We start from the raw sequence: 113,978 nt of genomic DNA on the forward strand, positions 1-113,978 counted from the left end.
GATATTTCTCCCGGCAATCTTGATTCCAGCTTGTGCTTCATCCTGTCCAGCATTTCTCATGATGTATTCTGCATATAAGTTAAATAAGCAGAGTGAAAATATACAGCCTTGATACAGTCTGGTAGCTTTGTTTTAAGTTAACTCTTTGCCAGGAATTCATTCATTAACATATGTTTGAGTGCCTGCTGTGTGTTGGGGGCTAGGAATGTGGTATTTCAGGATGGTGACATTGGTGAAAGTGTGGATGGATATAATTAATTCAGAAAATCTAGATAATAGATAACTGCCATCCATGATTGACCGTTGAATTTAGTTATGAGCTGCTTCATAAATAGGAAATAAGAAACTTGCTGATTTATCACAGTGGAGCAGTTAAGGGAAAAGCCTGAATGAAGAAATGACAAGTGGAAGAATGTAATACATTCAGATATATGTAAGTATTGAATATTACATTAGCAATATAATATGAATATTGAAGCTCGGTATAATTTATTGGAGAAATGGCAGTGCCTAAAAGTGTTGCTGAGTCCAAGCTTGCTCAGTTCGCCACACAACAGGCCAATAAATCCCCGAGACATGTTGAGGCAAGGAATATGACTATTTGGAAAGTAAGCTGACAGAGAAAATGACAGACTAATGTCTCAAAGTAAGCATCTTGTTACTGACTCTTGATGCCAGATTCTTTTATAGAGTCATAGAAAGAGAAGCAATGAGGAGCTAAAGTCAAAAGGCAGAATAGGGAAGGAGAGGCAGTGAGGAAGAAAAGTAAAAAGAGTCTTCAGTCTTGCAAAACATCTCCTGGAAGGGTCAGCCTTTGGAAGGGACGTGTTAATCTCTTCTTTTTGTTGTAGCTATTCACGGGTGGGCAGGTGAGACTATCTCTCTATGAGTTGAACGAAGGCTTTTTAGTTTAACAACCAGGCAGTGGGGCAGGGTCCTCTGAGGCAGGCCATTTTATGTATGATTGTAGTAACAAAAGAAACAAAAAGCAAGTCAAAGAAGCAGGATTGGTTTTTCCCTGCAACAAAAGGAGATAAGGAGTCAAAGTTTTGTGTGTGTGTATTTGTGTATGAATATATTTTTAAAGATTGGAAAGCACTGGAACATTTTATATGGTTATGGGAATGGTCCAGTGGAATGGGAGAGTTGAGGATATAAAAGGAAATAGAAAATGGAGCTAAATTCTTCAGGTTGTGAAACTGGATAAGATTCAGAGCATATGGATCAGAATTCATCAGCCTTGGCCCTGTTGACATTTGGAACAAGGTAATTCTTTCATGGGAGCTATCCTGTGCAACAAAGAATGGTTAGCATCATCCCTGGCCTTTACCCACTAGATACCAGAAGTACCCCACCCCCATGACAATTTTAAAAAATGTACCTTGAAGAGAGTTATGTGCACAGAATCATCTCTAGTTGAGAGTAATTGATATAGAAGTATTGGTCTTTTAAAGAAAGGCTTTGGGTTCTTTACCTGGAGGGAAGAAATAGAACATGAGCGTGTAGATGGGTTTGTAGATTAGTTGGTAATAAAAGTAATTTTCTTCTCATGATTTTACCCTTCTCAATGAAATGAGTCAGGGTTATGTGGTTGGTCAAAGGGTCGAGAGTGACAAAGTTAAAAAGTCATTTTTGTAGAACGGGAAATAAAGGTTCTTGGAAAAATCAAAGATTTCTGGTGAGCAGTGGGAGGGCTACAGACTATTTTTGTTGCAGAAATTTTACTACAGAGGCTTTAGACCAAAGAGACCAGACAGGAAAATGGAGGACAGTACCAAGATACTTTTTGATTTATTTCTAAAAATGGTAGATAAGATCCTGTCTCGATCTTACTTGGTCATGAGCATTTAAAGCTGTAAACTTCTTGAAACTTTTTGACTTTCCCATTACACCATATTTTCTTGCCTTTCCTTCTACTTCTGTAGCCATTCTTTTTTCAGTCAGATTTACAATTATCTTCCATCTGTTCCTTAATTTTCAGCAATTTCTAGGTTTATGACTTAAGCCCTCTATATTCTTACTGTTAACTGCTCTCCCTAAGCACTCTTTCTACTCAGGACTCTATTACCACTGTTTTTTTAAATCCCAATGCTTTTATATCTAAATTAGATTTTGACCCTGAATTTCAGATACAATGGGTCTAGCTGTTCCTGGGACATTTTCATAATATTTATCGTATAGTTCTTTAAAAAACAACATGCCCCAAACCAAGTTTCTCCATTCAGAACCTGCTTCTTTGTTCCTTTTCCTCCTCCAACTTAACAGAAGTCCCCAGTTGATTTATGATTCCCATCTTGGTGATTGGGTCTGTGGTCCCTGCATATTGATTGGCATGGGTATATCCCTCTTGCCTCACATTAGTCAGTAGTCTTGTTTATATTACTCTTACGTCATGAATTCTTCCATATCTCCATATTTCCGGCTTCATGTCACTGCTCTTTTCTCTGTACACTGAAGTACTTGGAGTTGAAATTTCCCAAAGATACTCTTCTCATCTTTAAGCTTTTGCATGTGTTTCTCCAAACCCTTGAAATGCTTTTGCCTCCATCATCTTTGCTACATAAACTCCTAGTCGTGTTTCAGACTTCGTTAGACAAAAAAATAAGGGTATGCTCATTTTACAAATTGAAAATGAGATCCCAGAGAAAAGAAACTGAGCTTAGAAATGGGCATATACTCAGAGGGCATGTAGTAAATCAGATAAACTCAGTTTTGAAATTCACATCCTCATCAACATAAGACTGTAGAGAAACCCTAAGATTCATCCAAGTTAGGAAGTAAAATAGGAGACAGGGGTACATCTTAAATGTACCACTCAACTGAGGAGTAAAGAGAAGAAGCTATAAGAAAAATTGCTTGTTTTTGTCTTGATTCTGAATGGAGGCAGGTAGGAAGTAACCACCTGATGGTCAGACATTTTAGATTTGCAGCTCAAATACATAACGTAGTTCTGTCTGAAAAACTAGAGCTAAGAACTAAAAAGCCTCCTGATGAAAGTGAAAAAAGAGGGTGAAAAAGTTGGCTTAAAGCTCAACATTCAGAAAATGAAGATCATGGCATCTGGTCCCATCACTTCATGGGAAATAGATGGGGAAACAGTGTCAGACTTTATTTTGGGGGGCTCTAAAATCACTGCAGATGATGACTGCAGCCATGAAATTAAAAGACGCTTACTCCTTGGAAGAAAAGTTATGACCAACCTAGATAGCATATTGAAAAGCAGAGACATTACTTTGCCAACAAAGGTCCATCTAGTCAAGGCTATGGTTTTTCCAGTGGTCATGTATGGATGTGAGAGTTGGACTGTGAAGAGGGCTGAGCACCAAAGAATTGATGCTTTTGAACTGTGGTGTTGGAGAAGACTCTTGAGAGTCCCTTGGACTGCAAGGAGATCAGCCCTGGGATTTCTTTGGAAGGAATGATGCTAAAGCTGAAACTCCAGTACTTTGGCCACCTCCTGTGAAGAGTTGACTCATTGAAAAAGACTCTGATGCTGGGAGGGATTGGGGGCAGGAGGAGAAGGGGACGCCAGAGGATGAGATGGCTGGATGGCATCACCGACTCGATGGACGTGAGTTTGAATGAACTCCGGGAGTTGATGATGGACAGGGAGGCCTGGCATGCTGCAATTCATGGGGTCGCAAAGAGTCGGACACGACTGAGCGACTGAACTGAGAATATAAAGTAGTTCTAGATTGTTAATCATCACAGGTGTCTGGCATAAGCATGCCTATATCCTCTCTGGAGGAACTTATTTCAGAGGTTGGCAAACTCTTCTGTATTGGGCTGGGTAGTAAGTATTTTCTGCCTTTCAAGCTACTTAGGATTTCAGTTCTCTGTATCCTGTACTTTGCTTCGTGGTTTTTTGTTTTGTTTTTAAATGTAGCCATTTATTGTAAAAACTGTTTTTAGCTAGAGGGCTCTACATAAAACAGACTACAGGCCAAATTTGGCCCGTTGATGTAGAATGACTTCATTCTAATATTATTGGAATGTAATATTCCTCCAAATATCCCCATAAGGATTCTTTAGAGAAATTAAGTGATCAGAGGAAAAAAATGACTAAGTAGGCAAGGAAATAAGTTACCAAGTGTATTATTGTAGCCAAAATGACAGAAGAAAGAGACCCATAGGTCCTTTGAATGCTGCAATTATCAAAGCACAGAATAACAGTCACAGAATATAAATGTTTACATGGTTTAATTAACGAATGATGAGGTTCAAAATACGTGAAAGGGAAAATTAACAGTTCAGATTTGAAAAAAATAAAGGAACAAAGCTCCTATAAGAAGTGAAAGTTTATTTGAAGTTAAGAATTCAATGGTTGGATTTAATAGCAGGTGAGACAAAGTTGATGAGACACTGAGGATTTGTAAATTAAGAGAGGTCAGTAGAAATTACCCAGGATAAAGTACAGAGTGAAAGGGAAGGTATGAAAGAGGTTCAGGAAATGGAGTTAGAATGTACAGATCTAATTAGAGTTCCAGAAAAAGCAGGGAAAGAATGGGCAGAGGCAATACATGAAGAGAGATCAGTACAATTCAGTCTCTCAGTCGTGACCGACTCTTGGCGACCCCATGAACTGCTGCATGCCAGGCCTCCCTGTCCATCATCAACTCCCGGAGTCCACCCAAACCCATGTCCATCGAGTTGGTGATGCCATCCAACCATCTCATCCTTTGTCGTCCCCTTTTCCTCCTGCCCTCAGTCTTTCCCAACATCAGGGTCTTTTCAAATGAGTCAGCTCTTCGCATCAGGAGGCCTAAGTATTGGAGTTTCAGCTTCAACATCAGTCCTTCCAATGAACACACAGGACTGATCTCCTTTAGAATGGACTGGTTGGATCTCCTTGCAGTCCTAGGGATTCTCAAGAGTCTTCTCCAACACCACAGTTCAAAAGCATCAATTCTTCGGCGCTCAGCTTTCTTTATAGTCCAACTCTCACATCCATATATGACCACTGGAAAAACTATAGCATTGTCGAGATGGACCTTTGTTGGCAAAGTAATGTCTCTGCTTTTTAATATGCTGTGTAGGTTGGTCATAACTTTCCTTCCAAGGAGTAAGCATCTTTTAATTTCATGGCTGCAGTTGCCATCTGCAGTGATTCTGGAGCCCAGAAAAATAAAGTCAGCCACTGTTTCCACTCCCCATCTATTTGCCATGAAGTGATGGGATCGGATGCCATGATCTTAGTTTTCTAAATATTGAGCTTTAAGCCAACTTTTTCCCTCTCCTCTTTCACTTTCATCAAGAGGCTCTTTAGTTCTTCTTCGCTTTCTGCCATAAGGGTTATAGGGCTAAGAAATTTCTACAAATCATGAAATACGAATTTAATAAGTCGAGCTTTGCAGGAATGTGAGGCTTATTTTAGGAAATGTTAGGAAACCATTTGGCCACATTTAGAGATCAGAAGAGAAAAATATAAACAATGCATAGAGCAATAGCATTTGATAAGCTAATATTTATGATTTAGAAAAATGAAATTGTAAAATACATATAAATTTCTGTAATGTGAATAAAAATATCTGCCAAGGAACCTGAATTTAACATCATACGTAATGTTAAAAATTTGAAAGCATTTATTTAAAGAATAAGATGAAATTAATAGTTATTTTGAAAACCTTGAAAATTAAAAAAATGAATTATTAGAATTAGACTGTAGATATTTGTTGCTGGATACAAAAATCAGTATCTGAAAATCTTTTTGCGTTTCTTCCAGCAAAATTAAATTTTAAAATGAAACTTAAAAAAATGCTAGTATTTTATAATAGGGTTAAGAAATATGAAGGAAGAAATATGAAGGAGGGCTTCCCTGGTGGCTCAGTGGTAAAGAATTCCTCTGCCAGTGTAGGAGACTTAGGTTTAATCCCTAATCCAGGAAGATCCCACATGCATAGAACAGCTAAGCCCATGTGCCACAAATGTTGAACCTGTGCTTTAATGCCCTGGAGCTACAACTACTGAGCACCTACAACTACTGAACTCTCATGCTGCAACTGCTGAAGTCTTGTGCCCTAGAGCCTGTGCTGTGCAACAAGATAAACCACCACAAAGAGAAGGGCACCAAAACTAGAGAGTAGCCCCCACTCGCTGCAACTAGAGAAAAGCCTACACAGCAACAAAGACCCAGCACAGCCAAAAATAGATAATGAAAGAAATATGAAGGAACTAGGACTTGGTCATAACAAAAACTGTACAAGATCCTTGGGAGAACATTATAAACTTTATTAAAAAGTTATTAAATGATCTAAATAGAGATGCTATCTTTATGGACTGCAAGAGTTACTATTGTAAAGACAGTTACTACTGTAAAGACAGTCCTCAACATCTTGACCTGTAAATTTTTTGCAATCCCTAATGTTTTTCCCCTCTCTCCCTCTCTATTGGAGGAGCTGATTCCAAAATTTATATAGAACTGCAAAAAGCTTATAGTAGCAAAGACACTTTCAAAGAAAAAGCACAGGGTTGTCTTGCTCTACCAGATATCAAGGGCTTTTTTTTTCACAAAATAAATGATAAAAAATATTTTTAAATAATTAAAACAATGAAGTATAGGTTATGCATATGTAAATAATCTGAGAGAACAGGGAACCAAGAATTTGCTCATATATAGAAACGCGATGTATGTCACAGGTGGCTGTATTGTAGAACAAAGAGGAAAGAATGCACTAAATAATGATTCTGAGTCAAAAATATACTCTTATGGGGAAAAAAAGAAATTTGACGTATGCCTCAAACTGTATTTGCCTCAACTTTAAGTGGAGGAGAAACCTAAATGTGAAAGACAAAACAATAAAACTTTTCTGAGAAAGATATTTCAATGATGGGAGTGCAGGGAAGGCTTTTTCCCATAAATATATAAACCTAAAGTTGTTGATCGGAGAAGGCAATGGCACCCCACTCCAGTACTCTTGCCTGGAAGATCCTTTGGATGGAGGAGCCTGGTAGGCTGCAGTCCATGGGGTCGCAAAGAGTCGGACACGACTGAGCGACTTCACTTTCACTTTTCACTTTCATGCATTGGAGAAGGAAATGGCAACCCACTCCAGTGTTCTTGCCTGGAGAATCCCAGGGACAGGGGAGCCTGGTGGAAGGCCGTCTATGGGGTCACACAGAGTTGGACACGACTGAAGCGACTTAGCAGCAACAGCAAAGTTGTTGATGCACTTTATATCATTAAAAATAAGTATATTTATTAAAGTATACCATATGCTTAAAGCTCAACATTCAGAAAACAAAGATCATGGCATCCGGTCACATCACTTCATGGGAACTAGATGGGGAAACAGTGTCAGACTATATTTTTTGGGGCTCCAAAATCACTGCAGATGGTGACTGCAGCCATGAAATTAAAAGACGCTTATTCCTTGGAAGGAAAGTTATGACCAACCTAGATAGCATGTTCAAAAGCAGAGACATTACTTTGCCACAAAGGTCCGTCTAGTCAAGGTTTTTCCAGTGGTCATGTATGGACTGTGAAGGAGGCTGAGCGCAGAAGAATTGATGGTTTTGAACTGTGGTGTTGGAGAAGACTCTTGAGAGTCCCTTGGACTGCAAGGAGATCCAACCAGTCCATTCTGAAGGAGATCAGCCCTGGGATTTCTTTGGAAGGAATGATGCTAAAGCTGAAACTCCAGTACTTTGGCCACTCATGTGAAGAGTTGACTCATTGGAAAAGACTCTGATGCTGGGAGGGATTGGGGGCAGGAGGAGAAGGGGACGACAGAGGATGAGATGTCTGGATGGCATCACTGACTCGATGGACGTGAGTGTGAGTGAACTCTGGGAATTGGTGATGAACAGGGAGGCCTGGCGTGCTGTGATTCATGGGGTTGCAAAGAGTCGGACACGACTGAGCGACTGAACTCAACTGATACCATATGGGAAGTAAAAATAATTTACAAGTTGAGAGTATATATTTTGGAATATGTACAGCCAAAAATAATTATTTAGAATGTATAGAGAATTCTTATGACTCAATAGGCAAAGACAGAGAGCCCTATTAAAAAATGCTTAGATAGGGTTTTACAAAAGAGAAAATCCCAGTGACTGAAAGAAGAATTTTAAAAATGTTTAACCTCATTATTAATTAGAAAGTTGTAAATTAAAACCACAATGAGAATTGTTTCATACTCACAATATTGTTTTATGTGCTCATTGTTTTCCTTTTTGTATCACTGATTTCTACTCTTAATATTTACTTTGGAGATAATTTGCTCTTTTTCTTCTAGCTTCCTAAGGTAGAAACATACTGTTCACTAGTTAACCTTTCTTCTTTTTCCTTTACAGACATTTAAAGGTATAAATTTCTCTCTAAGCACTGCTTTAACTGCATCTGACAAATTTTGATCTGTTGTGTTTTTATTATTCAGTCTGAAATATTTTATAATTTCCCTTGTGATTTCTTCTTTGACTCATAGATTCCTTAGAAGTATGTTTTAAAGATTTCTAAGTGTCAGGTGAGTGTAATCTCCTCAGTTCTGTCTCGTCACAACAAAGATTTGAATCGATGGACGTTAAAGCCCTCGGTGCATCACAGCTTTTGGACAGAGTGTGTTATAGCTCTCGAGTCTCCAACAGACCATGTTATAGGTCTTAGACAGATCAGTGTTACAGCTCCGTGTTATAGTTCAGTTTTATTTAGAAAATAGCAGGAAAATACATGCTCGAGGTGTGAGGGAATGCTGACCCAAAGAGAAGAGAGAGCCCCAGCCCTTTGGCTCCTCTTTTCATGTTTTTTCCTCCTCCCTGGACCTGCCCTATGTAAATTGGGCTAGCCAGGAGTGCTGTTTGTTTACCTGAGGTCCTCACTCCAGTCCTCGGACCTTCCTTTGACCTTCCTTTGTTATATTTTTGCAGGCTTTTCCCTTCCTTGTCTTTTAGCCACCACTATTTTGGACTCCTGTTTCCTATTCTAACTACCTAACACTAAGTATCTGGGGGATTAAATTATTTTTTTTAATGTGGTAAAATACCAATAACCAGCTTACCAAAATACAATACCAATTGTATTTTTAAAGATACAATTCAGTGTTGGGGATTTTTGAGACACCTTTCATTTATTGACTTTTAATTTAATTCCTTTAAAATCAGAGAATCTTTTGTTAGATTTCAGTCTTTTAAAATTTATTGAGACTTATTTTATGGCCCAGCATATGGTTTATCTTGGTGGAAATTTATGTATAGTTGGAAATAATTTATAATATGCAGGTTTTAGGTGTAATCTATGAATATCAACTAGGCCAGGTTGTTATCTGATAGGGCTGTTCAAATCTTATATATCCTGTAGGTGTTTTGTTTTTTTCTTGTATAAATTACTGAGAGAGGGATATTAAAATCGTTAGTTATGCTTAACATTTATTTCTTCCTTTAGAGCTGTCAGTTTTTGCTACATAAATTTTGTAATTCTATTATGAAATACATATATGCATATGATGCAGGGAGCTTCCCTGTTGACTCAGAGGGTAAAGAATCTGCCTGTAATGCAGGAGACCCAGGTTTGATCCCTGGGTTGGGAAGATCCCCTAGAGAAGGAAATGGCAACTCACTCCAGTATACTTGCCTGGAGAATTCCAGGGACAGAAGAGTCTGGTGGGCTGCAGTCCATGGGGTTGCAGAGAGTTGGACACAACTGAGCAACCAACAGTTTCACATTCATGTATATGATGTATGTATGTACATCTGTTATGAGATGCAATATGCATATATTGTTATATATTATTGATGAATTGATTAATCATTTTGAAATATGCCTCTTAATTTCTTGTAATACTGTATCTTGAAGTTGATGTTGAAGCCAAAGTTACCAGCTTCCTTTCATCTTTTCACTTTCAACCTATTAGTGCCTTTATTTTATGCCACACCAGGTGGCTTGCAGGATCTTAGTTCCCCAACCAAGGATCAAACCTGGGCCCTGGCAGTGAAAGTGCTGAGTCCTAGCCCCTGGATCACCAGTGAATTCCTTGATTAGTGCCTTTATTTTAAAGGAGGATTTCTTGTAGACATCATAATTGGGTCTTATTAGTTTTAATATTTTTATTTCCTTTTAACTTCTTTTGTGACCTCTTTGAGCTGATCAAACATTTTGTAATATTACATTTTATTTTCTCTTGGCTTCTTAGTTATGCTTATTTAAATATTATTTTTTAGTGATTACTCTAGTGCTAATAATATGCCTACTTAACTTAGCTTCCCTGTTGGCTTAGACAGTAAAGCGTCTGCCTGCAATGCGGGAGACCCGGGTTTGATCACTGGATTGGGAAGATCCCCTGGAAAGAAATAGCAACCCATTCCAGTACTCTTTCCTGGAAAATTCCATGGACAGAGGAGCATGGTAGGCTACAGTCCATGGGGTCGCAAAGAGTCGGACACGACTGAGAGTCTTTACGTTCTTTCTTTAACTTTTCAAGATCTATTTAAAGACATTATTATATCACTTCACACTTTGCACTTCTCATCTGACATTTAGTACTTCTTGGCTTATAAATATAGTTTGTAATTACAAAAATATGATTCTACTGCCTTTGTGCTAGTGTTGTCATATCCTTTTACATGTGTTCTAAATCCCATTTTAAAGTATTATACTTTTGCTTTAAACTAACAGTTGTCTTTTAAGGAAATTGTGGAAAGAAAATCATAGTCTTTTATATTTACTCTTTCTGTTTCCTTTTATTTTTCAAGTTTCTATATGATTTTCTACTTGAAGAATATTTTTTAGCATTTCTTGTAGTGTATATCTGATAATAATACATCTCAGCTTTCATTTACTGATAATGTATTTGATTCTAATTTTTTTAATGTCTTCATTAGATATAGAATCTGGATTGACAGTCTTTTGGCATTTTAAAGATGATATTCCATTGTCTTCTGTACTATACAGTTTCTAATGAGAAGTCAAGTATTATTTGTATTGTTGTTCTAGTATATTTCTTAATCTGTCCTCCCCTCATCCTCTGTCCCTGGCTACTTTCAAGATTTCTCGAGTACTACCGATTTTTCAGCAGTTTTGCTGTGATGTGTTTCAGAGTGATTTTCTTTGAATTTATCCAATTATAGGACAACTGAAATTCATGGACTAATAATTTGATGCTTTTCTTCAAAACTGGGGAAATTTCAGCTGTTGTTTCTTTGTACTTTTAATCTTACTACTTTTATTAGGGAATTTTTATTACATGTATGTTACACCATTCAGTAGTTTCACAGACTCCTGAAGTTTTGTCTGTTTTCTTACATATATTTTGTCTGTTTTATAGATTAAATTGTTCTACAAATCTGTCTTCATTTTAATTAATGCCATCTTTGTTCTTTTCTTAAGCACACCCAAGGACAAAGTTTTCGGTTATGTAATTTATATTTTTGTTGTCAGGTCACTTCAGTCGCTCAGTTGTGTCCAACTCTTTGTGACCCCAAGGACTACAGCAGGCCAGGCCTCTCTATCCATCGCCAAATCCCGGAGTCTACTCAAACTCATGTCCATTGAGTTGGTGATGCCATCCAACCATCTCATCCTCTGTCATCCCCTTCTCCTCTAGCCTTCAATCTTTCCCAGTATCAGGGTCTTTTCCATTGAATTAGTTCTTCGCATCAGGTGGCCAGAGTTTTGGAGTTTCAGCTTTAGCATCAGTCCTTCCAATGAATATTCAGGACTGATTTCCTTTAGGGATGGACTGGTTGGATCTCCTTGCAATCCAAGGGACTCTCAAGAGTCTTCTCCAACACCACAGTTCAAAAGCATCAGTTCTTCGGCACTCAGCTTTCTTTATAGGCCAACTCTCACTTCCATACATGACTACTGGAAAAACCATGACTTTTACTAGATGGACCTTTGTTGGCAAAGTAATGTCTCTGCTTTTTAATATGCTGTGTAGGCTGGTCATAACTTTTCTTCCAAGGAGTAAGCATCTTTTAATTTCATGGCTGCAGTCACCATCTGCAGTGATTTTGGAGCCCCCCAAATAAAGTCTCTCACTGTTTCCATTGTTTCTCCATCTATATGCCATGAAGTAATGGAACCAGATACCATGATCTTCGTTTTCTGAATGTTGAGCTTTACGCCAACTTTTTCCCTCTCCTCTTTCATTTTCATCAAGAGGCTCTTTAGTCCTCTTCACTTTCTGCCATAAGGGTGGTGTCATCTGCATATCTGAGGTTATTGATATTTCTCCCGGCAATCTTGATTCCAGCTTGTGCTTCGCTCAACCCAGTGTTTCTCATGATGTACTCTGCATATAAGTTAAATAAGCAGGGTGACAATATACAGCCTTGATGTACTCCTTTCCTGATTTGGAACCAGTCTGTTGTTCATGTCCAGATCTAACTGTTGCTTCCTGACATGCATACAGATTTCTCAGGAGGCAGGTCAGGTGGTCTGGTATTCCCATCTCTTTAAGAATGTTCCACAATTTGTTGTGATTCACACAGTCAAAGGCTTTGGCGTAGTCGGTAAAGCAGAAATACTGTTTTTCTGGAACTCTCTTGCTTTTTTGATGATCCAACGGATGTTGGCAATTTGATCTCTGGTTCCTCTGCCTTTTCTAAATGCAACTTGAACATCAGAAATTTCATGGCTCACGTACTGTTGAAGCCTGGCTTGGAGAATTTTTAGCATTACTTTACTAGCATATGAGATGAGTGCAATTGTGCGGTAGTTTGAACATTCTTTGGCATTGCCTTTCTTTGGGATTGGAATGAAAACTGACCTTTTTCAGTCCTGTGGCCACTGCTGAGTTTTCCAAATTTGCTGGCATATTGAGTGCAGCACTTTCACAGTATGATCTTTTAGGATTTGAAATAGCTCAACTGGAATTCCATCACTTCCACTAGCTTTGTTCCTAGTGATGCTTTCCAAGGCCCACTTGACTTCGCATTCCAGGATGTCTGGCTCTAGGTGAGTGATCACACCATCGTGATCATCTGGGTCATGAATATCTTTTTTGTATAGTTCTTCTGTGTATTCTTGCCACCTCTTCTTAATATCTTCTGCTTCTGTTAGGTCCATACCATTTCTGTCCTTTATTGTGCCCATCTTTGCATGAAATGTTACCTTTGTATCTCTAATTTTCTTGAAGAGCTCTTTAATCTTTCCCATTCTGTTGTTTTCCTCTATTTCTTGCACTGATCACTGAGAAGGGCTTTCTTATCTTTCCTTGCTATTCTTTGGAACTCTGCATTCAGGTGGGTATATCTTTCCTTTTCTCCTTTGCCTTTTCACTTCTCTTCTATTTGCAGCTATTTGTAAGGCTTCCTCAGACAACCATTTTGCCTTTTTGCATTTCTTTTCCTTGGGGATGGTCTTGATCCCTGTCTCCTGTACAGTGTCATGAACCTCCATCTATAGCTCTTCAGGTACTCGCTCTAACAGATTTAATCACTTGAACCTTTGTCGCTTCCACTGCATAATCATAAGGGATTTGATTTAGGTCATACCTGAATGGCCTAGTGGTTTTCCCCACTTTCTTCAGTTTAAGTTTGAATTTGGCAATAAGGAGTTCATGGTCTGTGCCACAGTCAGCTCCCAGTCTTGTTTTTGCTGACTGTATAGAGCTTCTCCATCTTTGGTTGCAAAGAATATAATCCATCTGATTTAGGTATTGACCATCTGGTGATGTCCATGTGTAGAGTCTTCTCTTGTGTTGTTGGAAGAGGGTGTTTGCAATGACCAGTGTGTTCTATTAGCCTTTGCCCTGCTTCATTTTTGTTGTAGTCTTACTTTTTTAGGTGCAGTTCCCTATCTCATCACTCATTAAGATCATCTTTTCCTTTAGTGCCTCAAAGATAACTCTATAATAGTTATTTTTAAGTCCCTATTGTAAAATCCAACACTTGAAATATCTGGAAGACAATTTCTATTGACTTATTTTCTTGACTGTGTGTTACAATTCCCTGTTTTTGTTTTTGTTTTTTACATTTTAAATATTAAATGAGAAATGTCTTTTTACTAGACATTATAGATATTATCTGCTTATACTGTAGAGATTATAGATTGTCATCTTCCTCTGAGGATTGTTGATTCTTTTTTCTTATTGGTTGCCCAACTTAAAATGTTGTTGGCTTGATTTTACTCTTTGTTGGGTCAGATCTTTGAAAAACCTCTAACTTTATAGAATTTAACCTCTAAACTCTGTGCCCCCTTAAAATCTTGTCAAGTATTGGGTTACACCTCTGCTAGAGAATCTAGAGTAAGTCTTACTGTAGGGTGTGGGCCTTACTCTATAGCATGGCCTAATTTTAAAGTGTTTCTCAACTGGATCCCTTGCGTGTTGATGAGTGGTTAACAAGGGGTCTCCATTCTCAATTGGATCTATACGTCATCATCTTCCAACACTACTGACCTTTAATATATGTCTTTAGCTCAGTTTCACTGCAGGCATTTTTGGATATGTCTTAGGGAGTCTTATATCGGTTTTCAGTTATTTTCATTGGGAGAAATAGGCTTGTATCAGCTCCTCTATCATATAAAGAAGTAGAAGATCATAACTCTTACATCATAAAGTTAGTCTGACAGAATTCAGTCTTTGTAAAGAATAGTGCAGTAGGAACTCAGATACTACAGTTAGTGCTAGATTAAATTGTTACAACCATCTTTTTTTCCCCCCTTTGGCCTGGTTTTGAGCTTTATCTAAATGTTACCATACAGTATACTTTTTTTTTTTTAACTTTTTATTGGAGTATAGTTAATTAACAGTATTGTGATAGTTTCAGGTGGACAGCAGAAGGACTCTGCCATACATATGCATGTATCCTTTCTTCCCCAAGTTCTCCTCTCACGAAAACTGCCAGATAGCATTGAGCACAGTTCCTTGTGCTATGCAGTAGGTCCTTTTTGGTTATCCATATAGCAGTGTGTAGATGCCCATCCCAAACTCCCTAACTATCCCTTCCCCCGTCCTTCACCCCAGCAACTCTAAGTTTATTCCCTAAGTCTGTGGAACACATTCTTCCTGACTTCAGTTTCTGTCTTGTTTCTCATTCAATCATCCATTCATTTGTTCATTCATTACAGATACCTGAGTACCTGTGAGGTGTCAAATATACTGGTAGGCACTTGTATACAGTGTTGAGTTAAATAAAAAGTCCCTGCTGTTGTGGCATTTACAGGCCCAAGGTCCTTTTGTTTCCCCTGTTTGTTGAACTTGGACTAGGAACCTCTTTTGTATGTTCAGTTTAAGGTGTGGACTAGTCAGCCCTACAACTGACTTTGCCTTTTCCTGGGACTCTGCTTGATTTCCTTTTCAGGTTTCTGTGGCAGAGAAATGTTTTTACAACTGTTATGGTTTTTACAACCGTAACAGTGGTTGAAAAGTTGTCCCCTTATAACTTCTGTCAAACTTTTCATCCCTTGATGCAGGCAAGAGCTTAGTCTTGGTTTTTAGGCAGTATTGGGAAATGTACAAAATCAAAATAGAATAGGTAGTCCAGCTAGCAAAGGTAGCCAGTTGACTTGAAGCAGGAAAATGGAGAAAAGAGAGGTGAGGACAGAAAGTAGCCACTGGTGCTGGAAATGGGTGAACTATCTCAAGAAAATGTTAAAACCTTGTGATTATTGCTAAGGACAATGATGATGAAAATCTTGTGTTTTAAAAAAGTGGATTGAAGAATGACCAAGAACACTAAAATAATTTATGTCAATAAATGAAAAACAAATCAGTTTCTAAAGTATCTCCTTCAAAGATAATGTTAAAGCTAGCTATTACAATGAAACATATAGTTTATAAATTTCTACATGTAAAATTCTGACCTATTCCTTCTTTGATGGAATTGCAGTCATGTGTAACACAGATGTACTTTTTAATATCTTGATAAAAGATAATTTATGAAAAATACAGTTTGTAATTTTTAAATGACTTTCTTGAGTAAAGAAAAGTTGCTCAACCTTTTGATTGATTGGTCTAAGAAGACATAACTGTGTCTTCTCTAATGCAGTGAAGTCAAAAATTATTTGGGAATTGGTTCTAGAGTCCTTTTTAAGTTGAAAATTGAGTATGGCCAAAATACTCTTAAAATTCCCTTTAACCAGTTGTAAAGTATGTATGTGGTTTTAAGCACAACCTTATATCATAATATGCATATGTAAAGTTATTATGTGTATGATAATGTAGCAGGATCATATTTATAAAATACTCAAGTGTTTCCCTGTCGGAAGCACTGGAGCAAATTTATGAAGATTCTAACTTGGTGGCTTTTTCTGTTCATGGTCATCTTTTTCCTAAGAGCTGATTTTTTTATTTAGTTAGTGTTTCTCTATGGTTCTCAACTTTTTAAAAAAAAAACATGGTGATGGTGCTCAGTGAGACTATACTTGTTTGGATGGACACTTTACCTTTTAATCCTTTTTTTGGCTGCACTGCATGGCTTGTAATATTTTCCCAGCCAAGGATCCAACCAGGGCTCCCAGCAGTGGAAGTGCAGAATCCTAACCACTGTACCACCAGGGGATTCCCTGAACACTTTATCTTTTCATGGTCAAGACATTATTAAAATGTATATATCATTTTGTTGTGTTTTTCTTTATGTGAGATAACATTTTAGGGCTTTAAGTTCTCCAGTGCGTGCATATGTTCTTTGAGTAGAATGGTTGTTGCATTAAAAAACAATAATTTGAAAAAAGTTTCTGTTGTTGAACAAGTAAAATCAAATTTCTGTAAGTTAAATATCAATATTGTTTTAATGTACTGAAGTTAAAGATTGTTTGGGTAGATGGGATGGGAGCAGATTGTGAAGTGTCTTAAAAGCTATGTAGAAATTTAGAATAAGGAGCGGTTGCACTTCTTATAAGGAAAAGTAGTATGATCAAAATATGGTTTAATAAGGTTTTAATCTCACAGAGGCATTAGTTTAGGTCAGAGTAGGGGAGGCCAGAGGATGAGTTACAATTCATTAATTGTAATCCAGAGATGAAACGAAGTGCTGAACCAAAGGGGTACCATTTTTTTTTTTTTCAAAAAATATTCATTAATAGCCAGTTATGTTCCAGGCTTTGTGAGAATTGAAGATTAAGATACTATTTCCAAGATCTTTTGGTACAGAAAGATTTACTAACCAGGATATAACACAATGATGCTAATGATTGATAAAATGTACTACATTTAGCTTTTTGTCTCTTTACAAAAGACACCATAAGAGAGTGAAAAGGCATGGTTCAGAGTAGGGGAAAAACCATTTAAAACATCTTTTAAAGAACTCTTAAAAGTCAGTGAGGACAACTGTATAGGAAAATGAGCAGTAGAATTAAATAGTCCTACCACAAAAAAAAAGCTATCCAAATAACTTGTAAAAAGATTTTCATCATTATTAGTCATCAGAGAAATACAAATTAAAACCCCAGTCAGATAACATATCTACCAGAGTGGCTAAATATTTAAATTTTTAAGCTTCGGGGGATAATTATAGATTCATAAGAAGTTGGAAAAATAGTTCAGAGAGGTCCACTGTATGCTTCATCTAGATAACCGTGAAAGGTTATCATCTTAGATAATTAAATCTAATATATTAGATAAACCATAATTAAAGCACAATATTAAAACCAAGAAATTGATGTACATTATCACAATGATAATATGTATGTATAGTTCTGTGTCATTTTATCACATGTTGATTCACATAACTACCCTCAAAGTCAAGGCACTGAATTGTTTTTTCAGCATAAAGATCTCCCTTGTGTTCAAAAAAAAAAAAAATGATCTACCTTCTGCTATTAAACTTACACCCATCTGCTCCCTTCTGCTATTCCTAATCCTTGGTAGCCACTAATCTATTCTCTCTCTCTGCAATGTTGTCATTTTGAGAATGTTACGTAAATGAAATCGTATAGCATGTTACCCTTTGAGACTGACATTTTTTTCAGTCATAATGCCCTTGAGGTCCATTCAGAATGTTTATATTCATAGTTTCATCCTTTTCAAAAGGACTAAATTTTTAAAAACTGACAATCCCAAGTGTTGATGAGAATGTAGAGCAATATGAACTTACATATTGCTAGTTGGAATATAAATAGGCACAACCACTATGAAAGTGTATTTGCCAATTTCTACTAAAGTTGAAGTGTACCACCTAATTCAGCAATTCCACTCCTAGTAAATACTTAATAAAAATATATGTCATGTCTGCGGTCATAAATCACAGGAATATTTTTTGGGGGGGTCTAGCTCCTAAAGTAAAGGGAATAAAAGCAAAAATAAACAAATGGAACCTTATTAAACTTAAACAATTTTTGCACAGCAAAGGAAATCTTCAACAAAAGTGAATGACAACCTACCAATAGAGAGAGATAATATGCAAATTATATGACCAGTAAAGGGTTAATACCCAACATGTATAAATAGCTCATACAACTCAATTAAAAAAAAAAAAAAAAGACTAAAAAATGGGTCAAAGAACTGAATAGACATTTTTCCTGAGGACAGGTGGTCAACAGGCACATGAAAAGATGCTCAGCATGATTAATCATCAGGGAAATGCAAATCAAAACCACAATGGGATATCACCTCACATCTGTCAAAATGACTGTCATCCAAAAGAACACAAATAACAAATGTTGGGGAGGGTATGGAGAAAAGGGAACCCTCCATGCTGTTGGTTGGAATGTGGATTGGTGCAGCCACTGTGCGAAGCAGTATGGAGGTTTCTCAAAAATCTAAAAGTAGAACCACCATGTTACCTGACAATTCCAGTCCTGGGTGTATATCTGAGAAAAAAACAAAAACAATTAATTTAACAAGATACACACACCCCAATGTTCATAGCAGCAATATTTATAAGTGCCAAAATATAGAAGCATCCAAAATGTGCATCAACAGATGAGTGGATAAAGATGTGATGTATGTGTTTATATGTGTTTATGTGCACACACAGAACAATGGAATACTATTCAGCCACAAAAAGAACAAAATTTTACCATTTGCGGCACTGTGGATGGGCTTAGAGAGCATTATGCTAAATGAAGTAAGTCAGAGGAAGTATCATCTCATTTATATGTGGAATCTAAAAAACAGCAAACTAGAGAATATAACAAAAAGAAACATTCTCATGGATATAAGAACAAACTAGTGGTTACCAGCATGAGAGGAAAGGAGGGATGGGCAATATAGAGGTGGGTTAGTAAGAAGTACAAACTATTTTTTTTTTTTTTTTGCAAAAAAGAAAGTTTATTGAGAGTGCTAAGAATTGCATTTTGGGAGGCAACCATTTGAATGGCAACTCACATGTGCTCCAGGTGGGGCAATAGACAATAGTGGGGGATTTTAAAGGCAACAGAGACATTCTAGAGAAGAAACAAAGGTTATCATTACAGAACTATGATTGGTGCTGGCAGGCATTGAGTCACTTGCTGGCAGCAGATTGGTTGCTAAGCTGTGCTCTCTGAGGAGAAAAGAAGAAAGTTCTAGGTGGTCTCAGGATGTCTGGGTTCGAAGGTTATGTTGGGTTTAGCAGTTGATGTGTGTAAGTTCCACTTCCTTAATGCCTCCCAGCTCCATCTTGGATCCCTTTGACATAAGTGACTCCATTTTTTTTAAGCCACTGATACTTAAGAGATTTGTGTTACAACACCTAGCCCACTGAACTAACCCATCATTTATGGAGCCCCTCACACTTCTACTTTTTTCAGCCTTGGAAGACTCCCCCTCCTCCTTCAGTTCCTGCCTCCAGAACATGCAGAATCACAAATTCAGCCTTCCCCAGACCCTGCCTTTTTAAGCAGCCCATCAGTGTGACTGCCAATTAGGACCTGAAAAGGAAGAAAGTATCCTTGGACCTAGCTATGCCCACTAATCTTCATCCCAGTTTGGTTTCAAAGACTACATCCCTGGGGCTTCTTGCAGTGAAGGAAAAGGAGTTTGAAGACAGAACAAGTCTGAGACTGCTTCTCATAGGGGATTCACATTCAGATCAGAGAATCTTGGAGGCTGCGGTGGTTGCAATTTAGGGAGAGTCCCTTGGACTGCAAGGAGATCAGCCATGGGATTTCTTTGGAAGGAATGATGCTGAAGATGAAACTCCAGTACTTTGGCCACCTCATGTGAAGAGTTGACTCATTGGAAAAGACTCTGATGCTGGGAGGAATTGGGGGCAGGATGAGAAGGGGACAACAGAGGATGAGATGGCTGGATGGCATCACTGACTCGATGGACGTGAGTCTTAGTGAATTCCGGGAGTTGGTGATGGACAGGGAGGCCTGGTATGCTGCGATTCATGGGGTCGCAAAGAGTTGGACATGACTGAGCCACTGAACTGAACTGAACTGAACTGAAATTAGCTTCATCCATAAAAGATCAGGGCAAAAGCTGGGGGCCCTGACTTTAGAACTTGTTGCAGAGAGGCGAGTCATGACAGCATTTATATTCCACAATAACACTGGGATTAAAGAACTTCATGGGAATACATAGTTGGCTACAACCCTGGTGTCCATAGGAAAGCGTGCCATTTTCGTAGATCCTCCTCAGAAAGCACCGCTGGCTGCCTTGAGTCTGGCAGGTGCTTCCCCCAGTCTCGCAGACCCCGCTGGCGTTGACTCTGTTACACTGGAAACATTCTAGAGCTTGCGGGAGTCCGAGCAGTGAGGACAGGACCACCAGCAGCAGTAGCAGAAGGCACTTAGCCATCTCTGGATCTGGCTCAAGCCCCAAAGACTTACAGAAGGCAGGACCGAACCACAGCATGAGAAGTACAAACTATTGAGTATAGGATAAGCTACCTTATCCTTGGTAGCTTGTACATATCCTTAGTATGTTGTACATATCAAAGGACTATAACCAATGTTTTATAATAATTATAAATGGAATATAACCTTTAAAAATTGTGCACTACTGTGTTGTACCCCTACACATAGAATTGTTCTTGTTGTTGTTTAGTTGCTCAGTTGTGTCCGACTCTCTGTGACCCCACGGACTTTAGCCCACCAGGCCCCTTTGTCCATGGGATTCTCCATGCAAGTATATTGGAGTGGGTTGCCATTTCCTACTCCAGGGGATCTTCCCGACCCAGGAATGTAACTGGCGTATCCTGGAAGTCTCTTGCATTGCAGGCAGATTCTTTACTATTGAGCACCTGGGGATAGCCTGTATAATATAGAATCAGATCAGATCAGATCAGTCAGTCAGTCGTGTCTGACTCTTTGCAACCCCATGAATTGCAGCACACCAGGCCTCCCTGTCATCACCAACTCCCGGAGTTCACTCAGACTCAAGTCCATTGAGTCAGTGATGCCATCCAGCCATCTCATCCTCTGGCGTCCCCTTCTCCTCCTGCCCCCAATCCCTCCCAGCATCAGAGTCTTTTCCAATGAGTCAACTCTTCGCATGAGGTGGCCAAAGTACTGGAGTTTCAGCTTTAGCATCATTTCTTCCAAAGAAATCCCGGGACTGATGTCCTTCAGAATGGACTGGTTGGATCTCCTTGCAGTCCAAGGGACTCTCAAGAGTCTTCTCCAACACAGTTCCAAAGCATCAATTCTTCGGTGCTCAGCCTTCTTCACAGTCCAACTCTCACATCCATACATGACCACAGGAAAAACCATAGCCTTGACTAGATGAACCTTTGTTGGCAAAGTAGTATCTCTGCTTTTGAATATGCTATCTAGGTTGGTCATAACTTTCCTTCCAAGGAGTAAGCGTCTTTTAATTTCATGGCTGCAGTCACCATCTGCAGTGATTTTGGAGCCCAGAAAAATAAAGTCTGACACTGTTTCCACTGTTTGCCCATCTATTTCCCATGAAGTGATGGGACCGGATATATATATATATAAAATATTATATATCAATTATTATTGTTCAATCACCCAGTTGTGTCTGACTCCTTGCAACGCCATGGACTATAGCATGCCAGACCTCCCTATCCTGCACCATCTTCCAAAGTTTGCCCAAGTTCATGTCCATTGCATCATTGATGCCATCCAGCCATCTCATCCTCTGATGCCCTCTTCTCTTTCTGGCCTCAATCATTCCCAGCATCAGGGACTTTTCCAATGAGTCGGTCATTCGCATCAGGTGACCAAAATACTGGAGTTTCAGCTTTAGCATCAGTCCTTCTAATGAGTATTTGGGGTAGATTTCCCTTAAGATTGACTCATTTGATCTCCTTGCAGCCCAGGGGACTCTCAGGAGTCTTCTCCAGCACCACAGTTCGAAGGCATCTGTTCTTTTGTGCTCTGCCTTCTTTATGGTCCAGCTTTTACAATCACAAAATAAATGTCAATTATACTTCAGTTTAAAAGAAAAAGAGAAAGGGACTAACCTGGTGGTCCAGTGGTTAAGACTCTACACTTCTGCTGCAGGAGGCATGGATTCAATCCCTGATCTGGGAACTAAGATCCCGCATGCCATGTTATGCAGCCAAAAAGAAGAGAGAGAGAAAAGAAAGAAACCTATATTTTAAGAGTCCCAGATATAGAAAACAAACTTATGGTTACCAGGGGATAGGGCAGGGGGAGAGAGAAATTGGGAGATTGGGACTGACATATATAGACTACTATAAATAAAAAGATAACTAATAATAACCTGCTGTATAGCATAGGAAACTCTACTCAATACTCTATAATGACCTAAATGGGAAAAGAATCGTAAAAAAGTGAATACATGTATAACTGATTCACTTACTGTACACCTGAAAGTAATACAACATTGTAAATCAACTGTATGCCTATAACAATTTTTTAAAAAGAGGGAAAAAATATGTCTGTTGACCAAAGTAAGTGTTCTGTAAAAACAGTTATGGTAACATTTTTTATAATGACTACTGTCTGAAAAGGACCTGAATGCTCATCAACAGTAGAATGGATTTTTTAAAAATCATGGTTTGATCATTGCAGGGATGGACAAGCTTTTTCTGTAAAGAGCTATGTAGTAAATATTTTAGGCTTGGTATGTCATACATTGACTATGGCAACTACTCAACCCTGCAGTTGTAGCACTGGAGCCAGCCATATGCAGTATATAAACAAATAGGTACTTAACAAAAACAAACTTGGCTTTTCAGGGCTGTAGTTTGCTGATCTCTGGTGTAGAGTCACAGACTATAAATGAATCTCGTAAAGATATTTTTGTGTAAAAGAAACCATATGTTGTGATTACTTTTTTATAAATTTGAAAGACAGGCAAATGAATCTATAGAATTAAAGTCAGAGTGTTGGCTATCTTTAGGAAGAAAGAGGGTAGTAATAGGAAGGTGCATGAAGGTACTTCTAGGGTGCTTAGTTATATCTTTACCCAAATGGTGGTCCCACAGGTTCATTCACTTTTGACCCTTCATTGAGATATAAACTTATGATTTATGTCCTCAGTAATGTGTATATATATCCAACCAGTCCATTCTAAAGGAGATCAGTCCTGTGTGTTCTTTGGAAGGAATGATGCTAAAGCTGAAACTCCAGTACTTTGGCCACCTCATGCGAAGAGTTGACTCATTGGAAAAGACTCTGATGCTGGGAGGGATTGGGGGCAGGAGGAGAAGGGGACGCCAGAGGATGAGATGGCTGGATGGCATCACTGACTCGATGGACGTGAGTCTGAGTGAACTCCAGGAGTTGGTGATGGACAGGGAGGCCTGGCGTGCTGCGATTCATGGGGTGGCAAAGAGTCGGACATGACTGAGGGACTGAACTGAACTGATATATATAAATTTGGGTGTGTTATACCTTAGTTAATTTTAAAAATTAAAAACAAAACAGAAACATATAATTTGTGTTCGTATCAGAACTGTGTTTATTCATTTTTGGCATGTGAGAAGCATACAATAAATGTTCACTCAAGTGAGTTGCTAATAGCAAGCTCTGTAGCAAGATAAGGGCCAGTGAAGAATAATAACTCTGAATTAGCTTGAAGAGTTTATTGAAGACATTTGGGAAAGTAATTTTGGTATGGGGGAAGTAATCATTTAAGACATTTTCATGGAAAAAAGATAGATCCTATTTTGAAAGGCTAACTGGATCTCCTAAATGGTGTGAACTGGCAAGTAGCTACTCATATTTGAATACAGAAAGAAAAGGTTGTTAGCTATTAAGAGCAAGATGTCACAACTATTTTGTAATGAAGTTTAATTTGATTCATCAGACAAATTATTTTGTCTTTTACCTGTGTCCATTCTTTTTAGATGTTACGCTGTAAAAGATTATGGACATAATAGCACTGAGTGATGTAGACATGATATAGGGTTTATTGGGGGAAAATAACCGGACGTAATACAATATAAGCAGCCCCTCAAACTCTTCCCCCCTCCCCCCATGGCTTTGGCCAGGCTTGGATAGTCTTCATGCACTATGGCCGAATGACCTTCCAGTAGAGAATGGCCTTTACCTTTGTAATGTTTTGCATATTTGTAGTCTAGGGCAAGGAAAATCTAAGTAATTATGTAACGGAAATTAGAAGGTGGCCTAGGGACATGGATGGGCCCATTCTTCCTTAGAGCTAACAACTTAGACCTACTCAGCATCCTTGCTGCTAAGTTTATAAAAGGGGCTTGGAAATGAACCTTCAGATCCATCTAGATTTATCTTCCATCATATGTTTCCCCTATTAGAAAATGAGGTAGAAACTTCTTGGACTAGTATTAAAAGTCTACTGCTGCTGCTGTGGCTGAGTCGCGTAAGTCGTGTCTGACTCTGTGCGACCCCATAGATGGCGGCCTATCAGGCTCCCCCATCCCTGGGTTTCTCCAGGCAAGAACACTGGAGTGGGTTGCCATTTCCTTCTCCAATGCATGAAAGTAAAAAGTGAAAGTGAAGTCACTCAGTCGTGTCGGACTCTTAGCGACCCCATGGACTGCAGCCTACCAGGCTCCTCCGTTCATGGATTTTCCAGGCAAGAGTACTGGAGTGGGGTGCCATTGCCTTCTCCTAGCTTTCTCCAACTTCCTTATCAAGGCTTTTTGCCACTAGTTCTAAATAAATTCTCTCATTTATTTGAGTATCTTCTAATAAATGACTTTATTCAAGCTTCTCATTTGTGCTCATAGTACCTAATTTAGGATTATTTTCCCTTTCTCTAAATTCTCATTTAAGGAGCTTCTTTTGTCTTATCTCCTCTGTGATGCCTCCCTTATGATCTCAATTCTTATACCAAATATTACAGTTTTCATATACTGTCTAATATTATTTTTATTTGTACATTTCTTTCTCTCCATCTAACTGGTAAATTCATTAAGGATAGGAAATGTGTATTAGATTACTTTGTAACCTCTATAATACCTTAATGGTCTTGTGTCTCAATGCTCAATAAGTAATTAATGATAAGAATGTATATTCTTATAATATGTTTTAATTATAAAATGTTCCTAACATTTTAGGGTTCTTGATGCCACCTTTAGACTCTGAATATTAATTATTTTTAAGTGTAATGCTAGATTCTTTATTGGAACATCTTTTTTTATTCTGTTGCAATCAATTCCGGTTTTTAAAACTCATTTTTTTGAGATTGGTATCAATTATTGTCTGTTGGTTACTCTCTTAGCCAGTTTAGTAATTAGATTCCTCCATTTTACTTTAGCAAGAAGTTGAGAACTTTAAGAAGCTAAATCTCATTAGTAAAGAGCAGTTTGAAAACCTAACACCTGAGCTTCCTTTTGAGCCAAACCAAGAAGTTCCTGTAGCAGCTTCACAGTCCAGGCAAGGTATGTAAGTCTGCTTTTCTGTAAGTGTCTAAATAATGTTAAAGCAGTTCTAAATTGTTTTTAAAGTTTGCTGCTTTGTTATTTGTGAAAAATGTTTAGGTGTTTGATTAAAGACTAGAATTTTAAAACTCAGCTTTTATTTATCCTTTGATGAACTTCAAAACATTTTAAAGACTTAAAAAATACAGATTGTAAATTTGGTAAGACAGCCATGTAGTAAATGGACATAGTTGAAATCCCATCTTACTCTTGGTAAACAGGCAGGTGATCAATGACAAAGGTGAACCAGGAGTTGTGTATTATATTACCAAATCATGCTCAAATCCAAATGCTTACTTAAAAAGTAAGCTTAATTGATTGGTTCTGTATGTGTCTTTCTTGATTTTAAGTTTGCTGGGAATCCTTCTCTTCGTAGAATAAGGAAAATTTTTCAGTGACTTGCTGATTTCTTAAAATATACCATCAATATAATTCTTTTGCTTTAATGCCTTAGCTTTGTGTGAAAATGGAAATACATTTGGGAGATTCATAAATTGAATCTGACATTTTCAGACAAGTGTAACTGATTTTATTATAGTTTTTCTGAAAGGCAGATTAAAGAAAAACTTTTAATTTGGAAAACTTCAGACATGTCCAAAAATAGAACAAATTGTATGATGAAACACCATGTGCCTATTATCTACCTATGCATTAGCTACTTAATCATCTTGTAGCCAATTTTATTTCATCTTGACTCCACTCATTCTCTTTACCTCCCATTGGATTATTTTGAAGCAAACTCCTAATCATATTATTCATATTTTGTAATTTGAAAGTATTTTTGTATATGTTATTAAAAAGAAAAGGACATCTATTTTAACACATAAATAACCCAGTACCATTATCATACTAAATAAAATTGTTAGTAAAATTCCTTAATATGAAATACCTAGTTGGTGTTCAAATTTTCTCATTCCTCACTTTAAAAAAAAAAATCAGGATCCTTAAAAGTTCCAAACATTGCAGTATGTTGATATATCTCTTTTAGTATATAGGTTCATACTGGTTTGTTTTTTTTTTCCCCTTGAACTTTATTGTTGTAGAAACTAGATTGTTTGCCCTGTATAGTATCTCACATTCTGGATTTTGCTGATTGCATCCCCATGGTCATCCAGCCATTTTCTGGTCCTGGATTTTCTTTAACTGTGATTTTGATACAGAGGCTTGAACAGACTGAGGCTCAGTAAGAATATGTCATATATTGTTGTGAAAACTAGACCATGAGGCACATAATGCTTGATTCTTTCTTTTTGTTGGTGTTAGCTATTGACAGTCATTGCTTGTAGCTTTTGGTTCACATGGGGCTTCAAAATAGTGATAACTCTGTTTTCATAATTCTTTCTTAATTTAGTAGATTACGTCTGTAAAGAGAATTTCCGTTAATTGACTGTTTATCCTGAGATAGAGTTCTAACAGGAAAAGGAATAAATGCTTAATTCTTTGTTTTTGTTTACTGTTTCCAAAGTAACAAGCTGGTTGTCTACATCCTTCTTTGGTGAGCAATGAGGATTCTTTTTGGTTTAGTGATTTAAAATTTTTAAATTTAATAATTAATAATAATTTAAAAATTATCACTATGATCAAAACTACTAGAGTTCATCAATAAATTTGGTAGAGTTGCAGGATACAAAATTAATATATATATATAGATATCAGTTGCGTACTATCAACAAACTATCAGAAAGAGAAATTAAGGACCATCCCGTTTACAATTACATTAAAAATAATAAAATACCTGTGAATAAACCTGCCTACAGAGGTGAAAGACCTGTACTTGGAACTGTCAGAAACTGATGAAAGAAACTGAAGATGACAGAGACAGATGGAGAGATATACCATGTTCTTGGATTGGAAGAATTAATATTGTTAAAGTGAACATACTATTCAAGACAATGAACAGATTCAATGAAGTCCCTATCAAAATACCAATGATAAACTTCTGTGGTATTCCAGTGGTAAAGAATCTGCCTGCCAATGCAGGGGACACGGGTTTTGATCCCTGGTCCAGGAAGATTCCATATGCTGTGGGGCAACTAAGCCACTGCGCCACAACTAATGAGCCTGATCTCTGGAATCCACAAGCTGCAACTTCTGAGCCCATGAGCCACAGCTCCCGAAGCCCTCACACCCTAGAGCCAGTGCTCCACAGCAAAAGAAGCCACCACAATGACACACCCACACACCACAACTGGAGAGTATTAGCACCCACTCTTCACAATTAGAGAAAGCCCATGCACAGAAATGAAGACCAAGTGCAGGCCCCCTGCCCCCGCAAAAAAATGCCAATGGCATTTGTCACAGAACTAGAATAAACTGGAAGCCCGAAAGGTGCCAAATGATTTATTTCTCAAGACTCTAAGCAGTCTTGAGAAAGAATAACAGTTGGAAGAATCAGAATCCCTAATTAAGACTATACTACAAATCTATAGCAACCTAAGTGTCCATCAACAGATGAATAAATAAAGAAAATATGATACATATAGATAGTTCAATTCAGTTCAGTTGCTCAGTCGTGTCTGACTCTTTGCGACCCCATCAACCACAGCACACCAGGCCTCCCTGTCCATCACCAACCCCCGGAGTCCACCCAAACCCATGTCCATTGAGTCGATGATGCCATCCAACCATCTCATCCTCTGTCGTCCCCTTCTCCTCCTGCCCTCAGTCTTTCCCAGCATCAGGGTCTTTTCTAATGAGTCAGCTCTTCGCATCAGGTGGCCAAAGTATTGTAGTTTCAGCCTCAACATCATTCCTTCCAATGAACACCCAGGACTGATCTCCTTTAGGATGGCCATGAAAAAAGAACAGAGTTTTGCGATTTGCAGCAACATGGATAGACCTGGAGGGCATTATACTACATGGAATAAATCAGACAAAGACAAATACTCTATGATATGTCTTATATGTGGAATCTAAAAAATACAACAAACTAGTGAATTATAACAAAACAAGAAACAGACTCACAGATACAGAGAACAAACTAGTGGTTTCCAGTGGGGAGAAGGAATGGGGAGATTATGAGGTTAGGGGATTAAGAGGTATAAACTATTATGTGTGATATAGGCTACAAGGGTATAGTGTATAATATGGGGAATATAGCCAATATTCAGAGAAGGCAATGGCACCCCACTCCAGTACTCTTGCCTGGAAAATCCCATGGATGGAGAAGCCTTGTAGGCTGCAGTCCATGGGGTCGCTAAGAGTCGGACACGACTGAGCGACTTCACTTTCATTTTTCACTTTCATGCATTGGAGAAGGAAATGGCAACCCACTCCAGTGTTCTTGCCTGGAGAATCCCAGAGACAGGGGAGCCTGGTGGGCTGCCGTCTACGGGGTTGCACAGAGTCGGACTCGACTGAAGTGACTTAGCATAGCATAGCCAATATTATTTATAATTATAAATGGAGTATTATCTTTATAAAAAATTGTGAATCACTATATTGTACATCTCCAACTTATATAATGTGTATCAGCTATACTTTGATTAAAATATCACTATGATCTCTTAAATGTATTTGATGAATTATACTCTCATCTTGTTGATACTTGTGCCATTTATCAGTTTATTGACTTTATCTACCTTTCGTTGCTTTGTTTTGTGATAATGGAGTTGGATTCTTAACTGTCTTATTTGCCAGCTGGCCTGATGTTAATTAAGCTTTGTCAGTATTCTATTTGCTACTGAGTTGCTTATTGTTTCTAGGCCTTTTCCATTGAAAGAGCTTGGAAATTTTTTTAAGGAAAATTACATTATGAATTTATGTTGATAATTTTTGTTCACATTTAAGATTAAAGGTTTTAATTTATTAGATTTTATATTTGTACCACTTTTTACTTACATAAAAAAAATTCCTATGCACAGTAACAGAATTGTTTATCCTATAATTTAAAAATAACAATAATATTACTGTAAATACTAAAAGAAGCTTACTTGTTTTAAAGTTCTTTAAACATTTAAAATTTGGACTGTTTAAAACTTTATATTTTTAAACTTTAAAAATGTTCTTAGGGTATTCCACTAGGGATGTTCAGAGTAATTATAAGATTTTTCATGTTGTTTAATTTGAGTTCATTAAAATTAACAATTTATGCTCCTCCCTACATCATAGAATTAAAGTCCCATGGGGTATATTTTATTTTATTTATTTATTTATTTAAATTCCTGGGATCCACTTTTAACTGTTTAATAAATTATGCTATGCTATACAATACAGTTTTAAAATTCAGTGACTCAAAGTCATTTAAAGTGATTTTTGAAGTCAGAGTTAGCATGTGTATTTTTTTCATGGTTAAAGAAGTGACCACGTTTTCATTTTATTTTTAATTCGATAATAATTACTTTACAATATTGTGATAGTTTCTGCCATATGTCAACATGAATTGGCCATAGGTATACGTATGTCCCCTCCCTCCCACCTTTTTTCCCAAACCCACCCCTCTAAGGTTGTCATAGCGCACTGACTTTGGGTTCTCTGTAACATACAGCAAATTCCCACTGGCTATCTATTTTTACATATGGTAATGCATGCGTTTCAATGCTACTCTCTCAAATCATCCCACCCTCTCCTTCCCTCACTGTGTCCAAAAGTCTGTCCTTTATATCTGCATCTCCTTTGCTGCTCTGCTGTAGGATCATCAGTACCATCTTTCTAGATTCCATATATATGCATTCAGTTCAGTTCAGTTCAGCCGCTCAGTCGTGTCAGACTCTTTGCGACCCCATGAATTGCATCACGCCAGGCCTCCCTGTCCATAACAAACTCCCGGAGTTCAATCAGACTCAAGTCCATCGAGTCAGTGATGCCATCCAGCCATCTCATCCTCTGGCGTCCCCTTCTCCTCCTGCCCCCAATCCCTCTCAGCATCAGAGTCTTTTCCAGTGAGTCAACTCTTCGCATGAGGTGGCCAAAGTACTGGAGTTTCAGCTTTAGTATCATTCCCTTCAAAGAAATCCCAGGGCTGATCTCCTTCAGAATGGACTGGTTGGATCTCCTTGCAGTCCAAGGGACTCTCAAGAGTCTTCTCCAACACCACAGTTCCAAAGCATCAATTCTTCGGTGCTCAGCCTTCTTCACAGTCCAACTCTCACATCCATACATGACCACAGGAAAAACCATAGCCTTGACTAGACGAACCTTTGTTGGCAAAGTAATGTCTCTGCTTTTGAATATGCTATCTAGGTTGGTCATAACTTTCCTTCCAAGGAGTAAGCGTCTTTTAATTTCATGGCTGCAGTCACCATCTGCAGTGATTTTGGAGCCCAGAAAAATAAAGTCTGACACTGTTTCCACTGTTTGCCCATCTATTTCCCATGAAATGATGGGACCGGGTGCCGTGATCTTAGTTTTCTGAATGTTGAGCTTTAAGCCAACTTTTCACTCTCCACTTCCACTTTCATCAAGAGGGTTTTTAGTTCCTCTTCACTTTCTGCCATAAGGGTGGTGTCACCTGCATATCTGAGGTTATTGATATTTCTCCCGGCAATCTTGATTCCAGGTTGTGTTTCTTCCAGTCCAGCGTTTCTCATGATGTACTCTGCATATAAGTTAAATAAGCAGGATGACAATATACAGCCTTGACGTACTCCTTTTCCTATTGGAACCAGTCTGTTGTTCCATGTCCAGTTCTAACTGTTGCTTCCTGACCTGCATACAAATTTCTCAAGAGGCAGATCAGGTGGTCTGGTATTCCCATCTCTTTCAGAGTTTTCCACAATTTATTGTGATCCACACAGTCAAAGGCTTTGGCATAGTCAATAAAGCAGAAATAGATGTTTTTCTGGAACTCTCTTGCTTCTTCCATGATCCAGCAGATGTTGGCAGTTTGATCTCTGGTTCCTCTGCCTTTTCTAAAACAAGCTTGAACATCAGGAAGTTCACAGTTCACATATTGCTGAAGCCTGGCTTGGAGAGTTTTGAGCATTACTTTACCAGCATGTGATATGAGTGCAATTGTGCGGTAGTTTGAGCATTCTTTGGCATTGCCTTTCTTTGGGATTGGAATGAAAACTGACCTTTTCCAGTCCTGTGGCCACTGCTGAGTTTTCCAAATTTGCTGGCATATTGAGTGCAGCACTTTCACAGCATCATCTTTCAGGATTTGAAATAGCTCCACTGGAATTCCATCACCTCCACTAGCTTTGTTCGTAGTGATGCTTTCTAAGGCCCACTGGACTTCACATTCCAGGATGTCTGGCTCTAGGTGATTGATCACACCATTGTGATTATCTGGGTCGTGAAGATCTTTTTTGTACAGTTCTTCTGTGTATTCTTGCCACCTCTTCTTAATATCTTCTGCTTCTGTTAGGTCCATACCATTTCTGTCCTTTATCGAGCCCCTCTTTGCATGAAATGTTCCTTTGGTATCTCTAATTTTCTTGAAGAGATCTCTAGTCTTTCCCATTCTGTTGTTTTCCTCTATTTCTTTTTATTGATCACTGAGGAAGGCTTTCTTATCTCTTCTTGCCATTCTTTGGAACTCTGCATTCAGATGCTTATATCTTTCCTTTTCTCCTTTGCTTTTCACTTCTCTTCTTTTCACAGCTATTTGTAAGGCCTCCCCAGACAGCCATTTTGCTTTTCTGCATTTCTTTTCCATGGGGATGGTCTTGATCCCTGTCTCCTGTACAATGTCACGAACCTCATTCCACAGTTCATCAGGCACTCTATCTATCAGATCTAGGCCCTTAAATCTATTTCTCACTTCCACTGTATAATCATAAGGGATTTGATTTAGGTCATACCTGAATGGTCTAGTGGTTTTCCCTACTTTCTTCAATTTAAGTCAGAATTTGGTAATAAGGAGCTTATGATCTGAGCCACAGTCAGCTCCTGGTCTTGTTTTTGTTGACTGTATAGAGCTTCTCCATCTTTATAGACCATATTTGTCTTTTTCTTTCACTTCACTCTGTATAATAGGCTCTAGGTTCATCCACCTCATTAGAACTGACTCAAATGTGTTCCTTTTTATAGCTGAATAAGATTCCAGTATACACTTAAGTGTATGTGTACCACAACTTCTTTCTTTATTCATTCATCTGTCAATGGACATCTAGGTTGCTTCCATGTCCTAGCTATTGTTTTTTTTTTTCTAGCTATTGTAAATACTGCTACAGTGAACATTGGGGTACATGTGTCTTTTTCAATTATGATTTCCTCAGGGTATATGCCCAGGAGTGGGATTGCTGGGTCTTATGGTAGTTTTATTTGTCATTTTTAAGGAATCTCCATACTGTTCTCCATCGTGGCTGTATCAATTTTCATTCCCACCAACAGTGCAGGAGGGTTCCCTTTTCTCCACACCCTTTCCACCGTTTATTGTCTGTAGACTTTTTGATGATGGCCATTCTGACTGGTGTGAGACAATAGCTCATTGTAGTTTTGATTTGCATTTCTCTAATGTTAAGCAATGTTGAGCAGCTTTTCATGTGTTTATTAGTCATATATATGTCTTCTTTAGAGAAATGTCTGTTTAGAAGTGACCACATTTTGAATAAACAAAGATTTCATGTTAGCATCTTTGTTTGGCTTGGCACCTTGGACTATATCCTCTGAGAACTATTAAAGAAATATGTAAAATCTTGGAATAAACTATAGATTACACTCTGATCTCCTGATAGTATCAGTAATTTTTTTTGTTAACTGGGCAAATGTATTGCTGTGTGCAAAGGGAAAAATATAGCACTCTACTTTCAAAAGGAAAGAAGCATAGAGGATATGGTTCACAGCTACAAAAATACATGTGATTCATTTGAAAATGGAGCCCTCTTAAAGACAGTGATCTGGTCAACCATCAGTATCTTCCATTGCCAAAAAGTAAATTTTCTCCCATATGCAGTTTGAATTGCATCATATCTGCCTCTCTTCATGTTACTCATTTTACTAATACCATACCATGGGCACATTCCTAAATTGTTATGTTCCAAAGAGATAAATTTTATAGTGCATAAGATTAACAAAGAATTAGAGGGAAGGAATGGGATAGGGGAGATAGAGGTATGAGATTACGAGAAACGTGTGTGTGTGTTAAGTTGCTTAGTTGTGTCCAACTCTTTGTGACCCCATAGATGTAGCCCACCAGCGTCCTCTGTCTGTGGAATTCTCCAGGAAAGAATATTGGAATGGGTTGCCATTTCCTTCTCCAGGGGATCTTCCTGACCCAGGGATTGAACCCGGGTTTCGTGCATTGCAGGCAGATTACTTACCATCTGAGCCATAGGGACATCCCTAGGAAAAACATACTCCTATGTATAAAATTGATAAGCTACATTATACATTATAATGTACAGTACACAGGCATATAGCCATTGTTTTGTAATAACTTTAAATGGAATAAAATCCATAAATATGTTGAGTCACTATGCTGTATGCCTGAAATGAATAAAATATTGTACATCAACTATACTTGGATATGAAATCAGTATGAAAAAAGATTAACATCAGTAGAAAAAGTAGTAAATGAAACAAACTGGAGCTTCACATAGACAAAAATTATATGGCAATAAATATGAAAAGATACCATACTATTTGCTGAGATGTGCCATTTAAAACCATGGTGACATACCATATTATAAGCCAACAGTTTCACTTCAAGAGATACTCTTGCAAATGCTACCAAAAAGAACATTTGTAGCAGCATAATTCATAATATAAAAAACAAATGAAAACTAAAAAGCACCCATTGACATAAAGGAAAAATATGCAGTAGTGGAAAATAAAAGATCTAAAGCTATTTGTGACAAAATGGTTTAATCTTAAAAGTAGAGGATGTAAAAAAAAAAATCAGTTCACTAAATTTAGTGCTGTCTTATATAAAATTCATGGATACATGGATAGCTTGTAGAAACCATAAAGAGCAAGGGGAATTAATTTAAAAATTTTAATATAGTGTTTCAGTTCAGTCGGTCAGTTGTGTCTGACTCTTTGCAACCCCATGAACTGCAGCATACCTGGCTTCCCTGTCCATCACCAACTCCTGGAGCCTACTCAAACTCATGTCCATCAAGTTGGTGATGCCATCCAACCATCTCATCCTCTGTCATCCCCTTCTTCTCCCACTTTCAATCTTTCCCAGCATCAGGATCTTTTCCAGTGAGTCAGTTCTTCGCATCAGGTGGCCAAAGTTTTGGAGTTTCAGCTTCAACATCAGTCCTTCCAATGAATATTCAGAACTGATTTCCTTTAGGATGGACTGGTTGGATCTCCTTGCAGTCCAAGGGACTCTCAAGAGTCTCCTCCAACACCACAATTCAAAAACATCAATTCTTCGGTGCTCAGCTTTCTTTATAGTCCAACTCTCACATCCATACATGACTACTAGAAAAACCATAGCTTTTACTAGACAGACCTATGTTGGCAAAGTAGTGTCTCTGCTTTTTAACATTCTGTCTAGGTTGGTCATAGCTTTTCTTCCAAGGAGCAAGTGTCTTTTAATTTCATTGGCTGCAGTCACCATCTGCAGTGATTTTCAGTTCAGTTCAGTTCAGTCGCTCAGTCGTGTTTGACTCTTTGCAACCCCATGAATCGTAGCACGCCGGGCATCCCTGTCCATCATCAACTCCCAGAGTTCACTCAAACTCATGACTATCGAGTCAGTGATGCCATCCAGCCATCTCATCCTCTGTCATCCCCTTTTCCTCCTGCCCCCCAATCCCTCCCAGCATCAGAGTCTTTTCCAGTGAGTCAGCTCTTCTCATGAGGTGGCCAAAAGTACTGGAGTTTCAGCTTCAGCATCATTCCTTCCAAAGAACACTCACGGCTGATCTCCTTTAGAATGGACTGGTTGGATCTCCTTGCAGTCCAAGGGACTCTCAAGAGTCTTCTCCAACACCACAATTCAAAAGCATCAATTCTTCAGTGCTCAGCTTTCTTCACAGTCCAACTCTCACATCCATACATGACCACTGGAAAAACCATAGCCTTGATTAGAGCCCCCCAAAATAAAGTCTCTCACTGTTTCCATTGTTTCCCCATCTATTTGCCATGAAGTGATGGGACTGGATGCCATGATCTTAGTTTTCTGAATGTTGAGTTTTAAGTCATCTCTTTCACTTTCCTCTTTCACTTTCATCAAGAAGCTCTTTAGTTCTTCTTCACTTTCTGCCATAAGGGTAGTGTTATCTGCATATCTGAGGTTATTGATATTTCTCAATAATCTCTTTGCTGACCCAGGGATTGAACCTGGGTCTCCTGCATTGCAGGCAGATTACTTACCATGTGAGCCATAGGAAAATGCCTATGGAAAAACATACTCATATGTGTATAAAGTTGATAAGCTACATTATAATGTACAGTACATAGGAATATAGCCATTCTTTTGTAGTAACTTTAAATGGAATAAAATCCATAAATATATTGAGTCACTATGCTGTATGCCTGGCAGTCTTGATTCCAGTTTTTGCTTCATCCACAATATATATATAGTGTTTAATATATATACAATGTTTAATTCCTGAGAAATGGAAGGAATTCTATCTGGAGAGTCTGCAAATGGTTTGCCTGCATCTGAAATTTATGTTTTGGCCTTGGTGGGTTTGTGGGTACCAACCTGAATATAAATGATTATGCTCTTTAAGTAAAGTCTCAGATAATTACCCAAAGGTTTTTTTTTTTAATACAGTGTTTTTGGAAAGCTTGAATTTTTTCCATACTTAGTTTCTTGTTCTCATTTTCATTTCTAAATCAACTGTATTTTAAAGTCTGTGTGTGTGTGTGGGTGTGTGTAAACCTTCATGTGCTATAATCTCCAAGTTTTAAAAATATGAACAAAAATAAAATTAAGCACAAATTAAGAAGACAGAAATCAATCCAATATATTGCTTAAAAATGTTGAATAGATTAACTTTCAGTTAGAAAGACAGTTATGGATTGGATTTAAAGGATATTCAGCTCTATGCTGTTGTGTGTCATAAGTATACACAGAAATTGAAAGGTGAAAGGATAGGAAATGCTGTAAAACGCTGATAGTAATAAAGAATTGCTGTTGCTTTAAAAAATAGAATTTGAGGTGAAAAAAAAATATTTTGTTTTCACTGTCATTAATATCTATCTTCCTGTTTATCCTCTAGACCTGATCCAAACACACTTCCACCCCTCACCCCCAAATCAGCTTTAGCTATTGCCCTAGAGATCTTTGTGTTTAAGACGGGTCAAGGCAATCATCATCTTCCCTGACAGCACTGGATCAGTCATTCTTTGTCTTGAAACATTCTTCTTCCTAGACACTGTTTGCTTAGTTCTCATTCAACTTCATGGAGTCTTTTATTTGCTGCTTCTTTCCCATTTCCCCAGGCTTTGGATGCTTTAGCGCTTTATCTTCAAATTTCTTCTTTCTGATTCTCAGTAACTCTGCAGGTAATAGTATTTAGTTTCATGTTTTTAAATGGCATCCTTATAGTGCTGCTGCTGCTGCTAAGTCACTTCAGTCGTGTCCGACTCTGTGCGACCCCGTAGACGGCAGCCCACCAGGCTCCCCGGTCTCTGGGATTCTCCAGGCAAGAACACTGGAGTGGGTTGCCATTTCCTTCTCCAATGCATGAAAGTGAAAAGTGAATGTGAAGTCGATCAGTTGTATCCGACTCTTAGCGACCCCATGGACTGCAGCCTACCAGGCTCCACCATCCATGGGATATTCCAGACAAGAGTACTGGAATGGGGTGCCATTGCCTTCTCCAATCCTTATACTGCTGCGGCTGCTGCTGCTAAGTCGCTTCAGTTGTGTCTGACTCTGTGCAACCCCAGAGACGGCACCCACCAGGCTCCCCCGTCCCTGGGATTCTCCAGGCAAGAACACTGGAGTGGATTGCCATTTCCTTCTCCAATGCATAAAAGTGACTATCAAATTTATATGTACAGACTCCATCCTGTGTTCTGAATAAATAACTGTGTTTCAGCAGTTTCACTTGGATATTTTATAAACATGTCAAACTTCATATGGTGAAAATTGAAAGTCTGAATTCCCACCCCTTTCCAAGGAATTCTCCCAGACTTCCACATCTCTATGATATGTTAACTGTATCTTTCTAGTTGTACAGGGGAAAAAAAATCTTGATGTTATTTTTGATCTCTTTCTTTTTCAACCTCTTATTTCTTATTCCTTGGCAGATTATTTCCATTATCCTTTAAAATATATCCAGAACCTAACCACTTCTCATCTTCACTACTTCTATCACACAAAAGCTACCATCATTTTACATTGGTTAATTATAATAACTCCTAATCTGTCTCCTTCCTTTCATTCCACTTTACAGGGATCCAGAATTGTCTTTTTTATTTCTTTTTTTAAAAGATATCATTTATACTCAATAAATTTCACTTTTTGCATATACAGATTTGGGAATTTTGACAAATGCATAGTCTTGTAATTACCAACTACTCAAATTACAGCAAAGTTCTATTACTCTGCTCAAATTCTCCTATGCCTCTTTGTAGCCAACCCCATGCCTAGCCTTTGGCAGCCTGTTTTCTGTTTTCTACTTCTATAATTTTGCCTTTACCAGAATATCATATAAATGGAATTGTATGGAGTGTAACCCTTTGTGTCTGGCTTCTTTTATTTACAGTAATGTAAATACAGTAATGCATTTGAGATTCACCCATATTTTGTGTGTCCTTTTTATTGGTAAGTAATATTCCTTCACATGGATATAAGCAATTTACCATTAGTTGAAGAACATGTGGGTTGTTTTTATTTTTTGGTGATTGTCAATAAAGATGCTATAAATATTTGCTTATAGGTTTTGGTAAGATGATAAGTTTTCATGTCAGTTGGGTAAATACTTGGAGTGGGATTGCTGGATCATGTGGTAAGTGTTTTTAACTTTATAAGAAACTGTCTAATGGTTTTCCAAAGTGGCTATGTCACTTTGCATCCCCACCAGTAATGTATGAGGGTTCCCATTGCTCCATGTCTTCACCAGCAGTTGGTATTGCAAAGTTTTAAAATATTTTTCCCTTTCTATTAGGTATGTAGTAGTGTCTCATTATGGAGAAGGCAATGGCACCCCACTCCAGTACTTTTGCCTAGAGAATCCCGTGGATGGAGGAGCCTGGTGGGCTGCAGTCCATGGGGTCGCTAGAGTCGGACACGACTGAGCGACTTCACTTTGACTTTTCACTTTCACGCATTGGAGAAGGAAATGGCAACCCACTCCAGTGTTCTTGCCTGGAGAATCCCAGGGATGGGGAAGCCTGGTGCGCTGCCATCTCTGGGGTCGCACAGAGTCAGACACGACTGAAGCGACTTAGCAGCAGCAGCAGTGTCTCATTATGACTAACAGTGCTGAGCATTTTTTTTTTTTTTTTGCTATTGGTATATCTTTGGTGAAGTGATTGCTCAAGTATTTTGAGTTTTTTTTTTTTTTTTTAGTTGTTTCCTTGCTGAGCTTTCAGAGTTCTTTATTCTAATCCAAGTCTTTATTCAGTTCAGTTCAGTTCAGTTCAGTCGCTCAGTCGTGTCTGACTCTTTGCAACCCCATGAATTGCAGCACGCCAGGCCTCCCTGTCCATCATCAACTCCCAGAGTTCACTCAAACTCACGTCCATCGAGTCAGTGATGCCGTCCTGCCATCTCATCCTCTGTCGTCCCCTTCTCCTCCTGCCCCCAATCCCTCCCAGCATCAGAGTCTTTTCCAGTGAGTCAGCTCTTCGCATGAGGTGGCCAAAGTACTGGAGTTTCAGCTTCAGCATCATTCCTTCCAAAGAACACCCAGGGCTGATCTCCTTCAGAATGGACTGGTTGGATCTCCTTGCAGTCCAAGGGACTCTCAAGAGTCTTCTCTAACACCACAGTTCAAAAGCATCAATTCTTCAGCGCTCAGCTTTCTTCACAGTCCAACTCACATCCATACATGACTACTGGAAAAACCATAGCCTTGACTAGACGGACCTTTGTTGGCAAAATAATATCTCTGCTTTTGAATATGCTATCTAGGTTGGTCATAACTTTCCTTCCAAGGAGTAAGCGTCTTTTGATTCCTATGTAATTTTCACATATCTTCCCCCAATCTAAAGATTTATCTTTTCATTTCTTAAGAATGCCTATTGGGAGTTCCTTGGTGGTCTAGTGGTTAGGATCTAGGACTTTCTCGGTTGTGGCCTGGTTTAATCTCTGGTTGGAGAACTGTGATCTTGCAAAAACTGTGTGGTGTGGCCAAAAAAAGAGCACCTTTTGAAGAGCAGAACTTTTTTCTTTTTTGGTTGTGTTGGGCCTTTGTTGCAGTGCAAGGGGGTTTTTTCTAGTTGCGGCGCACAGGCTCTATAGTTGCAGTGCTTGGATTTAGTTGCTCTGTGGCATGTGGGATCTTAATTCCTTGACCAGGGATTGAACCCATGTTCCCTACATTGGAAGACAAATTCTTAACCATTGGACCACCAGGGAAGTCCTTATAACTGTAATCTTAAAAATCAATATGTGCCGTCCACCTTTTTTTCTCTTTTTATTTCCAAAATATTTTGACTATTCTAGTTTCCTTGCATTTTCACATAAATTATAAAAATAGCTTATCGATGTCTATAAAAATTCCAACTAGTATTTTGATTGGAACTGCACTGAATCTACAGTTTAGGAAGAATTATAAAATTTTAACAGAATTGAATCTTCCAGTCTATGAATATGGTATACTTCTCCTTTTAAGTATTTGTTCTTCAGTGTCTTATGGTTTTTGTTGTATTTTGTACACATTTTGTTACCTATGTCCTTAAGTATATTATGATTTTGGTGTTGCTATAAATGGTGCTTTAAAATTTTTATTATCCATTGTTTATTGCTAGTATATAGAAATAGGATAGATTTTTTTCATATTATTCTTTGTGATGTTAATTTTAAGTGTCAGCTTAACTGAATCAGAGGATAACCGGATGTCTGGTTAGACATTGCTTCTGGGTGTCTCTGTGATGCTTTTTCTACATGAGATAAGTATCTGAATTGTTGGGCATGGTAGATTGCCATCCTCAGTATGGGTGGACATCATCGAATCCACTGAAGGTCTGAATAGAACAAAAATGTGGAGGAAGGAGGAATTTGCTCCTTTTTTGCTGTCTTATTGACTGGGACGTCTCGTCTCATCTTAGATTGGTATTTATATCATCAACTTCCCTAGGTCTCAGGCCTTTGGACTCTGAGCTGAATTACATCACTGGCTTTTCTAAGTTTCCAGCTTATAGATGACAGATTGTGAGATTTCTCATCCTCCATAATCTTGTAAGCCAAATCCTCATATTAAATCTTCTTTTCTATCCTGTTGGTTCCTTTACTCTGGAGAATGACTAATACAGCTGTGTATCCTGTGATATTGATAAACTTACCAGTAATAGTTCTAGTAGCTCTTTCTGTAGATTCTTCAATATATTTTACATTGATCGATTTCTGCGTAGATAGTCATGTTGTCTGTGAATAGCTGCAGTTCATTTCTTATTTTTATATACTTTCATTTATTGTCTTATTACATTGATTGGGACCTCCAACATGATGTTGAATAGAAGTTACAAGACATCCTTGCATTGTTTCTGATTTTAGGAGGAAAGCATTCAGTCTTTCACCATTAAGTATGATAATAGTTGTAGATTTTATTTCTAGTGTACTGAGAGTTTTTTAAAAATTCTTATTTATTTTATTTGGAGGCTAATTACTTTACAGTATTGTGGTGGTTTATGCCATACATTGACATGAATCAGCTATGGGTATACATGTGTCCCCCATCCTGAATTGCCCCCTCACCTCCCTCCCCATCCCGTCCTTCTGGGTTGTCCCAGTGCACTGGCTTTGAGTACCCTGTTTCATGCATTGAACTTGGACTGGTGATCTATTTCACATATGGTAATATACATGTTTCAATACTATTCTCCTGAGAGTTTTTAATCATGAATGGATGCTGATTTTTGGGGGGGGGGATTTTTTTTTCTGGGTCTTTTGAAATGATTACATGTTTGTCTTAATTAGCTTATTTGTATTGTGAATTGCATTGAATTATTTTCAAATAATGAGCCCAGTATAAACCTTATTTGACTGTGACATACTACCCTTTTTATACACTGTTAGATTCCATTTGCTTTTTTTTTAGCGGAATGAAGAATATTGGTTTTTCTTGGATTATCTTTGCTTGATTTTGGTATCAGGGAATACTGCCTTATAAATGAGTTAGTAAGCATTCCCTCCTCTTCTGTATTTTGATTCCTTATAGGCATGGTAGAATTTGCCAGTGAAGTCATCTGGGTCTAGAATTGTTGAAATGTTTTTAACTACTAATTAATTTTTTAAAGAGACATGGGCCTATTTAGTTAATCTAGCTTTTCTTGAGTGAACTTTTGTAGTTTATATATTAAAGAGTTTGTCATTTTGGGGTGTGTTTTTAGTAATATTCCTTTTTTATTCTTTCAATGTTTGTAGGGTCTTTAGAGATACAGGCATACCTCAGAGATATTTTGTATTTGGTTCCAGACCACCATAATAAAGTAAATACCACAGTGAAGCAAGTCACATGAATTTTTGGTTTTACAGTCTGTATACAGTATGTTTACACTATACTGTGGTCTATTAAGTGTGCAATAGCATTATGTCTAAAATTAAAATGAGCATATCTTAATTTAAAAGTATTTTATTGCTTAAAAAAATGATAACCATCATCAGAGCCTTCAGTAAGTTGTAACAGTCCTTTTCCTGGTGGAGTGCCTCGCCTCAGTGTTGATGGCTGTTGACTGATCAGGGTTGTGGTTGCTGAAAGTTGGGGTGGCTGTGGCAGTTTCTTAAAATAAGAGAACTATCAAGTCCACTGAATTGGTTGACTCTTCATTTCATGAACAATTTCTCTGTGACGTTTAATGCTGTTTGATAACATTTTACCCACAGTAGATCTTCTTTCAAAATTGGAGTCAGTCCTCTCAAACCCTGCCACTGCTTTAGCAACTAAGTTTATACAGTATTCTAAATTCTTTGTTGTCATTTCTACATTCTTCACAGCATCTTCATTAGGAATAAGTAGATCTCATCTTAAGAAACCACTTTCTTATGAGATTACAGCAATTTAGTCTCATTTTCAGTCTCCACTTCTAATTCTAGTTCTCTTGCTATTCCCACTGGTTGGGACTACACTTTGAAAATTAGTACTTTAGCCTAATCCTTGAAATATCAGTCTTATTTGATAAACTTTTTAGCAGAAATTGTATGGTAGACGATCACAATTGATGTTCCCAAAGAGCAGATGGCCTGGTCTTCTGTGTTTTAAAGCTTTTTTGAGGTATAATTTACACAAAATTAACTCACTTTAAGTGTATAGTGTGATTAATGTCAGTAAATTTGTGTATTTGTACACCAGTGCCATAATTTAGTTGTTTTGTTTCTGTTTTTAAATTTATTTAACTGTGCTGGGTCTTAGTTGCAGCATGTGGGATCTAGTTCCCTGACCAGGTATCAAACCCAGGCCCTGTGCATTAGGAATATGGAGTCTTAGCCACTGGGTCACCAGGGAAGTCCCCCATAATTATTTTTAAATTGCATCATGCTAAAAGTTCCCTCACAATCATTTGCAGTCAATGTCAGCACTCAATTTCAGTCTGATGTAACCAGTGATCTGCTTTCTGTCTTTATGTTTATGCACTTCCTAGAAATTTCATATAAATGGGATGTATATGTAGTCAATGTGTTTGGCTTCTTTCAATTAATATAATAATTTTGACATTAATCCATGTTGTTGCTTATGTTGGTGCTTCTCTCCTTCTTGTAAGGTGTAGTGTTCTATAGTATGGACATACTTCATTTTGTTTATCCACTTGGAAATAGGTGTATATTTGTTTTCTTTTTCCACTTTTGGCTATTATGGAAAATGCTATTTTGAACATTCACATATAAGAGATGGCCCATGATTTTAACTAAAAAGAAGTTATAATATCTAAATGATATTTATATGTCATCTTTGTATTTTATAAAAAATACTTTTAATGTATTCTTATTTCCTAACTACTTATATTTCTAGTAATATAATTTTTGTACTGAATATATTTTATGTACTTGCAATTTTCTTAACTATTTTTGGTAATTTTTTTGTGAAAATATTATAAATTGGTAAATGATACACTACACAAATTTTGTAAAATGTTTCTTTTGAGATAACAAAAAGTACTTTATAGATCTTAATCTTCATAAAACTGGTATATCTGCTCTTGGTGATGGGTCAAATTCAGACCTAATTAAACCTGGAATAAAATAAATGTAAGACTGAAATAAAACTTTAACTTTTTAATATGAAAATGTTCAGATAAAGATAAAAGCAGAGAAAACTGTTAATGAACTCCCATGTACTTATCTTGGGCTTCCCCTTGTGGCTCAGCTGTGAAAAATCATCCTGCAATGCAGGAGACACAGGATACTCAGGTTCAATCCCCTGGATCGGGAAGATCCCCTGGAGAAGGAAATGGCAACCTACTTCAGTATTCTTGCCTGGAGGATCCCATGGACAGAGGAGCATGGAGGGCTATAGTCCATGATATATGGACTCTCTCTTTAAGAGAGTTGGACAGGACTGAAGCACCTGAGCATGTTTACTGATGTTATCACTGAGTTTAGATGTTATCAGCCTGATCTATTCATCATAAAGTTTCCCTTAATTTTTTTTTCCCCCAAGGCTTTTGTTGCTAGAGCAGTTTTAGGCTCATGGCAAAATTTAGAGGAGAGTACAGAGATTTCACATTTACACCCTGACCCTAGCTTACTAGCTATTACCCATCTGGTGAAAGAGGTTGCCTCCTCAGAGCAACAGCCCACATCAGAGTGGTACGTTTGTTAACTATTGATGAGCCTACGTTCACACATCATAATCAGCAAAAGTCCATAGTTACATTAGCATTTACTTTTTTTTTTTTTTAGTTTCTGTTTTTCTTATTCTTTTAAAAGTTTTTAATTTATTTTTGGCTGTTCTGGCCCTTTGTTGCTGTGTGTGAGCTTTCTGTATTTGCAGTGAGTGGGGCCTACTCTAGTTGTGTGAGGGCTTCTCATTACAGTGGCTTCTCTTGTTGCTGAGCATGGGCCCCAGGCATGTGGGCTTCAGTAGTTGCCGCGTGTGGGCTCAGTAGTTGTAGCTCCTGGGCTTAGTTGCTCTGTGACATGTGGAATCTTCCCAGACCAGATATCAAACCCGTGTACCCTGCATTGGTATGAGGATTCCCTGGACCACCAGGGAAGTCCCAGCATTTACTCTTGGTGTTGTATATCCTGTTGATTTGGATAAATGTATAATGAGATGTAGTCATCATTATAGTGTCATATATAGCATTTATTTATCCACTTACCTACTAAACGACATGTGGTTGCTTCCAAGTTTGGGCAGTTATAAATAATACTGCTTTAAATATCCATGTGCAGATTTTTGTGTGGACGAAAGTTTTCAGCTCCTTTGGGTAAGTACCAAGGAGGGTGACTGCTTGATGGTATGTAAGAGTATGTTTAGTTTTGTATGAAACTTCCAAACTGTCTTCCAAAGTGGCTGTACCATTTTTCATTTCTACAATACCACCGTGAATGAGAGTTCCTGTTACTTCATATTCTCATCCGCATTTGTTAGTGTTGTCAGTGTTCTGGGTTTTGGCCAGTCTAATAGATGTGTTGCACAATCTCATTGTTGTCTTACTTTGCAGTTCCCTGATGATATCTGATGTGGAGTATCTCCGTGTGCTTTTTGCCATCTATATATCTTCTTTGGTAAGGCGTCTGTTAGGTCTCTGGCCCATTTTCTAATCAGGTTTTTGTTGTTATTGTTGTTGAATTTTGACAATCCTTTGTGTATCTTGGATAATAGTCCTTTATCATATGTGTGTTTTACAAATACTGTTTGACATTCTGTGGCTTGTCTTTTTATTCTCTTCAAAGTGTTCTCAAAGCCGAAGTTTTTCCTTTTACAGAAGTTAGTATAACAATTATTTCTTTCATGGGTCATTAAATCTCTCCTCAGCATTTTACCAAATGATTTTAGCAGGTATTGATGAATATTTTCCTGATCCTCTATTTCACTAAAGTTGCAAAATAGTCATCTTCTAATTTTGTTATTCCTTTTATGTTTCTTAACCTAGAATTCTGTAAGGAAGAATTTTTTCTTTTAATTAACTCTTTATTTATTCTGGAATTCAATTTACAAAAAAGGTTAAATTCTTTTTTCTTTTCTTGTATTCTATTGATCATTTTCAGAATAATGAGTTGGTGCCATAGCAGCCTAGAAATTTGATTAAGTTTTAAAGTAACCATTATGAACTCATGGGGTCTGTTTATTTGATGTTCTTAGGCCAATTCGGTCATTGTTTTGACTGGCAGTGTCTCCTAAAGTTTGCTGCTAGTCTTCATGAACCATGCTAATATTTTCATTTTTAACTTCATTGCTTTCTGGCTCAAGATTTTCTAGGCTTTTATAATACTTTGTGCTTCAGACTTTTTTTTTTTAAAGGAGACTGATCAGTGGGAAGTGGAATTTAGAAGCCATAATCTAGATGCTAGGACACTTAGGATTTCTGGGTTGTTACTGCTCCTAGATCTTTGAATATTTCTTTTACAAGGGCACTGGATTTACCATATTTTTCAGTGTATGCTCCTACTTTTAACCCCTGAGATTGTGTATCATCTTACCATACAGAAAAATACCATTAACACAATTCAGTTAAGTTTTTCAGTCATTGGATGGGGATATACTTTTTCCTAGGTACAATTGTAGATCCTGGTGTACATATATAGATTGTGGCCCTTGCTTTCAGAGAAACACTGAGATTTACTGCTAGCATTTAATGGAAGATATATAAGAAAATAAATTTCAATTTAATGAATCTAAAAATAAATGGATAAAAATGCAGAGGTGGCACAAAAAATAATTGATTAATGGTTAATTCTGTTGGCAGAAGATGTTTGAACAATGCTACACATTCCCAGAGAAAGTACTCAGGATTTGTGCTGGATTTTAAAGGAATGATGTGAGTCTAATTGGGTGTAAAAAGATGAGGGAAAGGGACTTTTAGATACAGGAAAAAGCATATGAAAAGATATGACACAAGAAAACAAGAACAACAGAAAATAGGAATAACAAGTAGGTTGCTATTTGGGGCGTCAAGACTGAAATGGAGAATGACAATAGAAGCAAAACTGAAGCACAATCAGAAGAGGATTATATGCCATGCTAAAGAGCCAATGCCTCTCCTAGAGGCAATGGGGAAAACCTGAAAATTTTTAAGTAGAAATGTGAAATGACCTAATTTGCTCCTCAGAATAATTATCCCGGCAACAGTAAAGATAATGGACTAGGAAGGAAAATACCAAGATAGTGAGACTAGGTAACAGAGTGGGTTAGTTCCCTTTTGAGTTTACAAACTTGTGTCTAAATAGTACTTGGAATGTATCAGGTACTCAGTAATATTTGTTGAGTGAACAAAAGTTTATTGTATGAATCAAAAGAAGTTGGTAAGTCTGAAGAAAAACCATGTAGAAATAGAGCCTGCAGTTTTGACACTTTAACTTGATTTGTTTGCTTGCTTACTTAGTGTTTTACCTTAAGATTTTCACAAACTAGTTAATAAAAGCAACCCAACAGAAAAATAATCAAAAGGATATGAATGGCAAGCTCACACAAGGGAAATCTGAGTACTAACTGTATAAAAATATGCTCAACTTCACTAGTAGCCAAAGAAATGTGAATACCTTTTAAATCCCATGAGATGGAAAAGTATTTAAAAGTCTAAGCAAAACCTAGCCTTGACCAAGATAACTGCTAGTCAAAAGTATGAATTGGTGAAACCACTATAGAAAGCAGGTTGGCAAACAATATTTAGTAAACCAGACGATGCACATTGCACTTGACTCAGTATTTCCATTTCAGATATAAACCCTAGAGAAATACTCATACCTGTACAGAGACGTTTTCAGCAATGTTTACTGCAGCACTATTGATTATACCAAAAATGTAAAAACACTGTCTTCAGGAGAATGAATAAATTATAATATTTGTATACAACATGATATTCTGCAGTGTAAATGAATAAACCAAAGCTATATTAATAGAACTTGAATAATGGTCACAAACAAAATATTGACTGAAAAAGCCTGCAAAATGATATTATACTGTGATGCCATTTATATCAAGTTAATTATGCAAAATAATATTATTACATATATAAATAAAAATATAAAATTTAAGAGCCTGGTTATCTCTGAGGAGGAAAAGCAAAATGGGATTAGGAAAGGTTATTAGGCATATTTTTCTTTAAAAAAAAAGTTTGAAATGAAGCAAAATTAAAATTTAGTTATCTAGATGATGTGTAGACAAGTGTTTTTTTGTTTTTAAATTCTTTCTTGTATATTTGAAATATTTCTAATGAAAAAAGTACTCTGAGAATAGAGAATTTCAGAATTATCCTTGTTCTCAGTAATAAAATAATTTTTCTAGCACTGAAATACTTTTAACAGCTTTTTTTTTTTTTGGCAGATTTGACTGATGAATTAGGTCAGAAGCTGTTTGATGTTTCAGAAGTATCTTCAGCAACAATGGCCCGTTCATTGCCCACAGCAGTTCCAGAATCTCCCAGAATTTACCCTGCAAGGACACCCAAGACACCACGAACACCTCGATTACAAGATCCAAATAAAACACCAAGATTTTATCCTGTTAAAGAACCCAAAGCCATTGATGTAAAGGTACACAGAACACCAAAAATATAAAGCCTACATTTTGTATACTTCACCATTACAAAATGAGACTTTTTTAGTTTCTATCACAATAAAAAATTGCATTTTAAGTTACAGGAATTTGTTAAAAAAAAAAAGATATTTTACCATAGTGATGTCTTCTCAGGTTAAGGAATAACTTCTTTACAATCAGATCAGTTCAGTCGCTCAGTCATGTCTGACTCTTTGCGACCCCATGAATCGCAGCACGCCAGGCCTCCCTGTCCATCACCAACTCCCAGAGTTCACTCAGACTCACGTCCATCGAGTCAGTGATGCCATCCAGCCATCTCATCCTCTGTCGTCCCCTTCTCCTCCTGCCCCCAATCCCTCCCAGCATCAGAGTCTTTTCCAGTGAGTCAGCTCTTCGCATGAGGTGGCCAAAGGACTGGAGTTTCAGCTTCAGCATCATTCCTTCCAAAGAAACCCCAGGGCTGATCTCCTTCAGAATGGACTGGTTGGATCTCCTTGCAGTCCAAGGGACTCTCAAGAGTCTTCTCCAACACCACAGTTCAAAAGCATCAATTCTTCAGCACTCAGCCTTCTTCACAGTCCAACTCTCACATCCATACATGACCACAGGAAAAACCATAGCCTCGACTAGACGGACCTTTGTTGGCAAAGTAATGTCTCTGCTTTTGAATATGCTATCTAGGTTGGTCATAACTTTCCTTCCAAGGAGTAAGCGTCTTTTAATTTCATGGATAGTGTTAATTAAAGATGATCAGAAGGTGTAATAAAGAATCATTTTAAGCTGTGTTTTCTTTAATCCTTGTGTTGAAACCTTAGCCTTGCTAAGTTTTGTAACTTGTGTGTGAGATGTTTGAGTTTTGTGACTTCATATGATTTCATAATGTGTCATCCACAGTATGAAAATGTTTGAGTTGGTTTATAGTCAGAGGGTTTTAATTTACTTGTGAGGTTCACACTACTGAAAGTAATTGCAATGTTTGACTTCTTTTTCCTTAGAGTCCAAGAAAGAGAAAAACAAGACATAGTACAAATCCCCCTCTAGAGTGTCATGTTGGTTGGGTAATGGACTCCAGAGATCACGGGCCAAGAACATCCTCTGTCAGGTACTGTATCTGTCAAACATTGCTTTGTTCTTGATTTTAAGTTCACTGGAAACAGTTACTAATTAGATATTTGGGAACATTTAAAAATTGATACATTAGCAAATTATAGAACAATGAAAATAGTAAAAAGAAGCCAAAGAAGAGGAAATAAGTTTTACAATAAGTATGTTAAGGAATAATTCAGTAGGATAGGTTTTTTTCCCCCTTTTGAAGTAATTTCCACAAATGTGTACTCTTAGATTAATAATATTTAGGTCTATTAAAGTTATTATCTTTGGAAAGATTCCAGATATTTTATGGCATAGTAGGTTCTTAGTGAGTTAATGTGCTAAACAATCTGCTCAAACTATGTAAAGGATATGGAAATAAAACACATTAATATTTTAGAGTTTTTCCTTTGGGGAAAAATAGATTAGCTGATTATTTTTCTTTTAGCTTTAATTTTACAAAAGATTATTATTTATCTCAAAAGAGATGACAGAGCTAACTTTTACTACGCCTGTTAAGTACATTATAAAAATATGGTTATGCTATGTCCTGTACAGAGGTGAGTTACTATTGCTTTGTGTTTCTTGAAAACCTGTCTTGCGTTTGAATAGATATTTTCAGAATAATTATACTTTCTAATTGGAAAATGAATTTTAGGAAAACAAGTCTCTTTTGACTGATTACTATAACGGAAGAATTAGTTTTATTCAAAGGAAAACTAGAGTTTATCATGATCTGAAAATCTCCAAGTATTTTTTTCCAGGGATATTCATGTGGTACTTTGCATTTTGTTCTCATTAGATATATTTTCCTTAAAAGATAAAATGTCTATATGCTCTTCTTGCACATCTGTTGTCTGCTGCTGGTGCTGCTGCTGCTAAGTCGCTTCAGTCGTGTCTGACTCTGTGCGACCCCATAGACGGCAGCCCACCAGGCTCCCCCTTCCCTGGGATTCTCCAGGCAAGAACACTGGAGTGGGTTGCCATTTCCTTCTCTAATGCATGAAAGTGAAAAGTGAAAGTGAAGTCACTCAGTCGTGTCCGACCCTCAGCGACCCCATGGACTGCAGCCTACCAGGCTCCTCCGTCCATGCGATTTTCCAGGCAAGAGTACTGGAGTCTACTTACAGTTATTTTGTATTCTAAGTCATTTTCAGAGTTTGTTTCTTTAATTATTATTTTTTTTTGGAGGAGTATGTTTAGAGATCAGTAGATAATGATGAAAAATGTTGCACTGATACATAGCAGAGAAGACGATATATATAGTCCCTGCCTTTACAGACCTTAATTCAAAGATGGCAGACAAGTATGTAATTACTATAATGAGAGGTGAATTTTTTTAATTGACTTACCTTGTAGAGTTTTAGTTACAAGCAAAATTGAGTGGAAGGTACAGAGTTCCCTTATACCTTTTGCATCCCCTGCCTCCCTCACCACAACCTTCCCCACTATAAACATTCATATCTTTTTTAAAAATTTATGTATTTTTAATTGAAGGATTATTTAATTGCTTTAACATATCTTTGGACCATCTACATTAATGTTAAGTATTGATTGGATTTAAATCTGTCATCTTATATTCTATTTGTCTCATCTATTCTTTGTTCTTTTTTCCTACTTTCTTTTGGATCAGCTTAGTTTTTGTCATGATTCTGTTTTATCTCTACTATTGGCTTGTATCTGGGTTTATAGTGTACATTGTAACATACCCTTTTAATGATGTATCCTTTTAAATGATACATCATTACATGTATAGGATAAGAACCTTACTAAAGTTCCATCTCCTCCCATCCTTTGTTATTATTATTTTTTAGACAATTAGGTTTTAAAGCAATTAACAGGAAAAAGGAAGTTTTAAAAATATTCTCATTTTTACCATTTACAATGCTCTTCATTTCTTAAATATTTCTTGTGCAGATATTTTGGCAATGAATTCTGTTAGCTTTCATTTAACAAGAAATGTTTAATAAAAAATTAAATTGAATTTAAAAGTAAAGCTGAAAGAAATTGAATGTTTAATTCATTTAAAATAACTGATAAATATTCTATATTAACATAAATAAACATTTTTATGAAATATAGTTCTCAAAAAATTCCTGAATAGAGTAGTATTTGTTTTAAAGTTTTACATATTTTTTAATGTTTTGTTTTATATGAGATAACTGGATACTCATATGTTTCTATATTGTCTTGTCATTTGTGGGGGTTTTTTGTTGTTGAAATAGAATAATAAAATCTGGGGAAGGGAGACATGTTTTAATAGCCTTTTCAGATAATTGAAATTTATTCTTCTTTGATATTATCCAAAGTAGGTATTCTTCTTTGATGTTATCCAAAGTTGAACAAGTGGTAGTTTTTTAGAAGTTAGTTGCAATGTGGAGTCTGAAACCATATGTCAATGACTTTCTTATACTCAGTGAAGTTTTCATACTCTGTTACATTAAAAGCCACTGGACTTCTTCCACTTTGAATGGCTCTTTTGTCATGCATGCTTTTGTAACATCATGAATCATTGGTCACCTGGTAAACTTGATTAACTTAGTTATGCAGACTTCTAAATGATGAAATATCTCAAAATACAATTTCAAAATAATCACATTTTAAAAAGTAACCCCTGAGAAGGAGAAGGAGGAAAAGAGGAGGGGGAAGAGGAAGAAAGAGAAAAAAGAGAAGAAAGAGAGAAGGAAACACCATGAATGTCCAACAATAGGGCACCAGTTACACATATTGCTTTCCACAGATACAAAAAGAACTCTGCAACCATTAAAAAGTTATTTCTGGCTAGCTTACAGTGTTTTCTTAAGAGGACCCCTAGAGAAAATACAACCAACACAGAATGAATGAGTATATCACACGTGCCTGACACACAGTGTTAAATATGTGATGGAGAGAGGAAGGCCAGCTGGTGGGCAGGCACTGAGGAGTACACACAGTTCTGGATGTTTATTGAAATAAGGCCTCAAAACTGCAAGTGCAGAAGGAAGATTTTCAAATCTCATGATAGAGACCCCGTGAGGGCCGTAGCATCTATCAAAGGGGATGTTGAAACCCCCACCAGGTGGAAGAAGTTAACTGTGCTGCCCATAAGCGTAGATACCCCATACCCATTGGAACCAAAATTAACTTCTGATACCTCACCACCAACCAGTCAGCAGAATGAGAACTAGCTGATCATGTACCCCACAATCCCCCACCCTCACCTTTTTTTTGTTGTTATTGTTGAAGTATAGTCAGTTTACAGTATTGTGGCGATCTCTGCTGTTCGGCAAAGTGACTCAGTTGCACATATATATGTGCTGCTGTGCTGTGCACAGTTGTCGTGTGCTACTCTTTGCGACCCTGTGGTCTGTAGCCTGTCAGGCTCCTCTGTCCCTGGAATTTCCCAGGCAAGAACACTGGAGTGGATTACCATTTCCTCGTCGAGGGGATCTTCCTGACCCAGGGATCGCGTCTCCTGCATTATCAGGGAGATTCTTTACCATTGAGTCACTTGGGAAGCCTGTTATACATTCTTTTTTTTTTTTTTTCATATTTTCCCTTATGGTTTATCCCAAGCAGTTGGATATAGTTCCCTGTGCTATACAGTAGGACCTTGTTGTTTATCCATTTTAAGTGTAATAGTGTGCATATACCAACCCCAAACTCCCAGACCGTCCCTCTTGCTCCCTCCTTCTACCTTGGTAACCACGTATCTGATCTTGGTCTGCCTCACCGTGTCTTTGAAAACCTTTCCCTGAAAGCCATAGGGGAGTTCAGGTCTTTGAAGCATTAACTTCCTGCATGCCTTGCTTGGTGCCTTAAACACACTAAGGAGAGTAATGTCAGGCAGATAACAGAGTGGGAAGGAATAGGTAGGTATCTGTCTGACCACTTAAACAACAATTATATTTTCAGAAATTGTCTGTATTGACAGTTTTGGAACTTTACAGTCTTTTTAAACACTTAAAGCTTCCAGAGGAAAGCATGTTGGGTAACTTGTCAATATTGGTTGATGTCAGCCTTTTGTGTAGTAGCAGCTGTCTATCTTCCACCACCCCCAGCCCTGTGACTGGCATTTGGGAAGATGGCAACCCCCACTCTGGTATGGCTTGCTGGATCCAAAATAGGCAATGAAGACCTTGTCCTTCAAATATTGGAGTTTGTATTTTGACTGCTAACTGCCTCTGATCAACAAAGTACAGACAGAGTCTGGTGGCCATTGTTTCATCCATGAATGTCTTTTTTTGTTTTTGTTTTGACATTCAAAAGCAACCACTAAAGAGGGAAATTTAGAAAACTATCACCCATGCCCAAGAAAAGATGTAGGCTCAGAAAAAGATCTAAGAGACTTTAAGCTTTCACCTCAGACTTACCACAGCACAGAATTACCCTACAAAAATTGAGGAAAAAAAACAAACAAAACAGCAAATGCTGGGCAAGAGGGAGAATTTGATTTCCAGAGTTACCACAGTATAAGATTCAAATTTTCATTGTTAACAAAATTATGTCCATTTGAAGGAATAAAATTAATTGATGAAAAATGTACCTAATGAAGCTCCCATTCCCATTTTTCTTAATCAGAGTCTTTAAAACTAAAGAGTTAAATAAAGGAAGATATAGACAAAGATAGCAAAGCAGTGTATGAAGAAAACAAGATTATCAAGAGAGAGAAATTATATAAAGGAACCAGAAAGGAATTCTGCAGCTGAAAATACAGTAACTAAAAAGAAAAATATACCAGGGGGTTCAAAAGTAGCTTTCATCAAACAGAAAGAAAAGAATAAGCAGACTTAAAGATGGAACAGTTTAAATTATCAAATCTGAGGAACAAAAAGAACGAAGAAAAGTCAAGCAGTATCTAAGGGATCTGTCAGATACATGAACTAGACCAGTACACACACTGTGGGAATCTCAGAAGGAAAAGAGAAAGGGGGCAAGAAGAATATTTGAAAGAATAGTGGCTCCCAACTTGATGGAATACATGAATCTACAGATCTGATAAGCTTAATCAACTTGAAGTAGGATAAACCAGAAGAGACTAACTTCAAGACACTTTATAATCACACTATTGAGAACCAAAGACAAAGAGAAAATCCTGAAAGCAGCACAAGAGAAGATACTCATCATATACAAGGGATCCTTAGTAAACGTATCAGCCAGTTTCTCAGCAGAATCCTTGTAGGCCAAAAGCCAGTAAACTGATATATTCAAAGTGCAGGGGGGAAAAACCTGTCAACTAAGAATTCCTTATCTGGCAAAACTTCGCTTCACATTTGAGAGACAGAGATAAAGCCTGAGAGGGAAAAAAAAGAAACAAAAGGTACATTGATTTAGAAAAAAGGAATAAAACTGTCTTTGCTCACAGATGACATTATTGTTTATATAGAAAGTCATAAATAATCAGGTTACGTGGTTAATATACAAATGTGAATCACTTCCCTATGTACCGGCAATGAACTGGTAGAATTTGAAATTAAGGGCAAAATACTATTTGCATTATCACCCTGCCCAAAATATGTACAAGATCTATATGAAGAAAAGTATAAAACTGATGAGAGGAATTTAAAAAAAAACTAAATAAATGGAGTTATAGTCCATGTTCATGGATAGGAAGAGTACTGTTAAGATGTCAGTTCTTCCCAACTAGATCTACATATTCAAAACAATTCCAATAAAAAAATCCCAGGAAGTTATTTTGTGGATTTTAACAAACTGATTCTTAAAGTTTTTGTGGAGAAGCAAAAGACCCAGAACGGCCAACATGATATTTAAAAAGAACAAAGTTAGAAAATTGATATTACCTGGCTTCAAGACTTACTGTAAAACTACAGTGATCAAAACAGTGTGATATTGGTGAAAAATTAGATAAATATATGAATGGAACAAACTAGAGAGCTCAGAAATAGATCCACATAAATAAAGTCAAATGGTCTTTGACAAAGGAGCAAAGGCAATACAGTGGAGCAAAGATAATCTTTTTAATTAATGGTGCTTAGCACAATTGGACATTCATATGTAAAAAAGTGTAAACATTGATCTTATATGCTTCTCAAAAACTAACTCAAAGTGGATCAGAGACCTCACATAACTATAGAACTCCTTGAAGATAACAGGAGAAAATCTACGATCCTGGGTTGGTTGTTGACTTTTTAGATATGATGCCAAAAGTGAAGTTTGTGAAGGAAGAAATCAAGAAGCTGGACTTAATAAAAGTGGAAAACTTTCGCTCTATGAGTGACACTGCCAAGAGAATGAAAAGACATGCCACAGAGTGGCAGAAAATATTTATAAAATACATATCTGAGAGAAGATGGATTTTCTTTTAAAAATTTAGAAAAAAAAAAAAAGAATTACAAAATATTGGTCTTTTGAGACTGTTTTCTTATACCTAGCATAATGTTTGTAACACGTATTAGTATTGTGTTCCTTTTATTGTCAAATAACATTCCATTGTATGGATATAATCACTTTATTAATTCATTTATCAGTTTATGGGCATTTGGGTTGTTTCCACTTTTTGGCCACTATGAATAATGCTACTATAAACATACTTGTACAAAAAAAAAAAAAACCATCCTGTGATAAAAAAAAAAAAAAAAATACACATCTGAGAAAGGACTATTGTCCGTGATATACAATAAAACTCATCAATAAAGCTCTTGAAGAACTCTTAAAACTCAACAGTAAAACAAAACCAAAAAAAAATTAAAAAGCACCTGTTAGAAAATTGACCAAAGACCTAACAGACACCTCACCAAATAAGATATACAAATGGCAAATAAGCACATGAACATACTCCATCCACATCATATATTATCAGGGAATTGGAAAAGTGAGACAGCAATGAGATTGTACAACACACCTGTTAGAATGGCCAAATCCAGAACACTGACAACACTAATAAATGTTGGTGAGAATATGGATTAACAGGAACTCTCATTCACTGGCAATATTTTGGAATCTAAAATGGTACAGCCATTTGGAAGATAGTTTGGAAGTTTCTTACAAAACTAAACATACTCTTACATACCATCTAGCAGTCACCCTCCATGGTACTTACCCAAAGGAGCTGAAAACTTATGTCCACATGAAAATCTGTGCATGGATATTTAAAGCAACTTTATTTATAATTGCCCAAATTTGGAAGCAGCCAGGATGTCCTTCGGTAAACTGTGATATATCCAGACAATGAAATAGTATTTGGTAGTAAAAAAGAAATGAGCTATGAAACCATGAAAAGACATGGAAGAACCTTAAATGCATATTACTAAGTGAAAAGGCTACACACTGTAAAATTCCAACTATTTGACATTCTGGAAAAGGAAAACTATGGATAGAAAGACTGTTTTTTTTCTAGGGGTTGAGGGGAAGGAGAGATGAATAGTTGGAACTCGGGATTTTTAGGCTGTGAAAATACTATGTATGACACTGTAATGATAGCTACTTCTTGTTATAAAGTATAGAATGCACAGCACCAAGAGTAAAGGCTAATATAACTGTGAACTTGGGGTGATTATAATGTCAGTGTGGATTGGTCAGTTGTAACAAATGTTACTACTGTGGTGGTAGATGTGCTGGATGTTGATAGTGGAGGAAGCCATGGTCTGGGGAGCAGGGAGTATAGATGGTATAAGGGAAATCTCTATACCTTCCACTCAGTTTGCCATAATGCTAATGTTTCTTTAAAAGATAAAGTATTCATTAAAAAAAAAAAAAAGCTGAAGGAGTTTGTTACCACTAGATTTGCCCAGTAAGAAATGCTAAAGGTAGTCCTCAGTTTGACATGGACACTTGACAGTAACGTGAACACATATGAAGAAAGAAGCAATTTTGGTAAGAGTTTTACTATAATTTAACTTGTAACTCCACTTTTTACTTTCTATGTCATTTTAAAAGACAAATAACTTTTAAAAAATTACTGCTTTGTTATATACTATATAAAGATTTAATCAGTAACAGAAAGTAGGGAACAGATATGTATAAGAGTAGAGTTTTTGTTAATTATAATCCTCATGACTACCACAAAGAAAATATCTATAGATCATATATAAGAGGAAATGAGAAGAGAGTCAAAATATTTTATTCAGAAGGAAATGAAGCAACACAAAAGTTAGTAAGAGGAAGTGAGGGACAGCAAATCTATAAGGCATATAGAAAACTAATAACAAAATGGCAGGTCCCTCCTTACCAGCAGTTACTTTAAATATGAATAGCTTTCATTTTCCAATCAGAAGACAGAGATTGGTAGAATGGTAAAAAACATGATCCAACTATATACATCTACAGAGACTCATATTAAATTCAAAGACACAAATAGATTGAAAGTGAAAGGATGGTAAAAGATGTACATTTGAGAGAGCTCGGATAGCTGTTTTAATATCAGACAAACTATAAGAAAAATACAAGAGATAAGGACATTATTTATTAATAGAAGGTTCAATATAGAAGACATAGCATTTATGTAACTAATAACAGCCCCTCAGGAGATATATGAAACAAAAACTGACAGAAATAAGAGGAGAAATAAACATTCTGTAAGCATAATTGGAGATTTCAATACCCTGCTTTCAATAATGCATAGATCAACCAACCCAACATAAAATGATAAACAAAATAGAGTACACGAACAACATTATAAGGCAATTAGACCTAACACATTAAAAAATTTTTCACCTAACAATAGCATGTGAATAGTGTGAAAGTCTCTCAGCCGTGTCCGACTCTTTGCGACCCCATGGACTATACAGTCCATGGAACTCGCCAGGCCAGAATACTGGAGTGGGTAGCCTTTCCCTTCTCCAGGGGATCTTCCCAACCCAGGGATCGAACCCAAGCCTCTTGCATTGCAGGTGAATTCTTTACCAGCTAAGCCACGAGGGAAGCCCAAGTATACTGGAGTGGGTAGCCTATCCCTTCTCCAGCAGATCTTCCCGATCCAGGAATGGAACCAGGGTCTCCTGCATTGCAGGCAGATTCTTTACCAACTGATCTATCAGGGAAGGCCGTATCACCTAACAATGGAAGAATACAAGTTCTTAAGATCACGTGGGGCATTCACAATAGACTATATGTTTGACCAGAACAGAATTTCTAATAAATTTTAAAAGAGGTATCACACAAAGTATCTTCTCTGACAACAATGGGATGTTAGAAATCCCTAACAGAAGGAAAATGAAAATTCACAAATATGTAGAAATTAAATAGCATATTCTTAAGTACCCCGTGGCAACCCACTCCAGTACTCGTGCCTGGAAAATCCCATGGATAGAGGAGCCTGCAGTCCATGGGGTCGCTAAGAGTCGGACAAACTGAGCAACTTCACTTTCACTTTTCACTTTCCTGCATTGGAGAAGGAAATGGCAACCCACTCCGGTGTTCTTGCCTGAAGAATCCCAGGGACGGGGGAGCCTGATGGGCTGCTGTCTATGGGGTCGCACAGAGTCGGACACGACTGAAGCGACTTAGCAGCAGCAAGTACCCCATGGGTCAAAGAAGAAATTACAGTGGAAATTAGAAAATACATTTGACCCTCCATATCTTGGATTTCTCATCCATGAAGGAAAAAAAAGAAGATGCAAGAAACTCAAATCAGAAATGAAAATGGAGGCATTATTACTGACATTACAGAGATAGAAGGGATTCTAAGAGAATACTATGAACAAATTGTTTTATATCAAATTACATAACCTATAATAAATTCTTGAAACACATAAATTACCTAAACTAATTTAATAAAAAATAAAAAATTCAACCCACCTATAAGAAATAAAGAGATTGAATCAGTAATCAAAAACCTCTAACAAAATTCTGAATCAAATGGTTTCACTAGTGAATTCTACCAAATATTTGAAGAAGAGTTAGCACTAACTCTCCTCAGACTCTTTCAAAAAACTGAAGAGAAGGGAATAGTTATTCTATTGAGGCCTGCATTACCCTAATACCAAAACCAGATAAAGGCATCACAAGAAAATAAAATTACATACCAGTATCCCTTATAAATAAATGCATATGTCCTCAAAAAATATTAGCAAATTAAATCTAACAGTGTATTAAGAGGATTATTCACCATGACAAATAGGATTTATCCCAGTAGTATGTGATTCAATATAATGTAAGGAAACCAATATAATGCATCATATTAATAGAACCAAGGGGAAAAACTATGTAATCATTTCAACTGACATGGAAAAGTTATTTGATACAATCCACTGTCCTTTCATGATTAAAAAGTCTTAGAATGCTAAAATTAGAGGGAAAATTCCCCAACATGATAAAAGATATTTATGAGAAACCCATGGTGGGCCTTATACTCTGGTGAAAGGCTAAAAGCTGTCATCCTAAGATCAGGAATAAGACAGGGATACATGCTTTTATCATTGGTATTCACTGTTATGCTGGAATTCCTGTGTACAAAATAGACATAAATCAATTGTCTTTCTATATGCAGCACTGAACAATTTGAAAAAGAAATTCAGAAAGCAATTCTATTTACATTAGCATCTTAAAAAAATAAATACTTAGGAATAAATCTAACCAAGGAAGCAAAAGACACACACTGAAAACTAAAAAATTTTAGTAGACCTAAATAAATGGAAAGACAGCCCATTTTCATGGATAGGAAGACTTAACATTGTTAAGACATTATTACAGTTCTAAGTGATCTATATATATTTGACACAGTCCCTGCAAAAATGGAAAAAGCTTATCCTCATTTTTTTATAAAATTGCAGGGAACCCTGAAAAGCCAAAATGAACTTTAAAAAAAATAAAATCGAAGGACCAACACTTGCCAACTTTGAAAGTTACTACAAGGATACAGTAATTAAAACAGTTTGGTCTTGGCTTAAGGACAGACATGTAGACTAATGAAACAGAAAAGAGTCTAGAAATAAACACTGTCGTATATGGTCAGTTTATTTTCTACAGTGGTGCTGTTCAATGAAAGAGAGGATCATCTTTTTAACAAATGGTGCTGGGAAACTGGATATCCAGTGTGTAAAAGGATGAGATCCATACTTTATACCAGATACAAAAAAATTAACTGAAATGGATTGAAGACATAAACCTAAGAGCTAAAACTATAAAACTCTTAGAAGAAAACATAGGGGAACATCTTTATGATGCTAGATTTGACAGTAGTTTCTTGAGCATGACACCAAAGCACAGGCAATAAAAGAGAAAGATAAATTTTACTTCGTCACAATTATGCACTTTTGTATAAAAAAAGAATACTATCAACGTGGAAAGACAACCTACTGAATGTGCTATGCTTAGTCACTCCATCGTGTCCGACTCTTTGTAACCTCATGGACTGTATGTAGCCTGCCAAGCTCCTCTGTCCAAGGGGATTCTCCAGGCAAGAATACTGGAGTGGGTTGCCATGCCCTCCTCCAGGGGATCTTCCCCACCCAGGTATCGAACCCAGGTCTCTGCATTACAGACAGATTCTTTACCATCTGAGCCACCAGGGAAACCCACCTAGTGAATAGGAGAAAACATTTGCAAATTATATATCTGAAAAGGGGGTTAATAGTCTGAGAAAATCTTCAACAACTTCAACACACACACACAAGTTGCTCAGTCATGTCTGACTCTTTGCGACCCCATGGATTATAGCCCACCAGGCTCCTTGGTCCTCCTGAGAAACCCAACAGTTCTCGCACTATGATCTTGGACTTCAGGCCTCTAGGACTGTGAGAATAGAAATTTCTATTGTTTAAGCCACCCAGTCTGTGGTATCTTGTTATGGCAGTTGAGCTAATACAGATGTGTATAATCAAAAAAATTGAAAGTAAATGTTTGTGTGGATGTGGAGAAATTAGAACCCTGTGCTTTGCTCTTGGAAATATAAAATGCTGCAGCCATTGTGGAAAACAGTTTGGCATTTTCTCAAAATGGTAAAACAGAATTACCATATGACCTAGGTATTTTACTCCCAAATCTATATCTAAAAGATATGAAAAGTGTCAGTTGAACAGATATTTTTATGCCCATGTTTATAGAAGCAGTATTCATAATAGCCAGAGGGTAAAAACAATACATAGTCCATCAACATATGACTAGATAACACAATAGGTATATACATACAATGGAATGTGGTTCAACCATAAAGAATAATGAAATTTTGATTTAAGCCTCGACATGAATGGTCCTTGAGAACAAACGTGCTAGTGATACAAGGCAGACTCAAAAGGATGAATTTAGTATGCTTCCACTTATATGAGGTACCTAGAATAGTCAAATTTCAAAGACAAAGTAGAATAGAATTTATTGGGGGCTACAGGGAGAGGGAAAGTATTATTCATTATTTAATGAATAGAGTTTTTGTTGGGGATTATAAAGAAGTTTTTGTTGGAGATAGTAGTGATATAACGTGAATATTTAATACTGATGAGCCACTACACTTAAGAATGATTAAAATTACAAATATCATATATATTTTACAACACACACAAAGTCTTAAAAAAAAAAAAAAGCCACTGATTTCATTAGGTAAGTGTTTAGATATGAGTGGAAACTACTAGGCTTATGGTAACAAAAAGTTTCCAAAATCCTTATTTTTGCATGAAATTTTGATTTTTCCTCAACATTTTGTTGAGGAAATAAACAGATTCATGTTTTCATTTTCAAGGAAATGCCTGTGCCAAAACAAAGTCTGAATAACTAAGTTGTTGTTTAATCTTCTAATTAAAAATGGTATTCCATGAAAAAAATCAGCTAGTCCAGGTCACAACTTTTTTTCAGGAGTGCTTTGACTTAGTACAACAATCATAGTACTGCTGTAACAAATATGCCATAGACTGAGGAGCTTAAATAGCAAGTGTTTATTTCTCAGAGATCTGAGATTTAGGTGCCCACAGATCCTGTGTTTGGTGAGGGCCTGCTTCCTAGTTTGCTCATGACCATCTTGTTGTATCCTCACATAGCAGAGAGCTGAGAGAGCGGGAAGTACTCTTATATCTCCTCTCGTAAGGGCACTAATCCCACTCATGAAGGCTCTGCCATCATGACATATTTACTCCTAAAACCATCACATTGGGGGTTAGCAAGTCAACAAACAGTCCATAACAACAGCCTGATCATACTTTGATATGCTTCAAAAGTGCTTTTCTCCTCCTGATTGTTATAATAAACACATAGAATGAAATTTACCATCTTAGCCATTTTTAAGAGTACAGTTCAGCAGTGTTAAGTATATTCGCATTGTTGTGAAACATCTCCAGAACATTCTCATTTTGCAAAACTAAAGCTTCTGTCCCATTTTGTCACACACAGTAAGATGTACTCAAGTGTTGATAGTTCATAAAGTTAATTTTGTTTGCTTCATCAAGGATCTCTTAAGATAAAACTGGCAAAAGAAAAAAATTCAAGTATTACATAGCAGTGAATAATACAACCAGTAGTAAGTAAGGTTTGGTGCCAATGCTTCAGTTTGCATCAGCAGTTTTATACACCGTTGCTTTAGTACCATCAGTATAAATGTGAACACAACGAAGAGGGCAAATAATGTCTAGAATTTTGAAAATAGTTTTGACCTTGCAGGCTTTCTGAAAGGTTCTTGGAAACCCCTCTAAGTATCTGCAGACCACATATTGAGAACCAGTGATGTAAATCAGTTTTAGGAAGATCACTTTGGTGACAGCATAGAGGAAGGAGGTTGGAAAAACCCAGACACCAGTTAGTTCAAGTGAAAGGAGGAAAGCCTCAATTTGAATAATAGAGTGAAGATGAAAAGGAAAAGATGGATATAGGTGAAATTTCAGAGGTGAAATTGATTTACAGAGTTGTAGGTATGTCTTTAGGATAATGAAAATATTGTCTGTGTGCTGGATTTTATTCCTCATTTCTACTTTTTCAATTTATGTTATTAACCTAATTACTCATAAAAATTGAAAATTTCTCCAGTACCATAAGAAAAAAATAAATTTAAACTAAATTAACAGATCTGGAAAAGAGGAGTAAGCTAGCTGGTCAGTTATCTGCTTCTACTTGCTGTTTCAGTTTGAGGATTTATGACCATGTCCTTTATCTACTTCTGAATTAACCTATGTGTTGAACATGAGTAGCTGTATATCATTAGTTTAGGAGAGTTTTAGGGGCTAATGCCTTCACTGTTCAGACTCTCAGTAACAAACAGTGCAAATTGTTTTAAACACTTGGTTCTCGATATTTCAGTTTGAAGGTTTTTTCCCCCCTCCTCAAACAGCAGTTCAAATGCTTCGCCTTCAGAAGGTGCACCACTAATAGGAAGTTACGGATGTACTCCTCATTCATTCCCCAAGTTCCAGCACCCTTCTCATGAACTTTTGAAGGAAAACGGCTTTACCCAACAAGTGTACCACAAGTATCGTAGAAGATGCATAAGTGGTAAGATGCTTTCCTTTATATAGTCATCTTTATGATTAAAACATAATTGTAAGAAATTCAAGTTGTAACATTTAATATCAGGTTAAAATATTCTTTTGTTTTGTTTTAATTACCTTAAATATTTTTATATATTCTTTATTCATGTATTTTATAGTTTAGATACATTAGGGAATAAACTTTACTGTGTTCTCATTACTATTAACAAATGCTTAAACTTGAGCAATGAGTCAGAAAAATGATTCTTTGTTTAGAAGAAACCCAAATATGTTTTGGGGATTAATGTATTTCAGCTTTCTTTATTTTATGCTGTGTAAAATGTCTGCCATTTTGACTTTTTTCAGAGAGAAAACGCTTGGGAATTGGCCAGTCCCAAGAAATGAATACCCTCTTTCGTTTCTGGTCCTTTTTCCTCAGAGATCACTTCAATAAAAAAATGTATGAGGAATTTAGACAACTTGCTTGGGAAGATGCAAAAGAAAATTACAGGTCAAATATTTTCTCCTATTTTTACACTTGGAGGGAGTTTTTATTTTTTAAAGTTAATTTATTTTTGTCTGAACTGGGTCTTCATTGCTATGCATGGGCTTTCTCTAGTTGCACCAAGTGCATGGGCTTCTCACTGCAATAGCTTCTCTCGTTTCGGTGCACAGGCTCTAGTTCAAATGGCTCAGTAGTTGTGGCTCACGGGCTTAGTTGCCCCGTGGCATGTGGGATCTTCCTGACCCAGGGATAGAATCCATGTCCCCTGCATTGGCCTGCAGATTCTTAACCATCAGGGAAGTCCCTGAAGTAGTCTGATTTTGGACTGTGAAAATACCATGTGATAGCTAAGGAAAAGATTGTATTAATTTTCTATTGCTGGATAGCAGAATACTCCAGAAATTAAAAGCTTAAAATAACAAACATTTATTAGGTAATAGTTTCTAAGGGTCAAGGCTCCAGGAACAACTTTACTGAGAATCTCTGGCTCAGTTCCTCTGTAGGATTGCAGTCAAGGTATTAGATGGGGGCTGCAGTCTCTGAAGAGATTAGAGGATCTTCTTCAAGCTCATTCACTTAGATATTGGCAAGAGGCTTAAGTACCTCACCACCTAGGCCTCCCCATAGACATTTCACCATATGACTTCACTCAGAGTGAATGATCTAAAAAAGAGAACTTCCAAGATGGAAGCTTCAATGTCTTACATAACCTACACCTGAAACTAACATCACTTCTGCCATATTATTGTGTTCACACAAACCAACCCTGGTATAATATAGGAGGGAGCTGCACAGGTTTGTGTATATCAGGAGGTGGGACTGTCCAGAACTGTATTAGTGGCTGGTACAAAAGCCAAATGAAATTTGAAAGACATTTTTCTCTCTCTTGCCCCCGCCATTACAGATTTCCCTTGGATGTGCATATATACATCCCCAAACTGATACATGCTTAGAGCCAAACCAATTGTTAAGATTCCTTGAGACAAGAAGAAGTAAGGCCTTTCATGATACCTCCTGACTCACCTGTTCAATCTCATTTTTTCCTACTACAGTTGACCCTTCGACAATACCAATTTGAACCTGAATGGGTCCACTTATATGCATGTTTTCTTCAGTTGTAAATGCTATAGTACTCCATAATCCATGTGTGATTGGATCTGTGGAGTTCTCTTGTAAAGCTCAAATAAGAATCCATTGTTAATCAGTTTGTGATCTTCAAGAGAAATACAAGATGCTGCAAAAATTTTTTTCTGAAAAAAAAAAATTGTTTTTTACACTTGCACTGACTTGTGTAAAAATAAAGCCTATTTAGTTTTCATCTAGAATCTTGATCAGGAATGATAGATAAATGGCATGTATACCTCATTACTGACATCTCTAATCAATCCCAGCATTATTTAATATTGTTCTTGAATTCAGATTTATAGTCTTTCTTCTCACACCTTTAATGGCTACTGCCAGTTAATCTGAGTTGGCACAAAAGGCAAAATTTGCCATTTCTTTAAAAAAAGGTTTTTTTTAAATTTTATATTGGGGTATAGTGATTTATATATATAGTGATTATATATATATATTATATATATATATATATAGTGATTTATAGTGCTGTGTTTCAGGTGTACAGCAGAGTGATTCATTTATACATATATCCATTTTTTTCCAGATTCTTTGCCCAGATAGGTTGAGTAGTTTCCTGTACTATACAGTAGGTCCTTGCTAATTATCTGTTTTATATATAGTAGTGTGTATATGTTAATCCCAATCTCCTAATTTATCCCTACCCCTACCTTTCCCCTTTGATAACCATTAGTTTGTTTTCAAGATCTGTGAGTCTGTTTCTGTCTTATAAATAAGTTCATTTGTATCATCTTTTTAGATGCCATATATAATATTATATGATATTTGTCTTCCTCTGTCTGACTTCACTTAGTATGAGAATCTCTAGGTCCATCCATCTTGCTGCAAGTGGCATTATTTTATTATTTATTTATGGCTGAGTAGGTTCCATTGTATATATGTACACATCTTCTTTATCCATTCATCTGTTGATGGACATTTAGGTTGCTTCCATATCTTGGCTATGGTAAATAGTGCTACTGTGAACATTGGGGTGCATGTATCTTTTCAGATTATAGTTTTCTCCAGATATATGCTCTGGAATGAGATTGCTCGGTCATATGGTAGTTCTATTTTTCACTTTTCTCTGTACTGTTCTTCATAGTGCCTGATCTAGATATTCTCATTCAAACTGTGGTATGCTACCCATTAATGGGTTGAAATCAATTTAATGGTTTTAACTTACTTAAAAAAATAGTAAATGCAGGGGACGTGGGTTCATCCTTGGTCAGGGAACTAAGATCCTCCATGTCGTGGGGCAACTAAGTCTGCATGCTGCAACTACTGCAGATTCCACATGATGCAGTGAAGAACCCATGTGGCACAACTAAGACCTGACTCAGCCAAATAAATTGTAGGTCAGTTGTTCAGTCGTGTCGGACTCTTTGCAACCCCATGGACTGCAGCACACCAAACTTCCCTGTCCTTCACTATCTCCCAGAGTGTGCTCAAACTCATGTCCATTGAGTCGGTGATGCCATTCAGCCATCTCATTCTCTGTCGCCTCCTTCTCCTCCTTCTGTCAATCTTTCCCAGCATCAGGATCTTTTTTAATGAGTTGACTGTTCGCATCAGGCGGCCAGAGTATTGGAGCTTCAACTTCAGCATCAGTCCTTGCCATGAATATTCAGGGTTGATTTCCTTTAAGATTGATGGGTTTGATCTCCTTTCTGTCCAAGGGACTCTCGAGTCTTCTCCAGCACCACAATTCCAAAGCATTGATTCTTCAGTACTCAACCTTCTTTATGGTCCAGCTCTCACATCCGTACATGACTACTGGAAAAACCATAGTTTTGGCTATACAGACTGTCAGCAGCAACCTGATGTCTCCGCTTTTCAATATGCTGTCTAGGTTTGTCATAGTTTTCTTTCCAAAGAGCAAGCACCTTTTCATTTCATGGCTGTAGTCACTGTCCACAGTGATTGGAGCCCAAGAAAATAAATTCTATCACTGTTTCCACCTTTTCCCCATCTATATGCCATGAAATGATAGGACCAGATGTTATGATCTTAGTTTTATGAATGTTGACTTTTGAGAGGGTAACAGGCAGGAAGGCCAGGGGTCTCCAAACAGAGGAAATAGACAGCAAGTGTCAGACATATTTTCTCTCTCTCTTAAGCGGCAGGACGAAACAAACTACAAGTGTCCAGATTTTTTCACCTTTTCTATGCAAATTTAAATAGGGTGGCCACATGCATCTCGAACCTCCTTGCAAGCACAGAGGCTCGGGCTATTGGCCCGCACACCACTACGCATGTGTATCAACTACAAGGGTGGGTGATGGAGTTGAGGCTTTCTATTAACACCACAGCCAAAGAGGAGGGTAATACTGTGCCTCTTTGTCAAGCCAAACCCTCCCCCAGCTTTATTAATCTTCAAGCAAGTTCCCCACCAGCCACTTTGCTGAAAATCCTGCCAACAAAGTTGCCTGCAGTATTGACCACAGCCCAAGGAATGCCTAGGACTCCTAGAATAGGTTTATTTTCCTGTGGAATGTGGAGAAGACGAAAGGAGTGTTAGACCTGAATACAGAGATGAGGAGAAAGTGAGAAAGCAGTGATTGAGAAGAGAATTTCACATTGGCTTCAACTCTTTGAATGGTTTTTCAGAGACTTCTTTTTTTAAAAAAAAGTTTTTATTAATATTTGTATTGGGGCGTAACCAATTAACGGTTGTGAAAGTCCTGCAGTCAATCCTGCTGGCCTTCAAAGTCACATTCTCTGGGAATTCCTAGTCCTTTGTCATTGTTGGGTTCCAGTGTCCTGTCAATTGTTGTTAAACAGCTAGTTGCGATTTTGGTGGTCTCACAGGAGATGAGTGCATGACTTGGTCTCATAGGAGAAGGTGAGTGCCATCTTAAATCTGTTTCTAGAGAGACTTCTTTATTCTGTATGAATAAGGAAGACTGTGCAGTGATGTATGTCATAAACCATCACAATATTGTTAGTTATCCTCCAATTAAAAATAAAGTTAAAAAAAGGAAGACTGAGCAGGAATAAGGCTAAAGTGAAGCTTGAGGAATTGGGGTTGGGCACTGAAAAAATTTTGGCTAAGCTATTATCTAAGAAAAAAGAGAAATAATCAAAATAATTTTAGAAAGAGAGGGGCTCTGACGCTTGTGGATAAGTTTGGACCTACTTGCTTGGAAAGAGGAAGGATATGTTATGTTTGGACATATGTTTGTTTCATCATCTTCATCAAAATGCAATTTTTGAATAAGATCTGAATGGGTTTCCCTCTAGCCTTAGATAGTGATCTCTCCATTCACACTTAAAATTTAAGAGTTATGCTCCCATTAGAATGGCATCAAGAAAACAAAGAATGACAGTTGCTGTTGAGGATGTGGTGAAAAAGGAACCTTTATATACTGTTGGTGGAAATGTAAATTGGTCCAATCACTATGGAAAGCAATAAAGAGATTCCTCAAAAAACTAAAAATAATCTGCCATGTGACCCAGCAGTTCCACTACTGGGTATATACCCAAAGGAAATGAAAACAGTATTTTGAAGAGAGAAGTGCACTCCCATGTTTATTGCAGTGTTCCCAATAGCCAAGATGGCAAATAGATGGGGAAGCAATGGAAACAGTGACAGACTTTATTTTTTAGGGCTCCAAAATCACTGCAGATGGTGACTGCAGCCATGAAATTAAAAGGCATTTGTTCCTTGAAAGAAAAGTTATGACCAACCTAGACAGCATATTAAAAAGCAGAGACATTACTTTGCCTACAAAGGTCCATCTAGTCAAAGCTATGGTTTTTCCAGTAGTCATGTATGGATGTGAGAATTGGACTACAAAGAAAGCTGAGCACCAAAGAATTGATGCTTTTGAACTGTGGTGTTGGAGAAGACTCTTGAGAATCCCTTGGACTGTAAGGAGATCCAACCAGTCAATCTTCAAGGAAATCAGTCCTAAATATTCCTTGGAAGGATTAATGCTGAAGCTGAAACTCCAAAACTTTGGCCACCTAATGTGAAGAACTGACTCATTTGAAAAGACCCTGATGCTGGGAAAGATTGAAGGTGGGAGGAGAAGGGGACAACAGAGGATGAGATGGTTGGATGACATGAGTTTGGATAAACTCCAGGAGTTGGTGATGGACAGGGAAGCCTGGTGTGCTGCAGTCCATGGGGTTGCAAAGAATTGGACACGACTGAGCGACTGAACTGAACTGAACTGGAGACAACCTAAGTGCCCTTCAGAGAATGAATGGATAAAAAAGATGCAGTATGTATATGCAATGGAATATTATTCAGCCATAAGAATATTCAGCCAGTTTCCAACAACACAAGAGAAGACCCTACACATGGACATCACCAGATGGTCAACACCGAAATCAGATTGATTATATTCTTTGCAGGCAAAGGTGGAGAAGCTCTATACAGTCAGCAAAAACAAGACTGGGAGCTGACTGTGGTTCAGATCGTGAACTCCTTATTGCCAAATTCAGACTTAAATTGAAGAAAGTAGGGAAAACCACTAGACCATTCAGGTATGACCTGAATCAAATCCCTTATGATTATACAGTGCAAGTAACAAATAGATTAAAGGGATTAGATCTAATAGAGTGCCTGAAGAACTAAACACAGAGGTTCATGATGTTTTACAGGAGGCAGTGATCAAGACCATTCCCGAGAAAAAGAAAGGCAAATGGTTGTCTGACAAGGGCTTACAAATAGCTGAGAAAAGACAAGGTAAAGGCAAAGGAGAAAAGGAAAGATATACCCATCTGAACGCAAAGTTCCAAATAACAAGGAGAGATAAGAAAGCCTTCCTCAGTGATCAGTGCAAAGAAATAGAGGAAAACAATAAAATGGGAAAGACTAGAGATCTCTTCAAGAAAATTAAAGATACCAAGGGAACATTTCATGCAAAGATGGGCTCAATAAAGGACAGAAATGGTATGGACCTAACAGAAGCAGAACATATTAAGAAGAGGTAGCAAAAATACACAGAAGAACTATACAAAAAAGATCATTTTGACCCAGATAACCACGATGGTGTGATCTTTCACCTAGAGCCAGACATCCTGGAACGTGAAGTCAAGTGGGCCTTAGGAAGCATCACTACGAACAAAGCTAGTGGAGGTGATGGAATTCCAGTTGAGCTATTTCAAATCCTGAAAGATGATGCTGTGAAAGTGCTACAGTCAATATGCCAACAAATTAGAAAAACTCAGCAGTGGCCACAGGACTGGAAAATGTCCATTTTTTCTTCCTTGGAAGAAAAGTTATGACCAACCTAGACAGCATATTAAAAAGCAGAGACATTACTTTGCCTACAAAGGTCCATCTAGTCAAAGCTATGGTTTTTCCAGTAGTCATCTATGGATGTGAGAATTGGACTATAAAGAAATCTGAGTGCCAAAGAATTGATGCTTTTGAACTGTGATGTTGGAGAAGACTCTTGAGAGTCCCTTGGACTGTAAGGAGATCCAACCAGTCAATCTTCAAGGAAATCAGTCCTGAATATTCTTTGGAAGGACTGATGCTGAAGCTGAAACTCCAATACTTTGGCCACCTGATGTGAATGCCAATCCCAAAGAAAGGCAATGCCAAAAAATGTTCAAACTACCACACAATTGCACTCATCTCACACGCTAGCAAAGTAATGCTCAAAATTCTACAAGCCAGGCTTTAACAGTACGTGACCCATGAACTTCCAGATGGTCAAGCTGGATTTAGAAAAGGCAGAGTAACCAGAGATCAAATTGCCAACATCTGCTGGGTCATCAAAAAAGCAAGATAGTTTCAGAAAAACATCTACTTCTGCTTTATTGACTATGCCAAAGCCTTTGACTCTGTGGATCACAACAAACTGAGGAAAATTCTTTAAATGATGGGAATACCAGACCACCTCTCCTGCCTCCTGAGAAAACTGTATGTAGGTCAAAAAGCAACAGTTAGAACCGGACATGGAACAATGGACTGGTTCCAAATGGGGAAAGGAGTACGTCAAGGCTGTATATTGTCACTCTGCTCATTTAACTTATATGCAGAGTACATCATGAGAAACACATGAAGCACAAGCTGGAATCAAGATTGCTGGGAGATATATCAATAACCTTAGATACACAGATGAAACCACCCTTATGGCCGAAAGCAAAGAACTAAAGAGCCTCTTGATGAAAGTGAAAGAGGAGAGTGAAAAAGTTGGCTTAAAGCTCAACATTCAGAAAACTAAGATCGTGGTATCCGGTCCCATCACTTCATGGCAAATAGATGGGGAAACAGTGGAAACAGTGTCAGACTTTATTTTTTTGGGCTCCAAAATCACTGCAGATGGTGACTGCAGCCATGAAATTGAAAGACGCTTGCTCCTTGGAAGAAAAGTTATGACCAACCTAGACAGCATATTAAAAAGCAGAGACATTACTTTGCCTACAAAGGTCCATCTAGTCAAAGCTATGTTTTTTCCAGTAGTCATCTATGGATGTGAGAATTGGACTATAAAGAAATCTGATTGCCAAAGAATTGATGCTTTTGAACTGTGATGTTGGAGAAGACTCTTGAGAGTCCCTTGGACTGTAAGGAGATCCAGCCAGTCAATCTTCAAGGAAATCAGTCCTGAATATTCTTTGGAAGGACTGATGCTGAAGCTGAAACTCCAATACTTTGGCCACCTGATGCAAAGAACCGACTCATTTGAAGAGACCCTGGGAAAGATTGAAGGTGGAAGGAGAAGGGAATGACAGAGAATGAGATGGTTGGAATGCATCACTGATGCGATGGACATGAGTTTGAGTAGGCTCAATGGACATGAGTTTGAGTAGACTCCAGGAGTTGGTGATGGACAGGAAACCCTGGTGTGCTGCAGTCCATGGGGTTGCAAAGAGTCAAACACAACTGAGCAACTGAATTGAACTGACCTGAACCAAATTTAAAAAGAGGTTTCTTTTAAATTCTGTGTTTCCGTGAGGACACCTGGCTCCACCAGAACTTAACGTTTCTCAAACCTTGAGCTAGCTGATGAGATGCGTTTTTGTTTTGGAAATGTTTGTCTTAAGCTATGTTAATGAACTATGCATTGACCCTAGACTCTGTCTTCAAGTTGTTTCTACCCAAGACTCATGAACCTACTTGACAAACCAGTATGTTTTACTCATGCAAATTTTTTCTAAAGCTATGTTAATGAGACTGTATTTGCTTGAGAACCTGCCTTTCTTCAAGATTCATGTCAATCATTTTATGGCTGGGGCAACTCACCTTGTGCCATTGTTATGTCAAAATGCATGTTGTGGGTGAGGGGCCTGGTGCCAGTCTCTGAGTTTGGAGACATTTCCTTTCTCTAATTAGCTGACTGCTGCTGCTGCTGCTAAGTCACTTCAGTCGTGTCTGACTCTGTGCGACCCCATAGACGGCAAACTGCTAGTAGCTATAACATCTGGCTAAAGACCAGCAGGGGGGCACTCTTTATGCCCTCTTCTGATGTCTATGTCAGAAGCTTTCTCTATCTCTTTTATACTTTAATAAAACTTTATCACACAGAAGCTCTGAGTGATCAAGCCTCGTCACTGGCCCTGGATGGAATTCCTCCCCTCAGGACACCAAGAATTACTGGAGTCGTTCGTCGCTTAACAACAATCTTTCAGTTTTAAACCAACCTTTTCACTCTGCTCTTTCACCCTCATCAAGAGACTCTTTAGTTTTTCTTTGCTTTCTGACATTAGAGTGGTATCATCTGCATATCTGAGGTTGTTGATATTTCTTCTGACAATCTTGATTCCAGCTTGTGATTGATCCGGCCTGGCATTTCACATGATGTACTCTGCATAAGCAGGGTGACTGTATACAGCCTTCATGTACATCTTTCCTAGTTTTGAACCAGACCTTTGTTCCATGTCTGGTTCTAACTGTTGCTTCCTGACCTGCATACAAGTTTCTCAGGAGGCAGGTCAGGTTGTCTGGTATTCCCATCTCTTCAAGAATTTTCCACAGTTGGTTGTGATCCACAGAGTCAAAGGCTTCGGTGTAGTCAGTGAAGCAAAGTAGACGTTTTTCTGGAATTCCCTTGCTTTTTCTATGACCCAGCAGATGTTGGCAATTTGATCTCTGGTTCCTCTGCCTTTTTTAAATCCAGCTTGAACATCTGGAAGTTCTCTGTTCATGTAGTGTTGAAGACTATCTTGAAGGATTTTGAGTATTACCTTACTAGCATGTGAAATGAGCACAATTGTGTGACATTTTGAACATTTTTTGGCACTGCTTTTCTCTGGGATTGGAATGAAAACTGACCTTTTCCAGGTCTATGGCACTGCTGAGTTTTCCAAATTTGCTGGCATATTGAGTGCAGCACTTTAACAGCATTGTCTTTTAGGATTTTTAATAGCTCAGCTGGAATTCCATCACCTCCACTGCCTTTGTAGTAATGCTTACTAAAGTCCACTTGACTTCCACACTCCAGGATGTCTGGCTCTAGGTGAGTGACCACACCATCATGATTATTTGGATCTTCTGTGTATTCTTGTCACCTCTTCATAATCTCTTCTGCATCTGTTAGGTCCTTGTCATTTCTCTCCTTTTTTGTGCCCATCTTTGCATGAACTGTTTCCTTGGTATCTTTAATTTTCTTGAAGAGATCTCTAGTCTTTCCCATTCTATTGTTTTCCTCCATTTCTTTGCACTGTTCATGTAAGGCTTCTTATCTCTAGTTGCTATTCTCTGGATCTGCATCCAGTTGGGTATATCTTTCCCCTTTTCCTTTGCATTTTGCTTCTCTTCTTTTCTCAGCTATTTGTAATGTCTCCTCAGACAACCATTTTGCCTTCTTGCATTTCTTTTTCTTTGGGATGTTTTTGGTCACTGCCTCCTTGTACAGTGTTATGAACTTACATCGTAGTTCTTCAGGCACTCTGTCTACCAGATCTAATCCCTTGAATCTATTTGTTACCTTCACTGTATAACCATAAGGGATTTGATTTAGGTCATATCTGAATGGTCTAGTGGTTTTCCTTACTTTCTTCAATTTAAGCCTCAATTTTCAATGAGGAGCTCCTGAGCTGAGCTACAGTCAGCTTCAGGTCTTGTTTTTGCTGACTGTATAGAGCTTTTCCATCTTCAGCTGCCAAGAATATAATCAATCTGATTTCAGTATTGACCATCTGGTGATGTCCATGTGTAGAGTCTTTCCTTGTGTTGTTGAAAGGGGGTCTTTGCTATGACCAGTGCGTTCTCTTGGCAAAACTCTTAGCCTTTGACCTGCTTCATTTTGTACTCCATGGTCAAACTTGCTTGTTACTCCAGGTATCTCTTGACTCCTACTTTTGTATTCTAGTCCCCTATGATGAAAAGGACATCTTTTATTAGTTCTAGAAGGTCTTGTAAGTTTCCATAGAACTGTTTGACTTCAGCCTCTTCAGCAATAATGGCTGGTGCATAGATGTGGATTACTGTGATATTGAATGGTTTGCCTTGGAAATGAACAGAGATCATTCCGTCATTTTTGAGATGCACCCAAGTACTGCCATATAAATAAATAATTTTTATTTTACATAGAAAATATGAGACTTCACTGATGATAGTGAAGTTAATATGTTTTACAATTCATAGATAAATGCAAATTTTAAAATTATTTTCAAAACTTATGTATGTTTTTATGTATACAAATATGTGTTGTATTGACTGTCACAAGGTAAAATATTTTTCTTATTGTTAGAACTAAGTTTTAAAGCTTTTGTTATAATTAGTGTCATCATATTTTGGTACTTATGCAAACAATTTTTATTTGTTCCTCAGGACTTTCTAATAACTTTTCTATCCAAGTATAGGTTGGCAACTCTCCTTCTTTGTTCCTGTGCTATCCTGTATATAGATTTTTAAAACAGTGTTATAATTTTATCTATTTCTGCAGTGTTCATGATGAGACTGGATTAGCTATTCCTTAGCAAGTATAGCTCAATGGTTAAGCACCTGAAGGCTTTCAAATCAAACCCATTAACTTACTGTGACCTTTGCAAGTTATAATCCCAGTAAGCTTTAGGTTCTTTATCTATAAAGTGGGGGAAACTATGGTAGATACCCTCGTAGGGTTATTGTGAAGATTTAAAAAAGAAAACACAACATTTAAAGGGCTTAACATATTGCCTGATATGCTCAATAAGTGATTATTCTTATTAGAAAGAAGACCAATACTAAATATATCCATTAACTAACATTAGCATAAGAGGATTTCAAGAAGGAAGGAGAGAAACAACGTTTCATAGATATCTGCAATGTGCCAGGTCTGGTTTTTTAGTGCTTTACAAATATTATCTGACATTGAAAAGTAGGATATTATTACCCTCATTTTTAGAGATATGATTATAAACTAGAATTCAAATATAGTTCTTTCTGGTTCTCAACTTTTATGTTTTCCACTCATCTAAGCTGTCTCACAGTGATGGCTCAGTGAATAAATGACAGCTGAGAGGCTGGTCCTATGCCTCTTCTCTTTCCTCCAGCAGTTATGCTACATATTTGAGTTGTAGTATTAATGTCATGCTTTTGATCTTTGGAATTAGTTTTCTAAAAAACTGGAAATCCAGAGATTGTAGTAGTCAGTTGTCCTTTACCAGTAATCTAAGAATCCTACTGCTGCTACTGCTAAGTCACTTCGGTTGTGTCTGACTCTGTGCGACCCCATAGACGGCAGCCCACCAGGCTCCACCGTCCCTGGGATTCTCCAGGCAAGAACACTGGAGTGGGTTGCCATTTCCTTCTCCAATGCATGAAAGTGAACAGTGAAAGTGAAGTCGCTCAGTTGTATCCGACTCTTAGCGACCCCATGGACTGCAGCCCACCAGGTTCCTCCGTCCATTGGATTTTCCAGGCAAGAGTACTGGAGTGGGATGCCATTGCCTTCTCCAAGAATCCTAATATTCCTCTAAAATATCATTCACTCAGTATAACCTAAATTTTCTCAATTCTGCTTTCCATAAAGAAAGAAGCCTTGGCTTCATCCCAAGAGATTATGATTTCATTGGTTTGGAGTGGAGCCTGCATTTTTTAAAAAGTTCCCTCAGTGGTCCATATATGTAGTCAAGGTGAGGACCACTGGTATCAATATAATATGATCCCATAAGAAGAGTTTTAAGATAGGTTTTTCATTCTTAACTGTTGTTTCGTGAGTCCTCAGTCAGACAAACTTAAGGAAAAGCATCATTTATGGTTACCAAAGGAAAGGACTCAGGTTAGTGTGGTTGGTAAGTCCACATTTCTCTTGGCACCTTGCCAAGAAATTTGTTTATTCTTCCAGGCAGACCATCACTCCATTTTAAATAAGCTGGTTACAAAAGACATATGCATACACACGTCCTCTTGTGAATAATGGCTAGGCAGTGTTATGTTACCAGGAATAAAGAAATGTTGCCTCTCCTCCACTGAGGTGCCCAGAATGATTTAGAGATTCTAAGTGAGGAAGTTTTTTAAATTGTAGCATGTTTTAGTTGAATGAGCTAGATGGCACCTTTACTGTTGTCCATCGACTTCTCCGTGTCCACTCTCATGGATTCTGCTCATCCCCGTTAGTTGCAGGTTGAGCCCACGTAGTTTCTTGATCCACTGTCCAAAACTTGTCTCAGGTTCTCTAGGTGGTTGTGAGAAGAAAGAAATTTACTTTCTGATTTATGCAGTGATACAATTCTTTTGGCAAATTATCTTTTATTTAATGTGCTTTATAAACAGGAAGGCTCTCTTAGAAGACAGTTTTAATTAGGTTTGTCCCTTTATAGTTGGGGCTTCCCTGGTGGCTCAGATGGTAAAGTGTCTGCCTGCAATGTGGGAGACCTGGGTTCCATCTGTGGGTTGGGAAGATCCACTGGAGAAGGAAATGGCAGCCCACTCCAGTACTGTTCCCTGGAAAATTCCATAGACAATAGAACCTGGTGGGCTACATGGGATTGCAAAGAGTCGGACACAACTGAGCAACTTCACTTCACTTTATAGTTGATTGGGTCAACCACACCTAGGGTCTGTGACCCAAGAGTATGGTCTTTATTTTCCTAGAGTAGAGATTATGTTCAAGAGCATTCAATACCATGTACTAAAGCACCATTGAAAGCCTTGGTTGGGAAAAAATCTAAAACTGCCAATTTGTCACTAAATCTTTTGAAATACCAAGGAGTTCTTCAGGAATAACAGGAAGAGATCCTCTGTCTGTTCAAAGAAGCCATGCTCTAGTTGTTCATGGGCTGCCTCTTATTTTGCACATCTCTAGTATACCTCCAGGAGATACTGTGCCCGAGTCAACAAAAATAGGAAAACCAGACGTGGATTAAAAAACTACATACATTTAAACATTCTTGTTTGGGATTATTTGTGCCATGTTTGCTTATGTCAGTGCTGTTAAGTATAATTATTTGCATTGTTGTAGCGAAAATTTTATTATAAACCATTTCCCCCTACACAGGTATGGATTAGAATGTCTGTTCAGGTTTTATAGTTATGGACTGGAAAAAAAATTCAGACACGAAATTTTTAAGGATTTCCAAGAAGAAACCAAGAAAGACTACGAATCTGGTAAAAACAAAACAACACTTTATTCAATTTGAAAATTGTAAATATGAATCTGTCAATAAATAGGGAGATTGTATCCTTTTTTGAGGGGTGGGGGACAGACTAATATGACTTTCAGGCCACTATTATGATTTGTTATAAAGGATGGAACACCATATGTAAGAAGGTTTTTCATGTGAGATGTTGGAAAATAATCACTCCCAAGAGTTTCTTTATGGATTTGCATTTTGTCATTATTCCTTTGACTTACATGACTACTCACTGATGTTCCTTCCATTATGTGAAAATTCTATGTAATATGAGTAAGTGTGCTCGGAAAGGTGAAATAGTATAGTGGGTAACAATACAGGCTCTGGGCTAGAGTCTGAATTCCATTTCCACCCCTTAGTAGCTCTGTGGCCATGGTTAAGTTGCTTAATTTAACCTTGTTTAACTTGCTTAACTCAGTTGACTCATCAGTAATATTTACACAAGAGCACCTATATAACAGGGTGGTGTATAGGTCAAATTAGTTTAATATACAATAAACCACTTAAATAATACCTGTTATATAGCAAATGCTTAATAAATGTTAGCTGCCATTATTCATTACAGTGTTAGCCTCAAGATCTAAATAAAGTGTATATTAGAAGACATGGCTTAATGCTGGTAAGACATAGTCAATATGAATCATTTTTTAAGGATTCTATATATTTTATTGTATATATTTTTTGTTACTAGGTCAGCTGTATGGATTAGAAAAGTTTTGGGCTTATCTAAAATATTCTCAATCTAAAACGCAATCTATTGACCCCAAACTTCAGGAATACCTCTGTAGCTTTAAGAAGCTGGAAGACTTCCGTGTTGATGTAAGTTTTAAATTCTTTCACTGTATTATTTTTACTACTCTTACATTTGAGCTATTTGGGCTTATCAGTGACTTTCTTAACTTTAATTTTATAGTTTTTATTTTTTAACTTTCATTTTGAAAATTCAACTTTATAGTTTTGAAATCAAACTTTAAAATAGGTGCAAAAATGGGACTTCCCTGGTAATCCAGTGATTAAGACTCTACACTTCAATGCGGGTAGCACAGGTTTGATCCTGGGTCAGGGAACTAAGATCCCACATACCATGAGGCCAAAAAGGGAAGAAAAAAACAAAACAGGTGCAAAAATAGTATAGAGAATTCCCATATACTCAGTTTACCCACAGTCCCTGAATGTTAATATCTTATATAACCACAGTGGAGTTGTCAGTCACTTTAACCAATTTGATTTCAAGAGGAAAAGGAAACATTTTTTAAAGAGAATGGAATGAGCATAAGATAAAGGAAAAGGGGAAAGAAGAGAAAAGAGAAACAAGGAAAGAAGAATCAAAAGGAGCAGAAAAGAGAGAGGTGAAAGGTAAACTAGGTACTATAATTTGTTTGTCTTACAGTTTTGTGTAAATAGATTTGATAGTCCAGGGGTGCAGTTAACAGAAGTACCGACATCTCTGGAATTATAGAGCTGTGTTTCCAGAGTGGTCCAGCCAGTTCTGTCACAAAGATGTCCTTGCTTTATAATATTATAGTGACTTTTGCCCTGTCTGAAGAGTGTTGAAGAATTCAGACCTCTGCTTTTAAATACAGTAGAAGTTTGGAGGAGGAAAAGATTAGAGTTATAAATTCTTTGCACTTGATGAAAGTTGCATAAAGAACAAAAATAGCCTCTCTGAAACGTTTTCCCAGAGTTATGGAACCCAGTGTATGTTTATGCTCTACCATATAGTTCAAGCCCTAAAACATAGGAGAAGCTTAATAAACATGTGTTGAATGAAAGAATTAACTGATAGGAAGGAAATTTAAGTTTAATACCTTAAATTTCTGTTACATTTCCCTTGTACTAATAAAATCTAAAGTTTCCCTCTGTTGGAAAATTCTGACCTTAGATTTTGAAGGGAGAAAAAAATAGTAAAATCATCACTATGTTGTCTTTCATAATTTGCAGCCCCCTATTGGTGAGGAGTTTGGAAGAAAAAGACATTCATCTACTTCTGGTGAGGAGAGTAATCGTCATAGACTTCCATCTAATTCCTCTACAAAGCCACCAAGTGCTGCTAAGCCTACACCTGCTAATCAGCTTCAGGTTCCAATAAATTCTCCCAGAAGGAACACTTCACAGGAGTCCAGTGACAATTCACACCAGAACAATGCTGCCTCAGTCCCAACAAATGGTGAACTGCCTGAGAAATAGACTCTTAACAAAAGTTGTTTACCCTTGAAATCAACATTTACATCAGTATTTATTTGGGAAAATCTTCTGATGTTTAATTGTGATAATCAGAAAAAAGAAGAAGGAAGAAAAATGGTAGCATTTTTTTCTAGCAGGATAAATTCTAAAAATGTTGCCTTGATTTCACCAAGGATAGTTTTGGTAACCTTTTATAGAGATCCTCTAGTAATATATTTTAGTCTCAGTATTTCTTTTTCAAAGCTATTGTTTACAAGAACAGCCTTCCTTAAATATATATAAAAACATCACAAGGAATGCCTAACATTACAGCTCATACTTCTTAAAGAAGATATAGTATGTTGTATTCATCTCTTCTGTAGAGCTCTTAAAGAATCCAATTACCCCATTATCAATTCATATTTGAACTTATCAAAAACAAAGGAAGATTACGTATATATTTTTTTTAATTCAGAAAAAGAATGTGAAATACCACAATTGCTTTTCTTTTAGATGTATGGTTTAAAAAATTTTTTTTTTTTTTTTTACAAAAGTAGAGATATATTGCAGTTATATTGAAGTATATGTACCTTGAATGTTGGGTTTTGCTTCCCCTCCCCCACCAAGTCATACTTCATGACTTCCATAGTTATTGTTGTATTGATGTGGAGTGTTCTGAATTGACATCAGTCAATTATATATTAGGATGGATTTACTTTTTGTGACTATATAAACCTGCACAAGTAATTGAAATTGGAGTTGGGATTGGTTGGAATACTGTCCTAAGTTAATTAAATCTTGCACTGTTTTGAATGCATTTGCTCTTTGTACATCTGCAGGTCTGTATGTCACAAGTAGTCAGATTATCCTCAGTTTAAAAGGAATACCTAGTTTTTCCTTTTTTGTGTCTTTTAGTTTTGTTTTATGCTTATAAGTGTTTTCAAAAACAAATTTACTTCTAATTTTTATTACTGTTGCAACTGATGTAAATGATAGTTTTAGTTTTTGTGGGAATTAAAATAAAGCAATTATTCTAAATTATTTGAATTGAATTTTAATTATTTTTGTTTAGAATATAGTTGAAAAGCTGTAATTTTCAAATTCTAGTAGAAGGCCATTGTATTTTGTGAATGAAGTTTTAGTGTTAAACTTATATCCATTTTTATTTAACATATATTTTCCTGTATTGGGAATAAGCAACTAATTTAAGATACTAAATTAATTTATTATTTTCTCTTTGATGTCTTGTCGTTATAGAATGACAATATTGAAATACATATTTTCTTTGGATAAATGGACTAGCCTTTAATAAATAAGAGATTTTCATTACTTTATTTCCCATGAATAAGCAATAATCTGTGGTTGTATAATATTTAATATTTGGGAAGTCATCTTGATATATTACTTCTAAGAAACTGTCAAATTTGAATATTCAGAAAATCTACTTAGATCTTGGGAACAGAATCAAAAGTAAAACAAATAGATTTAGATAATACATTTTAAAATGTTTTCTTACATGCATATGTAGTTCTGGCTTTTCAGTGAGGACTTTCCAAACCATGCTTATTAGCTTTGAGTGCTCTCTTGAATTGATCTAAAAATCTTTCTCAATACCCTTTTTGTGTTGAACATTTACATCTGAAACCTGTATTTAACGTTAAGATTACTTCCACTCACCTAAATATGCAAATGTATATTTGAAATTTGTATATGAAAATTGTATATTTTATGTGAAAATACAATAATCAAGAGTTTTGTGATGTGTAATAAATTAGTTTTATCATATTATTTTGATTATAAAAACAATACATGTACATTGGGAAATTTAGAAAAGCACAAAGATGAAAATAAAGTACTTTTTTAAAAAAGGAAAAAACAAAATCAGTATCATGCTATACATACAGCATTATCACCTGCTTTTACTTGTAGAGGTAAGCATTTTCTGGTTATTAATATTTCTACACCATGACTTTTACAAGTTATATAGTATTGTAGCATGTGGATGTGTCATAGTTTATTTAGCTAAATCACATATGGTTGAAATTTTGTCTGTGGTCAGGTTTGGGCTGTTACAAACAACAGTTTAATTGATAATATCCTTACAGATAAATCTGTGCGTAAACTTGGAGTTACTGCCTAACATAAATTCCTAGAAGTTGAAGTTCTAAGTGAAAATATATTCCCAATTAACGTACTCTAGAATGGTTGTAAAGTTTACCCTTTTACTAATAGCATCTGCTTTTCTATGTCCTTACCAACACTGGTTATTATAAATCTTTTCTTTGATAGATTGAGAAGCAAAAAATATTATTTTAAGGTCATTATTAAGGTCATCATTTTAATCAAGTTACTAATAGACTGGTAATTTTATTGTTTATTATAATATTTGTAGATGGCTTGGTCATATCTTTTATGTTTTCCTTTTAGCATGATTATCTTTTTTGATTAATTTATAGAGCTTTTTTACTTAGCAAGACTATTAATCCTTTGCTTTCTAATTTTGTTTGTGTATATTTGACATAGTATGTACATTTTTTGGGTAAAAGTTTAAAAAATTATACCACTTAAAGCCAAATGTGAAACTTAAGCAAATAAAAGCATTGTTATTCAATGAAAAGAAAAACATTATTGACTATAAATCTAAATAGTCCTACTTAAAATTTATATAAGTTCCTAGAGAGCTTTCCTGGTGGCTCAGATGGTAAAGAATCCACCTTAGAGACCTGGGTTCCATCCCTGGGTTGGGAAGATCTCCTGGAGGAGGGTATGGCAACCCACTCCAGTATTCTTACCTGGAGAATTCCCATGGACAAAGGAGCCTGGCGGACCATAGTCTGTGGGATTGCAAAGAGTTGGACACAACTGAGCGACTAAGCACAGCACAGCACAGCACTAGAGACCTTAGATGCTTCCATCCTTGTGATTTTGTAGTTTTCAATTTTATTAAATAAAAAAGGCAACATTAAAATGTTTAAATTACTTGTCCTTTTAAAGGGATGGTTGAAACCATCTTTGGAATTCTTTATACTAAAAGGAATTAAATAAGAAAGTTATGTGTTAACATAGATATCATTTTAGTTTCTAAACAGATTTTATTTTTTAAACTTGTTTTTGACAGATTGGGACTTCATACTAACATTCTCTGATGCTTCCTCTTGCCATTATACTAAATGATATTACCTCTTTCCTTTCTGTGCTTAATCATATCTTTCACCTAATTTCTTAGCTCTTATGAAGCTGCTTTTATTTTATTATATAGGAGACTGATCTAAGAGAGTAATACCTAATTTTATCACCACTAGATGGCAGAATGGAATAAGTCAGATCTGTAAGTCTTTTGACAGGTGTGTGTGTGTGTGTGTGTGTGTGTGTGTGTAACTCTCACTCCACTCTTACTCCATCTTGTGATTGTGTGTGTGTGTGTGTATAACTCTCACTCCACTCTTACTCCATCTTGTGGTAACATGTAATTATATCCATTACTCTTGCATTCCTAATAGTCACATGTTAACAACTAATGATTACCTTGTTACAGCAATGTCAAACTGCTTAGTTATTAGTAAATAAATACAGATAAATTAAGGTTTGCATATGATTAAAGATAAAAATGCTTTGGGTTTTTTGGTCATTTCATTTAAAAATTTGTAGTACTTCATTAGCATTATTTGTGATTAACTCTTGAGATGTAAACACAGCAAGAAAATTGTAAGATGTATCTGTTTAATTTGTCTAGCTAACCTAAGCTATGTAGTTAAATCCTTCCTGAAACACGAGAAACTTAAAACTAGGTGGTACTTTTATGACTTGAACTAAAAGTTATCATGCAGTTAGTTGAATGGCAGAGCAAGAATTTGAACTCAAGTAGTCTGGCCTAGACTTCAAGCTCTTCATTTTAACCAGACTGTTCTTTAATAGCCTGAAATATTGAAACATATGAACCCTGACTCTAAAACTCAAAATGCTGTGATTCTTAATTATTATAAAATCAAGATTAGATTCTTGTGGTTAAGACTAATGTTGTTTTATCTTGGGCATCTTCTGTAGTAACTAGTGGTCTAGTGGAATAATTATATTAAATGAGTCATGGTTAATGACAATATCATTCATGTGTTTCAATATTTTCCTAGAATTAGGTAAGAGTAAAAAAGAAGTAAACATTTTATTCAGAATATGATTAGAAATTTTGCATTACATTAGAGTTATTATTGTCAACTACAGATACAAGATCCTATACTATTTAGAAATAAGTGTTCTAATTTTTAAGAAGCTTGAAGGAAATATGCCATATGGTTAATTAACAGGAAGCACCTCTGGCTTTAAAACATATACTTTTTAAAAAATTTTCTGAATTCTTTACAATGAGCCTTTTTTAATTTTTAAAATAATTTTTATTTTCCAACTTTTGTTAATATTTCATCTTGTTTTGCATGCTGGTAGTGTGACTCCATGGACTTAGCCTGCTAGGCTCCTCTGTCCTCTGTTCATGGGATTTCCCCAGGCAAGAATACTGGAATGAGTTGCCAAGTCCTTCTCCAGGGAATTAGCTTGCTTTTAACTTGTCCAATTAAAGACATGATTTGGTTAATAGAATGGTTTCTGCCAATACACTATACACATTTGCTTCAGATTTTAAAAAATCAGAATGTGCTGTTTTTTGTGTTGATTTCATTTCTTCCAGGTAATATGTCAGGTCTACAAAACTGAGTACCTTTCTCAGGGTATTTTAAGGTATGTGAGACCTTCATTACAGCATGAACATAATCATAGTACTGTAATTTTTTAATGTTAAAATTTTCTAGTTTCTAGTTGAGTGTCCTTGAGTATAATCTGAGACTGACTTTTAATGAGTCAATAGAAGGGCTTTGAGAGGGAAGGTCTGTGAGACCCCAAAACTTAATACGCAGGATTTTACATACTTTTGGGGGTAATAATGCATAGCTTTTATCAGATTTCTGTGAGGATTTATGATCCCAAATAAGTTTAATAACCACTTCTCTAGAAACAACTTATTTGTTAGAAATGTGAATCCTGGCTCCCCTCATTAAGTTACAGTCCTTCATCTACAAAATTGCACTTACCTCATAGTGTTATAAAGATTAAATGTAAAGCATTTAATACAGTGACTGACTTGCAATAAGCACTCAGTAACATTAGCTATTATTAGGATTAAGAGCTGGACTGGTTATCTTCACATTTGTAAAGATACTTTCTCCAGTAAACAGTGAATTTAATTTTAAATCTTCATGGGAAATTAATTTATTTAAAACATTTTAGTCAGTAGGAAAAAGTGAGATTCCTTGACATTGTTTTGTTGTCCTAGGATAATAACATATGAATACTTTTCTGCCCTTCTCACCTCCACATGAGAAGTAGGGTGCTTCAATTCAGTTCAGTTCAGTCGCTCAGTCGTGTCTGACTCTTTGCGACCCCATAAATCACAGCATGCCAAGCTTCCCTGTCCATCACCAACTCCCGGAGTTCACTCAAACTCACGTCCATCGAGTCGGTGAGGCCATCCAGCCATCTCATCCTCTGTCGTCCCCTTTTCCTCCTTCCCCCAATCCTTCCCAGCATCAGAGTCTTTTCCAATGAGTCAACTCTTCGCATGAAGTGGCCAAAGTACTGGAGTTTCAGCTTTAGCATCATTAGATGCTGCTAAACTTCTGCTGACTCTGAACAACTGACAAGGGTAGGAATTCTGTGAAGCAGTCACCATGTCATGGATTTGATTATGGTAATGTCTCACTTTTAGTTCTTGCCTCTTTTTTTTTTTTTTTTTATTCAGTTAACAGTTTTGCTCATTGTGTTTTCCTAACCTCACCACAATCTGTTATTTCTGCCTCATCGTAAATATCCAGTCCCTGAACAAGACATGAGAATCTGCCTTTCCATGGCCCATGCCTCTCCCAGACTCAGGCACACTCCAGTGACTGCCACACTGCCATTCATTGCCACTTACTTTCTTTTGTAAGAGGCAGAGTATACAGTGTAAGAGCCAAGGGAGGCATCGAAATATCTCACAAGTTTGTTAAAAACACACTTTTAGAGATTGTGTTGGGTCATCTAGAAACTATGGTGTAATGTAGTAGTTCTCAAGTTGTTGGTATGCCCAGGAGAACATAAATCCTTGCGGAGGGGTTTACATAGGCATAGATCATTTTAAAGAAATCAGTGTCCAGATTCTCAGGTTACATGAGTACTCTTTACTAAAATTGATTTATCCAATAATATGCTTGAGTTCCTAGTAGTCTTTTTCCCCATGTTATAAAAGAAAGCCATTGCCCTTACCCATCCAAAATATTACTCTAGATGTGAAGGCCATCACGGGCCACATAAAGGTTGAAATCTAATGATTTGTTGGGCTCTCATAAACTCATAAGACTTGCTGAATTTCTCTGCTTTATAAATACTTCTGTTAAGGGTAACAGAAGGTTTTGTGTGTAATTTTGGTTGGTGTTCAATGTGTTATTTAATGAGAGTTAGAACATGTTTTTACCAAATCATACAAAATATATACTATAATTACTGTCAGTCCTCATCTAATTTCACCTGATAAAATGTTTACAATTTTCCACTTCCTATTTATAAGCTACATCATTTTAAAAATAGCTGCCAAGCAGATTTGTTTTTAGCAGACAAAAAACTTCTCTTTCATTAAATTTCATTAAATGTTAGGTCATGATTCTTCTGACGATAAGCATTTACCATAAAACTTGTGGTGGGGATTGTCAAGTTATTTATCCAGTTCATTTCTCCTCCCCGGTCACACTGCATGTTCATTCTCCTTCTGCTTTAGACTTGCCAGTATAACTGGTTCTGGATACTGAAAGGCAGAGGAGGTCAGGGGCACTACTTTAAGACCTGCCTAAGTGCCATCTCCATGCTCAATCTTTCCTTTTTTGACTGTGTGGAAGCCACATGTTCAAGATAGCAGAGCCTCCAAATGGAGGAACCCATGTCCGTATCTGCACTATGAGACTCTATATTATCAAAAAATAGTCTTCTATTATATTAAGCCATCAAGAGCTTGGAGTTACAGTAGTTAGTATTATCTTTACTGATAATGAAAAGTTTACTACCTATGTATAATAATTACCAAAATGTGTATATATATATTGTCTCAGTCATTATGTATTATTATTTGTAATAATGACTCCAATACAGAAGAAAAAAAATTTTTTGTCAATTACAGCCACTTATGGTCAGAAGAAAATAAAAAATTTTAATTGTATACTTACTTTTGTTGTAGATAAATATCTGATGTTCAATAAGACATTCAAACACTAAAATGTACTAGGATAAAAATCTGGAGAAAATGGAATGGAAATACAAGTTCAAGGAGAAAAGAGAAATGTATAAGTTTTCTAAATGTTAAAGAAGAGCTTGTTTACACACTTTTTGAAAATGGATTTAAATATTATATTTGGGTTTCGTTGACTTCACTTAAAAAGTGATATTTACAGTCACTGCCCTGTGGTGTCGCACCCTCCACCGGGGCTGAATCTGTGGGCCTTCCCCTCCCATCTACACTCCCCAGGGCGTTCCTTTGCCGATTTTTGAATGTGATTTTAAAGAGTGAAAAATGATACTATGCGTTTTTATAAAAAATAGTGCCTGAAAAAAAAGTGATATTTATAACTTTGTCAGACTGTAGTTATAATATGCTGAAAGTTATGACCTTTGCAGCTATTAAAATGAAAAATTTTAAACAACTTAAAATTTGTGAGGGATACATACATTTATGAAAATTATCTTAGACAAGGTTTTCAAGGAAAAATGTTTGCACACTGATGGGAGGAGGGGAAAGTGCAGACTCTGGAGTTATGTAGCTCTGCATCCAAATTCTGATTCTCCTGAATCACTGGGCAAGTTAGGTTAATCCGTCTTTGCTTATTCTCCTCTAGTATTTAAATGAAAATACATGTAAAAATTCCATGGATGGAGGAGGAGCCTGGTGGGCTACAGTCCATGGGGTTGCAAAGAGTCAGATAGGATTGAGCAACTAAACAACATTTGGTACTAACCTGCTCTTGCTATTAAGAATCTTAATGAGGAAAGAGGGGTAAATTAGGAGTTTGGGAATTTATATCTAGTTTATATACACTATTGTATATAAATAAACAACAAGGACCTACTTGATAGCACAGGTGATTATATTCAATATCATGTAATAATCTATAATGAAAAGTAATCTGAAAATGGATATATGTATATGTAATAGCCACTGTATATGTATATGTAATTAGCCACTCCAGGTGAAAAACAATTTATCAAATCCCTTATATATGAGTGAATTTATTGGATACAGGGTGAAAAGATTTTATTTTGGAAAGGAGGGATAATTTTAGAGTGTGAAGCAAGGGAAGAAGCTCTGTTAAATGCAAAATGGCACTGGAAGGGACCTTACTTGAGAGGATATTAAGGATGGCAGGGTTGTTTGTCAAAGAAAAATAAGAGGGAAACATAAATTTGCTTTAACTTACATTGTTGATTCTAGCCTACCACGCAATTAAAATAGCTCTTACATTTTAAAGTTACTCAAAAGATTGCTTTTAAGTTGGTGTAATTATTTTATATGTATCATAAATAGCATGTGCTTTATGAATCTCCTCCCTTGTGTGTGACTTCTATTTTAAGTAGATCCCAAGTGATGCCAGAGAGTTAACTAGGTCAACTGCCACCTGTGTTTATTTCTTTCATAAATCTTTTAAATCTCTGAGAGAATTCAAGAGGTTAAGTATGGCAGTTCCTTTACCTAATGCCTCTGATCACAGTGTGAACCTGTTGACTCTGCAGATGAATGTTAGTCATCATGGCTGGAACAGAAGCTGTGAAGGCTGTTAAACTGGGAAGTTCATGCCTGGTGACAGGGCAAATGCAATACCTGGTGTCAGCTGACCACTAGAGTTCTTGCATTTAGAGAAGGGATCATAGAAAGTCATAAGAGAACCACATTATGAAAAATGTTAATCAACATTGGTGGGAGTATAAACGGGTACAAAAGCTCTATGATTGAAGATTTAGCAATAGCTTTCAAAATGCTGTTATGCTATGTGTACATTAAAATGTTTTTATTGAAGTATAGTTTATTTACAATATTGTATAAGTTTCAGGCATACAGCATAGTAGCAGTTATATGTATATTATATATGTTCTTTTGCCTTATATGTTATTACATAATAATATTGAGTATAGTTCCCTGTGCTATACAGTTGGCCCTTGTTAGTTATCTATTTTATTCATTTTTGGCTGCATCAGGTCTTCGTTGCAGCAGGTGGGATCTTCACTGCAGAATGTGGGCTCTCTAGTTGTGGCCCTCAGGCTCAGTAATTGCAGTGTGGCAGCTTAGTTGCCTGACTGGGGGTTGAACCTGAGCACCCTGCTTTGGAAGGCAGATTCTTAACCACTGGACCACCAGGGAAGTCCCGGTTAACTATTTTATACACAGTAGTGTATATATGTCAGAGAAGGCAATGGCACCCCACTCCAGTACTCTTGCCTGGAAAATCCCATGGACAAAGGAGCCTGGTGGGCTGCAGTCCATGAGTCAGACACGACTGAGCGACTTCACTTTCACTTTTCACTTTCATGCATTGGAGAAGGAAATGGCAGCCCTCTCCAGTGTTCTTGCCTGGAGAATCCCTAGGGATTCTCCCTAGGAATTCTCCCTAGGGATTCTCCCTAGGAATTCTCCCTAGGGATTCTCCCTAGGAATCCTAGGGACAGGGGAGCCTGGTGGGCTGCCGTCTATGGGGTCACACAGAGTCGGACACGACTGAAGCAACTTAGCAGCAGCAGCAGCAGCAGTGTATATATGTGAATCCCAGCCTCATATTTTATTCCTCCCCCCACCTCTCTTTTCTTTTTGTTAACCATAAGTTTGTTTTCTGTTGTCTGTAAGTCTCTTTTTGTTTTGGAAATAAGTTCATTTGTTCTTTTTTTTTTCTTTTATATTCCACATACAAGTGATATTATATGATATTTATTTTTCCCTGTCTGGCTTACTTCACTTAGTATGATAATCTCTCTAGGTCCATCCATGTTGCTGCAAATGACATTATTTCATTTTTTAATGGCTGAGTAATATTCCTTTTTGTCCACTCATCTGTCCATGAGCATTTAGGTTGCTTCCATATCCTGGCTGTTGTAAATAATGTTGCTTTGAACATTGGAGTGCATGTATCTTTTTGAATTACAGTTTTCTCTGGATATATTCATAGGAGTGGGATTGCTGGATCATATGATAACTTTATTTTTAGTTTTTTAAGGAACCACCATACTGTTTCCCGTGGTAGCTGCACCAGTTTATACTCCCACCAACAGTTTAGGAAGGTTCCTTTTTCTGTACACCCTCTCCAGCATTTATTATTTGAAGAATTTTTGATAATGGCCATTCTGACCTGTGTGGGGTGATACCTCATTGTAGTTTTGATTTGCATTTCTTTAACTATTAGCAGTGTTGAGCATCTTTTCATGTGCCTTTTAGCCATCTGTGTGTCTTCTTTGAAGACATGTCTGTTCAGGTCTTCTGCCCGATTTTTGATTGGGTTGTTTGTTTTTTTTAATATTGAGCTGTATAAGCTGTTTGTTATGTGTACATTTTTTTTTAAGAATTTTTTTTTTAAGTTCCTAAGCTTCACAATGCTAAGAAACTAAGACTTGTTACTTTGACTCATCCTAATATGTCCTTTTGGTTTTGCTGTAAGGTGACTAGTACAGCAATTCTATGTGTATCTCTTCCAGATTTTTGGATGTTGGGATTTTACACAAGAGATAATAAATTATGCTTCTTTTTTTCCCCCTCTTCAGTGCTCCAAACAAACTCAGGTAGAGTCAGAAAGGGAACAAAATATCTATCACTTACTACTAACACTGACAACTGAGTTTAATACTCACACCTTTGCTCAAAATATTAAACTTGCCCATCCAGAGACAACTGGACAAATTCAGGCCTCTCTTCAGAGGCAAGAGGCTCACCCTTTAGAAGAGGAGAGGAGGTTAAGACAGAAAACTGGTTAGTTCTACAGGGAGTTCAACCTGGTAAGAGGAAGGGAGAGAGGAACTGAGTGGGGCAACTCAGTTCTTTTGCCAGTATCACCAGTCACTTGCACAGGAAGATTGAGAGCTGGGAGAAGCACAGAAATAACTCTTCCCAGTACAAACTCCTGGAGGGTTTTTAGTTTCTGTCCTGGGGAGTCTGGCAGCAATGCTGGGAAGAGGACAGAGGCTGCTTTCTCCTATAAACACCCAGCACTGCTGGCATCCAGGGCTCTATTAGCTGTTAAACACTTTTACCAGCTGACCTCTCTCCTGATTCTCCTGCGTCATCCTGTCATACTGGTTTGATCACCGTCCCTGGCATGCTGTGCACAGCTTCCTGCATTTTGCACACAGTTTTCCTGGTCCCCCTCCCCCACCCCACGGCTGTCCATTTGCCTTTTCAGGTCCAGATCAAGCTCTACCTCCCACAGCCCCTGGTCCTCTGAGCCCTTTCAGAACTTGTTCTCTGACACATACACACCAACCTTTCTCCTTCAGCATGTGTTGCCTGTCTTGTTACATTTCTCCTTATGGCTGTAGGCTCTAGTTCCTGTGCTTTTTTCAGTCCTAAAATGATCAATTAAGGAAAGCTTAACTTCAAGGAGAAAAAAAAAAAAGAGCGACCCTGTGAACTATGTTTTATAGGTGGGAAACTAAGATTTATAACATGACTCATTTAACATTGCAAATACAATATAGAAGATAACGTGTGGTGGAGGGACTGAGCTGTCCCTCCCCAGGCTATGGAACTTAGTGTGCAATGGGGAGAAATTTAATCTCGCTTCCCACTCCCATCTCCTGTTTCCCAGGATACTGTGGCAATTGTTTGTTCATAGATGCCCCATAAGCTCTTGGAGGCGGCTGAGAATTAAGTTGCTTATTAATTCATTTAGTCTTGACCTACATATGGTTGAATAATCACAGGGCCATCTGTCTTCCTTAATTAACATGCAGAGATGAGGAGATTTCTCCCTACCTTCTGTAGATCATGTCTGAATCTTGTCAAGAGGGCCCCAAATGACTTGCTGCCAGAGTCCTGGTAATTGCTTATAAGTGAAACCAACAGCTAATGGGAAGGGCTTTTGTTGTTTTCACTTGTTTTGTCTTTTTGAAAAGGCTTGTTGTGACTAGCCCTTGCTATTGCACCAGCCAAAGATTCTCATAAATGAGTATGCAATTGTATATTTCCTTTCAGGTTCAGGAGACAGAATAAGGGATTTTCCCAGATGCATTTGAGTTTTATCTCCCACAGTCTTCTGCTTTTCTCACAGGGTCTTCACTTATCTATATGACATCGATAGACTAAAGCAGTTATAAGGGCAGAAAAAAAACTTCGCTCTTCTCTTCTAGGTTCTTTGATGTCCTAATAAATTAATGTAAAAGAGAAAAACAAAATGTAATAACATGTATACCTCCATGTACACGTATGTACATGGAAGATGCCCAGAAAAACTAACTCACCGAAATGTCAGAAGACCTCACTGTCTTTAGCTAAATATAAAATAAGATGTTTAGGGTGAGGAGTCAGTTATGGGAGGTTATCAGCAAAAGTACAGTAAACAAGAATATTTGTGCAAATTGAAGTCTTGCCTTTGTCCTGTGATAAGTTCCCAGAGATTTGGTGATCCTCCTCTTCCAGATATAAAGAGGGAGACACCCTTACAAAGAGAAAATTTTCTGACATATATAAATGTTTCTTACAAAAGGCTGACTTCTAACTCAGTTTTCAGAACTTCTCTCATTTCTGCTATTAACAAAAACAAAACAGTTTAAGCACTTCCCTCACAGTCCTGTGGTTAAGACACTGCACTTTCACTGTAGGGGGCCTAGATTAGATTCCCTGGTCTAGAAACTAAGATCCCACATGCCACATGGCACAGCCACAAAAAAAAAAAAAAAGAAAACAAAAAATAGCTTAAAATAGGTATTTTGGGGCATCAAAATCTGTTCCCCTTCACAGCCTGTTATGGAGTCTACTTTCTCTTGGTGGTTGACATGAAATGTGATGGGTTAAAAAGATGCCAACTAAAACAACAAACTCTTATTCATTTTTTATTGTAGTATAGTTGATTTACAATATTAATTTCAGGTGCACAACATAGTCATTCAATATTTTATAGATAATCATGCAAATTATTATAAAATATTAGTTTTATTCCCTGTGTGGTACTTTATAGCCTTATAATTTATTTTATACCCAATAGTTTGTACCTCTTAATTCTCTTCATCTATTTTGCCCCTCCCCCAACCCTACTTACCTTTAAGTGAAGTGAACTCGCTCAGTCGTGTCCAATTCTTTGCGACCCCATGGACTATAGCCTACCAGGCTCCTCCGTCCATGGGATTTTCCAGGCAAGAGTACTGGAGTGGGGTGCCATTTCCTTCTCCAGGGGATCTTCCTGACCCAGGGGTTGAACTCTGGTGTCCCGCGTTGTAGGCAGACAATTTACCCTCTGAGTCACCAGGGGAAGTACCTTTGGTAACCATTAATTTGTTCTCTTTATCAGTCAGTTTGTTTATTATCAAACCAAACTTGGTTCTGCTGCCCTTGACAGTGAAATCAATTGACTGACACTGCGTTGTGGTGAAGGAAAGTGCAGTTTATTGTAAAGCGCCAGACAAGGACTCTGGGGCAGCTAATGCTCAAAAAACCTGAACTCTTTGATGAATTTCAGGGAATCATTTTTAAAATCAAGATGAAGGAGGGGAGTTTCAGGATATGTGATCAGCTCATGCACAATTCTGATTGGTTAATGGTGAGGTAATCAGATCAGATCAGTCGCTCAGTCAGGTCCGAGTCTTTGCGACCCCATGAATCGCAGTACGCCAGGCCTCCCTGTCCATCACCAACTCCCGTAGTTCACTCAGACTCACATCCATTGAGTCAGTGATGCCATCCAGCCATCTCATCCTCTGTCGTCGCCCTTCTCCTCCTGCCCCCAATCCCTCCCAGCATCAGAGTCTTTCCCAATGAGTCAACTCTTCGCATGAGTGGCCAAGGTACTGAGGTAATAGGGTAGGGTAATTGAGTAAAGTAATGCTCAAAATTCTCCAAGCCAGGCTTCAGCAATATGTGAACTGTGAAATTCCTGATGTTCAAGCTGGTTTTAGAAAAGGCAGAGGAACCAGAGATCAAATTGCCAACATCTGCTGGATCATGGAAAAAGCAAGAGAGTTCCAGAAAAACATCTATTTCTGCTTTATTGACTATGCCAAAGGCTTTGACTGTGTGGATCACAATAAACTGTGGAAAATTCTGAAAGAGATGGAAATAACCAGACCACCTGACCTGCCTCTTGAGAAACCTGTATGCAGGTCAGGGAAGCAACAGTTAGAACTGGACATGGAACAACAGACTGGTTCCAAATAGGAAAAGGAGTATGTCAAGGCTGTATATTGTCACCCTGTTTATTTAACCTATATGCAGAGTACATCATGAGAAACGCTGGACTGGAAGAAACACAAGCTGGAATCAAGATTGCTGGGAGAAATATTAATAACATCAATATGCAGATGACACCACCCTTATGGCAGAAAGTGAAGAGGAACTAAAAAGTCTCTTGATGAAAGTGGAAGTGGAGAGTGAAAAAGTTGGCTTAAAGCTCAACATTCAGAAAATGAAGATCATGGCATCTGGTCCCATCACTTCATGGGAAATAGATGGGGAAACAGTGGAAACAGTGTCAGACTTTATTTTTCTGGGCTCCCAAATCACTGCAGATGGTGTCTGCAGCCATGAAATTAAAAGATGCTTACTCCTTGGAAGGAAAGTTATGACCAACCTAGTAGCATATTCAAAAGCAGAGACATTACTTTGCCAACAAAGGTTCGTCTAGTCAAGGCTATGATTTTTCCTCTGGTCATGTATGGATGTGAGAGTTGGACTGTGAAAAAGGCTGAGCGCCGAAGAATTGATGCTTTTGAACTGCGGTGTTGGAGAAGACTCTTGAGAGTCCCTTGGACTGCAAGGAGATCCAACCAGTCCATTCTGAAGGAGATCAGCCCTGGGATTTCTTTGGAAGGAATGATGCTAAAGCTGAAACTCCAGTACTTCGGCCACCTCATGCGAAGAGCTGACTCATTGGAAAAGACTCTGATGCTGGGAGGGATTGGGGGCAGGAAGAGAAGGGGACAACAGAGAATGAGATGGCTGGATGGCATCACTGACTTGATGGACGTGAGTCTGAGTGAACTTTGGGAGTTTGTGATGGACAGGGAGGCCTGGCGTGCTGCGATTCATGGGGTCGCAAAGTCGGACATGACTGAGCGACTGATCTGATCTGAATAGGGTAATGTCACAAGGGTTAGCATTATCAATGCTCAGGCTCCAATAGGTCTGGGGGCTGTGTGCTCATGGTCATCAAGTAGTTAACTTCTTCCATTTGGTGCATCAGATACTGTAATGTAGGTACTTCAGAGAGGAACTAAAGATTCTGTGACTGCCATATGGCTGATTTACCGTTTGAATTCTTACCAATTTTCCTGGCTCAACTGCTATTTTTATTGCTACATGTTCATATCCTTTCAATCATTGAGCCAGGCTTCTGTGACTTAGGAGCCTGGGAGACTGCAACTTTTCTAAGACAAGAGGCAGGCAAAGGACATGGGTGGATCTCCTACGTCTACCAAGCCTGCCACACATTTCTGTCACTTGAACCTCTGTATGTCCTCATGAGGTACGCAGGGGAGGTACATAATCTCCATTTTATAGATGAATAAAAATCAGTAAATTGAGCCTTTGAGAGGTGAGATATTTGTTAAAGTTACTGCTTGTAAGTGCAGAGTTGGAACTAGAATCCTGATTCTGATGTGGAAAGCTCAGCATCTCTGTATTCCAGTGCTGAATTGAACCTCAGAGACACAGTTTGGGGCAGGGTAGAAAAAGATAGATTTATTGCTATGCCAGGCAAAGGGGGACACACTTAAAAAGCTATGTGTCCCAACCCAGAAGAATTTGATGAGTTGTTTTATAGCAGTAGTTCAAGGTAGTGTTGCTGACAAGAATAGTCTCAGGTCTCCTAATCTTGATGAGCTTCTCTGGTCCCTTTAATCTTGCCTCAGGTGGTTTCTTGGTTGCTGCTTCTTTGATTAGTAACTGTTTGATGGAACTCGGAGAAGGTCGTGGAGGCTGGAGTCCCACCTACAGGGAATGGGGGACAAAAACACTTCCATGCCCAGAAGCCCCACAGGGTCCTCCTCAGTCTCACTTCTGGTCTCCTTACAAAGGGTTCTCCATATATCACTTAATTACAGTACTGTAGCATCATGACCATTTATTTATAATGTGACCACAAGCTACTGTAGGGGAGCAGAATTTGCCACCCTAAAATATATCTCCACAGCATATTAACTCTTTTAAGCTGGTTATTTTCTGATAAACATAAACAGACATGGGAAGGACTCTGAAAACCAAGTAGGAATTGGCTTTTTGTAAGAAACATTTACATTTGTAAGGGAAATCACCATTTGTAAGGGTATCCGAGTCGGACACCACTGAAGCTACTTAGCAGCAGCAGCAGCAGCTCCATCTACCTAGAAGAGGAGAGTGACCAAATCTTTAAGAACTCTTATCATTGGAGAAGGCAAGGACTTAAATCCAAATATAGTCTTACCCTTGTTCCCTGTACTTACTTAACTTACTCTTCCTACCCTCAACATTCTCTTTAGCTGAGGATGGTATTTAATGTGAGGGCTTTGGCCATTTGGGCAAGTTAATCAGCTTTCCTGGGCTTCTCCCATATATACATGTTGTGAAACTTTGATTTTTTTTCCCTGTTAATCTCTCTTATGTCAATTAAGAATTAAAGAATTAATTAAGACCATCCCAGAGAACCTAGAAGGGGAGAGGAAAATTTCTTCCTCCCCAACACTGCACTAAACCTCTAGGAGTGCAGAGTAGACCTGTGTGATTAAAAAGACATTCACTGGGACCTTGTCACAGGTGGAGAACTGTAAGGTCATGAGTTTGAGTTTTTCCCTTCCTGTCTTGAATGCATCTGCTAAATATTCAAATCTATCTGCATACAAATTATGAGCTATTGAAGGAAATTTGAAAAAGAACAAAATTGTAAGACTCATGTTTACCAATTTCAAAATTTCCTACAAAGTTATTATCAAAACGTGATACTGGCATGCAGATGTACATACAGACCGAAGGAATAGATACAGAGCCTAAAAACGATCCTCAGATATATAGTCTATTAATTTTCAACAGGGGTACCAAAATCATTCGATGGAGAAAGGACCATCTTTTCAAAAAATAGTGCTGGGAAAACTGGGTATCCAACATGCAGAAGAATGAAGTTGGACCTTTCTTTTATACCACATACAAAAATTAACTCAAAATAAGTCAAAGACCTAAATTTAAGAGCTAAAGCTATAAACTCTTAAAAAGAAAATATAGGAGAAAATCCTCATGGCTTTGGATTTGTTGATGGTTTGAATATAACACCAAAAGCATAGGCAAAAAATATATATATAAATTGCACATTATCAAAATAAAGAACTTTTATGCATCAAATGATACTGTAAAAAGGATGAAAACATAGCTTACAAGATAGGAGAAGATACTTCCAAATCATATGTTTGATAAGAGATTAACCTCCAGAATATGTGAAAAACCTCTATAACTCAACAACAAAAAGAGCCCAATTTAAAAATGAGTAAAAGACTTGAATAGACATTTCACCAAAGAAGATAAACAAATGGCCAGTAAACATGTGAGACGATGACCAACATCATTAGTCATTGAGTGTGAGTGACTGAAAGTCGCTCAGTCATGTTCACCTCTTTGCAACCCCATGGACTGTAGCCCACCAGGCTCTCCTCTGTCCATGGGATTCTCCAGGCAAGAATACTGGGGTGGGTTGCCATTTGCTTCTCCAGAGGATCTTCCCAAACTAGGGGTGAACCCAGCTCTCCTGTTTTATCTTCTTTTAGTTTTGCTTCCTTTTGGTCTTTACCCTACTGGGACCTTTGGGAACTGCGCATATATGTAACAGCATCTACCATACCTCTTCATTTTAGCTTAGGCTGGATTTGAAGAGCCAAAACAGGACAACACTTAAGGAGACCTGAGACTCTCACAGAGAAATAAGCTAGAGCTGCTGTTTCTTTTAGCTTTGCTTTCCTGTTCTTTACTTACCCTGGTGACTCAGAGGGTAAAGCATCTGCCTACAATGCGGGAGACCCAAGTTCAATTCCTGGATCAGGAAGATCCCCTGGAAAAGGAAATGGCAACCCACTCCAGTACTCTTGCCTAGAAAATCCCATGGACAGAGGAGCCTGGTAGGCTACAGTCCATGGGATCACAAAGAGTTGGACATGACTGAGCGACTTCACTTTTCACTTTTTTTTCTTTCCTGTTCTTTATTATTTATTTATTTATTTTTTAAAATGTAATCTCTCCTTTTATCAACCTTCATCATTTCATACTGTAAGAAAGTAAAATCACTAAAGGCAAATAACCTTATGAATCTGCTGAGTGTGAAGAGAAAGGCCATGGTACAGATGAATGGATTAGGAGGGAGACACCTAACTCTAAGGGTTTACAGTTGATAAAAACTCAGGCTTTGTTGTACAATAAGTATCATTATGTGTTACACAATGACTGGGTACTGATTGCTTGCAGTCACACAAGCATAAGCAATCCTTCAAAATCGAGTATAAATATACCAAGAAAAAAAGCAATATGGAAAAATTCAGAAATGTCCAACTATTGCTATTTCTTGGGTGAAACTCTACTGATCAGTAGTTGGGTTCCCCCAAAAAGTGTGGAAACAAGAGAATTTTAGAAAGCAGCAGTTTTAAAGAAATGAAAGCTATGCAAAATGCCTTGCAGTCCTTCATGAAAAAAAATTCTAGGCTGTTAATTCATAATTCTGGAAAATATTTTTCCATGTAGTGAATCTATAATAATAACTGTTACACAGTCTCTCTCCCTTGCTCTTTTTATGAGACCCTTATCACAAAGTCTTCCCTGGATAGTCTCTGTGCCACCATTTGCTTCCAGTTGCTTCACAAGCCACTCTTAACCCACCCTTGGAAACTATGTATAAAATCATTTAATGTGTGCTAACGATATGAACATTTACACATCTAACCAATACATATTGAACCAAGATAATCCTTTAAACCATGATCATATGAGAAAGTGACATTATATCAATACTACAGACAATTTATGTTCCCCATGAACTGTGGAATATTTTTTCCTTGGACAAATTCACCTCTTCCCAGAAATATGCAAAGTTCAGTGCAAAAGAGTAACAGTAAAGTGTTCATTAAGCCATCAGAATGAATCACCTTGTTTTCAAAATATTAACTTCATCTTAGTTTCGAGTGCATCAAGGTACTAACCTAAAGGATTGTTAGTCATTAGGGGGCTACAAATCAAAACCACAATGAGATACCACTCATACTCATTAGGAAGCCTATTATAAAAGCAAAAATTAACAGCACAACATTGTAATTCAACTATACTTCAAAAAAAAATTAAAAATTAAGAAATGGAGAGTGTTGGCAAGGATGTGGAGAAATTAGAACCTTTGTGCACTGCTGATAGAAATGGTGCAACTGCTGTGGAAAACAATTTGGCAGTTTCTCAAAATGTTAAACATTGAATTTCCCTAAGAACCAATTATTCTACTTCTGGGTATATACCTAAAATAATTGAAAACAGGGAAGCAAACAGATAATTGTACACCAATGTTCACAGCAGCATTTTTCACAGTAGCTGAAATGTGGAATAAAACAAATGTCCATTGACAGGTGAATGGACAAACAAAATGCAGTTTATCCATGCAGTGAAATATTAATCAGTCATAAAAAAGCCCGTGCTACAGCGTGGGTGAACCTGAAAACATTCTGCTTAGTGAAAGGAGGCCGACACAAAAGGACAAATAGCATATGATTCCACTCTGATGAAGCACATACAATAGGCAAATTCACAGAAACAAATGAAGGCAGAGGTTACCAGGGACTGGAGAGAGGAGGAGTCACTGCTTATTGGGTATAAGGTTTGTGTTTGGGTTGATGAAAAAAATTTTTTTTTTTTTAAGTTTATGTATTTATCCGCAGGATCTTTGATCTTCATTGCAGCATGCAGGATATTAAGTCATGTCATGCAGAATCTTCAGTTGCAGCATACGGGATATAGTTCTATGACCAGGGATCCAACCTGGGCCCCTGCATTGGAAGCGCTGAGTCCTAGCCACTGGGCTTCCAGGGAAGTCTTGATGAAAAAGTTTTGAAAATGCACAGTTGCCTAATATTATGAAGGTACTTAATGCCACTGAATCATACACTTAAAAATGCTAAATGATAACAATTTTTAATTTTAATGGTATGTATATTTTACCACTATAAAAAAGATTTGGATATAAAACAAAATAAATTATGAGCTAGGTGCTTTGTAGTGATACAGAAGTAGGAACTTGTAATTTCTCAGAAAATAAAAAGTTAGTTGGAAAGAGGGAGACAGGTCTTGAGTGGGTGAAACCAAGATGAGTGAGTTGGAGATAGCTTTGTGGAGAAGGCTGAAGAATAAAGAAGGAAAAGAGCAAAAAGTATTGAGTACTATTAGTTACCAGAGTCCATGAGAAACCTTTCAGATACTTTTTTTGTTCCATCCTCATGGCAATTCTGTGTGGTAGATACTGTTATGAACCTAATGTTTTGTGTGAGGAAACATAATTTTAGGTTAATAACTTGCTCAAGAATTTACTTAATTAGTGGCAGAGCCAGGACCCCTGCTCTTATTTTGCTGATCTCAACTTTTCTGGCTAAGAACTGGAACAACAGTATCCACCCCACAGGCTTATTGTGATTATTAAATAAGAATTTTTTGAGTTGGAAAATTCTGAATATACCTAAGGATTTTACATTGTTCTTTGCTTGCTCTATCCTTTCTGCTACCGTTGGATGCTGAGACTTCTAAAGCACTCGCTACCATAGAAGATGTTGCACTTAGTGGATTGTTTTTGTACTCTTCCACCATTTGTGAATTTCTCAGTAGCAAAGATACTATCTTATTCATTGTTTTAGGTCAGATTTAAACTGGAGCAGTGGTTGTCAGAACAGAAGAGGGGACTTAGAGAAGTGAGAATCAAACAGCATGTGTGAATTGCTCCAAAAGCTTCCTGCTGCTGCTGCTGCTAAGTCGCTTCAGTCGTGTCTGACTCTGTGCGACCCCATAGGCGGCTGCCCACAAGGCGCCCCCGTCCCTGGGATTCTCCTGAATCCCTACCATACCAAGTGTCATCATCGCCCTCATCTCTGTCGCCAGCATCAACATTTATAACACAGTGATAACAACCCCAGGAGCAATGGACATGTTACCAGAGCCTACTAGGGGCAAGCTTACTAGCCAGGGCTACAAATAGAAGTTTAAGCCCTTGCTTTCAAAGTTCTAGGAAAGCCTCGTCTAGTCCCTCCCACCTTTCTCTATCCTGTCCTCTAATGTGAGACCCTCCTTTCATAAAAGCCACTTTAATCATGTCACTCAGTGTTGCTGAAAAGAAATTCTGTAGTATTTAGGCCTTCCAAATTTGGATCTTAATATAGTTTAAAAATTATTTCTTTTTAGAATAGACATTACATTCACACAGCTCAAAATTCACATCAGTATATGGACAAAAGTCTTTCTTCCCACTTGTTTCTCCCTGTTTCTCCATTTATTTCCTGAATACCTTTCCAGAGTATTTCCCAGAGGGTTTCTAAACGTGCTTTAAAAAAAATGAAAGACTATTTTTCCTAGAACAGTTTTAGGTTTACAATAAAATTGAGAGGAAGGTACAGAGATTTCCTGTATCCCCACACACATGAATGGCCTCCCTCACTGTCAACATCACTCACCAGAATGGCACATTTGTTTCTCACCAAGGATGCTTGTAAAAAACAGTCTTCGTTAAAAAAAAATAAATCACATGATATAAATTATGATATGTTATATTGATACATCATAATTATCTAAAGTCCATAGTTTAGAGTTCACTCTTGGTGTTATACATTCTATAGGTTTGAAGAAATGTATAATAATATGTATCCATCATTATAGTATCATATAGAGTATTTTCACTGCCTAAAGATCCTCTGTGCTCTACCTATTCATCCCTCCCAAAACCCTGGAAACCACTGATCTTTTTCCTATCTCCATAATTTTTCTCTTTTCCAGAATGTTGTATAGTTGGACTCATGAAATATATAGCCTTCTCAGATTGGATTATTTCACTTAGTAATATGCATTTAAAGTTCCTTCTCAGGGCTTCTCTGGTGGCTCAGATAGTAAAGAATTTGCCTGCAATGTTTGAGACCCAGGTTTGATTCCTGGGTTGGGAAGATCCCCTGGAGAAGGGAATGGCTATCTACTCCAGGATTCTTGCCTGGGGAATTCCATGGACAGGGGAGCCTTCTGGACTACAGTCCATGGAGTCACAGAGTCAGACATGACTGAGCAACTAACACTTCCACTAAGAAGGTTCCTTCATGTCTTTTCATGGCTTGAAAGCTCACTTATTTTTTAGCACTGTATAATAATCCATCACTTCATGGGAAATAGATGGGGAAACAGTGGAAACAGTGTCAGACTTTATTTTGGGGGGCTCCAAAATCACTGCAGATGGTGACTGCAGCCATGAAATTAAAAGACGCTTACTCCTTGGAAGGAAAGTTATGACCAATGTAGATAGCATATTGAAAAGCAGAGACATTACTTTGCCAACAGAGGTTCGTCTAGTCAAGGCTATGGTTTTTCCTGTGGTCATGTATGGATGTGAGAGTTGGACTGTGAAGAAGGCTGAGCGCCGAAGAATTGATGCTTTTGAACTGTGGTGTTGGAGAAGACTCTTGAGAGTCCCTTGGACTGCAAGGAGATCCAGCCAGTCCATTCTGAAGGAGATCAGCCCTGGGATTTCTTTGGAAGGAATGATGCTAAAGCTGAAACTCTAGTACTTTGGCCACCTCATGCAAAGAGTTGACTCATTGGAAAAAACTCTAATGCTGGGAGGGATAGGGGGCAGGAGGAGAAGGGCACAACAGAGGATGAGATGGCTGGATGGCATCACTGACTCGATGGACGTGAGTCTGGGTGAACTCTGGGAGTTGGTGATGGACAGGGAGGCCTGGTGTGCTGCGATTCATGGGGTTGCAAAGAGTCAGACATGACTGAGTGACTGAACTGAACTGAACATTCCATTAAGTATAGCACAGTTTATCTGCTCACCTACTGGAAGATATCTTGGTTGCTTACAAGTTTTGGAAATTATGAATAAAACTCGTACAAACATCTGTGTGTAGGTTTTTGTGTGGACATAAGTTTTCAGCTTCTTTGGTTAAATACCAAAGAGGGGGACTACTGGATTATATAAAAAAAGCATGTTTAGTTTTGCAAGTAACTTTTGAACTGTCTTCCAAGGTAAGGTGGCTGTATCATTTTGCATTCCTACCACCAAGGAATGAATGTTCTTATTGCTCCAGATTCTCACATGCATTTGGTGTTGGCAGTGTTTTGCATTTGTGTCATTCTAATACTTTTAAGTATTTGTCTAGAAGGAGAAATTGCAGTTAGACTTATCTGACCACATTTGGTGAATCTTGTTTCTCTTGAGAGGAACGTCTATGGAATGATCAGATCTGTAATAAGATTAAGAACATTCTGGCACCCTGAGAAGCAGGATTACTACTCACAAAAGAGCAGTCTAATGAAGGTTTGGGAGGACGTGGGCCCCTTGGAGAACAGCTGTCTTCCTTCCCAGATGCCCCTTAGGTCTCCTCTAAAGGAATGAGTTCCAAAGAATTAATGCTTTTGAACTGTGGTGTTGGAGAAGACTCTTGAGAGTCCCTTGGACTGAAAGGAGATCCAACCAGTCCATCCTAAAGGAGATCAGTCCTGGGTGTTCATTGGAAGGACTGATGCTGAAACTGAAACTGCAATACTTTGGGCACCTGATGTGAAGAACTGACTCATTGGAAAAGACGCTGTTGTTGGGAAAGATTGAAGGCAAAAGGAGAAGGGGACTACAGAAGGTGAGATGGTTGCATGGTATCACTGACTCAATGGACGTGAATTTGAGCAAGCTCTGGGAGTTGGTGATGGACAGGGAAGCCTGGCATGCTGCAGTCCATGGGGTTGCAGAGTTGGATATGACTGAGCGACTGAACTGAACTGACTGAAAGGACTGGGTTAACAGAGGTTGCAAGAAACACCTGATGTTAGGATGCCTGTTGTTTACTCAGTTGATAGCCTCCAGAGAGTCTGTGACTGGTCAGATAAGCCACTTTTGTGGGTAACATTCTTGTCCTGGAAACTGAAAACTGAAAAGCACTAAATAGAGTGAAAATTATCTTCCAGATATAACTCACCAGCTTGGAAGACCATATGGTTACATTATATGAAGATTACATTCCAATTCAAGGACTCCCCCAAATATCAATTTTGGGGAGATATTTTTAAAATTTATGTTTGCCTACTTCATTCTGTAAAGGAATTGAGGTAATTTACAAGAATTTTAACCTTATAATAAATGGAAATTTTAAAAAATAGAGTTTTAAAGCTTTGATAGCATCCAGATTTATAGATTAAAGTAGTTTATTGTTCTTACAATTGGGATGCAAATGTCTTTTTGAGCTGCTTAATAGCTAAGGTAAAAAGTGAAACATGATAGGTTAAAACATCACATTCAGTTAAAGCAATGGCAATTCAGTTTTTTAGGAGAAAGGAAACTTTTATTGTTTCTTAGGTCTGTAAGACATCTGTATGGGTTTTCATGTGTGGTCAAGTGCCACATGGACATCTTTAATGTTCCTCAATAAACATGATAGTGGATATGGTCAGTAGTGTCATCTACCATTCCTCTATGTAAACCAAAGATATAACAGTATACATCATTCAAAAAGGTGATCTGAAGGAAGACAGTTCAGTTCACTTCAGTGGCTCAGTTGTGTCCAGCTCTTTGCAACCCCATGGACTGCAGCATAAGCCTGTCCATCACCAACTCCCGGAGTTTACTCAAACTCATCTCCATTGAGTCGGTGATGCCATCCAACTGTCTCATCCTCTGTCATCCCCTTCTCCTCCAGCCTTCAATCTTTCCCAACATCAGGGTCTTTTCAAATGAGTTAGTTCTTCACATCAGGTGGCCAAAGTATTGGAGTTTCAGCTTAAACATCAGTCCTTCCAATGAACATTCAGGAGTGATTTCCTTTAGGATGGACTGGTTGGATCTCCTTGCAGTCTAAGGGACTCTTAAGAGTCTTCTCCAACACCACAGTTCAAAAGCATCAATTCTTTGGCACTCAGTTTTCTTTATGGTTGAACTCTCACATCCATACATGACTACTATAAAAACCATAGCTTTGACTAGACGGACCTTTGTTGGCAAAGTAATGTCTCTGCTTTTTATTTTTTTTTTAATTTTATTTTATTTTTAAACTTTACAATATTGTATTAGTTTTGTCCAACATCAAAATGAATCCGCCACAGGTATACCCGTGCTCCCCATCCTGAACCCTCCTCCCTCCTCCCTGTCTCTGCTTTTTAATATGCTATCTAGGTTGGCCATAGCTTTTCTTCCAAGGAGTAAGCATCTTTTAATTTCATGGCTGTAGTCACAATCTGCAGTGATTTTGGAGCCCCCCAAAATAAAGTCAGCCGCTGTTTCACCATCTATTTGCCATGAAGTAATGGGACCAGATGTTATGATCTTTGTTTTCTGAATGTTGAGTTTTAAGCCAACTTTTTCACTCTCCTCTTTCACTTTGATCAAGAGGCTCTTTAGTTCTTCACTTTCTGCCATAAGGGTGGTATCATCGGCATATCTGAGGTTATTGATATTTCTCCCGGCAATCTTGATTCCAGCTTGTGCTTCATCCAGCCCAGCATTTCTCATGATGTATTCTGCTTATAAGTTAAATAAGCAGGGTGACAATATACAGCCTTGATGTACTCCTTTTCCTATTTGGAACCAGTCTGTTGTTCCATGTCCAGTTCTAACTGTTGATTCCTGACCAGCATACAGATTTCCCAAGAGGCAGGTCAGGTGGCCTGGTATTCCCAACTCTTTCAGAATTTTCCACAGTTTGTTGTGATCCACACAGTCAAAGGTTTTGGCATAGTAAAGCAGAAATAGATGTTTTTCTGGAACTCTCTTGCTTTTTGATGATCCAGCAGATGTTGGCAATTTGGTTCCTTTGCCTTTTCTAAAACCAGCTTGAACATCTGGAAGTTCATGGTTCACATATTATTAAATTCTCCTGGCTTGGAGAATTTTGAGCATTATTTTGCTAGCGTTATTTTGCATGCTATACATGGACATCATCAGATGCTCAACACTGAAATCAGATTGATTATATTTTTTGTAGCCAAAGATGGAGAAGCTGTATACAGTCAGCAAAAACAAGACTGGGAGCTGACTGTGGCTCAGATCATGAACTCCTTATTGCCAAATTCAGACTTAAATTGAAGAAAGTAGGGAAAACCACTAGACCATTCAGGTATGACCTAATCAAATCCCTCATGATTATACAGTGGTAGTGAGATATAGATTCAAGGGACTAGATCTGATAGAGTGCCTGGTGAACTATGGACAGAGGTTCGTGACCTTGTACGGGAGATAGAGCAAGACCATCCCCAAGAAAAAGAAATGCAATAAAGCAAAATGGCTGTCTGAGGAGGCTGTACAAATAGCTATGAAAAGAAAAGAAGCCAAAAGCAAAGGAGAAAAGGAAAGATATTCCCTGCAGAATTCCAAAGAATAGCAAGGAGAGATAAAAAAGCCTTCCTCAGTGATCAATGCAAAGAAATAGAGGAAAACAACAGAATGGGAAAGACTAGAGATCTCTTCAAGAAAATTAGAGATACCAAGGGAACATTTCATGCAAAGATGGGCTCAATAAAGGACAGAAATGGTATGGACCTAACAGAAGCAGAAGATATTAAGAAGAGGTTGGCAAGAATACATAGAAGAACTGTACAAAAAAGATCTTCACGACCCAGATAATCACGATGGTGTGATCAATCACCTAGAGCCAGACATCCTGGAACGTGAAGTCAAGTGGGCCTTAGGAAGCATTACTACGAACAAAGCTAGTGAAAGTGATAGAATTCCAGTTGAGCTATTTCAAATCCTGAAAGATGATGCTGTGAAAGTGCTGCACTCAATATGCCAGCAAATTTGGAAAACTCAGCAGTAGCCACAGGACTGGAAAAGGTCAGTTTTCATTCCAATCCCTAAGAAAGGCAATGCCAAAGAATGCTCAGACCGAAGGAAGACAGTGGATTTCATATGCAACTCTATGATAATCCAGGGAATAAAGTGAGCCATCTAGGGAAATGGCGTATGTTCTTCAAGATGTATACCTTGCATATTTCCTTCATCTGGACTTTTGGTAAAGGTTGAGCAGGAATTTGGTAGATACATTAAGATGAGGGGGATCTTTTCACTACAGTGACCATTTTAAATATCTTACAATTTTGTACATCAACTGTACCTCAATAAAGGGCTTCCCTGGTGGCTAGTGGTAGATAATATTCCTGCCAATGCAGGAGACATGGATATGATCCCTGGGTCAGAAAGATCCCCTGGAGAAAGAAACGGCAACCCACTCTAGTATTCTTGCCTGGGAAATCCCATGAACAGAAGAAACTGGTGGGCGACTGTCCATGGGGTTGCAAAAGGACTGAATACAATTTAACGACTGAACAACAAGTACCTCAATAAAGCCTGAATTTTTTTTAAAGTTGAACAGGAGAAAATTAAATACACAAAATCTTGCATAGCCTGACATTCAGATATTCTCTGTAGTTGTCTAAGACTTTCAGAATCAATCACAAATGGGAGGATGGCAACCTTTACAAAAACCTGAAGGCCTGGTGTCATGGGCATAATTTTGATTTCAACTTCCAGGACACTGAAGCTTAAAGACTTACCTTAAAGACTTAGTTGTTGTTTTAGTCACTAACTCATGTCCAATTTTTTTTTAAATTGAACTTGAAGATGTTTATTGGGTTCTATTTTTGGTGGAAAAAAGGTCACATATGTTATTTAGCGCAGCCTCGTGAAATACACAAAGTGATACTGGTTAGGAGCATTTTCTCCTCCTAGTCCATTTCTGAGGACTAAATCATGAACTGCTCCTCTGGAGGAATCCTTCCTGCAGTGGGTAGGCACCAAGTCTAACGTTCATTAATTTTCTCCTTTCAGTATAGGCAGCAACTCCCCATTTTCTTTCCGTTCCTTAACGATGTCCAGTCCTCTGACAAGCTCCCCCTTCACATTCAGCTGAGGGTACGTTAGCCAGTTGGAGTAAGCTTTTAATCCTTGCTGAACTTCTTCATCCTCCAGTATATCATATGTCTCATATTCAACCCCAGTACTATTTAATATTTCCAGAATCGCCTGCTGAAGCCACTCTCAGCTTCCTGTTTGTTTCCTTTCATAAACAGCATCAGAGAAGCTTCATTTGTCCTTACTTTGAGCCTTTCCTCTAACTTGGGGGCTTTGGGGCAAATCATATCTAGTTCTTTAGATGCTTCTAGCTCCTTAATTATATCAAGTCCTCCTATGAGCTCTCCAGAAACATAGAGCTGGGGATACGTGGGCCAATTGGAATAGGTTTTGAGGGCCTGGCGAACTTCATCTGAGAAGATGTGGAAACTGCTAAACTGAATATTATGTTTGTTAAGAATTTCCACCATCTACTTGCTGAAACCACAGCGTGGCTCCTGAGGTGTTCCTTTCATGAACAGGATGCAGGGGGCAGCGAGAAATAACTTCTTCAGGGGCTGGTTGAGGTCTTCCTTCAGGTGCTCACTACCACTGGGTGAGAAGGAGCCACCAGACGCATGTTGCTGAACTTTTTTGCTCAACTCTGGGGCCATGGGCACCATCTAATCAGTAGATTTTCTGAGAATTCTTGAAAAACAGGAAGGTGGGAACATAACTAATTTCATATTTTTCAGATACTTCAGGAACAGTTTCTGCTTCCAATTTCACGAATGAAACTTGTGGGTGCTCTTTGGCGAGCTCTGCCATCACGTCGTTCATCTGAGCACACTGAGGAGCTCATCGTGCCCAGAAATGGACCACAAGAAAGGACTTGGCTCTGAGGCGCAGCAGCTCCTCAAACTGCAGGGCTGAGCCAACCTCTACCACAGCTGCCACCACCTCAGCCACCCCTGCTGCCATGCTGCCCATCATGTCCAACTCTCTGCAACCCCATGGACTGTAAGCCCTATGGTGGAAACACTATGTATATGCCCCAAATCTATGAGATTCACTTTGTATTATGTTTGTTTGTTGTTTTGTGTGTGTGTGTGTGTGTTGGCCTCACCACTCAGCATGTAGGACCTTAATTCCCTTGACCAGGGATTGAACTTGTGCCCTCTGCATTGGAAGCACAGAATCTTAACCATTGGATTGCCAGGATCCCTTTAAAGTGTACTCTCTGTTGAATGTAGCGTTTTATGTAATAGCTTGAGTATATCAAATGCATTGTTCACATCTTAGATATAGGAATTGTATAGAACTTTATATGCCACTTTGAGAGAAGGCTACGGATGAGGAAATTTTAAATTAATTGAATTTAAATCAAACTCACTTTTCTGGAATTGACTACAATTATGGTTTCAACCACCAGAGTTGTATCAGTTATCTAGTGTTGCATAACAAATCATCCCACATGTTAATGGCTTAAAAAGCCATCATTCATTTTCTCACAGTTTCTATTGGTTGGCATTGGGCCAGACCTAGCTGGAGAGACTCGTCTGCCATTCTTGCCTGAGGTCACTCTCGGAACTGCAGTTATCTGGGGATTGCCTGAGACTAGACCATCCAACATGGCCTCATTAATAGGTCTGCTGCCTCAGATGGGACATTTGGGCCTTTCTCTCCACAGTCTTCTTCACAGAATGGTGGAAGCTTTCCAAAAAGATAAGAGCAGAAGCTGTGAGGCCTCTTGAAGTAAAGACCAGAAGTCACTTGGCCCTTCTACTACATTCTGTTGGTCAAAGCAAGTCACAGGACCCTTCCATATTCAGGGAGTGCAGAAATGGATTCCACCTCAGTGTGAATAGCTACAAAGAACTTGGGGCCACTTTACATCCATTATGAAGGGAAATGCAAGTTCAAAATAGAGATTTAATTGGTTACAGGTTTATAGGGAAAAAAGAAGTTCTATATATTATACTCTTGATTATATGGTTTGACTATGTAACTGCTCCATTTGGTCTCAAAGGGGCTGTGTTGAACAGAGTGTTCATGTCTTTGTGAGGTATGTTTTGACAGGATTGAGAGCTTGCAGAAAGGGTGTCTTCCTGACTCTTTGCGGTGAGTTATTTCTTGGCTGCCTCAGCTCTTGGTAGATGCCCAAGAAACCCATCTTTAGAGCCCCATAAGCTTAGGCCCTGTTTTGAGGGGATATGCAAAGAGTATGGGGCTTCCCTGGTGGCTCAGTCTGTAAAGAATCAGTCTACATGCAGGATGATCCCAGAATCAGGAATATCCCCTGGAGAAGGAAATGGCAACCCACTTCAGTATTCTTGACTGGGAAATCCCATGGATAGAGGAGCCTGGCGGGCTACAGTCCTTAGGGTCACAAAGAGTCTCGGATACAACTTAACAACTAAACCACCACCACCACATAAACAGTATGACTATTGAATAGCCTAGGGTCATAATTTATTTAAGTTCTAAAAGGGTAAAACTTTTGTAAAATTATCTTTTCTTTATGTGAAGTTCACAGTATATGATTTGTTTTAGCAAGGTAAGGCCTGGCTGAAGGTAAATGCAATGGAAGTCCTGGTGACTGCCAAGTTAATGTACAGGCACAAAGCCAGCGCAGAGGGAAATGTTAAACACTCTTATTTCAAATACCACATCCAAAATGACATAGGGCAGGGCAGAATTGGAGTTTGGAATATCCTCTGAAGAATCAGTGTAGAAGAGCTTGTAGTTTATACCAGGAAACTTTCCTGTGATCTCCTCACAAAAATAAAATTTTCTGCCCCTAGGAATGAAGGCAGGGGAATAATTCTTTATTTGAAAAATGCTATGTTGGCCCTTTTCCTCTCTTTGCGTTGCCTTTCCTTCTGCCCCAACACATCAGATCAGTCCTATCTCCCCCAGGATTCTCTGGGAACTCACATCTGGTGTATAAAAAGGATTTGGATCCTGTATTTCTGCCAAGTTAGACAAACGTGAGCACAGCAAGGTGTGGGAGGCAAAGGAAGCGATTGTTTTCTACCGCACCATTTTAACTTTCCTTCCGACTTTCAGCTCTCACATTCACAGTGCCATTTGTAAAAGTGAAAATTCAGTGTCTTTGCTGGGCCCACTTGAGTGTTCCACCCTTTTCCTTTGCTAGCTATATTTGTATGAAGAGACACACCATTCATTTATTTAGCCTTGGTATCCACTTGAAAACTCTCACCAGGACTCAGACTTCTGTTCTTCTTTCTTCTAAGGCACTGTATACGTTTTTCGTCCTCTGAGCACCCTGGCAAGTGTGCTGACAGTGATGTTATTCTCTCAAGAGTGCAAACAATGTTTTCTGCCTGTCCATGGCTTCACACTCTGTCTCTCACTGAGGCCTGGTCAGGCAAGCTGTGGGTATACTTCTTGAGAAGGCTGATTGTTGTGAAAAACCTTTGCCACATAAACAGAAGTAAGGATTGGATCTTTCAGATATGATTGTCAGCAACTTTTCTCTTATAACCTCTAGAACACCATTGCATCAGTTCAGACTTGTAACTGGGAAGAAATATTAATTCAAAGACTTAATCGGCTAAGAATGAGGAGTACTTTGCAGCTTGGTGGATGGCAAAAGAACAGAATGCCCCAGGAGCATCTGCCTTGTTTCCCAATATTTAGAAGATTCACAGACTGACTAGTCTGACTCAGACTCATAAAGGTGAGTTTTCCCAGAGGAAGCTAGAGTGAGCCTCACCTTAGGTCTTCTGCCTTTTGGAGCACTCTCAGGGGCTTCTGTATTTCTGGATTTAACTTATCAATAAAAAGTAAGTATTGCTTTACCACAAACCTAATTTAGCTAAAATTATTTATTCATTTGTTCATTAATATTTATAAGCAGGTACTGTCCTAGGGCTAGAGACACAAAGATAGATAAGACAGAATTTCTGCTCCTAAGAGTTAATGTCGTAGGGTGAGGATCTAAGAGAGGGAAGTGGGAGAGATATAAAAATAGATGTTGATAATACAGAACCCTTTCCCCCACTTTTTTATAATGTGAAAATATACTCTCTTCTGCTATGGCAAGTAAAGGTTTAATTGATTCATTTATTTAATCAGCAAACATTTGCCAATTGCCTGCTTGGCACTAGGAATTGTATCAGATTCTATGTCTCCTTAAAGAACAGCCTGAGGGTAACATAAGGAAGATCAAAGCAGCAGTCTCCCTCGCCTCCCTTTGCCCTCTCCCTTGCTCTCTCACCTGGCCCTCTGCGGTGGGCTCCCACAGCACCAGACGAGGTGGCAGCACTTCCTAACCTTTTTTGGGTCCAAAAGAGGAGATGCCCTCAAAGGGGAACTTCAAAAGGAAGTAGAACTGCAATGTAAACATCACCTTCAACCATGCCAATCATTTGTCCTCCCTTGCTTTTCTTTAAACATACATGCTGCTTCATTCAAGGCAGTGAGGCAGCAACTCAAGTGGAAGAAGGGAAAAATAGAACAGTCAGAGTACGGTAGCTTTGCCAAAGACTGTTTACATCTTTGGTGAGTCACCACCTTTAGTAAATGAAAACCAAGCCTCAAAAATGAATGGAGGCTACCTAGGGTAGTAATGGGTATGACCCAGATAAGGCGGAGTCTTATCTCTTTCTCCTCTTGATACCCAGTGAAGACATCTATACAGATATTTACATAATGCTTTTTAGTTCACCAAGCACTTCCCTCCCCCACCCCAAGGCCCCAGATGCATTAGTTCGCTGAACCATACAGAAAAAGAGAAGAACTATTTGGGTACATAAATGTAGATATTTCTTTTAGGTACTGAGGAGTAGATTGAAATCATTATATGGAAAATGAGACTTGAAATAATTGAAAAAAGAAGAGGTAGATTTTATTTGTAATATTACAGAAATATTTCCAAAATACATGAGTGGGTTAAACAAATTACATTTTTATTTTTAATTTAGCTGGGCCAGGCCTTAGTGGTGGCATGTGGGATCTTTAGTTGCAGCATGTGGACTCTTGGTTGCGACATGGGGGAATCTCGTTCCCTGACCAGGCACTGAACCTGGCCCCAGTGTTGAGAGAACAGTCTTAGCCACTGGGCCACAAGAGAGTCCCTGTTCTAAACAAATTTGCAAAGTAACACACAGTAGTAGGATGCCATATATGGTTTTCAAAAAGGAGGTGAAAATGATAATAGCTAGGGCTTCCCTGGTGGCTCTGACTGTGAAGAATCTCCCTGCAATGCAGGAAACCTGGGTTTGATCCCTGGGTCAGGAAGATCCCCTGGAGAAGGGAATGGCTATCCACTCCAGTATTCTTGCCTGAAGAATTCCATGGACAGAGGAGCCTGGCAGGCACAGTCCATGGGGTTGCAGAGTCAGGATGTGACTGAGTGACTAACACAGAGACGATACTTTGCAGTACTTACTACGTGCCGTACCGGACACCGTTCTCCAAGAGCTTTACGTAGGCGCACTCACTGACACTCAAAGCATCTCTGTGACTTGGGTACTATGATTATCATTCCCATATTACAGACTTGAAAACAGCGTGGAGAAGTTGAGTGTCTTACCTAAAGTCACAAAGCTAGGATTTAAACCCAGGGTGGTTTGCCTATAGATTCTGGAATTTAAGTTTTGCAATATTTCCACAGGAACAGCTAGATGAATGTAAATGCTTAGGAAAAAAGATCAGAAGGATATATACTAAACTGAAAATGATAGTTGTCTTTGGAAAG

The 113,978-nt window shown here is 37.8% G+C and overlaps 2 protein-coding genes and 1 pseudogene across 2 annotated transcripts; 1 reads left to right on the forward strand and 2 right to left on the reverse strand.

Moving 5' to 3' along the window:
• Positions 1-20,297: 20,297 nt before the first annotated feature.
• Positions 20,298-20,600, reverse strand: LOC113907742 (secreted seminal-vesicle Ly-6 protein 1). The gene has a single exon (XM_027567352.1). It carries the CDS (start codon positions 20,598-20,600, stop codon positions 20,298-20,300), a length of 303 nt encoding a protein of 100 aa, XP_027423153.1.
• Positions 20,601-23,164: 2,564 nt separating this feature from the next.
• LARP1B (La ribonucleoprotein domain family member 1B) lies at positions 23,165-81,797 on the forward strand. The gene is made up of 9 exons (XM_027567353.1): positions 23,165-23,170; positions 25,476-25,599; positions 48,084-48,292; positions 49,292-49,398; positions 63,571-63,731; positions 64,073-64,217; positions 77,714-77,823; positions 78,541-78,668; positions 79,791-81,797. Exons 1-9 carry the CDS (start codon positions 23,165-23,167, stop codon positions 80,034-80,036), a joined length of 1,236 nt encoding a protein of 411 aa, XP_027423154.1. The 3' UTR covers positions 80,037-81,797.
• Positions 81,798-108,218: 26,421 nt separating this feature from the next.
• LOC113875129 lies at positions 108,219-109,243 on the reverse strand (annotated as a pseudogene).
• Positions 109,244-113,978: the final 4,735 nt, after the last annotated feature.

Source organism: Bos indicus x Bos taurus, chromosome 17, assembly GCF_003369695.1.
Source record: "Bos indicus x Bos taurus breed Angus x Brahman F1 hybrid chromosome 17, Bos_hybrid_MaternalHap_v2.0, whole genome shotgun sequence".
NCBI classification, from domain to species: domain Eukaryota; kingdom Metazoa; phylum Chordata; class Mammalia; order Artiodactyla; family Bovidae; genus Bos; species Bos indicus x Bos taurus.

Excerpts from the sequence above, each read along its gene's own strand:
- LARP1B (XM_027567353.1), top strand. Across the intron at positions 63,732-64,072 it reads TCGTAGAAGATGCATAAGTG|AGAGAAAACGCTTGGGAATT; the intron begins GTAAGATGCTTT and ends GACTTTTTTCAG. Across the intron at positions 78,669-79,790 it reads TGGAAGACTTCCGTGTTGAT|CCCCCTATTGGTGAGGAGTT; the intron begins GTAAGTTTTAAA and ends CATAATTTGCAG.
- LOC113907742 (XM_027567352.1), bottom strand. The coding sequence starts at position 20,600 with ATGGCTAAGTGCCTTCTGCTACTGCTGCTGGTGGTCCTGTCCTCACTG.